Genomic DNA, 126272 nt, shown 5'->3' with positions numbered 1-126272 from the left:
ATGTTATACAATAAAAGTATAGTGAAATTGATTGGGACATGAAAAATTAAAGCACTGCAGATGGTCTTCCCCAGGGTGGTAGCATATGGGGAAGATATCTTGTCATAGAGTAGGCGTCCATAAGAACCTGAAGGGTATTAATACCATAAAGAGAGAGTGGGATTCTCAAGTATTGTTCAAAGGGATGTAGCTAGGAGTAATAGGGTGAAATAAAGAGGAAGTGACTCACCTTGCGCAGTAGCAGAGGTTCTTCGAGATGTATCCCCCTGTGGGTGCTCCACTTTAGGTGTCATTGTGCCCCTGCGCTCATAGCCGGAGATTTATGGTAGCAGTTCCCTAGTTGGGCAGCATATGCACAGTTCCCGTCTCACGCCGCTTCAGGCGGTTAACTGGGGCTATGCGACCAACTCTCTGCCCCACCCCCCATTCCTTCTCTACAGAGTCTGTATTTGATAGAACTCAGAAGCACAGGGGAGGAGGGAGGGTAGTGGAGCACCCACAGGGGGACACATCTTGAAGAACTTCTGTTACTGGGCTTCGGAGTTGAAGTTGTAGCAGATAAAAGCACCGTGTGACCAAACAGGGCATCAGAAGATGTGTGTTGTTGCAACACATTGTGTTGTGTAAAAGTGTGCGGTGAGGTCCAGGTTGCAGTCCTACAGATTTCCTCAATAGGGATGTTGTTGAGAAACGCTATGGAAGTTGAGAGACTCCTAGTAGAATGCGTACGGATCCCTGTAGGGGGTTGTCATTCATGCTGGAGATAACAGAGTTTGATACAGTCTGATATCCATTTGGATAGGTGCTGTTTGGAAATGGCATGCCCTTTAGATTGTTCGGTGATGGAAACAAATAATCTTGGAGACTTGCGGAAAGATTTTGTTCTATCAATATAAAAAGCGAGAGCCCTGCGGATGTCCAAGGAGTGTCATCTGGATTGTCTACTGTCTCTATGTGGTTCTGGAAAAAATGTAGGTAAGTATATAGGTTGGTTGAGGTGGAACGATGAAGCCACCTTAGGCAAAAACTTAGGATGGGGTCCGTGAGATACTTTATCTTTAAAAAAGATTGTATAGGGTGGGTCTGTCATGAGAGCAGCTAGTTCTCCCACCCACCTGGTAGCTGTAAAGGCCACTAGAAATGCAACCTTCACAGAGAGGTGTAGTAACGAGCTTGTAGCTATGGGCTTGAAAGGGGGCCTGGTGAGGGCATGGAGGACTAGGTTGAGGTCCCATGGTGGGGCGGGTTTTCTCACTTCTGGATAGGAGTTGGAAAGACACTTTAGGAAGTGTTTAGTGATGGGATGTGTGAAAACAGAGAATCTGTCAACTTTATGATGAAATGTTGTGATGGCCAACCGGTGTAAGCGGATGGAACTCATGGAAAGTCCCATTTGTTTAGGTTCCAGTAGATAGTCTACAATGAGAGGTAAGGAGGCTGACACAGGTGCAGTCTGTTTGCGTTGGCACCATGATTCAAATAGTTTCCATTTATGTCCGTATGTGTGTCAGGTAGTTGCCCTATGACTGTTTAATAATATGTTCTGAACTTCTGTGGAACATGTCATTTCAGATCGCGAGAGCCATGTCATAACCAGCCTTTGAGATGAAGTTTTTGGGGATCTGAATGGAGGATTTGACCTGCATCCTGTGATAGAAGCCAAGGCAGAAGCAGGAGCATGTGTGGGGGACAGACCGATGTATGGAGAAGGTAAGGGTACCATGTTTATCATGTCCATTTGGGGGCTATGAGGATCACTCTGGATCCATCTTGCTTTATCTTGTGGAGTACGTGGGCTAGGAGGGGGGTGGCAGGAAAGCGTACAGGAGGAGGGCATTCCAACTTGATGAGGAAGGTGTCGCCCAAAGAGTGTCGACTGAGTCCTGCTCTGGAGCAGAACTGGGAGCATTTGGAGTTTTGTGTGGTTGCCAAGAAACCTATTGTTGGGAACCCCCACATCTGGAAAATATCTTGGATGACGCAAGTGTTCATCTCCCATTCGTGGTCTTGATAAAACTTCCTGCTCGGACAGTGGAGTAGCACTGTATATCGATGATGAGATAGAATGTAAAGAAATAAGAAGCGATGAACCAACTAGTATTGTTGTTAACCCTCGTCGATAACCAATGAATTCAGCATTGATGTGAGAAAAGGAATTTAGTGCCCTTGGCTGGCACGTAATACTTCTTATCAGACCTTTTACATGTGGGTGAAATCATTGCTGGGGTTTGCCAAAGCAACTCACAGGATCCAGAATCGCATCATTCATGGGAAGGGAAATTTTGGATGAAGTGGACGTCTGTAGTATGTCCACTAGCTTGTGGCGAGATTCCTGGACCTCTTCCAGAGAGATGTTGAAGGAAGCAGCCACTCTCTTGTAGAGATCCTGAAACTGCTTGAAATCGTCCACTGTGGTGGGAGGTGGAGGCATTATTGTATCATCCAGTGAGGAAGATGAAAATTGAATGTCAGCTGGTTCGTTTGGGTCCGAGAATTGCTCCTGTTCTTCTGCCCCTTGTTCGGAGACGGCAGAAGGTGCCTTTGATGACAATATGGGTGGTTGAGGTGGCCCAGCTGTGGGCAGAGTGGTCGGTAATCCCTTTTATTGCTGTTGTTGGTATGGAGCCCATGGCTGCCAGAATGGCCATTGCGGTTGGAAGGGCATGGTGGGCATCCAGGATTGGCCGTACCAGGGTTGGTTTGTAAAGTTTACAGGGAAGTCCATGCTTGGCGGGGGCTGTGTGGCAGGTGTAGCCACAGGAAGAGGAAAGCTGTGGGGAGTGTCCTATATTCTCCTCTCCATCGTCCTCCCCACTACAGAATTTTGTTGAAAGCTGTGGAGAGCTGGATTGGCTAAGTTCCACATGTATTGCGGTACCATTGGTTGCCTAGGAGAGGAAACTCTGGTACCGATGAGACAGATAAGTCTGTGTGACACAGGAACGGCTATGATGTGCCCGGTCTTGGTACAGGTGGGATGGTGGAGCTCAGTACTGTGTGCTGAAGTGAGCTTGTCGGCACAGGTGCATGGCTGGTGTGCATAGTACCAGCAGTAGGTGGTAGCATTAGCGTTGGGATGCTCGGTACCAATGGCTGGCTTGCTGTTGTTGGTGCCACGGCATGGGGTTTCACTTTCCCCTTAATGCCTGTGGCAGAGCTCGACTGCTTAGGAGCTCTGGATTTCTTAGTCCTGTCGGTACCAGAGGGACCTGGTCTGTCGGCCGTTGATATGGTCGGTGCGGTCGGTACCGGGAGCATTTGGCCACTATCAGAGTGCCTTTTCTTGGCCAACTCTGGAATCGGGGATGTGGTGCCCCGTTTCTTTGTTGCCTTCTTGGCAAGTTGTTCAGGATCTTTTCCCCTGAAACAGGGGCTTTTGTCCGAGGCGGCAGTCGGGGATTTCTGGCTAGGAGGGGTTCATACCTCAGGCTCAGACGCCAGGTGAAGTGATTTCTCCATGAAAAGCTTTAGCTGTAAATCTCTTGCCTTTCTCATGTGGGCTTTCAAGTTGTGACAGTTCGAGCACTTATATGTCCCTCACTGAGACAGCGGACGCACTGAGAGTGTCCGTCTGAGAGGGGTATTGAAAGCCGGCAGATAGTGCAGCTTTGGAAGCCTGGGGAGCTAGGCATGCCCCTGAGGGAGCGTATTCGCTCAGTGATGTGGAGAGACATAAAACTATAGTGCCACTGCGATCAGGGAGCCTAGAAACGTATGGTCCTATGAGGAAATTTTTTTTTAAAGGATGGGGATAAGGTAGGAAGGGAAATAATCTATTGTATTCTAAGAACTACAAACTACTGCTACAGGGACATGAAAAAGGATTATTTTTAGCTGCGAGGTGCTGCTGAGTGCTCCGACTCGAGCCAGTGGCAGTAGAGAAGGAACTGGCAGGGGAGAGGTTGGTCTCACAGCTCCAGTTAACCGCCTGAAGAGGCGCAAGAGGGGACTGCACATGTGCGGGGCACTGCTACCATAAATCTCCGGCTACAAGTGCAGGCGCACAACAACACTTAAAGTGGAGCACCCACAGGGACGCCACTCGAAGAAGAAGTAAAGAATAATTGAATATGAATATCTGGGGATAATTTCTTAACAATGAGATGTATGGAAGATATACCAGTTGAGACAGTTAAAACTAGACTGGACAAAATATATACAGAGAGGCGGGTAGGATGATTTGGACAAATCCTTTCCACCTCAAGCTTTTATGATCTAAGTTCTAATTATTAATAGACCTATTTCTGCTTCCACTGATATAGTTGTAAGACACCTTTCTTAATTTCAGAAATGCTTTCTCATAGCCAACAACAGCTTTATTTGGGCTGGTTTATCATCATAAACAGTTCCAAAATGCATCCTCAAAGTCCAAGTATTTCAAGGTCTATATAGTCATACTTCCCCACTCTTCGTCAAGCCATTCCCAAGCCTTCCTACCTGGTATTCCCTGCCTTGACAGGTCACTTTTCACCCAACCTAGCTAGCATCTTTTCTCCCCTAGTGTTTCAGGCTCTTCTACCCCGCTGCCTTCTAATTCTCTACAGCCCTCTCATCCCTACTTCTAAGCCTTCCTACCTTGAATCTTTCCACAGGCCTCTTCCTTATCTACCTGCCAAGTATCACAGGTCCCAAACCTAGGCCTGTAGGGTTGCTAAGCAACAGCCTTACCTGCTGCACCGCAACACTGCAAGGGCATGGGAGGGAACTGCAGCTAACACCCTACCACCAGAGGCTACACCTACTGACTCAGCTGGGTCCGGTGGCTAGCAGCAGACTACTGACCAGGCATAAAGCTTCCTAATCCTCTTTACGTGGTTTCTTCTCATTGCTCCTGTTACTTGCTTCCTTGCCCTAATTCCAGTAACTGATTCCGGCTTGACTTCTAACTCTGATTTTGGCTTAACCATAGGTGTGGCTACTGACTCCAACTCTGGTACTGACCCTTGGTGTGTCTCCTGATTCTGGATTGACCATTGAACTTTGACTTTGATCTTCGGTGTGACTTCTGACTGTGACCATGACATTGCCCCCTGGCTCTGACCACTAGGTCAGACTACCCTGTTACAAGCCCAGGCACTACCCCAGAGGCCAAATTGGGTCCTAAGACCCACTGGTCAAAGGACCTTCATTTTCCCCTGTCCTCTACAGAGGAGAATTTGCTGTGTCACAGATGGGTCTGAGATCTCCCTCTCTTTAAAGGGACAGTCACCCTAGCATTGCATCATTCTGCTTTTTATTTTTCTGCTTATCTTTTTCTGTTAATTCCTGCTTGATTTCCTCTTCTTGAATTCCACTATGTGTTATCACTGTATCTGTCTTCCTTTTTACCTAGTGTTCATCACCACTTCATCTGAATGCCTCTCACTGGTGCTATCTGGTCATTCAGGCTTAGCGAAGCTTCAAAAAGGACCCTGAGGCTTTGCACCACTTGGACAAATGGGAGCTGGGTACAGCTTCTTGGACAGTATCTTGGTCAATACTTTCTTCCTTCCAACATCATTTCCATTTTGCTTGGGTTCAGAATAAGCCAGCTGCTGTTCATTCAAGAGCTGATTTCTTGTATGTATTCTGACATCTTAGCAGTGCCGGTGATTGTATCATCTGTGAATGATATACATTCATAAACCAGTCAGAGAACACTTCAATCTCTCTGGTCACGCGATTACAGACATGAAAGTTGTGATATTACAACAGAAAAACTTCAAAACCAGACTCCAGCGAGAGAGAGCTATTACCAACGGGAGAGTGGGTTTGTTGGGGAGGGTGGGGAGAAAGCCTGGATTTGTGCTGGAAATGGCCCACCTTGATTATCATACACATTGTAAGGAGAGTGATCACTTTAGATAAGCTATTACCAGCAGGAGAGTGGGGTGGGGGGAGAGAAAACCTTTTGTAGTGATAAACACCCATTTTTTCATGGTTTGTGTGTATAACAACATCTTCTGTATTTTTCACAGTATGCATCCGATGAAGTGAGCTGTAGCTCATGAAAGCTTATGCTCAAATAAATTGGTTAGTCTCTAAGGTGCCACAAGTACTCCTTTTCTTTTTGCGAATACAGACTAACACGGCTGTTACTTTGAAACCATACAATTGAGTGTTATCTTCATACTGGTGTCTCACTTTCCATCACAGTTGTCTCCTGTGGATATGGAAGAGGAAGAATAGTATGGATTCCTGTGGAAACTCACAGGTCTTTGGAGAGGAGGAGCAGTTATCCATCACTACTCTCTGAGTTTTGCTGGAGAGGAATGAATAGGGCCATTGTGTGCTGTGCTATCTATTCCTGCTATGTCATTTAGGTGGATTATTAGTACCTGGAAGTCTACTGTGCCAGAAAGAGATTCACCAGTATAAGCATGGAGATCTTCTCTGTGTTCATGGTTATAAGGAAGCTGTCTTTCAGTGCCACTAGGGTTTGTGCTGTGCATCTCAACCCTAATTGTGCTGACTCCAAGATGATGGGTGATGAGGCATGCTGTTGGAGCTTGGTGGCTGCTGTTTTCTCAATTATTTTGCCTAGGAATGGGAAGCTGGAGATAGGATGGTATTTAGAGAGGGCATCAGGCTTGAGTGATGGCTCCTTGAGGATAGGATGGACTATTACATTTTTCAAGTTTGGCAGTTGGGCTTCTCTAAAGCAGGCATTGACTATTTCCATTAGTGGTGGGTATGGCTGTTCTTCAGTGACTCTTATCAGCCAGGAGGAGCACTGATCCATTTCACAGGTTGTGGCTCTAATATACTGCAGGGCTTCTTGCGCTTCACCATGTGTGATGGGGCCAAAATCAATCATGGGTGGCATGATGGATAGTAGTACAGTCTGGCCAAGAATCAAGTTTTATTTCCAAGTTAGTTCCATATGTATTTGGTTGATCTTATTAACAAAGTACGCTGACGACCTTTAGCAATGGTCAATGCTTACGTCCAACATCTGGGTTATGCAGCCTTGGTTGATTAGCCAGTTTACTAAGTGGAATAGCTCTGCCAGTTGTGTTTCTGCTGTCTTGACTGTAGAGGAGTAGTAGGATTGTTAACCTTCTTTTACTGCAGTGGTATAGTCTTGTAAGAATTGTTTCTACTGTTGTCTAAACCTGATGGGGCACATCTAGGGGCAAGACTGGGGTGGATACAGATGGCCTGGTTTGGGGGATCAGATTTCAGGGGCAAGAGAGAGTGGGGGCAGGTTTGGAGGGGCAGAGGGGCAGGATTGGAAGTAGATTTGGGGGAAGAGGGATTAACTGGGGGGAGGGTCAGGATTGGGGGAGTCATTTGCACCCACAATTATTTGCATCAGCTAACTTATGCCCACAGTTGATTGAGAGTGCAAAACTGAAGGTTGGGTTAAGTCCCTTTTAAAAAGTCAGATAGATATGTAGCTAAATGAAATTCTTATTTACTGGATATGAGACAAGGATTAGTAAATTAAATGTGTTGTATTCTTTCTAATTACATCATGCCAAACACCTCAGCTTCTGTTCACTGGAAAGGACAATCTATTAGCCTTTAGGTTCTAGTCAATATGGACCATAATAAACATCCCAACTTAATACTGAAAATGTAGCAGCTTTAAAATAGTTAATTACTATGTTAAATTATGTGTGGCATCCTATTAATTTTTTGAAATCACACTAATCATCTAGATTTGCTTCCTTTGTGTTTGCATTTGGAACCCACATTTTGTTTATTTCATATATTGTTTTGTGTATTCTGCTTATTGATTTTGCATGTTATAAAATATGATCATTAGACTCCAACTCTCAGAAGAGTTTGACAAACTAAACAAAAGTTAAGATTGCAAAATGCAAACTCAGCAATATAGCAGTAATCCTCTAGACACCCTGTAGCATGGCATAAGGCAAGTAGAATCAAATCCAGTGTCTGTAAGCACAGTCTCTGGAGATAAAAGCATAACTAAAATTACTGCATGGTTATACACCTAACACAACAGAACAGAAATGAAAAACAGTTTCCTAGATTCAAGGGAACTCAGACATACATTTAGTAAACAGTAGTGTTAATCCCATACAGTTGAAACAGAAAACATGGACAAAGCTGCCAAGAACTTTTTTAAAAATGTCAATACACTAAAGAATCCAATAAATGCCTTCTAAAAAGAGCCACTGAAAAGGAAATACTTCAAAGCACTAGTTAAGTAATCCATTTAGAGTCCCATACCTCTCTCCTAAACCCTACTCTTTGAGCCGTTTCTGAGGTGAGGCAGAGTCCTAGAAAATATCCTTGTGTTTATGGATAGGCTGTATTTTAAGTGTGATCCAAGCAGTATTGGTGTAGCAATTTCACTTCTTTAGGAAACACCGTTCATGCCAACAAAACCGTCTCTCTTTGTATAGTTAATTTCAGTGCAAGAAAATAAAACTTTGCTACTTTCCAACATAGACTACCTTTCTGGGATATTCTTAAAATCCATTTGCAGTCATCTTGATTGGACAAAGTAGTTATAAGAATACATCTATTACCTTAGCCACATCTAGGTTCCTGGTAAGCACTTTGAACTATATTTCCATATAAGTGGGCTCTACTTCTAGGATCAAGTAGTTCAGCAATAAATTTTTCAATGAAAGCAATGTTCTCAGAAGCTTCTTTTCCCCTGGGTATCCTAAGTGCACAGGTATTCCTGTTCTCGAGATGATTCTCAAATAGCAGATCATTATCTAGGGGTTGTTTCAGTGAAAATGCTTGTCTAAGTTTTATAACAAGTATATGGTATAACCATGCTTTATCACACTTACTATTGTGTTTAGTCCTCATTTTAGTTCCTTTCATCTGCCAATAAAGGGGACTTAGATGTTTTTGCTAAGGATTTACATTTATCTTCCAGCATTGAGAGATGTTATTGGAATATGCCTGGTTTTGAGTGTAGTGCTTCTGTAAATTCATACTGTTTATCATATCTGGAAAGATAGTGATAGCAACTGGTGTTAAGCTTAAATTTTAACTCCCCTTTTAGCTCCATGCTTCACAACTTTCTCAAATGCTTTTTGGGCTCAAATTCCATGACTCATCTCAGACAAGAAGCTGGCAAATTATTTGGGGAATGTATAAGCAAAACTTTTGCAGCTGTGTTTGAGTTCCACATGTGTGAAAAAATAAATGTACACCCTTTTACATTGGTACCAATGCACAAACTTTCCCCTTCCTTGACTGTTTTGAAGCATCAGACTCACAGTCTAGCAGCTTTCCTTCACTCCCCAGTCTACTGTAAAGCTTTAGAATGAAAGATGCTATATAGTTTTAAAATCTTACTATAGTAGGTGCTACTTAAATGGGATATGCTAAATTGGGACAGTCACTTTACTGGGCTGCTTCCCAGGAAACTGATTTTCAGCTAAATAATAGTGAATGACAATGACTGCTACTTAATTGGGACAATGTTAGCAAAAAATTTGTTGTGATAGGGTCAGTTTTAATTAATGCCAAGTAGTTAATACTGACCCTTTCAAAAGTGTCTACCAATCCTGGATGCCTCAAATTTTGTACATACCACTAGAAAAACTTAGGTGTCTCAAACTGACCTGCCAAATTTAGGAATTTTGACCAAAGTGGTGTTCAACCAGTTGTTAAACTGGAGTGAAATTCTAAACTCTGGTTTTAGTGTTTGAACTATAGAAGTGACAAATAAAGGTTAAGGGTTACATTTTCCTGCTTCCCCAGGAGGCCTCAATTAAAGGAGGCTGAGTTCTGTTAGCCTTGGTAAAGGGTAGTTGGGTTCAGGACTTATTGAGTCAAAAAATCCTAAATCATGTAATTCACAGGGTCTAGTGGCAATTTTTATTCATTAAAAAACTAGCACTAATGCAAACATCCAGTTGAGGAATCCAAGACTCAAAAGTCAAGTAATGCAGAATTAATGTTGAAAGCCCAGCCCTAGTATAGCCTCCCTTAATATGATTGTCATTTATTTTTGTAGTGCCAGCAGTGTGCTAGATGCTTTACAAACAAGAAAGAAAATTAGATGTTTGCCTCTAGAAGCCGAAAATCTCATTATATCTTATAAACAGGACTTCTGTTTTTCAAGGTTTATTAATTTAATTTTTATGGGTCTATTTTTAGCAAATTTCTATTTTTATGTAGATATCCAAAAATTGGAGGTGTGGGGGAGGGGGAATTTCTCTTTGTATATACTGTAACGAGTAATCTCTTCATAATGTTGTCTGGTGTGTATTAACATACCATTGTTTCAAACAGTACTATGTGAAAGTACACTAAGGAAGCTTTAGTGCAAACCAGCAGGGTCTCTGTGGACCAATTAATGCCCAACACATTAGTGAAATTTAGAAATCAAACCCCCATAGTTCGCATAACTGCTCCATGTAGACAGAGCTTTAGATTGCAAGTAACCATTTCCAGGGTTTATTGGATAAACATTGATTTATTTCTTTCCTTTTGTATCAGGGGTATTTTATCAGTTAAAACTTAAAATCAAAAGCCCTACTTATTAATTATCAGTTAGCTGACAATTCATAAAGGTATTCTGGAATTTCTTAAAATCTTACTACAGTAAGTTACCATAATGTACAGAGTCTTCAGACTTGTGTTGATCTTTAAATCTCCAGAAGACTAAAAAAACAAGCCAAGTTTGAAGAAAATTATTCAGTAATATTAATGTTATGGACATCTAAATTTGAATGCCCCAGAGTTTGAGACACTACTAATTCTGAGGTGGTTTCAGACTACCTTCCATCTGGGATAGCACAGAGATTGACGAGACTCTGAATTTTATGATTTGTGAGTAGGGTGATCACCTTTGTTCGATGGAAAAAAGGGACAATCAACTGAAAAATAAGGGACAGCGATTTATTTTAAGGGACATTTTAGGGAAACACCATGTTTCTTAGCATATCATAGATTTTTCTCAGGTGTACATTCTACTGCCCTAAAGTATACAATGAGTTATAAGCTTCAATTTATTGTTCAAACAGTACTTAATATCAGTTTTAATACATTTTAATGCATCTCAAATTAAGGGACATGTGGGCACTCTATTTGTGAGTAATGCCATCAACCTAATTTTATGTCAATAAACTATTTATACTCGGGCTGTCAAGCAATTAAAAAAATTAATCACGATTAATTGTGCAATGAATCACACTGTTAAACAATAATAGAATACCATTTATTTAAATATTTTGGATGTTTTCCACATTTTCAAATATACTGATTTCAAGTATAACACAGAATACAAAGTGTATAGTGCTTACTTTATATTTATTTTTTATTACAAATATTTGCACTGTACAAAACAATTCACCTAATACAAGTACTGTAATGCAATCTCATTTTCATGAAAGTTGAACTCACAAATGTAGAATTATGTACAAAAAACCCCCTGCATTCAAAAATAAAACAGTGTAAAACTTTAGAGCCTACAAATCCACACAGTCCTATTTCTTGTTCAGCCAATCGCTCAGACAAACAAGTTTATTTACATTTGCAGGAGATAACGCTGCCCACTTCTTGTTCACAGTGTCACTGGAAAGTAAGAACAGGTGTTTGCATGGCACTGTTGTAGACGGCATTGCAAGATATTTACACGCCAGATGCGCTAAAGATTCATATGTCCCTTCATGCTTCAACCACCATTTCAGAGGACGTGCTGCTGTTGATGGGTTCCGCTCAATAACAATACAAAGCAGAGCAGACCAACACATGTTCATTTTCATCATCGAAGTCAAATGCCACCAGCAGAAGGTTGATTTTCTTTTTTGTTGGTTAAGGCTCTGTAGTTTCCGCATTGGAGTGTTGCTCTTTTAAGACTTCTGAAAGCATGCTCCACACCTCATCCCTCCCAGATTTTGGAAGGCATGTCAGAGTCTTAAACTTTGGGTGGAGTGCTGTAGCTATCTTTAGAAATCTCACGTTGGTACCCTCTTTGCATTTTGTCAAATCTGCAGCGAAAGTGTTCCTAAAATGAACATGTGCTGAGTCATCATCTGAGACTACTATAACATGAAATATATGGCAGAATATGGCTAAAATAAAGCCGGAGACATATAGTTCTCCCCCAAGGAGTTCAGTCACAAATTTAATTAACACATTATTTTTTTAATGAGTGTCATCAGCATGGAAGCATGTCTTCTGGAATAGTGGCCGAAGCATGAAGGAGCATACAAATGTTTAGCATATCTGGCATGTAGACACCTTGCAATGCTGGCTACAAAAGTCCCATGTGAATGACTGTTCTCACTTTCTGGTGACATTGTAAATAAGAAGTGGGCAGCATTATCTCCTGTAAATGTAAACAAACTTGTTTGTTTTAGCGATTGGCTGAACGAGAAGTAGGACTGAGTGGATTTATAGGGTCTAAAGTTTTACATTGTTTTGTTTTGAATCTACATTTGTAAGTTGCACTTCCATGATAAAGAGATTACACTACAGTACTTGTATGAGGTGAATTGAAAAATAGTTTATTTTGTTTATCATTTTTACAGTGCAAATATTTGTAATAAAAAATAATAATATAAAGTAAGCATTGTACATTTTGTATTCTGTGTTGCAGCTGAAATCAATATATTTGAAAATGTAGAAAAACAGCCAAAATATTTAATAAATTTCAATTGGTATTCTATTGTTTAACAGTGCAATTAAAACTGCGATTAATCGTGATTCATTTTTTAAATCATGATCAATTTTTTTTAGTTAATCACGTGAGTTGACTGCGATTAATTGACAGCCCTAATTTATACCAAAGCAGTGTTTGTACCTATAAGTATGTTTATCACATAATGCCATCAAGTATTTTGTGTCTACTATGTACTTTAAAAAAAAGCTATTTTGCAAATATTATAATGTTTTCTAAAAATTTCACTGACACTCACTTTTATTTTGCTTAGAGGCAGGAAACATGGAACTAGAACAGAATCTACATCTCTCCCTGATTGCTTTGAGAAGAAAAAGTAAAAGGTGAGTTACTGTGAGACCTCCAGCTTGAAGTGAAAAATCTGTTTGCTAAAAATAATAGACAAATCTGGTTAGTTAATTCTATTTACCAACTGCAATACAGAGAGAGGCTTTAATGCAGCTAGGAAAGTGCTGATAAAATGGTGTTTTTTTTTAAAATAGGATTGTCCTTTTTGTGAGAAAGATAAACACTCTTTGTTATACATTATTTACTACTTTGGCTATATCTCATAATATTAAGTACTATTAATAACTACATATTTTAAGTGCTTATCTCAGTAATATCTGGGCATTCTACAGAAACTTTTCATGAATAAGGAATGCCCCCAATAGGAATATAGCTCTCCAATCTTTTCTCCTCCTTACTTCAAGTGGAGGTAGAGCAACTCCACCTAGCCTTTAATTCAGTTTCTCTCCAAGTTCCAGACACTGAGTTTATCTCAGATGGAAGCTATTTGAATAATTTTGTATTTATTGGTAGTTCTGTTGGTGCAAGCATGAATTTACTATTGCTGTTACACAATAAAATAGAATTTGGTTTGATCCAATGCATTTTGTACTCTAGAAATTGTGATGCAGTGCTTGTGTCAGCAAATGCAGCAGCTATCTCCAAAAGGCCTGGTAATATATCCATTTGCAGTTTCTATGCTCAGTCTGCACAGAGATGACATATTAAGGATAAAATTACTTTCTGACTTTAATACTTTTACTAAAAATAAACCTGAACATCCCTCTAAGAAAATTCAGATTTATGCAGATGAGTGCATTGCTTCTCTTCCTTTCTCTCTCATAGGATTAAACGATAAACATGAATATAGCTTCTAGAGTAATGTATCTGCTTACTCTATTATGCTGTTACTTTTAAAAATTGCACCGGATACATATGAACTAATGAATTCTGAATTTCATTTTCCCCACTCTTTTAAAATCCTTTTTTAGAGAGTTTTTATTACTCATGCAAGGTGCTAGACTGCTAGCCCTGTAATCTGAAACCCTCAATTTATTCATAGTGTCAACAGAGTCCCATATATTCTAATATTCCATAGCTATGGAGTTTGTCATTGAATTCATCCCTTCCTGAAGAGCTATGCTCAAGATTCTCAGCTTTCATTTAAAAAAAAAAAACATTTCTAGCCCTCATCATCATAGGGTCACCTTCAGAACATGAACTGAGTGTAAACCAATGCAGTGATGTCTTTCTGAATCTGCAGACAGTCTGAAACAGTATATCAGAGGGGTATGACCATTCATCTCAAAAGGTTGACAAGTCTGGAACCTAAAGATAAGTTTAAATGTCAATATTAGTGACTAGTCCTTGCTTACAGACAGCCCCCCAACCTGAAGCAAATACTCACCAGCAACCACACACCACACAACAGAACCACTAACCCAGGAAACTATCATTGCAACAAAGCCTGTTGCCAACTGTGTCCACATATCTATTCAGGGGACACCATCATAGGGCCTAATTACGTCAGCCACACTATCAGAGGCTCGTTCACCTGCACATCTACCAATGTACATCTACCCCCCCGCTCCCTCCCTCCCCCCCCCCCCCCCCCCCCGGCTCTCCTGCTGGTATTAGCTCATCTTAAGTGATCACTCTCCTTACGCAACGGCTGGAGCCCCGGGCCCTTTAAATCACCGCCCGGGAAGCCAGTCCAGTCCTGTACACCATACCGGACCGGACCGGCTTACTTTCACCTCTGACTAGAATGCAATCACCAGGTTATTTTATAAGTTTTCTCCATATGGGAACTGCATTGTTGCAATCTGCGCTAGTGTAGTTGAACTGGTGGATTTTGCAATGTCCACAACACAAGCAATCCTGTTTCAGATTCACACAGTGCAATCTGCACAAATACCATAGCAATTAATTCTGGATACCTAACCCACAGTTTCCAGCACAATTCCCCATCCAAATCTCTGTCCTGTTTTCTAGTAATGAAATGTAAATTATTATATTTTATATCTATAATTTTCATATGTATATTCTGCACACTTATAAAAGTTAAACAGATTATACTTGTAACATTTAAGAGGTTATAATTTACAGGTGAAACATATCTGGTTGGAGGTGCAAAGCCTTAACCAAAGCAGTCAGAAGAGGCAGCTCAGGGTAATTGTGGAACTGTGTTAGGAGGTCTGTTGCACTGATGCAGCTGAAATGCTAATGTTTTCTGACCACATTGGTATGGCAAGGGTGCAAAGAGATCCAATACAGGATGAAATTATATATGTATACTTTTACAAATAAAGTATGCATTGTATGTGCTTGATAATATTTATGTAAATAGCAATTCATATTATGAGATACCTAGTCTTATGTATGAAAAATATTCTTCCCTAACTTTTGTTAATTTCATGTAGTACATTATTTTTATATTTAATTTTAATACCACACTGTGATGTATCAAAGCATTTTACCTAGATAATGAAGACATGGTCCATACTCCAAGGAGTTTAGAGTCTAATAGAGTCTATGTAACATGACACACACAGAGCTCAAATAACGCAAAGAGGAGGACATTTTTGCAAATTAGGTTTTTCATATGTACTGTGTTTGCTTTTAGACAGTACATATGTCCATGGGAGTGTCAGTCATTGTTGGAGATATTGTAGAAAGAAGTGAGATATAAGGAGGGATGTGAAGAAGATGGTGTCGTGTGCGAGATCACGGACAAATGTTCAATGTAGAAAACCTATAAGTTCTCATCAAATAAACAACAAAGAGCTGACTTCCGAATGGCATCCCTGGAAACAAACCCTACATTTCAAGCACCTAAATTGTTTTGAATACATCTGAGGGAAATTATTAATGGGAGATATTAAAGTACATTCCATATAAAAAGTCTGCAAAGTTAATCACTCAAAAGGCAACAAATGCCAAAGGTAAGATTTCTTATACAACCTCAACTCTGTCATACTGTGTGCTGCCAGAGACTGTCATAATTATCCATTGATATAATAGTCTGGCCTTTGCCCAAGAAACTTTTTCTTGAGCCAGTGGCCCTCACAAACTGCCACTGGTATCCAACGCTCATCTTTGAAATAGGTAATCAAGAAAGCAGTTAAAAGTAATTCTTGAAGGCATCTATCCACTGTCAATAGACCCCCTCACAGTTAGGTTTCAGATCTGATCCTGGAACAGAGACTGTGCTGGTGGCACTGACAGATGACTTCCTATTGACAATAGAAGCAAGAGGATGTTAATATCATTCACTTGGATCTGTTTACAGCATTTGATATTGTTGACCATGCTGTACTACTTTCTTTCTTCAGACACTAGTGTGGGTCAATGGGAAAATGCTGAAACAGTTACAATTCAGAACATGAAAGAAAATGATGATGAGTTCTTTCACCCCTAGGACATTCAACTGTAATGTTCTGCAAGACTCAGTTCTCCCCCACCCTTTTTAACAATGACATGCTGTTAGAATAGTATGAAGAGGGAGACACTCTTAAGAACTCACTAGCATCACATCACCCTCTACTGAGGATGTCTGCTCACCCCACATCTTCAAATTAGTCTGCAACCTTTGGATTTTTCCCTATTCCTTGTTACAGCTGGAGTCTAACATAGCTAGAACTGTGAAAAATGACTCCTAACTAAGCTCAGGTAGAAGACCATCCCTTCTAGTGGAATGATAATTTGACCAGAGTGATCCATGCCTTTGTGACCTTTCTGTAACTTGTTCTACCTAGGCATAATCAAAATAGACCTTTTAAAAACATTTTGATTAGTTCAGAAAGCAGCAGCCTGTCTTCTCAACACCAAGAGCACATCACTGTAGTGCTCTGTATAGTACACTGGCTAACAGTATAATAGTGAGTCATTTCAGAATCTCAGTTCTAATTTTCAAGGCCCTCCATGGAATTGTTTCAGTGTAGCTAAAAGAGACCCTCTCTGTCTGAGATGACAATCTCCCTTGGCAGCTATGTTCCTCAGGAATGACGAAGCTGTCAGTCCCCAGAATGAAGCTCATGCAAGCAGGAGATATTAAGGTCAAGGCTTTGGAACTCACCCAGCCCAAGCCAGGAAAGCTAATGATCCAACCAGCAGACCAAATTCAGTGATGAATCTTGGTCACATGCCACCTGAGGCATATTGCACATACGCTAAGAAGACCAGAGGAGATTAGAATGACCACAAGTTTCACTGCCTTCAACATAGGTGTAACAATATTTTTTTTAACTGAACTTTTTCACAGCGACACGAATAACAGGAAAGAAGGAAGAGAGAAGGAGGAAGAGGAAAATGAAAGGTAAGTCAATAATGAAGAGAAAAAAAGTAGTATGAGTGGTGAGAAGAGAGAGAAGAAGGAAATACTCAACATACAAAAAACCCACATATACACTCATATAGCCCTGACAGCCTTGGTGGAAGTAGGGATGAAACCAGATCATTGGGCTTTTGTGGTTTGTGTTTTATAATTCTCTGTGATATATTGAAACACTGTGATAATGGGCATGACTATAAAACCTGGGTGGGTTGGCAGGTCGTATATAGACAGACAGAATATAGGCTTTCATTATGGGCCTAGTCCAACTCCCATTAAAGTCACGGGAGAGACTTCCATTTACTTCAGTGGAAGGTGGATCATGCCCTGTGTGATCACAAAATACCATTTCTGTTGTACCTCTACCTCATGTACTCAATGAACGAGGCAGGGGCCATAAGGATCTCTGACATGTTCTTGTACATTCTCTGTTCTCATTTACAACAGTGTAAAATCAGAGTATCTCTAGTGACGTCAGAAGGGTCACTCTGAATTTACATTGGTACAATTTGGAGCAAAATGTATCCCTCAGTTCATGGGTTGGTGGTGCACAGCAAATGAGGTAGAGTTTGCTGCCAGTCACTAGTTACCATGCAGTTTGCAGATTAAACAACTTGCAGTGAATAAATCAGAAGTACATTAATTGAACAAAGATTATAACAATAAATTATTAAAATACATAATTTAATTTCCAAAAAGTAAGTATTTTAAAATTTGATAAACCCACAGAAATTGTATTGTGAGAAGCCTTCTTCTTCACTTCTGTTTTAATATTGGGATTCAATGGAAATAATTATATGTGATCATGTAATTAAAGACTGTATAGTAATACAAAAGGACAAAGAGAGAGATTTATGGCTGTGTGTGTAATCTTAACTTTGGCATTTCCTGACTTTTGGGTGGTTAACTTGCACCCTTAATGTTCTCTTTACAGAGGTCCCAACCCTTCAAACACTTATGTACATGTTTAATTATATTTCCTTGAGTAGTCTCACAGCCTTTGTTCCTGATTTTTTTAAAAAGTCTCTCTCTCACTATGATTGTTCTCAAGTTTTAATTTGTATACATATAACTAATTACCAAACATTAGCTGTCACTTTGTTGAAAATCCAAACAATTAAGACCTTAAAGACTTCTCTCAGTTGCAGAGGTGGCCTCACTGGTTTGTTATCAAAGCTTGCATAATTAAGTAGAAAGAAAAGGAGTACTTGTGGCACCTTAGAGACTAACCAATTTATTTGAGCATAAGCTTTCGTGAGCTACAGCTTATGCTCAAATAAATTGGTTAGTCTCTAAGGTGCCACAAGTACTCCCTTCCTTTTTGCGAATACAGACTAACACGGCTGTTACTCTGAAACCTATAATTAAGTAGATGACACAGCCATTAACTTGCCTATGGGGCTGTATATGTCAAAGCAGACCAGCTTAATCTAAAGGTGAATTCAATAATGTTATGCTGAATTGCAGTCTATAAAGCCTATGAATAAGGGTCAGCACATCTGGCTCCTGATTTGATCTTAGCAGCTGACCTTTCTTTGACCTTCTCCCCCACAGACTTTCTAACTGAGTAGAGCTAAGGATATTGTACAATGTCATTTGCTGACTTTTACGATGTGGTGACAAATTTAATATAGCGTCACCTTTTGCTAACACAAATTCAGGACCTGTAATTGTGCCTGGAGACTTAACATTTTATTTGAATATTCTGAGTTAGGAGTCTCATCTCATTCAGTTAAGAACATATGCAAAGAGGAGGAAAGTATGGCCGTTTTTTTCCCCCTTTTCAAAATAATCGAACTGCCCACTCTATAAGCCGACCTGATCTACCTATGGAATTGATTTTCATAACAGAATTGGTTACTAAAATTCATTAGCCCTCAGTGTAGCAATGTGAAACTGAAGCAGCAGAACATTTTGCTTATATTGTATAGGAAATCATTTCCTCATTGCTTGAAGTTTCCTACTTCAGTGACTTTTACTGTCCCTCAGTTTATTAATTTCCTTACATTTGGCAGGTCATTGTCCTATTTTTATTGTTGATAGGTTGAGAGGGTTCTTTCTGCCCTTGAGTAGGGCAGTCCAAATCTGCCAAAAAAAATTAGGACAAAGTCTGAGATGCTGTATCCTTCTTTGTGGGGTAAAAAGGGAAAAAAAATCTGCCAAGCTGGCTTTCCATTTGCATCAGAAAAAAGCACATCCCTTCACTAGAAACAGTTACTGATCTTAAGCAGTCTAAACTTCACACCAACCTGAAATTATATAGACACAAGCCAGATTTTTTTGTACAACAGTGTACGCTAAAAACAAAAAGCTTAATTAAAAAAAAAACAGTTTAGGTTGATAATTATACCAATGCACCAACGTATATCATTTACAAGCACTTGAAAGGAAAGAAGGAAATAGATCAAACCACAATGAAGAATATCTATTTAATGCTTTTATTCAGTAGATCTCATAGTGCTTTACAAAGGAGGTCAGTATCATTATCCCCATTTTACAGACGGGGAAGAGAAAATAAAGGCACAGAGAAATAAAGCTACTTGCCAGCAGGCCCAGAGTAGAGATAGAACTAGAATCCATATCTCTTGAGCTTTAGTCCAGTGCTCTAGCCACTAGGCAAAATTCATTGTTCTTTACCCAACTAAATAAATGCATATTATATCACAACAAGCAATCTTGGCTCACTGATTTTTTTTAAAAGATACATTTATTATTTACAATTTGGTATCTAAACAACAGTGGGATTTTTTGTCAAAACACTCAGTTGTTGTTTCTTGAGGATAATGTATTACAAATAGTTTTACAGGAGAAATGCACAATATTGACAACTGGTAAAGTTATTTATGTATGCGGTTTGCATTTTAAGCTTATCAATATTTATCTAAATTTATGTAAACCTCAATAGGCAACTATCCTGTGCTTGGGATACCCATTAGATACATGAAAATATGCAATACAATAGAAAATGACGACTCATTTCATTTTGGAAACTAAATATCCATCAGCAAATATAATTATAATAATAAAACCAAAAGTCTTCCTACCTTCATCCCATCAACTTCCAAAAGTCTGGGGAAAATAGGGCTCATTAATGGAAGCTGGTTGCTGTTGCTTCTCCATAATTCACACACAAGTAACAACACAGAGACTGTGGAACCCATTTTAGATGCTAGGCTATATATAATGAATCCCATGTGTCGTAAAGTAGTATAAAGGTTGGGGGTTTTTTCAGTGCTTTGCAAAATACATATTGTAATACTGTTGTAGTAAACCTCTACGTATAAACTAGAGGGTTGCACACTTTGTTGCTTCAGTAGGCCAAGCTCATCGCCCACACCAGTGGCTCTTTGCATTTATCCATTCCATCCACTCTAATCAATGATTCCCCCCATGCTCTCCCTCGTGCCAGAGGCTCGGTGTGACCTCCATCCTCAGGCCTCCATTTTTTCTCCATGCCAGGGTATCCATTCTCCTACCCATGCAAGGGGCTTTGTGTGACTCCTCATTATCTCCTTGCCCACCCAGGTCAGGGTGGATCACTTCATGAAATGCCTTGTTTTGTTTGCTCCCACTGAAGCATCTGGGACCAGCCACTGCTGGAAGAAAAGGATATTGGTCTAGATGGACTATTGATCTGACCCAGTATGGCCATTCTTATGTTCTTAAAAATAATCCAGCTCCCCGGGTGCAGCCTATAGTTACTATCCATCTGAGGTACTTACATGTTTTTCAGTGCTGTAGAATCCAAGCGCCTTACAATCTTGACCATATTTATCCTCACAACACCATTGTGAGATAGTGAAGTGTGTTCTTATCCACATTTGTGAAACTGGAAGTCTGTGGCAGAGCAAGGAATTTTACTTACATCTCCCAACTCCTATACTAGTCCCCAAATCACTGGACCACCTTTTTTTTTTTTTTTTTTTTAATAGCTGCCTACTCCTGCCAGTAACATATTCTGCCCTGCAAACTACCAGTCCATATCTCAAAATGCCACCAATAAACGTCAAGTAAAATATATAGGAAACATACATAGAGTAATAATTTACAACCACAAGTCTAACTAAAAAACCCCTCATATTACACATTTACAGCCTAATCCTGCCAATGTTTATGTACGTATCCTTCTGCCCATGAGTAGTCCCACTGGGATTACTTATGTATGTGTGTGCTTGCTTAGAGCTTTGGGATGAAATTCACCCCTGTGCAGAGAGCCAGCCTAAAGTATTTGCACCATTTAAATTCTACTTGATCTTAATTGGGCTTAAATTAGATTTGTGGTGCATAAACCTTGTGCTGGCATTCTGCAAAAGGGTGATTTGAATCTCTATTTCATAGCTATTTCTGCTGAATCTTATGTGACTTTCCAACTACCTATCCAATTCAGCTACTTCACTTTTTAGCAACAGGTGGCTATCCCATAGCCTCAGTTGTTTACATGAAAAGTATTTTGTATATAAGATAGAGGGAGGGTAAAGATGATGGTTAAATTTGTTGTTATCACTGTGTTGCATTCAATATCCATATAATTAGTGAAAGCCTTCTATAAGCATTTGTTACAACTGGATATGCACAAAACACGTTTCACATGTTCTCTGTGTACAGCTCTGGCTGGCACATTCAGCAGTTTAATTTTGCTTATGTGAAAGTTTCATATTTTTCCCTATTATGAGTCCCCACAGTCTAAATTAATATTGGACCCAGCTGTCTCTTATGATTACATTTTAATGATTTAAGATGGTTTGTTTGCATTTTGGCTATTTGTTTAATAGTGATGACATTTAGATTGTCACAACTAGGCTTTGACGTTATCAGTTTATTTAGATGATCAGGGAACTTCACACCTTTGATGGTGCTATTGTTTGGCTGCAAACTCAAAAAGACATCAGTGCACTGATTTACATAATGAAAGTTGTCTTCATAGGGATATGTCTTTGTTAATTCAGTTGTGAATGGGATTACCTTTCAAAAATTAAATAAGCCATGTTTATTTATTGTTTATTATTTTAAATTTATTGTCATTCTAAAATGCACATGGACTTGTGCTTCTCATTTCTTGCTGTTTTCTTTCACTTGGTATGCTGATATTTTGGTTTTAGTCTCTTTTCCTCCTGCAAATGAGTCTGGAGATTGCAAAATCACTTAGGGGGCTATTTTCCATTGATACACACACTCTCAGACCTACTGATGGATGTTAAGCACACACAGCCTAACCCTTATCAAGATTTTTGTAGGCATCACAGAAAAGGAGAGTTTTGAGGAGAGATTTGAAAGTGCATAATGAGATAGCTTTGTGGATGTTTATGGAGAGCTCCTTCCAAGCATGCAGGGAATCAAGGGAGAAAGCATGAAGGCGCTTTTTTGAAAATTTAACAAGTGGCAATGAAATCTGGCACCATGGGCTGATTGGAGATGAGCATCACCCACTCAACAGTGAATGAGAGGTGACCGGTAGGGTGGGGACTGACTGTGAAGGTCCTTGAAAATGAACACAAGCAGCTTATGTTTAATGTAATAGAGAGTCAATGGAGGAACTCAAAGAGAGGGGTGACATGATCAAAGCGACTAGCCAGGAAAATGATCTCTGCAGCAGCATTCTGAATGCATATAAGTGGGGCAAGATTACATTTGTCAAGGCCAGAGAGAAGAATGTTGCAGTTATCAAGATATGAGATGACGAGAGCTTGGACAAGAGTTATAGCTGTGTGGATGGATAGGAAAGGCTGTATCTTAGAGATATTATGCAGAAAGAATCAGCAAGATTAGATACAGTCTGGATGTGAAAACCCAAAGAGAGACTGAGTCGAAGATGATGCCCAGGTTACAGCCTGAGCAACAAGCAAAATGGTGGTGTTGTCCACAGTGATTGAGAAAGGAGGTAGTGGGGAGAGCTTGGGGAGGAAGATTAGAATCTCTCTTTTAGCCATGTTTAGCTTGAGCTGAAGGCTAGATATTCACAAGGAGATGTCAAAGAGACTGGCCAAAGTTTTAGTTTGGACAGAAAGCAACATGTCTGGAGTACAGGTATATCTGTGAATCATCAACATAGAGAAGGTAGTTGAATTTGTATTTGCATACCAAGTATTTTGCTACATATTTCAGTTCTCTGTAGCCATTCAGTGTGGCATCAAAACTTGCTTTCAGTTTTCAGACAAAAATATTATGTTGATGTACCTGCCTGGTGACCAGGGTGAGTGGGGATACTTCACACTTTCAAAATGTGCAGCATTTTTTGTTGTTATTCAGTCCAGAGCACTGTGCCTCCTAACCTCTTTTGGGATGGCTGGTGTCCCAGAGGACAGTAACAGGGAGTAATCAGAAGAGCATAGAATGGGGAGATGCTCTTTGTAAACTGTCCCCCACTTGTACACCTGGGCAAGCTAGTGTCACACACTAGCCAGATCTTTGAATGTAATGGGAATTCCCACTCACGTCAGAGGAGTAGGCCCAGTGTTGAGTGTCTCACATAATGCCTAACTTGAGAAATGATCGGTTTCAATTTGTGGAAAATTTTCATGAACAGATTTCCTTTTATATTTTTGATTGGCTCTTTCCCCTTATCATTAGCATTATCTTCAAACAAGCTGTTTTTAGAGTAATTAGATCTCCAAGAAAAGTCGCTTCAAATACAGAATTGCTTCAATAAATTCCCTGGGATGCCCATGCTGTAGCCATTGGGCAACATCTAGTGTGAATTCATCTGAAGAATAGGCCAATGCTCATTAATCAAGGGAAGGCCTTGCTGAAGTCACTACAAGTTGATGAGCAGAATACTTAGGCTATGTCTACACTATGTACCTTACAGCTACACAACTGTACCGTTATATCCATGCCGCTGAAAGGTCTCCTGTGTAGCCACTCTTTGCTGGCAGGAGAGAGGTTTCCTGCCGGCAAAATAAAATTACCCCCAGCAAGCCGTGGTAGCTTGTCAATGGGAGAGTGTCTCTGGCTGACAAAGCACTGTATACACCAGTGCTTTTTGTCGATAAAACTTTTGTTGGTCAGGGTATGTTTTTTCACACCCCTCGCCGACAAAAGTTTTACCAACAAAAGTGCAGTATAGACATAGCCTGAGTCACCTTGTTGTAACCAATCTAGATATTTTGTTATGCCAAAAGCCAAAAAATTGCCACCGATCATTATCTTACAAAAGGAAAGGTGGTTATGGGAACAAGGAAAGTAATTGATTAATTAAAAATAATACATATGCATTTCCAAAGCTCACTGAACACAAATCAAAATGAACATACATTCCAAAATAAATAAATCTGAAAGTTGTAGCAAGATACTGTATACTGTTTGACACCTGAATCTGATGTCCATATATATATTTCAGACTGAAAGAGAATTATAGGCTGCATCACCGTTTCCTGTAGTAAATGGGGAGGACTTCCCTGTGGGAATCCCTTGAGGAGCTCTTCCATGATTTTTTGGGAGAGGGTCTGTTTCATTGGAAAGCATTTCAGAGTCTACTTCCATACCTGGAGTATCTCCAGAGAATTTTTCATGACAACTGTATAGAACCCTATTATGAAAAAATGGCAGTACAGGAAGTAACTAGGAAATAACTTATTCTTTTAGGCAAATGCAAAGATGAATGGCATATTTCTTCTTTTGGGGAAAATATCAGTTGGCTGGGTCTTGCAGATCCAAAAGCTGCCTTTTGCAAAGGCATCTTCTCTTTGAGTTTTAGAGAGAGAATTAAAAATTAATTATACTGCCATAAATAATTTCAGTTTTGTTCAAATAATTTCAGGGCTAAGGTTATGTTCTCTTTTATTATAACAACTTGTCTCAAAGCAGAGGTCTTCCAGGATGAGTACATCAACTCATCTAGATATTTGCCTAGTTTTACAACAGGCTACATAAAAGCATTAGCAAAGTCAGTACTAACTAAAATTTCATTCAGACAAAATGAGAAAGTAAGCAATTTTGCAGTAATAATGTGCTGTGACGCTTGTATTTTTATGTCTGATTTTGTAAGCAAGTAGTTTTTAAGTGAGGTGAAAGTTGGGGTCATGGGCACTGACTCTGTGGGTGCTCCAGGGCTCAAGCACCCACTGAAAAAAAAATAGGGGGTGCTGCGCACCCACCAGCCAGTGGTTCCAGCCCCAGGGCTGACTGCTAATCAGCTGTTCGGTGGGCCCCTGGAGTGGTCAGTGGCGGACCATGGCTGGCGAAAAGCATTCGGGGGAGGCAGACAGGAGTGAGCAGGGGGCACGAGGGAGGAGCCTTGGGGGAGGGGGTGGATGGAAAAGGCAGAGCGAGGGCAGGGCCTTGAGGCGGAGCGGGGGTGGAAAACCCACCAGGGAAAAAAAAAATGTCAGCACCCATGGTTGGGGTATGCAAGATAAATCAGACCCCTGAAAGTGGTTTGGAAAGAGAAACCACAGGTCTAGAGAGCAGTCACAGTGGACTGTTTTCCTCCCTCTTTAAATCACTGGTCTTTACCTAAAAACATTTGAATGGGGAAAAGGTAAACCATGTTTATCCTTAAATCTAAAACTAAGTATGAGGTGTACAAGCAGCACAAGAGATTATGTTTTAAACAGGGCATGGCCTATATACATACTACACATAAAAATAGTTATGTGTAGTATTTATATAATAATTATAATAATAATTATACAAAGCAAAAATACTTAAATTTATTTCCCCAAAAATATCACTAGTCCTTATCTAATCCTTAGTATCTCTATAGATCCTTTGCGGAATTTCCAGTCCCCACCCCTTTATTCTCTTAGGCAGTCTCAGGGTGGAGAGGTTTTAAGATTCCAACTTTTATTAGGCTATTCAGAATGTCCCAGTTTAACCCTACTTTTCCTTCCATCGCCCCAGTGAGACAGAGGGCGGAAGAAGCGGGGGCAAGAGGGGCCCCAGGCAGCAGAGGCAGGCTGGGCTGGGGGCTAGCCTCCCTGAGCCAGCAGTTCACCAGCCACCCATGTTAGAATAGCCTCCTTATCTTCGTATACCAGGCATCCGTCCTTCATTTCTTCAACTTAGTTTTCCCCACAATAACTCTTTTCACAGTCAGTGCACACACACAGGCACAGTGGGAAGAAGAAGGGCGGGGGGGGAGAGGGGGGCAGTCATCTCCTTTCTGTCCAGCTATTCCTGCAGGGAAAGAAGGGAAAGTTTTGTTTGTTATCTTTTTTATTAATTTGGGAGGCACTCAGCTACTAATATCACGGTAGTCATTCAAGAACCTTGATACACTCAAATTCCTCTTGAACTGACTTCTTTCTCCACCACACCAATATATAAAACAAATTTCTAGAGCATTCAGATCTGGGGTTTTGGTTCTGTCCCACTTCTAGTAAGAACTTGTTGTTCACTTCAAGGGAACTGCATATTATCCAGGCTAAACATCCTCAAGCAGAATTGGCCCGCCTCTTCAAAAGTAGACACCCGTCTGATCAATACCCCTAGCAAAGTTTTGTAATCCAAAAATTTCTACTAACTCGGCAGCAAAAATAAATTTTCTGCATCTCCCTTCCTCATGCTCTGAAGGACCAAAGCATTTCTTATCTGTGACTTCTTTTTATCTGTGTCATCTAACTGTGGTATTTTAGTCTTCTCGGCTGAAGTAATCTTGCCTTTTCAAACTTCTGCTAAATGGAAATGGCTATTTCAATTCTTTAATTATCAACTAACAATATTCATATTTTGTGAAAGTTTTTATTTTGTTAACATCCCAAAGCATGGGTAGGGAAACACTTTATCCCCAAATTTGAAGGTTAGGACCCTGGACTTTAGAATAATATATAAAACAACATGTCTCTCCGATTCACCCTGTGACAATGTTAAACAATCAGAGTAAGGGTAAGATTTTCAAAAGCATCAAAGTCTCATTTTCAAAAGTGACTTGGGCTATGTCTATACTGCAGTTAAATACCGGCAGCTGGCCTGTGTCAGCTGACTCGTGCTAATGGTGCTTGGGCTGTTCAATTTTGTGTAGATGTTTGGGCTTTGGCTGGAGCCCAAATGTCTACTCCACTGTTTTACAGCCTTGCAGCTTGAGCCCCGTAAGCCCAAGTCAGCTGACATAGGCCAGCTGCAGGTGTTGAACTGTGGTGTAGACATAATTTAGGCAAAGAATGAGTTACAGCGGGCAAGAAATGTTAGTGACAACAAGAAGGGGTTTTTCAAATATGTGAGAAAAATAGAGTGATCAGGGATCGTGTGGGTCCGCTACTCAATGGAGAAGGTGAGCTGGTAACAGAAGATGATAGGAAGGCAGAACTGTCAATGCTTACTTTGCTTCAGTCTTCTCAGAAACATGTGACTGGATGACTAGCGATGTTGCCATAGACAATAAGGGGGAAAGGATGCAGATTGGGATAAGTAAAGAACATAACAGAGACCTTCTGACCAATCTGAAGGAATTCAAATCTGCAGGGCGAACAATAGACCAGTCAGCCTGACTTCGATACCTGGGAAGCTAGTAATCTATAAAACATTCATTTTGTGAATACTTGGAAGATGAAGGGGTGATCACTAGCAGCCAGTATGAATTTACTAAGACCAAATAATGCCATGCCAGCTTGGTTTCCTTCTTTGACAGGGTAACTGGTTTGGTAGATAGGGGGAATGCAGTGGACATAATATATCTGGACTTCGGCAAGGCTTTTGACACTGTCCCACATGACATTCTGATAAGTAAGGTGGAGAAATGCAGGCTCAGCGAAATTACCATTAAGTGGATATGTAATTGGCTAAATAACTGCAAACAGAATAACTATTAATGGAATGATGTCAAATTGGAGGGAGATCTCAAATGGGGTTACACAGGGATCTGTTCTGGGCCCAGAATTGTTTAACATCTGGATATAAGAATAGAGAGTATACTGATCAAATTTGCAGATGACACAAAGCCAGGAGGTGGCCAATATTTTGGAGGATAGAACTGCAATTCAGAGAGATCTTGATAGATTGAAGACCTGGGCTATAGTCAACAAAATTAAATTCAACAAAGACAAATGTAAAGTGCTACACTAAGGAAAGAAAAAAAATGCACAAATAAGAATGGGGGATAAATGGCCTGTCATGAGCACTGCTGAGAAGGATCTGGGAGCTGCAGGGGGTGGAGCCTGCAAACAGGGCAGTGCGCAGAGCTGCCTGGCCAAGCTTCAGAGCCGAAGGGGGGACATGCTTCCGGGAGCTGCTTGCAGTAAGCACTGCCCAGAGCCTGTGCCCCTGAGCCCACCCCGCACCCCAATCCCCTGCCACAGCTCTCATCCCCCTCCTGCCCTCCAAACCCCTCAATCCCACCCCAGAGCCCGTACCCCCAGCTGGAGCCCTCACGCCCCTCCCCTGTACCCCAACCTCCTTCCCCAGCCCTGATTTCCTTCCTGTCCTCTGAACCCCTCGGTCCCAGCCTGGAGCCTGCCATACAATTTCCATACCCTGATGTGGCCCTCGGGCCAAAAAGTTTGCCCACCCCTGTGTTAGAATAATAGTAACCTAAAATTATGCTAAACTTGTGAATGAAATATTGAGTTAAATCCAGATCTAAGGTTTACATTAATATTAAAGGTTAATATGCAAGCAATTGTACCAACAGCAATTGTATGCTGTTCCATATATAGGCAAGGGAGGAGAAGCACAGAGATGTACACTAAAGCTATGTTTACACTACAGATTTTTTCATCAAAAAACTGAAAGTCAGAACAATTTTTAGCCAAAACTTTTTTCCCCCATTTTTGACTGAAAATTTTGGTTTTCTGCAATTTTTAGCATTTCAAAGATAAATCAACATTTCCACAAAAACACCATGCTGCCATTTTCTGATTAGCTCTCTCTACGTGAGCACAAAATAATCCAATCATCTTCCTCAAAAGCAAGCATGATTTGAAGAGGCAGGTTGTGTCTGAAAAGATAAGAGAATGTAAACAGAATAAAATAACACTGGTGAAGTCCATGTTAACTGCTGCATATTTTTAATTTAACTTCTCTGCATGCCAAGGAAGAACCCAATTTTCACACCTTAATAGGAAGCTTAATGTTGCATTTGGACATGGCCCTTTGTAGCCAGACAGCCAGCCCCCCTCCCCCCCCTCAGACCAGCATTGCTGGAAACGCAGGAGGAAGCCGGAACAGGGCACTTAACATATATTCCAGCACAGCCTTTGAAGCTGTGAAAGCACAGGTGTGCTGCTACAATGTGCCTCTGGGAACAGATATGACGATTAAGCTCACAGCAGGCAGAGGCCCTGTGACAGACATGGCTCTTAGCCCCTACTAAATAGCGTGATGCACACACACCAACATCCTAGGTGGGAAAATATTTACCCTGATAAAAGAAATGTCCAGTAGTCGAAACTTATTGTTTCTCTCCCTTGCAAGTGTAAACTACTCTTGCGAAAGCTGGCGTCACCCCGACAGACCAGCCTCAATTTGGCATAAGAAAGGAGAAAGAGAATAAAGGAGTACAGAGGTATAAGTAGGGGACCTACAGCACCATGATTTTTGAGTGCTTTTCACTATCTATCTGCTGGTCAGATAAGTGACAGCCTCCCAAGGCTTCTGCAGCTAAGAGGGTCCCTACGCCTTGTCCCTTATTTGTCTTTCCGCGGAATTGAGTGACCGATCCTGGCTTGGCACCGCTGGAATCGAGAGATGCAAGGAGGGTAAGAAGCACCCACACCTGATCTCCTACCTTTAGTGTACACATATTTTGAAATAGAGCTCTATACTTTGTTTTCTTTCTTTGGGATTGTGGCTTCAGTTTTGTAACTTGTTTGTGTGTGTAACATCTCTACATTTAAATAAGTAGGCACTAGCAATTTTGTAACCACATGATTAGAATCTAGCTTAATAAATTTTGGTAACCATTTGTGCATAAGCCTGACTTGTTTTCTCTGGTTTACTGTAAAGCAGCCAACACAATTAAAGAACCTCAGCCGTTTTGGCTCTAAAGCCTGGCCATTAGGTGAGAGTACTAAGAGCCTAGCGTTGAGTTGTGCCGCCTCCACGGGGCAAACTCTTGGGGCACCTGTCAGTCAATCCTGGCTGCCCGCTGCGAAGGAGCTCTGAGCTCTAGCAGTTAAAGTCACGGGTGTGGAGAGGCTCTTAGTGCTGCTATTGGGGCACCTGTCAGTCAGTATTGACTGCCCGCTGCGAAGGAGCTCTGAGCTCTAGCAGTTAAAGTCACGGGTGGTTAGGACCTTGGGGCATCCGTCAGCCTAGCCTGGGCTGCCCGCCGCGAAGGGACAGTGCGTCCTAGCGGTTAAAGTCACGGATGGTATAAACGGGCATAGCTGGCACCTCACCAAACATCCTTGGCTGTTGGCTAACACCCTTGTGCACAGGAATACCCATCTACTGTATCTAATATATGGCTCCATTACCATACTACCTCATAATCACTAATTTATCCTTCCAACATCCCTGCGAGGTAGGAAACTACTAATATTCCTACTTTACAAATAAGGAATTGAGGAACAGAGAGATTAAGTGATTTGCTCAAGATTATACAAGAAGTCTGTGGGAGAGCTAGAAACTGAACCCAGATCTCCTGGGTCTCAGTCCAAAACCTTAACCATGCTTTCTTCTTAAGTACAACTTGAATATTCAATAATGGGATCTGGAATTGGACCCTCAGTCTGCAGGAAAGCATTATATTGCTAGGAATGAGCGATTTGTGGTCCTTTCAAATGAAACTTGCTGTCAAGGTTCCTCCCCCACTCTGAACTCTAGGGTACAGATGTGGGGACCTGCATGAAAAACCTCCTAAGCTTATCTTTACCAGCTTAGGTCAAAACTTCCCCAAGGTACAAAATATTACCCCCGTTATCCTTGGAATGGCCGCTACCACCACCAAACTAATACTGGTTACTGGGGAAGAGCTGTTTGGACGCGTCCTTCCCCCCAAAATACTTCCCAAAACCTTGCACCCCACTTCCTGGACAAGGTTTGGTAAAAAGCCTCACCAATTTGCCTAGGTGACTACAGACCCAGACCCTTGGATCTTAAGAACAATGAACAATCCTCCCAACACTTGCACCCCCCCTTTCCTGGGAAATGTTGGATAAAAAGCCTCACCAATTTGCATAGGTGACCACAGACCCAAACCCTTGGATCTGAGAACAATGAAAAAGCATTCAGTGTTTTACAAGAAGACTTTTAATAAAAAATAGAAGTAAATAGAAATAAAGAAATCCCCCCTGTAAAATCAGGATGGTATATATCTTACAGGGTAATTAGATTCAAAAACATAGAGAACCCCTCTAGGCAAAACCTTAAGTTACAAAAAAGATACACAGACAGAAATAGTTATTCTATTCAGCACAATTCTTTTCTCAGCCATTTAAAGAAATCATAATCTAACACATACCTAGCTAGATTACTTACTAAAAGTTCTAAGACTCCATTCCTGTTCTGTCCCCGGCCAAGAGGACTACAGACAGACACAGACAGACCCTTTGTTTCTCTCCCTCCTCCCAGCTTTTGAAAGTATCTTGTCTCCTCATTGGTCATTTTGGTCAGGTGCCAGCGAGGTTACCTTTAGCTTCTTAACCCTTTACAGGTGAGAGGAGCTTTCCCCTGGCCAGGAGGGATTTCAAAGGGGTTTACCCTTCCCTTTATATTTATGACACTTGCATTTGATGTATGATGGCAAGAAAATAGATGATGCTATTATAGAAATCTGTATCAATTATTAAAAATCAGAAATTTTGTTAGAAATTTTCTCTCTCTCATTACTACAGTTTCTGAGAATGGATAGGATTAACATGAATTGAAGTAACAGATATAAATGTGCCAAAATTCAAGAGTTTAAGATAATGTGCTTAAATAAGGGCAGAAGCTGAAGTTGCCCTGCTCTTTTGGCATTTTTTGTTTTTGGAAGAGAAGAATATTCTAAATGTGCTTGTTTTGGCAAGTTCAACTCCTTTTACTTGATCTTTGCCCCATTTCTAGGAATTCAGCCCTTTTTGTTCCTACCAGTCTTCTGAGCCATGGGATGTTTTTGGAAGGGCAGAATACAATTTTCATATAACTTCTTTCACATACTTTTATAATTTGCCAGAATTTCCTTTGGCAGTCCAATTTAAGTGCCACATAAATTATGGCAAAATAGAGTTGTTTACATGCAATTTTGTCTGGGTTTTATGATTTATAGTCACAAATTTGAACCATCAGATTGAAGGGAATGCCAACATTTCTATGATAAACTATTATTTTAGGCATTTGCAAGTTCTCAAAAAATTGTTCTATGCTGAATAAGAACAACTAAGCTTGCAGTCCAGATATTCATATCAATTTCATTGAAATAACAGTTCATCCTTAAAGTCAGCTATTTATATTCTACATGCAATTGAAACTAATGTGTTGATCTAATTGCTTTTAGTGTTTGGAAAAAAATTAAAGCAGCTGAATTATTAAACTTAGAAAATTGGTTAGTTCTGTGCATGTGCATTAAATATTTTTCATAAGGATCCTTATTACCCCTTTTTAACATGAATAGGTACAAGGCTGATATTTTAATTCTCACTTTTGGGGTAAAAATGATGTAGGAGCCTTCCAACCAGGAAGGTGAGTACCTCCTGTCCTTTTACAATTTGTTGGCTTTGTGAAATCAAGATAAACTATAGGAAGGAAGAAAGGATCATCATGGAAAAGCAAGTCTAAAACTGAACAGAAATTTGTAATTCATTGGGCTCACAAGTTCTTTTTCCAGAAGAAAGCAGAAGTTGCGACAGAGAGATGAGCTTTCTGCTTGTTCTACTCTCATTTAGTCTCTCAAATTTGAATTAACTCATCTAGACAAAGAAAATATTCTCTTAAAAAATACAGGTTTCAGAGTAGCAGCCGTGTTAGTCTGTATTCGAAAAAAGAAAAGGAGTACTTGTGGCACCTTAGAGACTAACAAATTTATTTGAGCATAAGCTTTCGTGAGCTTCAGCTCGCTTCATGCATCCGATGAAGTGAGCTGTAGCTCACGAAAGCTTATGCTCAAATAAATTTGTTAGTCTCTAAGGTGCCACAAGTACTCCTTTTTAAAAAAAATACAGAAATTTCTACAGTCAAAAGTTGGTTTATCGTCTCAACATATCCATTTGGGTGAATCAAGTAGTATTAATATATTTAAGCAAGCATTGTGAGACTATATAAAATTTAATAATGAAAGAAGTATTAATCAGTTTTGTGCATGAGAATAGGCAGTCATTTTTTTGGTGCGGTGAGGGAATTTGTTGTTGACCATGCTTGTTTCCCCGGATTGGATTTAGCTGTTTGTAAGGTAGTATTTTCACACTCATCTTACAAAAAATGTACAGGAAAGAGATGGTAGTGCAGTCATCCTAAAATTCTAGATGTGAAGGGTTGATGACCTTGAGGGCCTTGTCAGATGCTCATCTGATGCTCCTGGAAGTTGGTTTGCAGAATCAGACCCCAAAGTTCTCACTTTCTAGAGTCCATTTTTATAGGAATTTCTTCCTATGCCAGTCTGTGGGAATTGCTTCATCATGCTGTTGCTGAATCAATCAGCAGATAGCACATTCCTGAATGCTCCATGCTGCCAGATGTTATCTTGTTCTTTGGTTCTCCCATCCTTGAGGCTGTTGGGTGGATTCCAGTCTGCCCTCCGGGGGTCCTCTGGTTATTTCCACTTGACGCCTTCTTCAGCCGATGGACACTGGATTCTTAGGCTGGCACCTCCCTGATCATTCAGTTATTATCCACACCACGCATCCATCCACATCCATCCTCTATCTCTATTTTAATCACAATTGTTAACAAAGCAAGATGAATACAACAAAAGGGCGGGGAGTCTCTGGGTGCTGTTTCTGTTGTTACAGAGTATTGCTTTGAGTCTCTCTCTGTGTGAGTAGTTGTTGTTACAAAGAATTACTTTGAGAACAGACTCTATCTTAGAATGTACTAACACAATTAGCAGCTTGCAAGATTCACACATAGAGGAAGAGAAACAGTACCAAAAACCAAGAGACCTCTTAATTAGTAATATCCTGGAATTTAAACTATGGGTAATCAAACTCATTTGTGATTTTAATACAGAACTTCTTTAATATGATCCAACAGTATGAGGTAATAGGTTTCCTGAAACGAAAACATGGAAGTTATAAAACAAGAACTTTTACATGGAGCTTGCAATGCCTGTACTCGTGTCCATACCAACAACTCTGCCAGGCATTTTGGGATGGGATCTATAACTAAGGTGACCAGATAGCAACTATGAAAAAACAGAACAGGGGGTGGGGGTAATAGGCGCCTATATAAGAAAAAGTCCCAAAAATGGGACTGTCCCTATAAAAATGGGACATCTGGTCATCCTATCTATAACTCATCTGGCTGGGCTTGTGCAACCTATATTGATTTCTTCCCAGACCATACATGAAGCCAAAAGCATTGCAGCAGCACCAGTTCAGTCAGTTTTAACTTCATCTTGCAATGCAGTGCCTCATATATGACAATTATTCAGAAGCTCCTGCTTGGAGCAAGAGCACTAGGCATCTTCAGTGGTTTCTTCTCTCAGTTAAATTGTAGACATAGTTCTAGTGACTGCCCTGAAAATCTCCTGAGTGGGAACTGAGCGGACACTGGCTACCGGAAGGCAATATCCTGAGGCTAAACTTGCCTTAACATGGTGAGCTATGTTACTGCAACTGTGAACAGAATGACTGGAGGATCTTGGTGTATACATACATCTGTGATGTGGATGAGCAGGTACGATAGAAACAAACAAACTATGAGGGAGAAATGAATGACCCAGTGAGTGGAGCCTTGTAGTTTTCAGGCCCACATCTACACTAGAGCTAAAAAGTATGTCCCTTGAACTTGTCTTCAACACAGAACTCACCCTAAAGGCATTTTTTCCTACAGTAACACGTGGTTTACTTCTGTTCTTGCTGGCCAGTAACCGGCTGGATGGGGTCTTCTGTTGACCCAGCCTATTGGCAGGTTCTGGAAACCGGCAAGGAGATGTCTCCTGGTGACTCGGTGGCAGGTTCAGCTCATCAGGTGGATATAAGGGGGTGGAAGGGAGCTCTCTGCTCACAGGGATCTGTGGCCCGAGGTTGAGCAGCACTAAGGGAGAAACCCTCACAACAGACAAGCCTGAGGAGGAGGAGCTGCCGCCCCGCAGCGCCCCTGGAGTCTCCCCGGCGCGCAGCTGGCCCCTTCCCAACGCCTCAGGGCGGAGCTGCTCCTCTTGCGATCCCTCCCGCGCTCGCACTGATCGCGCCCCCGCGTCCCGCTCCAACACCCCCTCCTCATGAGCGGTCAGACCAGCCCGGACTCCACGCGAGCAGGGGGAAAGTGGGAGCTCAGACGTCACCCATAGACGGCGCGACCCCACTGCTGCGCATGCGCGTTCGGGATTGGGAGAGTCGTAGGGAGTCCGGCTGCCTGTCGTTGAGCCGCGTCAGGGTCACGTGCTGAGTCTGGTGAGCCGGGGCCGCTGTTGCGTTGCGCTGCGCGCGGCGGTGAACGTGAGTGTGGGGAGAGGGGGCTCGGGGCTGTTCCCGGATGTGACCCTTCGCCCGTTGAGTCCCGACTCTCGCCCACTGCGCGCGGAGCCCCCCCTTCCCTTGGCCCCCTGAGAGGAGGCCTGCTGCTTCCTGGATCTCAGTAGGGCAGCCGCCTCCCCCGCGGGAACTCGGGGCCGTTGCCGGGGGACTGGCCGCCGCTTACGGCCATCTCTTGGCCCAGAATACCCCCTTCCTCAGTACCAGCCAGTACTGGCAGCAGGGCGGGTGTCTGCCCTGCTCTCCTGGCACAACCTGTGGCCGGAGGGGCTAGGCCAGGCTCCGCGCTTGGTGCTGTGGGGCGACCAAGTTCTGCTGTGACCCAGGTAATTGGGGGCTGACCGCAGCCAGCCGAGCCTGCTCCCTCTGCACTCGTGGGCCCCACCTGAAGCTTTCGGTCCCAGTTCTGCGAGCTGCCACAGGGCCTGGCACTAGCTACGCGCCTGGCACCTCCTCCCAACCCAGCATGCCAGTGCACCTTCCAGACGGAGATAACGAGCTGGCTTCCCCCGCAGTCCAGAGGAGCTCCTCGGCGTGGGGGAGGGAGACAGCTATGGGCAATCCTCATCTAAGGGGGTATTCACCCACAAAAGCTTATGCTCCAATACGTCTGTTAGTCTATAAGGTGCCACAGGACTCTTTGCCGCTCCTCCAGTTATAAGCACTTGAAAATAGGCTTCTAATAAAAGCTCTTCTGAAATCATTATCCTGCTGCAAGCCTAATTATGGCAGTGTAGCACTGATGTTTTAAGTCTATGTTGATGGCTTTGGAATTACAGGTAGTCTGGTGCCCTGGAATTATACATGTCACATCTGGTGGAAGTGTAGGCAGTCTGCATAGCAAAGATAAAACTCTTCATTTATATAGCGCTTTACTGTTTCAAACCCATTGGTGATAAGTATAAGAATGTACGAACGGTCATAATGGGTCAGACCACAGGTCCAGCTTGCCCAGTATCCTGTCTTCCGACAGTGGCCAATGCCAGGTGCCCCAGAAGGAATGAACAGAACAGGTAATCATCAAGTGATCCATTCCCTGTTGCTCAGTCCCAGCTTCTGGCAAACAGAGGCTTGGGACACCATCCCTGTTCATCCTGGCTAATAACCATTGATCGATCTATGCTCCATGAACTTACCTAGTTCTTGTTTGAACTTCTTTCCTGTTATTGTCTTGACCTTCACATCATCTAGCAAGAAGTTCCACAGGTCATGTGTTGTGTGAAAAATATTTTTTATTTGTTTTAAATCTGCTGCCTATTAATTTCATTTGGTGACCCCTAGTTCTTGTGTTATGAGGCGTAAATAACACTTTATTTACTTTCTTCACACCACTCATGGTTGTATTTTATTCCTTTTATTTATTTTATTTTATTTCTCCATTTTACTAATAGGGAAACTGAGGAAGAGAGATTGTAATTTGTACAAGACTGTTTAGCAAGTCAGTGGCGGACATGAAACAAGAAAGCAGGAGACTTTTATGTGTGGGCCTTCAAATACTAAATATTTTACCAAAATTTGGTACAGAAACTGGCCCTTGAGTTTTAGGTCCTTGTTGTGTGATGGGATTCATCAGTTTGTGTAGCTACTAAATTGTGTCCACAGTGGGTTCTACCTCAGTGAAGTACAAGAATGTTTACAAATTATTTAAACATTTTAGCTGGAAGTTTTTTTTATACTACATTTTTACATCACAAGTTATGACAGATGTTTCATTTTTAAAATGTAATTAATATTTTTAACAGGCTGTCTAATAGCATTGAAGGGGAAAAAAAAGAAACAAGAAGTAGATAAAATGCCATATAGTATTTCTTATATATATAGCCTTTTGTCTGGTGGAAAAAATTTCCCTAGAGCCTAACCCCCCCATTTACATTAATTCTTATGGGGAAATTGGATTCGCTTAACATCGTTTTGCTTAAAGTCGCATTTTTCAGGAACATAACTACAACGTTAAGCAAGGAGTTACTATAGTTGCAAAGTGGTACGATTTTTGCGTGAAGACAAGCCGTAAGAGGTCTGACCAAAACTGGATACAGCCCTAAAAGGTGGTGTCTGAGGGCTTATCAACACACAAAAGGTATACTACTGTACTATACAGTCCCCCAGTATAGATGCGGTTATATTGATATAAATGAATTTATACAGATATAGTTTATTCTGTTTTTTATATGCAAATAAGATATACTGGTATAAGCACATTTATGCTAATATAACTCTGTCCACTCTAGTGGGACGGTAGCACTCTAACTCTACCCAGCATGTTTGTAGACATGCTCCTGTCTAAACCTTTGGAAAGTGGCCATTAATCATTGTTACAGGTTTTCTCTTTCTCAGTGGACCACCTCTTGGGAAGTGGATACTGAAACTATTTATCAAACTCTGTTGCGCTACTTTGTCTTCAGAAAATTCGGGAAAACTGGACAGGGGATTAATATTCTCATCCCAGGATTAAGTTTTCTGTCTTTCTACACGTATGTAGACGTGGCATCTAACTGATTCTAAAACTTCAGGGAATGTTCAGGGCATCGATTGCCAGAACCCAGCTGATTTTAGGGGGCAGTGAGAAAACCAAAAATGAAGGAGACATAGAGCTCCTGATTAGTCACAGATTCAGGCACGTCTTCAGTTGTCTATAGATCAAACAACTGTTTGATGGACCTGATTACTGCGTCAAGCATAATAATACTCCTTCTCATCTCTACTCATTCTTCCAATAGAATGTAACATGTTATGTTATAGCTATGTAGGTAAAACTTTAAGTGTAGAACTGGTCTAAGGGTTTGTCTACACTAGAAATGATACACCGGGACAGCTGCCGTGTAGACACTACAGCAATGGAAGGGGTTCTCTCATTGTAGTAAATCCACCTCCCCAAGGATAGTAGCTAGTTGACAGAAGGATTCCATGACGTAGGTTGGCTTAACTATGTCTTTCAGAGCTGTGAATTTTTCACATGCCTGAGGGGCGTAACTGGGTTGTCCTAACGTAGACCAGCCCCATATGTGTCCGTGGAGAGCTAAAGAAAGGTTATCTAGAGAGCAAGTGATTCTGGCAGTCTGACCAAAAAGTGGTCAGAGAGGAGATATTACTTTAAAGAGATGCAAGCTATTCACTTTTCTTGTTTTTCTGTGTAGGCCCCGGTGTAGGGCTGACAGCTTGGCCTGTCAGTGTGGGGCAGCGGGGGCCTCCAGCTGTGAGCTCAATGTGGGGCTGTCAATGTAGGGCAGCGATGGGGGGGGGGGGCCCTCGAGGCAGAGCAGTCAGCGCAGGGAGGGAGGGGTTTGTGTGTGTCTAGCTGACAGCCAACAGACGATGTAAATAATGCAGTGTCTGTGCTGACACTGCATCACCCTAACTACATTGTCTGAAGAGCTATGCCTTTTGTGGAGGTGGAGTTACTAAGTCGATGTAGCGGGTGACTTAAATCGGTAGGAGCTACATTATAGTATAGATGCTTACAGAGTTAGGTCAAAGTAAGCTGCCTTACATCGACCTAACTCTGTAGTGTGGACCATGCCTACGACTGAATCATGTTGATGTAGTCTTTTGAGAAAGCTTATGTTGGCTGTGTGTATGTTGTGTACCTGTTCTGTGGATTAATGAGACATCGCTTGCTAAGGCAGGTAACTTTCATAACCACTAAATAGATTTTAAATCATTGGTCAGATATGGATGCAGTGAATTTAAGTATAGGATATCAAAGTTAAGGGATAAAAATTTGTGTTTTTAAAATTGGAGATGCTCTCCCGCTGACAGATACCGCCGCTCCTTAGGGGTGGTTTAATTATGTCAGCGGGAGAGAGCTCTCCTGCCAGCATAGAGTGGCTACAGGAGAGACTTTACAGCTGCAGCGGTGCAGCTGTGCTGTTGTAAAGTCTGCAGTGTAGACATGGCCTTATTTTTTCAAAGTGTATTCTGTTTGCTATTTTAAAATATTCTAGGACAATGAAACTGGACTTGTATGTTTCAAATACTTTGCAGAAGCAAGTTTAAAATAAACTACTGTGAAAATGTTCTAAAATATAATTACAAAATTTCCACTACATTTTATAAGATATATTATTTATCATTATTATTCAATTTTTTTAAATTAAACCTAAATTTTGGGCCAAAGCTATTAGGAAAGAGTCTTTGTTGTTTGTACCTAATTGTATTAATTTTGTGTTGGCATTCCTGCCTGTCTTGTTTCTTGTGAACAAGATAGTAGCAGCTGTATTATAAGTGTGTGTTTTTTAGAAACATATTCCTTAAATATCTTTTCATAACAAATTAAAAACTTTGTTTCTTCAGTTAACAAAGCTTCGTATTGCTTTAGAAATGAAAAATCATTAAATCCTTTAAAGAGCCATTTGATTAACCAGAAGTCACTCTGTGTAAATTAATTACAACTATAACGATGTCACAGCCTTGTCTTTTGTTATTAACCACGGAATTGACTGCCGGTTCCAGTAAGCTGTGAAACTTATAGCTAGTGGCTTGGCCTTCTGTTTACATTCAAATTAAGCATACACATTGAATATATACATGGAATTTACCCTATTTCAAATTTTTGAGCTGCTTTTCATGCTGGTTCAGTTTTCTCTACTTGCATTCTCATTTCTAATTCATTAGTGGATGATTTTCCAGGTATTGAAGGTAATGCTAAAGGAAGTGGCCTAACTTATTACTTTGGCCTCTTTACACTTAACATTTAGGTCAAGGTGTGAAAAATCCACATCCCTGACCTATGTAGCTATGCTGACCTAACCCCCAGTGTAGACACAGCTAGGTTGATGGAAGAATATTTCTGTTCACCTAGCTACTGTCATTCAGGAAGATGGTGTTCCTACTGCGACAGGAAAACCCCTTCCATTTGTGTAGGCTGCATTTGTGTTATGGGATTGTACTACCATAGCCATCGTTGTATTGTGTCGTTCCTGTAGAGTAGACATACTCTTTGAAACACATGCTTGGTTTTATACTGCAGATTTAGCATCCTAGATGATTAGATCTTCCTGATAAATCAGGATAAATCATCCAGAGTAGTATTTGCCTCATTAGACCACCAACCTTTTCTTTCATAGAATTTCTGCTTCTATTCTGCTTCATTGTTAAGGTAGATACAACTCTAATACTTTACAAAGGTTGTTTGTTCATTGATTTTATTACAAATAGTTATTTCATGTGTTCTAACTAGGAATTCTCATTACAAATCAACTTTGGCTCTAGGCTGCTCTTACTGCAGTACCCTTAGCTTTTTGAGAGAAGATTGATGACAGCTCTTCCAAGGTTCAAGTTCTCGCACCCCCATAATTACTGAAGCAGTTTCAAAGCCTCAAATATGGCTGCACTGTCTACAACACCTGGCTACAACACCTAACCTGGGGAATGGTAAGGGGAAAGGATGCTCCACCAATGTCTTATTTCTCTATTTATTTATTTATTTGTAGAATGTAGACCCAAGGCAAGAGTTGAGTTTTTGCCTCCTTAAAAATGTATTTCACTTAAGCAGAGTCCCAGTCCTTGTTGTTAGACATTTGTAGCTCAGCCCTTTCTCCAGAAACTGGGGTTTTGATGTGGTGTGTCATCTACTCTACTGCTTTAGGGAAAGTCAGTAACATAGCAGGAACAGAATTAATTCGTAGTTGTTATCTATAAAAATATTTTAAGGAATGTTACTAACAGGCAATTTAATAAGGGTAATCCGTTAATCACAGTATAATTTCCTATGGCTGCCAAACAATTTTTCTGAAGCAGAAGGGGTTCTATTCAAATTAAAAATAAATCCTTAAATGCTTTTCACTGAATTAGTGCAAAACAAACAAACAAAAACAAATTCCTGGAATGTTTAGTTCATACATTTATCTTGAGTAGGTGAAAAAAATGCAGACTCGTGGCAGCCTAGGTTAAAGACAAACATCCAGTTCAAGCCTATTCTGAAAATGTGTACATTTTGGAGGCGGTGGCATGTTTTGGAAATCATTAGAGAAAAAGAGAATAAGTCCTCCATTGTTTCAAGTCTCATTAGCTTTTTCATAAACACAGTAGAGGCTGAAGGAAGAATGTTTCAGACAGTTGAAAGCACTATGTGTTTTAAATGAATTGCATTCCAAAAAGCTCTCTAGAAACTGTTTGCTATCTTCCTTGTGTGTTTCACTTATAGGGGCCAAATATAAAGCTTCTTGGATGACATATTTTTGAGGATACATTACCATTACTATTATTTATTCACATTATAATAGCGTTCAGAGGTCCCAGTAAGATTTGGGACCTGTTGTAGTTAGGGATGTAAATATCGTTTAAAAAGTTAACTGGTTAAACAATTAAAAAGATAAAAAGGCAAAATTTCTGAATCATAGAATATCAGGGTTGGAAGGGACCTCAGGAGGTCATCTAGTCCAACCCCTGCTCAAAGCAGGACCAATCCCCAACTAAATCATCCCAGCCAGGGCTTTGTCAAGCCTGACCTTAAAAATTTCAAAGGAAGGAGATTCCACCACCTCCCTAGGTAACGCATTCCAGTGTTTCACCACCCTCCTAGTGAAAAGTTTTTCCTAATATCTAATCTAAACCTCCCTCACTGCAACTTGAGACCATTACTCCTTGTTCTGTCATCTGCTACCACTGAGAACAGTTTAGATCCATCCTCTTTGGAACCCCCTTTCAGGTAGTTGAAAGCAGCTCATTCTTCTCTTCTCTTCTCTTCTCTTCTCTTCTCTTCCCTTCCGCAGATTAAACAATCCCAATTCCCTCAGCCTCTCCTCATAAATCATGTGTTCCAGTCCCCTAATCATTTTTGTGGCCCTCCACTGGACGTTTTCCAATTTTTCCACATCCTTCTTGTAGTGCGGGGCCCAAAACTGGACACAGTACTCCAGATGAGGCCTCACCAATGTCGAATAGAGGAGAACGATCATGTCCCTCGATCTGCTGGCAATGCCCCTACTTATACATCCCAAAATGCCATTGGTCTTCTTGGCAACAATGGCACACTGTTGACTCATATCCAGCATCTCGTCCACTGTAACCCCTAGGTTCTTTTCTGCAGAACTGCTGCCTGGCCATTTGGTCCCTAGTCTGTAGTGGTGCATGGGATTCTTCCATCCTAAGTGCAGGACTCTGCACTTGTCCTTGCTGAACCTCATCAGATTTCTTTTGGCCCAATCCTCTAATTTGTCTAGGTCCCTCTGTATCCTATCCCTACCCTCCAGCGTATCTACCTCTCCTCCCAGTTTAGTGTCATCTGCAAACTTGCTGAGGGTGCAATCCACACCATGCTCCAGATCATTAATGAAGATATTGAACTAAACCGGCCCCAGGACTGACCCTTGAGGCACTCCACTTGATACCAGCTGCCAACTAGACATGGAGCCATTGATCACTACCCACTGAGCCTGACAGTCTAGCCAGCTTTCTATCCACCTTGTAGTCCATTCATCCAGCCCATACTTCTTTAACTTGCTGGCAAGAATACTGTGGGAGACCGTGTCAAAAGCTTTGCTAACATCAAGGAACAACACGTCCACCGCTTTCCCCTCATCCACAGAGCCAGTTATCTCGTCATAGAAGGCAATTAGATTAGTCAGGCATGACTTGTCCTTGGTGAATCCATGCTGACTGTTCCTGATCACTTTCCTGTCCTCTAAGTGCTTCAGAATTGATTCCTTGAGGACCTGCTCCATGATTTTTCCAGGGACTGAGGTGAGGTTGACTGGCCTGTAGTTCCCCAGATCCTCCTCCTCCCCTTTCTTAAAGATGGGCACTACATTAGCCTTTTTCCAGTTGTCCGGGACCTCCCCCTATCGCCATGAGTTTTCAAAGATAAGGGCCAATGGCCCTGCAATCACATTCGCCAACTCCTGTAGCGCTCCCGGTTGCAGCGCATCCGGACCCATGGACTTGTGCACGTCCAGCTTTTCTAAATAGTCCCAAACCACTTCTTTCTCCACAGAGGGCTGGTCACCTCCTCCCCATGCTGTGCTGCCCAGTGCAGCAGTCTGACCTTGTTCGTGAAGACAGAGGCAAAAAAAGTACTGAGTACATTAGCTTTTTCCACATCCTCTGTCACTAGGTTGCCTCCCTCATTCAGTAAGGGGCCCACGCTTTCAAGGACCTTACAGTGATTATTATAGTAAGGACCTTGGATTAATATAATTATCAGAAGTGATGAAAGCCAGAGGAACCAAGGATGAATAAAGTAGGCAAAATGGAATGCTGTGGTAAAGAGGAAAATTTATTGAGAATTCAGGTAATTTAAGCAATTGCTGTTCTGTATTTATTTCTTTGTTTTGTTATGAACAGGCAAGAATGATGAAATTGACATTAGGGATGTGAAGTCAGACGAAAGAAGTGTGTTTTGAAGGAGGAGGGGAAGGGTCTTTGACACAAAGGAAGGCACCTGTCCCAGACATAAAGGGCTGATGTATAAAAGGTATAGAATTCGAATGAGAGGAAGATTTAAAGGGAACATACCTTGAAAGGAGTAAACAGAGTGTAAGAGATGTGGCGGAAAGAGAAATAACCATTTTATTGCAATACAATGCTTCCAAGTATTGCCCCAATTAATGCAAGCCCCCTAGGCACATGCTTAAGTGCCATACTGAATAGGGATGCTTTTCCGAATTGGGGCCTAAATGAGCTGCTGTTTTGTAGGTGCTGAAATGAAGGGAATGATTATTCTGCATCCTTTTCTCTGCAATAGCTGAGAAATCTTTGTTCTCAGCCAGAGATATTGCTGTGAAAGTGAGCACTCCTGTGTCTTGTGTATTTTCAGGGGGAAGGAAAAATTCTTTGGAAACGAAGGCACTGTCACAGGGTAGCTGGTCCCTTGAGTAGACCAGGTCCAGTTCCCCTGTGTCAGAGCAGGTGAGCCCAGTTCAGCCAATTAAGGGGGTAGGACTACACCTGTGGCTATAAAGGCCTGTTGGAGGGCGGGAAGAGAAAAAGAGTGATTGGCGCAGGATATGCCTGGGGAGAGGAACTCAGAGGAGGGGAGCTAACTATAGGGGTGAGTCTCTGGAATAAGGGGCTAGGTGCTAATCGGGACAGCCCTGGGGCCGGTGTTCCAGAAAGAGAATGAGACCTGGCTGTGCCTGGGAAGCTACAAGAAGCAGGATTATCGGAGACCCCTGGGAGGGCAGGCCGTGAAATCCTAGGACAAAAGATCCGTGGAGGAACTGTTTTTGTCTGTGCTTATGTTTGGACAAATAAACCTACTTAAAGGTGTCTGGGCATGGCAATAAGTGCTTATTAATCTGTGAAGAAGTCATGCTGTGCCACATATGGTTAGGCATGGAAGAGCTTGATTTTTATTTTTTTCTAATTTTGATTATTTTTATTTTTACAGTTGTAGGAAGTTAAGGGGGATGTATGGTTAGGGCAGTGCTGTCAGCGGGGCTGCAGGGGGCTCCCTACATGTCAAAGGAGTTCAAGATCCGGGAACAAGATATAATAGGGGAGGCTGCAGTTGCCCAGCCCAGTGGAGCTGAGACCCCTGGCCATGACTGTAAGGAGGCAGACTATCACTGCAGGTGTGCTAACTGTTACCAGTTGCGGTGGGTGGGTGGTGTGTATGTGTGGGTTTTGTGTGTGTGTGTGAGTTGTATGTCAGTTGAAATGTACATTTACTGACCGTTATTAATTAAAATAGAATTCAGACAAGCCTATATATGGTGGAGAATGTGTGCACTTTGATCCGCCCTGATATAAGGGGAGAGTGAGGTGGCTCTTTGGTGTCCAGTGAAGGAGTCAGAAAAACAGAGGCAGGGTGCTGCTGCATGACCTTTGGCCATGAGGAGGCACTGAGGTGGTAACCACCATTTCACATGCACTATTAAGGTGTTTTACTTTGTCGTATACTAACCAGTGCCAAATATTTTTTGTGTTACTTACTTTTTATACTCTCTTTTTCGTAATTTAAATGTGACGCTCATGAGTGAATTTTGAACCTTAAAGTAATGCTGTTTCTTGTTGTCATATTTTGGGTTACTCTCTTAGAGTTCTATAAGGAATTTCTTAGAATTCTATACTATGCTTTTTATTTTTGACCCAGGGATTTCTTCTGTTTTTGTAAGAATTCTTATTTTAATTTTTGGGAAACCAAACATGTTAAAAAATAAACAATGTATTTCATTTAAATTGATGGGGAGAAATAGAATAGTATGTATAAAACTATCAGTCTGTTAGTCTATTTTTTTTCAATAAATTTGATAAGGGATACAATAATGTACAGGACAATTTCATACCAATACATTATTTTAAATTTGTTTTTTAAATATAAGTAGTGAAATACATTGTTTTGATAATATACACATGCTACATACATTTTAATGAAATGTAACTATACTGTATGAGAAATATATTGTAATTATAAAAGACAATTTTCTTTCTAGTTTTAGGATCTTGAGTTAAGAAGAAACAAAAACTTTTGCACTATTGCATTAACTAGAGCATTCTTACTGAAAATTCTGATGCATTTCTTTATATATTGCTATTGGGGGAGCTGGTTGCAATTGCTGTATTTAGGCTACCCCCCACTTTTCTTCATAAAGTTTTTTGTTACTGTTTTGTTGAAAAGTTCTAACACCTCTGTTATTTACAACAGGTCTTTGAAATTCAACAGGAAGACAGCCCTGTAGAGCCAGATAAGAACCGCCCCGCCCCTTGAAATTTTGTTCAGGTTTAGTTGAATTATGAACTTTTAAAAATTGCCCTTTTCCTTTCTGTTGCTTGTATTATCAACAAAATTTTGGCTGCATGCAAAAATAACTGAACATTCTAAAGAGCCGGGCCCACTCTCCCACCAGAAAATCAGCATAACCAGCACACACTGCATTGGGACTCCCTCTGTCAGCTCCACCCCCTAGACCAAGCAGATGGCCCAGTGGCTCCCTCCCCACCCTCTGGGGACACTATGTGGGGCAGGGGCTCTCCTCAAACAGCCCCCAAACCCAGCATATAGTTTCAATAGCCATTCACTCTCTGAAATAATAGCCTTCTCTTGTTGCAACCTAATTAGTTATTGGTGTAACAAAAGAAGTAGAAGTCTCTTGCTGCAGTGCTGATGCATGGTAGAGGTGGTGATTGTTACAATTACATATAATATAATTTGTTTTTCCTTTTTTTAACACCATAGCCCCTGGAAATTATCTACAACAATACTGTGTTAAAAGAATATTAAGATTGCAAATGCCAGAATTTAGGTTGACCATGCAATCTTAACTTGGCCCTCTTGTGCATATGTGTTATGGTATGTAGTAGAACCTCAGAGTTATGAACTGACCAGTCAACCGCACACCTCATTTGGACCGGAAGTACACAATCAAGCAGCAGTGACAAAATAAATAAATAAGTAAATAAAAAAGCAAATACAGTACAGTACTGTGTTAAACATAAACTACTAAAAAATAAAGGGAAAGCAGCATTTTTCTTCTGGATGGTAAAGTTTCAAAGCTGTTTTAAGTCAGTGTTCAGTTGTAAACTTTTGAAAGAACAATGATAATGTTCAGAGTTACGAACGTTTCAGAGTTACGAACAACCTCCATTCCCGAGGTGTTTGTAACTCTGAGGTTCTAATGTAGTTTTAATTACCTGATCACATCCTGTATTTTCCACATGCCCCCTATGTTCAGGGCGCAAGGTGGACGGTGTTCAGGGAATGAATTAGGGTTGAGTAGTGAATAAGGCCAAAAGTATAACTGGGTTCGAAAAAGAACTAGTTAAGTTCATGAAGGATAGGTCCATCCATGTCTGTTAGCCAAAATGATCAGGGACATAATCCTATGCTCTGGCTGTGTCTAAGTCTTTGACTGCTAGAAACTGGGACTGGATGACAGGAGATGGATCACTTGATAGTTGCCCTGTACTGTTCATTCCTTCTGAAGCATCTGTCACAGAATACAGGGCTAGATGGACTATTGGTCTGATCCAGTGTGGCCATTCGCCTGTTCATAAAATTTCTAAGCAGCAGTATTTATGCTACTATTTTCATGGGAGGTCAGGTCAGATCTTCTTTAAGACCTACTTCAGAGCTAGAAAAACTTGAAAACTTAGGCATCCTACAGGCCGTGAAGAACTCAAGGAAAAAATAACTGATGTGCTGAAGCATATGCAGATTCTGAGCTTACATGTGGGTGAAGGAGTATCACGTTGTCTCTTCTGAACATTCAGGGTGCTGCTTGCAAAATACATCTTTGTTAATTTTGGGGATTGTTTACATGGGAACATTCAGGAAAGTTAAGGTGAATCAGCCAAAGATGTGAAGTCAGTGTGCAAATATGTTAATCCCCTCCTCCTCATACTTTCGTTCAGTAATAAAGTAGGTTTAGATTGCTGTAACTAAGCATGTCTACCATAGTGTGGTGTAGACCATTGTTTCTCAACCAGCGGTTCGGGGCCCTCTGGGGGAGCTGCGAGCAGGTTTCAGGGGGTCTGCCAAGCAGGGCCAATGTTAGACTTGCTGGGGCCCAGGAAAGAAAGCTGAAGCCTCATCACATGGCGCTGAAGCCCGGGGACCCACCACCCAGGGCTAAAGCTTGAGCACTGTAGCTTCACAGTGATCCAGGTGGCATTGAGCCCCAGGCAATTGCCCTGCTTGCTACCTCCAACGCTGGCCCTGGCTTTTATATGCAGAAAATCAGTTACTGTGGCAGAGGTGTGCTTTGGAGTTTTTATAGCATGGGGGGGACCTCAGAAAGAAAAAAGTTGAGAATCCATGGTGTACATGCTTTCTACATCGACGGAAGGGGGTTTTCCATTGATGTAGGAAAGGCCTGTCCCCGAGCTGCAGTAGCTAGGTCAGTGGAAAAATTTAAATCAGGGTTTAGGTCAGCTTAACTGTATTGCTCAGGGTGTGAATTTTTCAATTTTTTATCAGATGAAAGGAAAACCAGTTCTTTTTCTCTTATTTTTCAGCTTGTTTATATTATGCATTTGGTAATACTTTGAATATAGTCAGTTTCACTGTTTTGTTGAAGTGCAAGCCCCTTTTCAGGCTCTGCAAAAGAGGGTGTTTGACAGCTTTGGTGTTGCAACTGGAAACAAAACCAAAATGGGTAGCAAGTAGGATTGTGCAAAGAGAGAAAGGGAAGGAGAAACAAGCTTGAGGATGTTCCAGTGATAAGGTTTGAGCCTGCTCAGAGCACATTCTAATCATCAACAGGGGAGCAGAAAAATACTCTGACTTTTAAAAAAGATTTTAACTATATCCAGTTGACAGTATCTCTTATGATAGATACATTACTGTAAATATACAGTTTTTATTATATTTCTACTCTTTGTTCTGAGGCTGGCTTATGACAGGGCTGAACTACTTTAGCTGAAAGATATATGGCTCTGTAGGGCATAGGTGGGTAGACGAGCCTCATTCTTATGACATTGGCAGTTGGTCTGATGCCATTTAGAACATTGTATTTCAGTTTCTTCTGAATTGCACTAGCTTAGGTAGGTTACGCTTCTCCAACTCCATTGTGGAGTTCAGCTTTGGTATGTATTATGCTTCTGTATCCTTTAACGTTCTCTTTTTCCTTTAGTTCCCTGATGTCCTGGAGTGGCTCCTTGCCAATGGTTTTCTTTATCGGTTTTAGCTGTGTCATTGAAATTGTGTTTGAGCTCACCTTCTTCAAAAGGGTGTACCAACAGGTTTTCGGTTGCCACAGTTTTTGCAGAATGAGACTCACCAAAACGAAAGACTCCACTAGTATGCTGGTTGAAAGATTGGAGCATCTTGCTAGCTCTATGTAATTCAACTCATGAATTTTGAAAACTTTCAATTAAAATTGCTACAGTTTCTGAATCCTTAGAAGGTACAGTGCCAAAAGTGAAATGCCTGCAAGCTGCATGGAAACTTTTTTTAAAGATACCATAATAGAGGCTCAACTTTAATGTATACCCCAAATTAAAAAACACAGGAAGAGAACCAAAAAAGTGCCACCATGGCTAAACAACAAAGTAAAAGAAGTACTGAGAGACAAAAAGGCATTGTTTCAAAAGTGGAAATTAAATCCTAGTGAGGAAAATAGAAAGGAGCATAAACTCTGGCAAATGAAGTGTAAAAATATAATTAGGAAGGCCAAAAAAGAATTTGAATAACATTTAGCCAAAGACTCAAAAAGTAAGAGCAAAAAATTTTTAAGTACATCAGAAGCAGGAAACCAGCTAAACAACCAGTGATGATTGAAGTGCTAAAGGAGCACTCAAGGACAATAAGGTCATTGTAGAGAAATTAAATGAATTCTTTGCATCAGTCTTCACGGCTGAGGATTTGAGAGAAATTCCCAAACCTAAGCCATTCTTTTTAGGTGACAAATCTGAGGAACTATCCCAGATTGAGGTGGTGTTAGAGGAGGTTTTGGAACAAATTGACAAGCTAACCAGTAATAAGTCACCAGGACCAGATGACATTCACTCAAGAGTTCTGAAGGAACTCAAATGTGAAAAATATCAGAACTATTAACTGTAGTTTGTATCCTATCATTTAAATCCACTTCTGTACCAAATGACTTGAGGATAGCTAATGTGACGCCAATTTTTAAAAAGGGCTCCAGAGGTGATCCCGGCAATTATAGGCTGGTAAGTCTGACTTCAGTACCAAGCAAACAGGTTGAAACTATACTAAAGAACAAAATTGTCAGACGCATAGATTAAAATAATTTTTTGGGGAAGAGTCAACATGTTTTTTGTAAAGGGAAATCATGTCTCACCAATCTACTAGAATTCTTTGAGGGGATCAACAAGCATGTGGACAAGGGGGATCCAGTGGCTATAGTGTACTCAGATATTCAGAAAGCCTTTGACAAGGTCCCTCACCAAAGGCTCTGAAGCAAAGTAAGCGGTCATGGGATAAGAGGGAAGGTCCTCTCATGAATTGGTAACTGGTTAAAAGATAGGAAACAAAGGGTAGGAACAAAAGGTCAGTTATCAGAATGGAGAGAAGTAAATAGTGGTGTCCCCATGGGTCTGTTCTGGGCCCAGTCCTATTCAACATATTCGTAAATAAACTGGAAAAAGGGGTGAGATGGCAGAATTTTCAGATGATACAAAACTACTCAAGATAGTTAAATCCCAGGTAGACTGCGAAGAGCTACAAAAGGATCTCTCAAAACTGTGTGACTTGGCAACAAAATAGCAGATCAGATTAAACGTTGATAAATGCAAAGTAATGCACGTTGGAAAACATAATCCCAACTATATGTATAAAATGATGGGATCTAAATTGGCTGTTATCGCTCAAGAAAGAGATCTTGGAGTCGTTGTGGATAGTTCTCTGAAAACATCCGTTCAATGTGCAGTGGCAGTCAAAAAAGCGAACAGAACATTTGGAATCATTAAGAAAGGGACAGATAAGAGGACAGAAAGTATCATATTGCCTCTATATAAATCTATGGTACTGTGTGCAGATGTAGCCTCCCCATTTCAAAAAAAGATGTATTGGAAAAGGTTCAGAAAAGGGCAACAAAAATTATTAGGGGTATGGAACAGCTTCCATATGAGGAGAGATTAATAAGACTGGGACTTTTCATCTTGGAAAAGAGATGACCAAGGGGGGATATGATTGAGGTCTATAAAATTAATACTGTTGTGGAGAAAGTAATAAGGAAGTGTCATTTGCTCCTTGTCATAATGCAAGAACTAGGGGTCACCAAATGAAATTAATAGGCAGCAGGTTTAAAACAAACAAAAGGAAGTATTTCTTCACACAACACACAGTCAACCTGTGGAACTCCTTGTCAGAGGATGTTGTGAAGGCCAAGACTATAACAGGATTAAAAAAAGAACTAGATAAATTCATGGGGGATAGGTCCATCAATGGTGTCCCTAACCTCTATTTGCGAGAAGCGTGGAATGGGCGACAGGAGATGGATCACTCGATGATTACCTGTTGTGTTCATTCCCTCTGGGACACCTGGCATTGGCAACTGTCGGAAGACAGGATACTGGGCTAGATAGACCTTTGGTCTTACCCAGTATGGCTGTTCTTATATTATGTTCTTGGAGAAATTACTGTAAACATCTGTGAGGGACATGCTCTGTAATAAATTATGAGTAGTATGTATTGACCTGGTAATTGAGTGTGTTAACTGTATGAATATATTGGTTTACTTTAAGGGGAACTGTAAGGAGAACAAGCAGGAAGGGAAGAAGAATGGCTCAAGATAAGCCACTTCTCAGCTAACACTTAATTACATTTAAGACACTTTGCCCAAACTATTAACTCTTAAGATTCTAAGTCCTTACTCCAGCCAATTTGCAGAACTGGTTTTGATGACCTGGACCATGGTCTGAGAACCTGAAGATCAAAAGAAATATAGTAGTTTTAAAAAGGTACTCTGTCTCAAAAGGGGTTGACTGTTCAGAGAGGAGTTCAACAGGAACTAGACTGACACACAGGCACCCCTTAGGGATGTCTGAAGAAGTCAGGGCTGCGTGGGTTACCATTGGGGATAGTAAGACTTTAGGTAAGAGTGTTTATATATTGTGGTGTTGTTTTGAAAGCCTTTTATGTCTTCTGCTTTGTGCCTACTGTTAAAGTAAACAATATTTTGGGTTTAAAAAGATTGTTTGGTCACTATATCCACCACTAGTCACAGATTCCCAAAGAGAAAAATTCCAGGTGCTGAAACCCATCAGACCTCCTGGATAAGCTCAATTGATACATAGGGTACTGCAGCCCATGGCCTAGTCTAAAAGTAGAATCGCAGAGTTCCACCTCCGGAGAGGTAAAGGTACAAGGCATAACACCTGAGGGAAGTGCACTCAGAGACACCAGAAAGGGGACAGAGGAGCAGGTGCATGTGTTACTGTGACATTATTGATCTGGGTCTTTGTGGACTTTTTGCCAGCATAAGTAAGGGTACTTCACTGTCCTGAATGACATTGTCAGGGGAATAATGCAGACACTTCAAATTTCTCATGTAGTTAACTGAAGTCTTGTTCATAGACTATATTTGAAGTAATTAGTTTGCAATTAAGTCAAATTATTGATGATTGCATCTAGTACAGGCTACAGGCAAGCTCAGGTCATATCTCAGGTAACTCTATTAAATGAGCCATTGTGATGCCTCAAGTAACTAACTAATCCCTATAATTTTTCTGCAGCTATTTTGCATGCAATGGTTCTGTTGGTTTCAGTGACTCAGTAGTAGAGGGAGATTGGGCCTGTGTCAAAAGTTCTCATTGGTTTATTGACTGTTTAAAGATTTTTTTTATATATAATTTTTTTTTCACTGCATGCTAGCTAGAGCATCAGTGCTTGAGAGACTCTCCATAGTGCTGCTACCTCAGTTCCACTGCACACTTAGGCAGCACTGCCAGGGGAACTTAAGTAGAAATACAGGGGGAGCCCGTAAAGCACATGGACATTGGGATCCAGGGACTGGGTTCTCCCTGTGTCTCTTTCATGTAATGACACTAACACAGCCATTTAATCTAAACCAATAAGTCAATTGCAAAACAAGGGCCTGGTTCACCGAATACACTTTGATTGCTTTAAGCTCCTTTTGTGATGTAAACCAAGCTTAACTGTCTGGTAGAATCTGCCTGCTGTAGTGTAAGTGAATCTGCCTGTAAAAGTTAAACTTTTTTTTTTTTATTAAGGTTCATACTACATATCTTCAGATTGTTAGAAATTAGTGAGTGGTTTCTTTCTCTTTGGGTTTCTTGTATTGTGTTCATGTATGATGTTTTAATAATTTAAAACTATTCAGTAAATCCCAGGCAAAAATATATGCAAAGGTGAGAGTATGTATTAGTAACTTACGTGTTTTAAAAAAAAAAGTAAAATTGTACTTCTCTCTAGGCCTAAGTGTTATATACCCAGGAAATTCAAAGTTGAGATTGCATTTAAGAGAAATCCAAACATATTGAGATAAGAAATGGATGGTTAAAAAACTGAAACAGCTTTAGCTCTTCCATTTAGTGATTCCATGAGGGGGAAAACGTTTAATATGTCTTGTAAAATGTCTAATCTAGAACCACAAACACTAAAATGCTTTAATGATAATACTGTGGTTATTGCGTGAGGTCACTACATCATGAATCCAAATATGTAGAGAGCAGAGAGGGAGCCATAAACTCTCAAATTACCTCAGATAACTTCTTTGAAAATAAAAATATTACATTTAAAACAGGGCTTATCTCTGGCAATTCCAAGAATATTAGCAAGTGCTGGGTCCCATTAGGAAGCTGGAATTCTTCCCCATTGCAATGGTTTATAAGGCTCGCAATTCTAATAATGCAGAGCTGTGAAATACAGACTTAAGCTAAACCAAAATAAGCCACTGCTACTTTTATATCATATATAAATATTCATTTTTTTAAAATAATGGTTTTTATCTGGAAAATGTCTTGAGTATTGTTATGTTGAGATAAGAACTTTGGAAAGCATGGAAATGATTTCATGGTGTAATTTTGAAAGATGAGGTTGACTGTGATGAATTTGATCTTTGTTCCTGGTTCTGTAGATTAATACATATACTGGGTGCAATTCTGTGCTGCATCTCTTAGAGGTGCTGTACAGAACACACACCCCAGGAGGTGGGGGAAAAGGATGACTTTAAACCATACACGTGCCCTCTTGATTCTGGGGTGCCCCCCGGTGTAATTTAGAAAGCCGTGAGGAGTTGTCAGAATTGTAACAGCCCGTCCCCACCTGCCTATAGGCAGCTCTGCTTTCCAGAGTCTCTGCAACGCTACACGTACACCAGGACTTACAACAGTCCTCAAAGGACAGCCTGTGACTGTCTTCCTCAGTTTCCCGTGCTTGAAGAATTCTCCTCCTTCTTTGCCCCCAGACACACCCAGGGCTCTTGGAGCTTTTTACGTTTCTTAAATCATTTTACTTGATGGGGAAGAGAGGGAGCAAGAATCTCTCCCATTGAGTATACTTATGTGGAATTTTTATTTCTAGTTTGTACTACTGTTCTTTTATGCTCATTTCAGGGGTGAAAGTAAGCCAGTATGGCATACCAGTAAAAAGTGGCCGCCGGTACCAGCCCATACTCAGCTGACGACATTAAAGTGCTGCTGTGGCAAAGGACCCTGCTTAAAGCGCTGCTGCAGCAGTGCTTTAACATCGTTGCCCCTTCTACCCTCCCAGGCCGCCGCCGGGGCCGGGGAGGAGCAGTTGCCCTGGGGCCGGTGTTTTAAAAGGGCCCAGGGCTGCGGCTAGAGCCCTGGGCCCTTTAAATCGCTGCTGGAGGCCCGGGTGCTGCAGGCCAGGCAGTGCAGCTGGGCAGGCTGGGGGACACTGAGCCCCACCCCTTCCGTCCAAGGCCCTGCCCCTTCCAGGGGCTGAGTTGGCCACCGTACCAGTAAGTGTTGAATGTTACTTTCACCCCGGCTCATTTCTGCTATAGCTTAAAGAAGTATGTATTTTCACCACCCTACAAGGTTTTTCCAAGAACTACATTAATAGTCTCAGTTTTTAAAGTAAGTTCTTATGTGGAACCACTTAACTATATGAGCAGATTTTTTTTTATATTGCAACCTGACATAGTCATTTAGTTTTCAGAGTAATAGCCGTGTTAGTCTGTATTCGCAAAAAGAAAAGGAGTACTTGTGGCACCTTAGCGACTAACCAATTTATTTGAGTGAGCTGTAGCTCACGAAAGCTTATGCTCAAATAAATTGGTTAGTCTCTAAGGTGCCACAAGTACTCCTTTTCTTTATAGTCATTTAGATTACCATTCTTAAAGTGTTTCTTGAATATCTGTAAAATTTAGAAAGAAAAGATAGTGAGAGGATTTCAGATAGAATGAGACTCAAGTACTGTGATTGCCTCTAGGGCCATGGAAAACTAAAAATGGAATACCAGAATGTTGAGACCATAGAGAGGAACTTTCCAACTCCTTCATGACAGTTTGGGGTCACAAGTTAGTTGTGAGTAGATCAGAGTGGAGGTGGAAACATGGCTAGCACATTCATGAACAGCATAGATCAACTACAGCCCTACATAGAGATGTGAGATGCAAAGTGTAGCTGTTCTCGCAGGTTCCTTTCTCTTTTTCATGCCTTTATGAATCTACTATGCAAAGTCCTTTAACTCAGACCTTACACAAGGATGCAGAACATCATCCTGTATTTATGGTCAACTTGTGTGCTTGAACTTCGTTAAAGTAAATTGTATTTTTGTCTTTAACTGTGCTGTATGTATCTGTTACAGTTGAGAAAATTCTGCAGAATATTCCATGTATTTTTAGAAAACGTCCAGTGAGCTTGAAAATGCCCCTTGTGTGTTTGATTAGTTATTGATAAAATAATTGTATGTCAGTTAATATAGATCTATTTTTCTTTCAGAATTTCCTAAACTTGTGTATTTCTGGATTCCAACAATAGACTGGAAATTGGAACAATCCTATAATTTCCCAGAATAAGAAGTGATTATGCAGCGAAGACAGAGAGGAGTAGATGTTGGACTAATCTTGCTACTTTCTCAAGTATTTCAATTTGGGCTTGAAAACATTCCACCTGTAACACTTGGGACCCTAGCACTGAACGTTTTTCTTTTTTTGAAGCCTCTGAAACCACTGCTGAAAGTGTGTATCAGTGTAGACCAAAGTTATTACCAGAAAGACTGGCAACGTTTGCTGCTTGCGCCAGTTCACCATGCAGATGATTGGCATTTATATTTTAACATGGTCTCCTTGCTTTGGAAGGGGATAAAGTTGGAACATAAGCTTGGAAGCATATTGTTTGGGTATATAATTGCAGTATTTTCAGTGCTGATTGGCATTGTGTACATGGTGTTGGAATTTGCACTTGCAGGACTTCTGAATGACCCTTCATACAAAATGAATTGTGCCGTAGGCTTTTCAGGTAAGGCATTCAGGAGGTACAGGTTAATTTAGTGAAGTGCACATTTATAGGTTCAGTATAGTAAAATTTTATAATATAGAAAATGGAAATATTTTTTCTGATGAACATGGATTAGAACAGGTAATATCCATCACTACTTCTTTGAGTGCTTGTTCATACATATGTATATCTTTCACTCTTGGTGCGTGTGTGCCCATGCACTTGAATTTAGATTTTCTGGGTGGAGGCTTGAGGACTCACAGAACAGAGGTCCAGCCTCAACTTACACTGCTGGCCAAAAGACTCCAAACTTGAATGCATGTAGTACATGCACACCAAGAGTGGGATATATATGGCCAACATGTTTTGTCGAATTACAGTTATTGTAAAGTGAATAGTTTTCTTTTTCTATTATATATTTAAGTTTACAGTTTCTGCACAATCAAAGTCAGCAGCAAATACTGAAAAATGTTTTTGTTACGAATACTTGTAATCTTAAGATTGCTGCTCTTGTGCTTTCAGCACAGGGCAGACAGAGAACGCCACTAGCTTTTAGATTATTAGTCCTCAAAGATACTGGCTGTGGAGGAAAAACTCCACTCTCTTTATTCAAAAAGCCAGTGTCTCATTTATCTCTAGAACTCTTCCTACTTATTTTCTAACCAAAGGTTCAATTTCTGTCCTCAGATGCTGCTCAGATTTTTCTACCAGCCCTGGTTATTTAACATTCTGCAGTATCTTTGTCTAATCAGACCCAGTCATTTATTTTGGCTTTTGACCAGTTTCATTTCTCAGCGCTGAGTATACTTGGCCCCAAGTTCAGGGATTCCTCAAAACACCCCAGATGTTATCAGCCATTTTTGTTTGTTTTGCAGTTGAGTTTTTCACATCATCTGAAGTCAACTATTTCTTTCTTGGTGTGATTTTTTTATTGTTTTTAGGAGTATTATTTGCTTTGAAAGTCCTTAACAATCATCATCACCCAGGAGGGACCAGCAACATCATGGGAATTCATGTATCCAGAAGATATGCTTGTTGGCTGGAGCTTGTGGCCATTCATTTATGTTCCCCAGGGTAAGTTAATTAAATCAGTCTCAGGTCTCACATAATTTTTTGGATCCATTTAGGTATATATACATTGTGACATATGAGCAATGACATCTGGTACCCAAAATAAATAGAGGAGTTGCAGGTAGAATCTGCATCTCTCTCTCCTCCACACCTTGTAGGTTGATCGTGCTTGTCAAAGAGGAAAAAATGGGACACCTTGCTCCTGGGGGTTACTGCGAAGTGTTTTGGTTGGGAAAAAGAAGGGACTACCCTTCCTTTTCCTACTCACTTATCCTGTTAGAATGAAAAACTGGGATATATTGCATGAAAAGGCTTGGCAGGCAAAAACAAATATTTATCCATCTGTCACTTTTTTACTGTTCATTCCTAGTGCCAGTCCCCTCTTCTCCCCCATCTATCTCTTTTTATCCCATTTTCTCCCAAACCCTACACCAATTAAACCACAACCTCACTGGCCACATGACTCTATTCTACCCTATGATCAATCCTCCCAACCCATCCTATCCCTCTTTTGGTTTAGAATCTTCCTCTTCTTCCTTTTCTACAAATTTCTAGAAAATTGGTTATATATCAACAGTGTTAGGGCATAGAATATTTTATAACTTCTTAACCATAATGGAAAATGATAAACCCACCAAATATTAATTTTTTTTACCAGTCTGTGAACACCATTTACCTGCTTCAGGGGGTGGTTAAAAAACATGAGACACACAAAAAAACACTCCCTAATCAAATGGTAGTATAGCTTAGGAAAAGTTCCCTGAGCTGGAAAGGAGGAGACGGAGAATTTAAATCTCCACTCTTAGTGATGTTTAAATTCCTGTGCAATTTACTAGCCTTACTATTGACTGCTGTCATGAACTCCAGTCTAGGAGACAGGGAAGAGCTACTGAACATTCCTACACCCACTCACCCACAATTTTTCACTAAATTGGCAGAGAGCTTGTGCAAGGTCATTGCAGGCATAGAGTCAAGCTTTCTAACATGACCAACACAAATTTTATAATTGCACTATACTACATTTCAGTGTGTCTAAACTACTGTACTATTTCTAACCACTATATTACTCACACTCCTCTACCAGAGTCTAGGATAGAATCTAGGTTCCTGATTACCAGTATTCTGCTGCTGAATAATAAAATAGTTGTGTTACCCACTCTGAATGTTTGTCAAGTCCTTCTCCAGTGGCTGATCTGGAAAGGGACTTGCAATTACTCCTGTAGCTCAAATAGTAAGGGTCTAATTTAACACTCTTGAACGTCAGGGGTTTCAAACCTTGCTGCTGATCTGTGTGGGGGAATGGTATGTTTGCATGTGATTCACACTATGAAAAGACCACTTTAAAACAGTTTTTTACTTAAAAATATGTGTAAATCATAATGTCAATCATCACAATCATGAATCATCAAACTTGTATTCTAATGCAAAACCTGAGCAGTGACTCCAGAAGTGTTAAGGCAGAATAACTTCCTGAATCCATGGTATTTGTGGAAATCATATATGCTAATTTATTGATATAATTGATATAAAAGCATATGAGATGACTGTTAAGGTTTTGCTTTAAATTGCACATTTGAAATTGGGATACGGATTGGTTTTTGGGTATCTTGGAGATTGAATTGAAAGTCTTATGGGGCACTATAATGTGTTATTTGTGGAGTATGCAATATGAAGATGGAAAAGAATGCACAGATTTTCCTCCTTAATTTCTTACTTCCATGCTTTTAAGGTGGCGGATGGATGGGATGTCTCCTGGCACAATTTTACTGTCAGTGAATGTAGTTGTGTGCTGATTAAATTGTAAAACTACTATAACTTCTTTGACATTATTGCAAAAACCTTCCTACTTCTTTCGTATGCATCTTAAGTGAATGTCTAGTTTGTTCAGCCATCTAACTGCTGCATCACTGAGGGTAGCAAGGCATTACAATTTACCCTTCTGTCTTCTAATGGTGCGCTCCTCTACCACATTTTTGACCATCTGCTTTGCTGTTTGGTAGTCACATTGTGGAGCCTGGATTAAGCCAAATTTCTGTGTTGTGGTAGCCATTCTGGCTGTTCCAGGCCACAGATTGTTAAGCCTAGTCTAGGATCTGCATCCCAGATCACAAATTGTTGTATCTAAATAAGGCCTTCTGAAATTAGTCAGCATGCCTGTCTCTCTATCCCAGAGTTGCTGCCAGTCTGTCACACAGCTGTTGGCTCTGATATACCATTGTTCAGCTGAGCTTTGGCAGCGTTAGACATGAGTGATGAACAGCTATTGCAAAAGGATGTAATGAAATCAGTCGTAATCACTGCAGGTGTAGGTGTTTTCTCCTGGAGGCAAGCAGATCTTCTTATGGAATTATGTATTGCTTATTTGCACCTATTGGAATCATTGTCAGCCTTGTGTGCAGCAGGTTGCTTTAATGTGTCATAGCCCTCCATACTGTTTTAGGGTGACGTTATCTTGTCTTCACTTTTGGGGAGCTATCTGAGTCAACAAATACAAAGTTAATGTTAATGTGTGGCTAAGGCAACCACTAATGATATGGGTGGTTGTGTTCTGCTCTGAATAAACAAGACTCACATGACTACTTCTTCCCCAAACTGCTGCAAAATATTTTGCTGGAGTGAATATCAGCACCAGGACTGAGGTTTGTAGAACATTTTGCCTCTACTTCCGAGGAGGATCCTGGATTTTGGCAGTATGGGAGGTGATCTTTTTCTTTAAGTGTCCTAGATGAGATTGGTGTGTTAGACTGTGGTCCAGATTGTTTCCTAAATAAGTGGCAACTGGCTGGAAATGGGGTGGACTGTCCTCAACACAGGCGGTCAGGAGTTGATTGGCCAGGTGATTGTTCAGATGGAAGGTTGTGGCTATCATCTTAGACTCACTTAATCTAAGATTCCACTGATAAAGGTAAACGGACAGAGAATTAATGTCCTGGGCGAGTGACCCATCTATATCCTGTAGATAATTACCAACGTCCGCAAGACATAAGTCATCTGCGTACATGTACTTATTGGCCTTAGTTGTTGGTAGGTTGTAGGTATATATGTTGAAAAGGAGACGAGCCAGAACAGATACTTTTGCGAGTCTGCTATGGAGATTCCTGAGCTGGCTGACTTTGTCTCCAGCTTGCGAGATGAAACTGCAGTTTATTTCCACGATGAACCAGACCAGAGCTAAGAGGGAATAGTCAGCAACATATCTCTCATTTGTGTCACGTAGAAGATTACAGAGAGCCTGATTTTGATGCGCATCAGCAAGGTTATTGAACCACGAGTGCCCTTTGTTCAGGCTGTGATCAGACAACCCAAGTTCAAATTATTTGCCTAACACAAGACATTGAAGATAGCTTCAAGAAGGGCAAGAAAGTTGGTGCTGTTCTGTGGATCTGTCAGCTGTATATGGTACTGTCTGGCATGTGGGGCTGATCACCAAGTTGTAGCAGACTGTAAGCCCATGGCGGAGTCTGCCTATTATCATCATGGAAATGATGATGAATCGGAGAAACTTTCCTGATTTTAATTAGAAATCATATTCAAGTTAATGAATATAAATCCATTTTTCAGTTTGTCAAAAATGTTGTGTATGTAAGTTTACATTCGTGCCCAATCCAAAGAATCTGCAAGGTTTGCATTTAATTACAAATCAATAGAACATAATGAATCCCCTTACTTATCAACAACTGTTCTCCATTTCCTCTTATAAAACATCAGTTGAAAGCCTATCCAGGCAAATAGCTCTTATGTTGTCTCCTGAAGCTTGTGCATCTTGGAATATGAAGAATTTCCAAGGGAGGCAGGTTCAAAAAATATGGACAGCTAATAACATTGCCACTGATAGTGAAAATTAAAAATCAGAACTCAGCAGCAGCTCTTGACTCCTATTGTGAGACATGGAAAATGGGGTGATCTCTCAGGTAATCATATCCTCCAAAGCCATTTAGAGATTTTACATTATAACTAACATCTCCAGTTGTATTCAAATGAACAGATAACCAGTATGGATCTCGGAGCACTGGTGGTATGGAGTCAAAATTGCCTTCCCCTCTCAAAACTTTTTGTGGTAGCTGAAGTTTGAGTCTGATTCAACAATAGTCTTTGTTGGAGTGCATTTCAGTAATCTAGTCTTGAAGCTGCAACGGTTTAGATCACTAGGGCAAGGTCCATCTCAGAAAGACATGGACTCAAATTAGGTCTGATGATGATGAAAAAGGGACCGTATGCCACAGCATCACCTGAGAATCCAGGAGTGATGGATCTAGAAATAACACTCAGATTGCAGACTATTGGGAAGGATGGACAACACACTTTGAGAGGCAGAAGAGGAGTGCAGTTTTTATCAGCATTACTTTTTCGTCTTATTCAAAGTCACACCTATCCTGCTTGCTCACCTCCACTCTTCCATTTCATTCTGTTACTCGAAAACTGCAGACACTGGGTTTGACTTTAAAAAAGGAGATGAAGGCCTTACATAAGGATCATTGGGGTGGAAGGATCCTTGAAAGATTTGCCTTTTGGAAATTTGCAGAGAGCAATAAGCACACTTACTGAAGAATTATCCTATCCTCTTCAAAAACAGTTGTGTACAGTGATATCCAAGATTATTTATCTACAAAGACACGTGAGTCCTTAACCTGATCTTATTACCAGGAGAAGATAAGAGATAATGGTACTCCTTCTGAAATAAACCCCAACTTTTGCCAGACTGGTAGAGGGAAAAAGTATGGGTTAGGGGCTGGGTGCTCTACTGAGTTTCACACTGCTTCTCAATTAAATTACAGGGGTTTGAGAAAGATGAAGGAAGGAAGATGGATGACCCCCCAAATACTTGGAGGGTGAGAAATGAGGAAGAGAGTGGGAACCTAACTTTTCAGCAGCCAGGAAGTTGTTGAGGGCAGTGTGATGGGATTCACCACTGACTCCCTGTGGCCGGGAGTGGCTGCTCCCTTCCTGCTGGGTGTCTCCTGACCAAGGCTGCTCTGCCTCTGCAGTGTCCTGCCTCTTCCTGTTACTTGGCCATTTGGCCAGGTCACTTAAATAAAGTGAGGTAATAAGAATTCCCTTTCAGGGTGCATCAGAATCTGGTCCTACTTTCCTTCAGGGAGGGGTCTTCAGGCAATGGTTGTCTGGTAAGCTCTTGCCTTCAGTCAGCGCTTTCCTCAGGAGCTGAGGGCTGAAGATCTGTTCTCTTCCCTGGTCTGCCAACAAAAGAGCTCCTCTGCTCCCCTTTTAAGTTCCTCCTCATTCCTGTGCATGCAGGTGTGGCAGGGTGGAACTGCCTGAGCCCAGAGCAGATCTTAACCCCTTGTTGTTCAGTATGGGATTTATATACCCCATCACAGCATGGGTAGACTCTTTCCATCCTCTGCCCCTTTCAGGATGGTGTAGCTGGAGAAATGCTCTCCCTTTCACTAGCTAGTTGGGAGAGAAAGACAAAGAAAGTGGAACTCTGCATCTTTTTGAGGATGGAATCTGGGGTCACATGGGCATATTGCATTTCCTTACATGCTTTGATGACTCCTAAAGGCAGCCATTACCCATATTCTGGCTGAGGTATCCATAGGAGGAAGGCTTACAGAGATCTACAGTGAAGTCTTCAGTGTATTATTTGTTGCAAAATAAGGGTATTTTATAATGGATCAATCATGTAGCTTGGTAAGACTTAATAGAATTGTAAAAAAACAAAAGACACTCAAAGAAACAAAAAAACCTTGGTGGTTTCACTTTCTTAGAGAACCATCTGAACATTTTCTTTGGTTTCATTCCATGTGGGTTCAAGCCCCCTGAGTTTCAAAGAAAGCTAAAATCTCAAAACAAACCCCAGACAGAACTTCCAATATAGTATTACTTTTTTAGTTTGGCAACACGCACAACTGAGAATTTCAATTTTTCATGTAAAACCAAAAACCATTCCAGGTTTGCTCAAAACTGGGCTTAATTTTGCAAATATTGAAGGATAATTTGTCAAATCTGATTTGAATTTTGAGTTTTTCATGAAACAAGGAGAGTTTTGTATAGTTTCAGGTATCATTGTCAACATTTTGTACAGCTGTAAGTTAAAAGATTTATGTCATGAGATTTTGATATTTTGCTATATTACTGTGTAGTCTGATTAAAAGCTTTGTATTTTTGCTCACTAGTTGAGTTTAGGGACCACACTGTTAATATCGCTTGTATTTAAATACTGCTTTATTGAGGAGAGCTGCCTTATAGCTTTGCCATGTTAATAGTGATTATAGTTATTGACTTGTGACTTAATTTGCTGATGCTAAGAAACTTTCAGTCTCCTTCAGGTTTTAGTTTATAGCTTCCTCTTTGAGAGCTGCTAAATCAATGAGACAACTTACTCTTGCATGGCAAACATTTCTGTTACTTTGAGTACACCACCTATCTCTTGCCTGCAGTACCATTAATATGTCTTCACAGTAATGTTATGCCAATGAAAGCTGTAACAGCAATATAAATCGATTCAGGAGGTACATGGATAGAGTGTGTCCTCTTCTTTTCTTGAATTGGTTGTGGGCACATTTAAAGAAGTGACCTGTTGTAAATGATCCTGCAACTGGGAATTTCAAGAGTGTGATTGAGATATGCAGGTTAACTGTGGCAGCAGTTCAAACAACACAGTTCATTGGTGAGAAGCTAATCTTTTGTCTGACTGCTCGTTGGAGTGAAAATAATTGTCTGTGCTGCTATTCACCTCACCACCTCCTCTAAAGATTATTTTAAAAAGTAGTACTTCCCCTTTTTATTGTAGTGAAATTAGTGTCACTATTCCTACATATAGTAAATCATTAGGGCCATGTAGTTTCCTATATATAGAAATTTACTGAGATAATATAATCAACACGTTGCTTGGCACTAATCTATTAAACATTTATAATATAAATATTTTCTTCCTACTTGTTCATTTTAACAATCTAAATGCTGCAGTTTATGATAGTTGGAGTTTTCTAACATTCTGCTGAAGTATTTAGTTGTTTACCATTTTACTCTGCTTCATTATTTATTTATTTATTTTATTTTATTTATTTATTAATAATAATTTATTGGTAATACAGCAGCTCTTGGTGGGGACCCCCAATCATTGCTGAAGCCTCTGTGTGCCATCACAAAACAAATAAGTAGTTGTGCAAGGTGCTATTTAAATATATATTATACACTTTGCCCTGAAGTACTTATAATCTAGTAAAACAAACCTTGTCAGTGGGGGTGGGGGAAGGGATAAAACACACATCACGTCTTTATTTATATGCATTTTATGTAGATACTTCTATCTACAACTACTACTACTACCAAATTGTGTGCTTTGTTTTCAGTATTATACCTAGCCTAACAGCTTTTTTTTTAAACAAACTGTTACCTTCCCCAACTATTGTACATATGCCTATTGATAAAATTACACAGGTCAAGATTTTCAGAACTAGCAGTTTTGTGTACCTGAATATTTGGGTGTTCAACTTGGCACCTAAAAAGGGTGTTTCAGAAGGCATATTCAGAAAATGCCTTTCTAGAAAACTGAGGCACCTGGAATCTTTAGTCAAGCTTGAAAATGATAACCAAAATTACCTTTCTGTGCCAAAACTCTTAAATAAAACCCCATCCAATATCCATAGGGTTGGCAACTTCCAGCCTCTGGTGTCACATGGGGAGGCCTTCAGGTATGTAAAGCCAGAAGTGCCTCTATTCTCATGTTGGCTCTGTGTTAGATTGGTTGTCATGAGTGAATTTCAAATGGTTTTGTGCAAATTGGTTGTCATGAAAATCTGCAGGACTAATTCAGACCTGATTCTACAAGCTGTTTTGTGGGTGGACTCCTGTGCCCATTTCTGTGTCCTGTTGACTTTGGTGGGGTTGTGCACTGACTCATTACATGGGTCCTCACTCTCAGATTTGAGCTTCCAGATTTGAGGCTTCTGGTACTTGCCTGAAATACATCAATGTTTCTTGAAAGGGTTGGTGAAATCACTGTTGAAATTGTTTCTGACTGAAACTAGGGAACAGGGAATCATTGGATTTTTTCTTAAATTTAAAAACCTACTCTTTAGAGCAGCAGTTTGCAAACATTTTGAGCCGAGCCCTGCCTTTGAGTTAAAATTTTTGGTTGTGCCACCACAACCAAGACAAAAATATAGACATGCAAAAGTATGCTTGTTAACTGTCATAATCATACAGAAAGAAAAGGAGTACTTGTAGCACCTTAGAGACTAACCAATTTATTTGAGCATAAGCTTTCGTGAGCTACAGCTCACTTCATCCATGAAGTGAGCTGTAGCTCACGAAAGCTTATGCTCAAATAAATTGGTTAGTCTCTAAGGTGCCACAAATACTCCTTTTCTTTTTGCAAATACAGACTAACACTACTGTTACTCTGAAATAACCATACAGCTAAGAGTAGCCTAGAATTCCTCCTTACCTGTAAGGGGTTAAGAAGCTCAAAAGAACTATTTGCACTAGAGCCTTAACGGGAATTTAGGGATTTTCCTGAAGAAAATTTCCAATTTCAAATTCCTTAACAAATCAGTAATTGCTAGGAAAAACCACAGGATCATAGAAATAGAGCTAGCAGGGAACTCAAGAGGCCCTTTAGACATCCCTGGCAAGTGTTTGTCCAACCTTGTCTTAAAAACCTCCAATGATGGGGATTATACAACCTCACTTGGTAACCTATTCAAATATTTAATTATCCTTATAGTTAGAAAGCTTTTCCTAATATCTAACCTAAATCACCCTTACTGCAGATTAAGCCCATTACTCTTGTCCTGCCTTGAGTGGATACTGAGAGCAATTACTATCTTCTTTATAATAGATGTTAAAATAATTGAAGACTGTTCTCTGTTCCTTACTCCTTTTCCCCTAGTCTTCTTTTCTCAAGGCTAAACTTGCCTGATTCTTTTAACCTTTCCTCATAGTTCAGGTTTTCTAAACTTTTTATCACTTTAGTTGTTCCTCTGGACTCTCTTCTGTTTTGCACATCTTTCTTAAAGTATGTTGCCCAAAACTGGACACAGTACTCCAGCTGAGGCCTCCCCAGTGCTCAATACAGTGCAACAAGGTGCTCAATACAGTGCAACAATTACCTCTTGTGAATTGCATACAATATTCCTGTTAATACACCCAGAATATTAGCCCTTTTCACAACTGCATCACATTGTTGGCTTATATGCAACTTGTGATCCACTTTAATAACCTCCTAATAATCTCCAAACGATGGGGTGCACTCCCCTGGTGGAGTGCAGAGGAATGTTCAGGGGGCACAGTGGGGCCTGAGCCAACCCCAGTTGGGGGCAGGGAGGAAGCATCGCCCAGCCCCTCTCTGCCCCAAGCTCCATTCTGGCCTCAGCCCCAGCTTGGCTCCCGGCCTCGGGCCCCAGCCTCAGCCTTGCTCCCGGCCGCAGCTTCGGCTCCTGGCCCCAATTGTGCCTCTACTCCTGGCCCCAACCGTGGCTCTGGTCCTGGGCCTGGTTCCATTCTTGGCCATGGCCCAGAGCCTGGCCGTGGCTCTGGTCCTGGCCCCAGCTCCCGACTGCAGCTCCTGGGGGTGAAGGGCATGGACAGATTCCATTACAGGTAAGTGGGGGCGTGACAGAAAAAAGTTTGGGGACCACTATCCTAGATCCTTTTCTGCCATACTACTTATTACTTAGTACTACTATATAATGAGATTTTGAGTAGGGGTCACACTGGAGGGTCTTAGAAAACTAAAGAGTAGGACCAAATTTTTCCCACATACAGTTTTAAAGACGCCTTGCACTGCTAGCCAGTTTATAGTGAGTTCATGGGAAAGAGAACTTCATTATCCACACCATCACCAAAATTAAAAATATTAATTATATAAAGCTCTTGTTTAGAAACAAAGCCAGATCTGTTTACTTACAAAAGCTATTGTTGCCGCTCATATATATTTAATATTTTAAAATGTGCAGTAGTTCTGAATTATTTTATAAACACAGTGTGGTAATTTACCTCTTACAATGACCTGATTTACCATGGCTTTACTCCAGTTTTATGCTTTTGTTGCTTTGCTGATTTCAGTAGAGTACCATTGATGTAAAACTGGAGCAGTGTAATGCTGAATCAGGAATTTCAAGAGCTGAAAGAGAACTAATTTTAGATGATGCTTTTTGTACAACAGAAACAAACTAAAGCTGAATGAAATTTATACAATTTGTTTAACTCTTCTTATTTTGTTTGAGGCGTATTGATTCTTGTAATACATCAGTCACTTTTAGCTCCTCCTTTGGTCAGAGGTGTTCCTTTAAAACATATTGTGGTTGTTACTCATTTCAGTGGTCAAAAAAGGTGGAAAATGTTGTTCTTTGAGATGTATTAAACTGCACAGAACAAAAGACATATGGAACAAAGACTGCAAACTGTGACCAATTGACATACATTGGAATAATGGGAATACAGAATATATCTAATCGTCAGCCATACAAACTCTCGCAAATGATTCTGTTCCTCCCAGGACTTCTTTTGCTGGGCACCTGGCAGGTATTCTTGTTGGATTGATGTACACACTGGGGCCTCTGAAGATGCTCATGAAAGCAACTGCAGGTATGTAGTGAACACTCTTGGCGTGACAAGAAGTTAACAGTCTAGCTTAATATTAAATTTAAGATTTGGGTTATTAGAAATACAATAAATGGAGCCAAGAACAGGATCAAATATTTTTCAAATGTTTGTACTTCCGAAGACAATAAATTATTAAAAAAAGATCGGGGTAAAGTTAAAATGCTATTTAAAAACCTTAATTTTAAATGAAATGTAGTAAACCCAGAGAACTATCATGTTGTTATATTATACTGAGTATGGTACATTTCTATCTTTTTATTACCTGTATATATTATATTGGAAGTACCCACATTTTAAAAATGAGCTTTTGGCGTTATAGACAGTTGTCTAAAGAATTTTCAATATTGTTGAATTTGGTATTGTATTACTACAGGTTTACACAAGGTGCTAGTTAAATGGGGGGGAAATGCAAATACTGCATATCTGTATATTTAGAAATACAAACCATGGGCCCAGTCCTGCAACTCCTTATGTGAGTAGTCCCACTGACTTCACTCTTTCAATGAGGTAAAAATACAAGGGCCACATTACTGAACGTTTGCAGGGCTGGGCCCAATGACAAAGTGTGTTTTTATATGTTCATTCAAAAATGTAAATAGTCAAAAGTAGTGCTTTGAATTTTCTATAGTAGCTGATGTTCTCAGCATAACAAAAGCTTTTCACAATAAATATTTGTATAAACTAAAAATATTAATAAATATGGATATGTAGCTTATTTACGTGATAAGGTTGATTAATTATTTTATTCATGATACCTTGTTAAATGTGAATATAGCTAATGTATAATGAGACTATATTATCAGTTCAGAAATCTGTGCTCTTTCTACTTTTCACCAAAGCTGTTATATTAAATGATTTGTTTTAGCTCTATTTTTAAATACTAAAATAAATCCTTAACAAATAATCCAGTAGGTCACTAGCCTGAAGATTTATCCTACTTGCTGTCAGTGCTTGAAGTGCGTGCAGGGTTTGGTGATGAAGCCTCTGTAAGTTCTAGATATATAGGACTTATAAGTGACAAAACCAAGAGAGAGAGATTTCACAACCCACTTGGTTGATATGAGACAGTTTGCACCTTTTTTACAGGTGAATCTTTCACCCATCTGTAGCAGTACTGTCTGGTGGTAGAACCAGTGTCGTACAGTGGGTGGAGCAGGATTTGAAGAGAGCTCTTTGCTGCCCGAAGGATATCACTTGGGCACTGCTGTGCAGCTGGGATTTGGGGGCAGGGCCAAGAGATTGTTTCCTGGATCCTCAAGTCTTCTCTTCCTCCTCTTATATAGCAGGGCACAGACAGAACAGGGGCTAGTCTAGCGGTAAGTTTTCTGTGGAGTGGCCTGAAACTGAACAGCTCCTTTCTCTACTCCAGAGGAGCTCCCCAGTGCACAATTTAGCTGCAAAAATTTCCCAACCATTAATTCTGCAGAATGTTTACTGGGCTGTTTGTGGGTATTTTCTTTTCTGCATGGTTCTTCCCTTTTTATTATATCAGACATCACTTTGAGACTCAGAGAAAAATATAAAGATTATAAACATTAAATACTTTGATTATTGCTGGGCAAAATTTTATAGAAAACCCGCTGTTCTAGAGCCTCATCACAAAAGACCAAGATTCTGTAGGTGGTATTACTGCAAAGTCAATTTTTAATTTTTGTAGAAGGATTATAAAACTATTTATGAATATTAAGTGTATCACATTTCTTCCTGGTAGGTGGCTTTTTCTGCTTTAATGATTCTGTAAGACAGAGAGACTACTACTCAGGTGAGCACTTTCACTCAATTGTCTAAAGACTTTGTTCACTTTTCCTTTCAACTTTGTATTTTTTTCTTTAAAATTATAAAAATAAAGATACAATTTTATGAATTGTAGAAGATTTGGTTATTTGGAAAATGAAATTTGGTTAAGTGGGGGAAAATTATGTACATAAGAAAGTATTTTGGCCTCAAAATATACAAATAAAATAACTAGGTTTTTTTTTAAATAGCAACTTTGAACATTGTTCTTATTAAATTATATGAAATTCAAAGCATTCACGGTGGAAGACTATATGTTGGTGATACTGTACCACATTTTTCCTTCCTGTTTAGGTGACTGTATAGGTAGTTCAACAGCAGTTTCTCTACAAAGAGGCTGAAAATCTCAGTGGAGGAAATTGGTTAGAGTGCAGTCTTTTGTACCATGTCGCATTATGTAAATACCGGAAGCGTGAGGTGTATGTAGACATTGGTAGATGTGTTGAGACAAGTGCTGGTGATTTCTGCTTCACATAGCCAATACCTCACAAGGTATGCATACTGTATGTAGGCATAATATTAGTCATGGTGAAAACCTACAAAGGATGACAACCCTTAGTGTAATTATCTCAGTAACTCTCCCATTTCCTGAACCAGTGAGCAAAAGAAATGATCTGTGCAACCAGAGTTAGTATACTCCACCCACTGCATTCAGATTGAGTATGAATTTCAAATTGCCATTTTTTAGTAAAAACAGTAATGGTTGTGGAATGACACTTAACACTGTCTCTATTTCTTTCTGTCATGCTATTTTCTTCACTGCTACTAGATGTTTTTCTCTTGTTACGTAGTAGTAATAGCAGCAGCAATAACAACACAGCCCTTAAATTCTCTGTTCTCCTCTCTGGGGTGGGCCCCTATTGGAAAAAGCAAAAGCAAAGTCAGATTAGCAACATTAGCAGTGGCATTAACACTTACTGCTAGTCTTGTCATGCAATCATTTTGTGATGCCAATGGACAAGGAACATTGTTTTAATGCTACTGTACAGCAGATCAGGCAACTAACTAGGGAAACAATTTTTAGCAGCTGAGATAGTTTTGAGATGTTTCTTTTCTAAAACATTTCTTCTATGCATTTATTGAAGGACCCAAAGAAAGTTTCTCAAGGGAACTGCTGGGGATGTCATTTACTATGCTACTAATATCTGGATCATCAGGAAATTTTTCATTCATGCCTTTCCTATCTTTGGACACTTAACAGCTTAATTACTACCTTCTTCCTTCCTCCTAAGGCTCTTTTAATTCTCCAGCCAATGCATGACCCAGAACCCCTACACATTATTTCTGCTTCACATGACCCTCCTCAACAAAGATCAGAGGGGTAGCCGTGTTAGTCTGGATCTGTAAAAGCGGCAGAGTCCTGTGGCACCTTATAGACTAACAGACGTATTGGAGCATAAGCTTTCGTGGGTGAATACCCACTTCGTTGGATGCATGTAGTGGAAATTTCCAGAGGCAGGTATAAATACGCAAGCAAGAATTAGGCTAGGGATAACGAGGTTAGTTCATTCAGGGAGGATGAGGCCCTCTTCTAGCCGTTGAGGTGTGAACACCAACGGAGGAGAAACTGCTTTTGTAGTTGGCGAGCCATTCAGGATTAAACAAAGACAGAATTCCATGTCCTGGATTCCATTAATATTTTTTCTGAGTATTTTCCACCTAATAAGAGCTCTGACTGGGTATTTTCCATATCAAAATATCTGTTTGTTTGGTAATCCCTGGCACTTGTGGCAATTAAAGATCCCATAAAATTTTTTTGCAAGAGTGGGTCTAGTTTCCTGTTCAAATTTTTCCTGCTGAATGGTGATGGGAGCCATTTAAAGACACATTTTTTTCTGTGCTTTCAGTTAAGAGAACACCATGAATTTAAAGACTCTTGCATATGAAATTTTTTTTTACCTATGGTTGTTTAGAAGTAACAACTAAGATTTTCTCAAAGGATCTCCACAGTGACACCTTACAAGTTAAGAACAGTTCATGGCACAAAGCCTCAAATTTATTAAATAACAAGAATATTTTAAAAAATGGAGGGATATGCAGCAAAGGGTACTATAGCCACTCAGCATGAGCCACCCCTTTTCATGATTTGGCAGATCCCAAAGTAAAAATGGCTAACCAGGTAGAGATACTCTGTCCCACACGAGTCTGGACATTTAGCTTGTACCAAGCCATGCTCCATCCCTGTAGAGAGGATTAGGGCCAACACAGGACAGACTCCAGGCAGCTTTTGCTTACGAGTATCAGTCCCACCTACATAAGAACCACAATTCTGGGGGTTACGTACATCTTCTCTTTCTTGCCGTCCTGGCTCAAAGAGCAGAACAAATGTACTTCCTGCAAAGAATACATCCACCACCAAAATTGCAACATAAAGTAGTAGAACACATGGAAACGTTAACACAATTCTGTATCAATCAATATAATAACTTACATTTGGCAAATATGTACCAATACAGTCTCCCAAGGATAGCGACCAACTGCTTTTCTTAAGCTCTGTTTCCCTCCTCCCCCAGCATATAGGTGGGTGGGAGGGCAGACCTTGCTGTAGAAGAAGGAGCACCTGAATGGTCCTTTGATTCCTCCCCCAGCTCACAACTAAGGAGGAGGGTGCAGAACATTACGCTTCTGCATCTCCCCCTTTAGGCTGAGCTGGCCAATAAGAGGGGCTCCTTATCACCAAAGGTACAATCTTTGGTGCAGCCCTACATCAAGCAGGGCTGTGATTGATTGGGAGAGGCAAGGAGCCCATGGAGAGTCTGTGTGGAGGGTGGCAGGCTGAAGAAGTATGCATTAGCTACATTTTCATGAGTGACTGCCAAGCTACTTGTAGTTGTAAACAGTATTTAATTTGTTTAGGATAAGTACTTGAATGTTGGGTTATTTAGAAATGTAGTTCATGAAAATATGAACGGTAGAATTAGAACAGTAGGAACCCCACATAACTTGGATGTTGTTTTGAGGCCCTTTCTCATTATGAAATACAATTTGAGGGCTTTTTGTGAAGGTAATGAATCAAATGCAGTACCTTGAGCATATAAGACTCTGACTATGGAACAGACGTAAAACATGACTCGTTCTTTTTTTATGGCCAGGAACATATTTACATTTTTTAGTGCCAGAATTATTTTTATAATGTTCAAATGTGCAATGTTGCAGCCTACAATTCAGTAAGCAGTTACTGAGCTAAGTTTAGATTGGATATTAGGAAAAACTTTTTCACTATGAGGCTGGTGAAACACTGGAATGCGTTACTTAGGGAGGTGGTAGAATCTCCTTCCTTAGAGGTTTTTAAGGTCAGGCTTGACAAAGCCCTGCCTGGGATGATTTAGTCAGATGGGGATGATTCTATGATAAGTGCAACATAAAATTACATCCAGAAGATAAACTTACATTTACAGGAGAGAAAATCTTCATTCAATGAACATAATGTGAATGGGGAGAAATATGTAAGGATTGCATCAAAAGTATGTACAAATCAATAGTCAGGGTCATGCAGTCGGCTTAATTGGTATGTAAAAATATGGTTTTAAATAGAACCACCATGACAAGCTTTCGCGTTACATGGCTCTTCTTGAGATCTGAGTAGCTCAAAAGCTTGTCTTTCACCAACAGAAGTTGGTCCAATGGAAGCTATTACCTCACCCACCTTGTCTCTTACCTAACATATGTCAAGAAATCCACATGGACCGCAATATGAGGGCTAACTTTTTGCTGATGTTTTAAGTTAATTAATATGACTGTTAGTTGTATTAAGTCCGAAGATAAAGAGAAATGGTATGCTCAGCTTGATTATTATACCGTCTTGTGCTGCACAGAGAACTGTACAGTGTAAGCTCATGAAATTTGCCCCCCTCCCTCAATGTAGAGATGAACATACACAGCTTTCTGCTCCAGGTTACGATTTCCACAAGCTGGTTTTGGACAAAACAAAACAAGTTTATTAACTACAAAAGATAGATTTTAAGTGATTATAAAGGATAGCAACGAGATCAAAGCAGATTAATTAGCAAATAAAACAAAACACAGTCTAAGCTTAATATACTAAAGAAATTGGACATAAGTAGCAGATTCTCACTCTAAATGTTGTTTTTAGGCAGTTTGCAGAGATTCTTGAGGTCAAGCTACATTTGCTTGTAGCTTAAAACTCTAGGTATTCCTTTCATAGGCTAAAAAACTCTCTAGCCTGGGTACAGCCCTTCTCCCCCAGTTCAGTCTTTGTTTCTAAGATGTTTACCACAGTCATCTTGGGCAGGGAGAGTAAGTGAAGAAAGAACCACAATAATGTCACTCCCCTGCCTTAAATAGCTTTAGCATAAGGCGGGAACCATTTGTCTCCCAGTTTGATTCCCATGCCCGGTTAGTGGAAAAACACTAGTGTTATGATGGAGTCCATTACCAGGTGACTTGGTCACATGCGTCTGTAGTGCCGTAGCAGCCATGAGACAGAGGCTGTTTGTAAGGGCCTCAGGAAAGATTCCCAGGAAGGCTTCCCAGTGGGAGATTATTCAAAGTCCTATTGTTTTCCTTAATGGCCCTTCCCAGCCAGCCATATAGACTGATTGCATTCTGTCTCGTGGGCATTGCCCAGGTGTAAACACACTTGTGATAGAAGCATAGATGATATTCATAACTTGAGATACAAAAATGGCACAGGCATACAAATAGAATAATCATATTTAGTAAATCATAACCTTTTCAGTGATATGTCACATGACCTATCTTGTATCAAATGTATCATAGTTATGCCATAATCATATCATGACAATATCTTTATGAAGAATATGGGAGCATAGTGTCACACTGGATTTTAATGCTTCTGAGCTAACTTGTAGTCTTTGAAATCATATATATGGTAGATTAGAATAGTCCAGAGAATGTCAACCAATACTTGGTATTTTTGAGAGGCAAGGTGGGGAAGATTTTAAGGTGTTTTTTTTTTCCCCCCTGACAGTTCACTGCTTCTTCGAGTACTTGCACATGTCCATTCAATCCTAGATGTGTGCGTGCAGGGTAGCTGGAGATTTTTCCCTCAGTGGTATCCATTGGGCCGGGTCTGATGCCTTCTGGAGTCGCAGGCATATGCGCCTGTGTAAGGGGCGCCACTGGCCTTGAACCCTCTCAGTTCCTTCTTACCGCTCGTGATGGTTGCTGGAACAATCCTTGTTGCAGCAAGGCTTCTTTCCCAGTGGTTTGGACTCTTTGTGCATGGTTTGTGTAGTTATTGTAGTTAGTGTAAATACTTCTTAGTGTTAATATGTATAGTAGTGTGAATAGTTGGTCCGCATCATCAAGGGATTCTTTGCCCGAGGGTCTGGGCATGGCCTGGTCCCAGGGCTTCAAGCCATGGGCCTCTTGCAGCAAGCCTATGCTGGTGAGTGACCTGCACTCTAGCTGTTTAAAGTGTCTGGGGGAAACTCATGTAAAATAAGTGCCAGATCGGCAGGGACTTCAGACTTCCTACTAAAAAGGACAGGGACCTTATGCTGAAGGCCATTCTCATGGAGGCTGCCCTCAGAACAGTCTTGGAGCTGAGCCCCTCTGAATCAGCACCAAGCACTTCAACATCCGTGTGGAGCACCCCTCTCGTACCGTTTATCATTTCCGGTGCAGAGGAATAAACGTAAGAAACATAAACGGTGCACCTGGAGATGATGCTCTCTGGTGCAGAACAGAGACAAGTGGGGAGAGCTTAATGTAGTGAGACCCGTGCTGGGCCACTCTTCCTCCCCCGAACCAGCGATAGTACCGTCAACTCCGCCTGTTGTTCTTTGAGACATGTTGCGTATGTCCATTCCATGACCACCCTCCTACCTCTCTGTCAGAGTTACTGGCAAGAGGAAACTGAGAGGGTGCGGGGCCTTTATAATGCACCTTTATACTGGTTTATATGTGTGCCACTCCAGAGGGCACTAGAGTCGGCTCAGCGGATACCACTGAGGGAAAACAGTGCACTCCGTGCGCACACACCAAGCATGGAATGCACGTGAGCAATACATCTTGAAGAAGAACAGTTACAGAAAGTTAAAAGAAAAGGAGGACTTGTGGCACCTTAGAGATTGTGGCACCTAACAAATTCATTTGAGCATAAGCTTTCGTGAGCTACAGCTCACTTCATCGGATGCATTCAGTGGAAAATACAGTGGGGAGATTTATATACACAGAGAACATGAAACAATGGGTGTTACCGTACACACTGTAAGGAGAGTGATCAGGTAAGGTGAGCTGATGTGAGCAGGAGAGTGGGGCGGGGGACCTTTTGTAGTGATGATCAAGGTGGGCCATTTCCAGCAGTGGACAAGAATGTCTGAGGAACAGCGGGGGGCGGGGGGGGGGGGAGAAGGGAATAAACATGGGGAAATAGTTTTACTTTGTGTAATGACCCATCCACTCCCAGTCTGTATTCAAGCCTAAGTTAATTGTATCCAGTTTGCAAATTAATTCCAATTCAGCAGTCTCTCGTTGGAGTCTGAAGTTTCTTTTTTTGTTGAATTGTCACTTTTAGGTCTGTAATCGAGTCACTGGGGAGATTGAAGTGTTCTCCGACTGGTTTTTGAATGTTATAATTCTTGACGTCTGATTTGTGTCCATTTATTCTTTTACGTAGAGACTGTCCAGTTTGGCCAATGTACATGGCAGAGGGGCATTGCTAGCACATGATGGCATCTATCACATTAGTAGATGTGCAGGTGAACGAGCCTCTGATAGTGTGGCTGATGTGATTAGGCCCTATGATGGTGTCCCCTGAATAGATATGTGGACAGAGTTGGCAATGGGCTTTGTTGCAAGGATAAGTTCCTGGGTTAGTGTTTTTGTTGTGTGGTGTGTGTGATTGCTGGTGAGTATTTGCTTCAGGTTGGGGGGCTGTCTGTAGGCAAGGACTGGCCTGTCTCCCAAGATGTGTGAGAGTGATGGGTCGTCCTTCAGGATAGGTTGTAGATCCTTGATGATGCGTTGGAGAGCTTTTAGTTGGGGGCTGAAGGTGATGGCTAGTGGCCTTCTTTTATTTTCTTTGTTGGGCCTGTCCTGTAGTAGGTAACTTCTGGGTACTCTTCTGGCTCTGTCAATCTGTTTCTTCACTTCAGCACGTGGGTATTGTAGTTGTAAGAAAAGTTAGTAACCATTTTTGTTTTGCATCTTCATACATTCATTTACTGTAACTCAAACGTTTTTCATATTGGGGAGCGTCAAGGTGAATGGCAGGCTTGTGGATTTCTGGGGTACACCAAAATTATAAATCTGTTTTGGAAGGGAGAAATACTCTCTTGCCTGTCTCCTCACCCTCTAAAATCCTTTCCTCTTTTTCTGCTTCCATACTGTCAGTTGGGCAATGAACTGTGGATCTTTATATCTTGAACTAGGTTCTAAGTACTCAAGTGAGGATTGGTGATTGATGGTAAGAACAGACCACAAGTGGTGGTTGCGATGTTAAAGAAGATCTAACAGTGAGGGGTTTCCTGGATCTGGCAGTGGGTATCGTGCTAATTTTCACTCATACTCTGTAGAAGTAGCACAATGCTATCAGGAGGCTTGTACAGGAGCAGTTAGATATTAAATTCTGGATTGTTGTGCAAATTGTAGGGTTTTCTGGCAGGAGTACCTTGAGCCAGGGATTTTTTAGGTCTCAAAGACAATTCTGAAAAGTGCTGATGGTTGCAGACAAAGTGGGTTGGGGACTGTGGAGAGAAGTGAAATGAAGTACAGGTCAAAAGATGCATGAAAGGTAACTGAAAATTCAGTTTAGTTCTCCTTTTTTAACTCTGTCACATTAATATAGTCTCCAGTTCTTGGCATTTAAATTTTAAAAGGAGCTCATCAAAACTCAGCCTTTTAATTTTAGAGTACAAGTCTTTTATTAAAATGGAGCATTTTATTACACTTATAGACCATGAAATAATTTTTAAAAAATCAAATACATTTTTCTTTAAAATATTATCAGAGGCCTTGGATGCCACCGTAGTCTATCATTTATAACATACAAAACTGGCTAATAGTTTGTTTTACTGCATATATGCTTGTAGCAGATTCTTTATTAATCACGTATTTTTCCCCTAAAACTTTTCTAATTCAAAAGGAAAACCTGCTTGAGACAATGATAGACAGTAAAATCAAATATTTTATGCAATGCCAGCATTTTATTTATTTATTTAGCTTTTTTTTTCTCTCTCATTCTATAGGGTATTCTAGACACCCAAGTTATCCATACAACATACCAGGAAACTATGACATGTACACTGGTGGGCTTACTGAAGAGGAACAGTTTGAAAGGGCATTGAGAAACAGTCTTCATGACAGAGGTAGGAATTTTATAGCTATTGTTTATCTTGACAGCAAGTGAATCATTCAGAGTTCATAATTTTCAAAGTATAGGAAGTAAACAGTCCTTCAAGCAAAACCAAGAAAAGTTGCCTGAATGAATTTTCACAATATGGAGTGTGATGCTGTACTGGATTAAGTTCCCCATTCTGTAAATATGGTTTATATTAATTATTAGTAAAAGCAACAAGGAGTCTTTGTGGCATCTTAGACGAATACATTTATTTGAGCATAAGTTTTCATGTGCTATAACCCACTTCATCAGATGCATGGAGTGGAAAATACAGTAGGCAGGTATAAATATATAGCACATGAAAAGGTGGGAGTTGCCTTACCAAGTGCGGGGGTCAGTGCTAATGAGGCCAATTCAGTCATGGTGGATATGGCCCGTTCCCATCAGCTGACAAGAAGGTGTGAGTATCAACAGAGGGAAAATTATTTTTTGTAGTGACCCATCCACTCCCAGTCTTTATTCAGGCCTAATTTGATGGTGGTCAAGTTTGCAAATTAATTTCAGTTCTGCAGTTTCTCGTTAAAGTCTGTTTTTGAAGTTTTTTTGTTGAAGAATCGCCACTTTTAAGTCTGTTATTGAGTGTCCAAGGAGATTAGTGCCAAGGAGTGTCCAAGGAGTGCTCTCCTACTGGTTTTTGAATGTTACAATTCTTGATGTCTGATTTGTGTCCATTTATTCTTTTGCATAGAGACTGTCCAGTTTGGCCAATGTACATGGCAGAGGGGCATTGCTGCCACATGGTGGCATATATCACATTGCTAGATGTGCAAGTGAACAAGCCCCTGATAGTGTGGCTGATGTGGTTAGGTCCTGTGATGGTATATCTTGAATAGATATGCAGACAGAGTTGGCAACGGGGTTTGTTACAGGGATTGGTTCCTGGGTTAGCATTTCTGTTGTGTGGTGTGTAGTTGCTGGTATATATTTGTTTCAGGTTGGGGGGCTCTCTGTAAGCAAGGAGTGGCCTGTCTCCCAAGGTCTGTGAGAGTGAGGGATCATCCTTCAGGGTAGGTTGTAGATCCTTGATGATATGCTGGAGAGGTTTTAGTTGGAAACGGTAGGTGATGGCTAGTGGCATTCCGTTACTTTCTTTGTTGGGCCTGTCCTGTATTAGGTGACTGCTGGGTACCCTTCTGGCTTTGTCAGTCAGTTTCTTCACTTCCCCAGGTGGGTAGTGTAGTTTTAAGAACTCTTGATAGAGATCTTGTAGGTGTTTGTCTCTGTCTGAGGGATTTGAGCAAATGCGGTCGTATCTTAGGGCTTGGCTATAGACAATGGATCGTGTGATGTGGTCTGGATGAAAGCTGGAGGCATGTAGGTAAGTATAGCGGTCAGTAGGTTTCCAGTATAGAGTGGTGGTGGTGGTTGTGACCATCACTTATTTGCACTGTAGTGTCTAGGAAGTGGATCCCTTTTGTGGACTGGTCCAGGCTGAGGTTGAAGGTGCGGTGGAAATTGTTGAAATCATGGTGGAATTCCTCAAGGGCCGCCTCCATAGGTCCAAATGATGAAGATGTCATCAACGTAGCGCAAGTAGAGTAGGAGCACTAGGGGATGAGAGCTGAGGAAGCGTTCTGAGTCCGCCATAAAAATGTTGGCATACTGTGGGGCCGTGCGGGTACCCATAGCAGTGCCACTGACTTGAAGGTATAAATCGTCCACAAATCTGAAATAGTTGTAGGTGAGGACAAAGTCACAATGCTCAGCCAGCAGGTTTGCCGTGACATTATTGGGGATACTGTTCTTGATGGCTTGTAGTCTATCTTTGTGTGGAATGTTCGTGTAGAGAACTTGTCATAAATATAAAGGGAAGGATAAACCCCTTTAAAATCCCTCCTGGCCAGAGGAAAACTCCTCTCACCTGTAAAGGGTTAAGAAGCTAAAGGTAACCTCGCTGGCACCTGACCAAAATGACCAATGAGGAGATAAGATACTTTCAAAAGCTGGGAGGAGGGAGAGAAACAAAGGGTCTGTGTGTCTGTCTTTATGCTGCCTTTGCCGGGGATAGACCAGGAATGGAGTCTTAGAACTTTTAGTAAGTAATCTAGCTAGGTACGGGTTAGATTATGATTTCTTTAAATGGCTGAGAAAAGAATTGTGCTGAATAGAATAACTATTCCTGTCTGTGTATCTTTTTTGTAACTTAAGTTTTTGCCTAGAGGGATTCTCTATGTTTTGAATCTAATTACCCTGTAAGGTATCTACTATCCTGATTTTACAGAGGGGATTTCTTTACTTCTATTTACTCCTATTTCTATTAAAAGTCTTCTTGTAAGAAAACTGAATGCTTTTTCATTGTTCTCAGATCCAAGGGTTTGGGTCTGTGGTCACCTATGCAAATTGGTGAGGCTTTTTATCCAACATTTCCCAGGAAAGGGGGGGGTGCAAGTGTTGGGAGGATTGTTCATTGTTCTTAAGATCCAAGGGTCTGGGTCTGTAGTCACCTAGGCAAATTGGTGAGGCTTTTTACCAAACCTTGTCCAGGAAGTGGGGTGCAAGGTTTTGGGAAGTATTTGGGGGGAAAGACGTTTCCAAACAGTTCTTCCCCAGTAACCAGTATTAGTTTGGTGGTGGTAGCAGCCAATCCAAGGACAAAGGGTGGAATATTTTGTACCTTGGGGAACTTTTTGACCTAAGCTGGTAAAGATAAGCTTAGGAGGTTTTCATGCAGGTCCCCACATCTGTACCCTAGCGTTCAGAGTAGGGGAGGAACCTTGACAGAACTTCTGCATCCATAGTGGTTAGGATGGTGTTTTCTAGAAGATGACCAATGGATTGTAGTTTCCTCGAGAAGTCAGTTGTGTCTCGAAGATAGCTGGGAGTGTAGGGCCTAAGGAAAGAGTCCACATAGCCAGACAGTCCTGCTGTCAGGGTGCCAATGCCTGAGATGATGGGGCATCCAGAATTTCCAGGTTTATGGATCTTGGGTAGCAGACAGAATACCCCTCTGGTCGGGACTTTACGGGTGTGTCTGTGTAGATTTGTTCATGTGCTTCTTCAGGGAGTTTCTTGAGCAGATGTTGCAGTTTCTTTTGATACCCCTGAGTGGGATCAGAGGGTAATGGCCTGTAGAATGTGGTGTCACAGAGTTGCCAAGTAGCCTCTCGTTCATACTCCAACCTATTCATTATGACTACAGCACCTCCTTTGTCAATGTTTTTGATTATAATGTCAGAGTTGTGGCACCTTAGAGACTAACAAATTTATTTGAGCATAAGCTTTCATGGGCTAAAACCCATTTCATCAGATGCATGCAGTGGAAAGTACAGTAGGAAGATATATATATACACAAAGAACATGAAAAAATGGGTGTTGCCATACACACTATAACGAAAGTGATCAATTAAGGTGAGTTATTATCAACAGGAGAAAAAAAACTTTTGTAGTGATAATCAAGGCCATTTCCAACAGTTGACAAGAAGGTGTGAGTAACAGTAGGGGGGGAAATAAGCATGGGGAAATAGTTTACTTTGTGTAATGACACATCCACTCCCAGTCTTTATTCAAGTCTAATTTAATGGTGTCCAGTTTGCAAATTAATTCCAATTCAGCAGTCTCTCGTTGGAGTCTGAAGTTTCTTTTTTTGTTGAATTGTCACTTTTAGGTCTCTAATTGAGTGACCAGGGAGATTGAAGTGTTCTCCGACTGGTTTTTGAATGTTATGATTCTTGACATCTGATTTGTGTCCATTTATTCTTTTACGTAGAGACTGTCCAGTTTGACCAATGTACATGGCAGAGGGGCATTGCTGGCACATGATGGCATATGTCACATTGGTAGATGTGCAGGTGAACGAGCGTCTGATAGTGTGGCTGATGTGATTAGGTCCTGTGATGGTGTCCCCTGAATAGATATGTGGACAGAGTTGGCAATGGGCTTTGTTGCAAGGATAGGTTCCTGGGTTAGTGTGTGTGTTGTGTGGTGTGTGGTTTCTGGTGAGTATTTGCTTAAGGTTGGGGGGCAGTCTGTAAGTAAGGACTGGCTGCTGCTGGAGTGGCTCATGATCTGTCCATGACTTTTATTAAAAATACCCATGATTAAATCGTAGCCTTATTCATTGTTCATAGATGTATAACCTTATACTTGGCCTATTAACAAATATGATTGGCTCATTCCCAGTTTACCATGTGATTCAGATCACTCTGAATCAGTGACCTGTCCTCTTTGGTTTACTACTCCCCCAATTTTTGTGTCACCTACAAATTTTTGTCAGTTTTCAGAGCGGTAGCCATGTTAGTCTGTATCAGGAAAAACAACGAGGAGTCCTTCTGGCACCTCAGAGACTAACAAATTTATTTGGGCATAAGTTTTTGTGGGCTAAAACCCACTTCATCAGATGCATGGAGTGGAAAATATAGTAGAGAGGTATAACTATGCAGCATATGAAAAGATGGGAGTTGCCTTACCAAGTGGGGGACAGTGCTAATGAGCCAATTCAATTAAGTTGGAAGTGGGCTATTCTCAACAGTTGACAAGAAGGGGTGGAAATCACTTTTGTAGCGCTAATGAGGCCAGTGTAATCAAGTTTCAGAGGGTAGCTGTGTTAGTCTGTATCCACAAAAACAGCAAGGAGTCCGGTGGCACCTTAAAGGCTAACAGATTTATTTGGGCATAAACTTTTGTGGGTAAAAAATCCACAATGGTTTTTTTACCCACGAAAGTTTATGCCTCAAAAAATCTGTTAGTCTTTAAGGTGCCACCGGACTCAATGTAATCGTGATGCCCATTTCAAACAGGTAACAAGAAGGTGTGAGTATCAGCAGGGGGGAATTAGTTTTTGTAGTGACCCATCCACTCCCAGTCTTTATTTAGGCCTAATTTGATGGTGTCCAGTTTGCAAATTAATTCCAGTTCTGCAGTTTCTCATTGGAGTCTGTTTTTGCAGTTTTTTTGCTGAAGAATTGTCACTTTTAAGTCTGTTATTGAGTGTCCAGGGAGATTGAAGTATTCTCCCACTTGTTTTTGAATGTTATAATTCTTGATGTCAGATTTGTGTCCTTTTATTGTTTTGCGTAGAGACTGTCCAGTTTGGCCAATATACATTGCAAAGGGGCATTGCTGGCACATGATGACATATATCACTTTTGTCAGTGGTGATTTTGTTTTCTCCTGGGTCATGGATAAAAATATTAGAAACCATAGGGCTGAGATCTGATCCTTGCAAGACCTCACAAGAAACACAGCCACTTGATGATTCCCCATTAAAATTACATTTTGAAACCTATCAGTTAGCCAACCTTTAATCTATTTTAGCATGTGCCATGCTGATTTTATATTGTTCTGGTATCTTAATCAAAATGCCATACAGTATCAACTTGAATGCCTGACAGAAATCTAAATATCAACAGTATTACCTTTATCAACTCTATTCGTAATCTTACCCCAAAAAGATATAAGATCAGTTTGACAAGATGTGTTTTTCATAAACCTATGCTGACTGGAATTAATAATATTATCCTCCTTTAATTCTTTATCAGTCAAGTCTCAGATCAGCCATTCCATTGTTTTCCTCAGAGTTCATGTCAGGCTGATAGGACCTATAATTAGCTCTGTTGTCCTTTTTACCCCTTTAAATATAGGCAGAGCACTAGCTTTCTTCCAGGCTCTGGAACTTTCCCAGTGTTCCAACACTTATTGAAAAGTTCCACAGTCTGACCTTTTTTTCTCATTTGTGGAATTATGGCATTTTGGGCATCTAGTAAAATATTTTAAAATGGTTTCCTGTTAGCATTCACTTTTTTCTGTTTTAATTCTTCTCCCAATAATTGTTTTCAGTTTTATGAAATTGGCCCTTTTAGAGCAGCTAGTGTAGTTTCCAGAGCCAGACTATTATTATAAGCACTGTATTTGAGGCAGGCTGGGAAAAATGTTTATAATCAGAACAGTTCTAGTCCAAGCAGTTTTTACATGCAGAAGATATTGAGGGCTACAAATTGTAGGTATTCTGAATGCACTTCTATGAATTTATTCTCTCTTGTCAGCAGCTTTGGGTTTGTATGCATATGCTACACAGGCCTTGAGGGAACTGAACCCAAGTGAAAGACTCGAGAAACAAAGGATTGGATAAATGTCATATCCATCTTTGAATGAATGGAGGATGCCACTTGATGATGATAGGTCAGCACCTTCCTTCTGCCTCCTAACGAATAATTAATCTTTTTGTGTTCTGGCACAATCTACAGCTAGCGTATTCATAATATTTTGCCCTTCTTATCTTTATGCCTGCAAGTTTATATTTTTACTCATGCCAGAAACATTTGACATGTGTAGCAACTTGTGATTGTGGTTTGCTTCACCTAGTATGATAGCTGAATAGTGTCGCATTTAGAATTTGTGTGACTCTTCAGTCAACTTGGTCTTTTTACAGACACCTACCTACACAACTGCTTATTTTTTTAAAGATTTTGGTGGAAATTATCAGACGGATCGATTTGTGTGGAAAAAACAACCACATCATTTGATAACTGTTTTCATTCCGTTCCACATGTGAAGACATGAACAGTTCATCTTCCAGAAACAGAATTAGAGAACCATTGTAATCTGATATCTAATTTTGGCATTCTTGATTAGCTACAGATAAAAGTAGTTACTTAATATATGTTAGAGGACAAATATTACTTTTCCCGTAAGCAATATTCCTGGGGGAATTCTGTGCCAAAAAATTAAAAATTCTGCAGAATTCATATGTCAAAATAACACAATATAATCTCACCAGTTTCAATTATTTTGGTAATTTCTTTCAAATACCTATCAACAAGTATGTCTGTAACAATACAGACATCAAAAAAGGTTCAGAAAATGTTTTTTGACAGATTCCTTACTAGGCATATTAATACAGAACTTTGAGTAATAATTCATTTAAACTACAATGTGGAAACATATTTCCTGGACCCCTCAGAAGCAATGCAAAGGCTTCGGGAATCAGAGATAATGGAGGAGCTGAGGGAGAGGGAAGTAATTGCTGGGAAGGCGCCTGGGAGTGCACTTGGAGGGTTGTTGGGTGTAGGTGGGAGAAATATGGAACAGGTGTTTTTTTGGGTTGGGGGGAAGGAACCTCCCCCATGCAGACCCTGGCTGACCCCTAGCCTCTTCCTATCAGTCAGGCACATCTGCCCCGTCCCAGTATGTCCCTGCACTCCTTCTCCCCTGTTCCCATGTGTCCCTGCACCCCCACTCAGCTACCCCTCCTCTCCCTTCCCCATGTGGTCCTGAACCCCCTCCCCCTGTCCCCATGTATCTCTGCACCTCCCTCCCACATAAAGGACCAGAGTCTGATATCCTTATATTCAGTAACATCTTACTCTTCAAGTAGTTCTGTTAAAATCAGAGGTTATTCTCAAAGTAAGGTATTATTTAATTTGAGTAAATGTGGCAGTATCTGATCATAAATCTTTAATTTAAAAAAGAGGGTCTATATGTAGGTTTGGTAGAATTTGATTTTTTTTTGCAATTTCAACAACACTGATTTTTTTAAAATAATTGATTGTAACTATTGTTACAGCAGGGGAAATTAAGCGGGGATAGGGTAAATGTTAGGATTAGGGCACAGCTGACACTTGGGGTGCAGGGAGCTCCCTGTGCGGCCAAGGGGCCCAAGACACCCATGCATAAAGCATTGGGAAAGCTATGGTCTTGGCCACGCACCATAGAAACCCCTGGCCAGGATTCTATGGAGGATGAGCCCCTGGCTGCATGGGAGGCCACTCCTCTGCCTGAGGATGGCCCCTGCACTCCTGGCTGGTGAGCGAGGGAGCAAGGCTGTGACAAAGGGCTCCCTGCAGGTGTGCGGGACTGGTGACATCGGATCAGTGCAGGTGCAAGGTGTGAGGAAGGCTGCGGTCCTGGCAGGGCAAAGCAGAGGAGGCCCACCCCACTGCTGAATGGCTTCTGCCCAGGATGGAGCTGTTCAGCAGTGGGGTGACCTCTTCCCCCATCCAGGGGCTTGTTGTCATCCTCCTTGCAGTCCTGGCCAGGGGTCTCTCCTCTGCTCATGAGGACAACTGTCTTCTCCACATCTTGTGCCTGCAGCGATCGATTGTCTCAGCAGTGCAGGGAGCCTTCTGCAACCCTGCTTGGACAGCCCTGCTCCCTCATCCCCATGGCAGCAGGGCTACGGAGGGCTCCTTGTGCTTCCTCAGGGCAGGGCACAACCGATCCATGTAGGGCAGGGGTTCTCAAACTGGGGGTCGGGATCCCTCAGAGGGTCACGAGGTTATTACATGGGGGGTCACAAGCTGTCAACCTCCACCCCAAACCCTGCTTTGCCTCCAGCATTTATAATGGTATTACATATATTAAAAAGTGTTTTTAATTTGTAAGGGGGGTTGCACTCAGAGACTTGCTATGTGAAAGGGGTCACCAGTAAAAAAGAAAGTTTGAGAGGCACTGATGTGGGTGGAAGGTGTGGAGGGAGGCTACACATGCTGACTGTTACCGATGGCTATTTTTTTTATCAGTTTCAGTGAGTCAGTTAAAAGAAAAGGAGTACTCCTGTTGACCAATATCTATAAGATTAAATGGAATCCTGCCAAGTGTGTGTGTATATATATATTGTTGTTATAGCCATGTTGGTCCCAAGATATTAAAGAGATGAGTTGGATGAGGTAATATCTTGTATTGGCTTGGTCAGGACCTAAGGAAGAACTCTGTCTAAGCTTGAAAGCTTGTGTCTCATCCACAGAAGTTGATCCAATACAACAACTCTTAAGCCTTTATATATTGTTGTAGTTTGTTTTTGCTTTGATATTTTATTACAGCACCGATATTCAACTAATCACTATAATGTTCTAATTACCAGAAAATCACAAAAGCAGCTACTGCATTCTTCTTTCTGGAGTTAAAAACAAACTAAAGAAAGCAAATACACAGCACTATATTGTAGCATTAAACATTATATGGATTTTTTGGGGTTGACAAAAGCTTTAGTGATGGGTATTTCATTGTAAACATTTTCTTCATTTTTATTATTTAATAATAATATTTATTATTTAATCTACCATTAAATTTGAAGAATTAAAGCTGTTTAAAGATCAAAACTTACAGTATTTAAAAAAGAAGTTTTCTTAAAATGTAAACATTCCTGTTACCTGCCTATGTAAGCGGAGTGATTTCCGTTCCAAAATCAGTAATATGCAGCTGCATGCTCTGTAAGTCTCCTTAGACCCTGACACAAGACACTGAGTACATTTAAAGTGATAATGAGCAATTAAGATATTTTTCTCTGTCAATTAACTTGAAGAATAATGAGCCTGAATGAGCACTGCCCTTTCAAAGGATGTACATGTCCTAAAAGCATGTAATTCTCTGCTGTTTACAATTACATGGATGGTGAAACAGCCACTTATACGAGTAAAAATTAAATCATATAATTGGAAACAGATGGATAGATATATGTAAAGACAGGTACCACTTAATCTAAATTTAGAGCTACCTTAATTTCTATATCTTTATTTTTCTCTCTCCTGCTGCAGTTGCGACACCTCAGCTTCTGCTGCTGTTATAATTGCTCTGCAGTTTGGCTGAAAGGTGGTGCTGCAGTTAATGTCCTATTAGTTGGAGAAATAAGTCTATCAGGATTTTAGGTCCAGGAATACTGAGTAAAGATCTAGAATTTTGGTCCCTTTGTATAGGCTCTGTGTTGGTATCCCACCACCCTATACATAGTATTTTCTAGGACTACAGTATTAGAAATTTCTAGAACAAAAACAAAGCATGTTTATTGCTACAAAATGAATGCTAGGTTTATTTATCTGAGATTTTAAAAGGGTATTCTATTTTTGTATATATCTGTTTTAATCTGCATTATCAAACTGACATGCAATGCTTAGGCGTATTCCGTAATAGAAACCACAGTGTAGATTGTTCATGTTACTAATTTTAGAATGGCTATAGTCTCAATAACTTAAAATGATATCCGTTGTATATTGTCCTAAAGATTGTCAGAGATTACTTTTTATGTTGTTTTTAGGTGCTTGATTCTTGCATTTTATTTCCATTTATTATCATTATTGTAACTTTATACAGTAAGTCCTCACTTAACGTTGTAGTTATGTACCTGAAAAATGTGACTTTAAGTGAAACGATGTTAAGCAAATCCAATTTTCCCATAAGAATGAATGTAAATAGTGGGGGTTAGGTACCAGGGAAATTTTTATTGCCGTACAGTACAGTACTATAGTTGGGAGGTGCTCCCGCCTTACCCCACACAGGCACAGCCCACTGGCACTGGAGACAATGAGGCAGGAAAGGAGGCTGAAGGTGCTGTAGGCTAGGAGAAGCACACTGAGCAGCAGCTTCCCCTATTCTGTAAGCACCAGGGGCGGGGGGCTCAACCCTCGGCCCGCCCACCACACTCTTTCCCCCAAACCCCTACCCTTAACCCACCTCTTCTTCCTCCCCCTCTTCCCCCTTTACTCCGCGTGCCGCGTCCTCGCTCCTCTCCCCTGCCTCCTGCCAGCGGCAATCAGCTGGCTTGCAGCGTTCAGGAGGCAGGAGGGAGATGGGAGGAGTGAGGACACTGAGTGCAGGTTCCCCCTCCCTCCCCTGCCCCCTGAACACTGTAAGCCAGCTGATTGCCGCGGGCAGGAGGCAGGGGAGGGATGGGGAAGGCGCACCGCATCCTTGTTCCTCCGCCCTCCCTCCTGCCCATGGCAATCAGCTGGCTTGCGGCATTCAGGGGGCAGGAAGGAGGGGAGAGGGAGGAGCAAGGACTCACTGCACTACCTCCCCCCTCCCTCCCGCCCACGGCAGTCAGTTGGTTTGCGGCATTCGGGAGGCAGGGGAGGGAGAGGGAGCCGGCATGCCGAGTCCTCGCTCCTCCCCCTCCCTCCTGCCCACAGCAATCAGCTGGCTTGCAGCATTTAGGAGAGAGTGGGGAGGAGCAAGGACTCGGTGCACGGTCTCCCACCTCCCTCCCACCCACAGCAGTCAGTTGGTTTGCGGCGTTCAGGAAGGAGGGGGAGCCTGCATGCCGAGTCCTCACTCCTCCCCCACTCCCTCCTGAATGCCGCAAGCCAGCTGATTGCCGCAGGTAGGAGGTGGGGGGAGAAGGGGGAAGGTGCTGATCCGCGGGATCTGCCGGCGGGCGGGCAGCTCTGGGGGCGGGAGGATGTAGGGGAGCTGATGCAGGGCTGCCTGCTGTGGACAAAGCAGGCAGCCAAATGACGTTATAGTGAAGCATTGCACAACTTTAAATGGAGCATGTTCTGTAATTGAGCAGGGACGTAAGATCGAAACAATGTTAAGCGAGAGGACGTTAAGTGGGGAGTTACTGTATTGGTCATAAACCTAAATCATAGATTTCTTCAAATACAGCATAGAAAAGGATTGGTATGTAATAAGTCCTCATAAATAGAAATCTGACTCTTATGTGACATTTTAAAATAACAATTTGTGATGACAGTAACATCCTCTATCTTTAAGTTTTATACTGTGAAAATAAAACATTCTGGCTTTTTGTTTCTGTTTTGTGCTGATTTTGTGGCCACCTCACTGTATAATTTTTCTGCAGCCACATCTCTGCAGAGCGTGTATTTGACCTGAACATCTCCATTTCTAATTTTCACAATGTTTCACTAAAAAGAAAAATTCCTTGCATTTTCAGATGTTCAAACTCCTTTATACAGCACAAATGACTGTTACTCCAGTGGTTTTCAACCTGTGGTCTGCGGACCCTGCGGTCCACAGACTACAGTAAAATCTGAGTTATGAACACCTCGGGAATGGACGTTGTAACTCTGAAATGTTTGTATCTCTGAACAAAACGTTATGGTTCTTCTTTCAAAAGTTTACAACTGAACCTTGACTTAATACAGCTTTGAAACTTTAATATGCAGAAGAAAAATGCTGCTTTCCCTTTATTTTTTTAGTCATTTATGTTTAACACAGTAGTGAACTCCTGTTTGCACTTTTTTTGCCTCAGCTTGTGCCTGATTCTGTACTTCCAGTTCCAAATGAGGTGTGTAGTGGACTGGTCAGTTCATAACTCTGGTGTTCGTAACTCTGAGGTTTTACTGTATGTCTAAGATTTCCAAAAGGGCCACACTTCCATTTGAAATTTTTTAGGGCTCCACAAATGAAAAAAGTATGAAAACCACTGTCTTACACTGACCTTGCTGTTTTTCTGACTAACAGAAGCTAGGCTTTTTAATACCTTGGTCTTCTAGTTTGGTGAATAAATATCAACCTGTTTTAATTTGTGTACAGGCATTCAGTTTCTAGTACAAGTGATTTGCGCATGCCCATTCCACTTCAGATGTGTGTTGCCCAGAGTTGGAGATTTTCCCCTTAATGCAGTACCTGTTGGGGCAATTTATACATTCTCCACTGCCTCATGTTGCTGCGTGATGGTATGATGGGTGCAGCTGCCCCAGATCTCCCTCCATTTGTTCTGACGGCCTGTGATCAGTAGTCAGAGCACATTAATTTGCTTCTGCAAGTTTCTCCCTTCACAGGCAATTTATCTTCTGTTTCTGTAAATAGTTAATTAGTAGTATTTGTTACTGTTAGATTAATATAGGATCTTTTTGTTGTATTGTGTGGGACCCTCTTATTTATGGGGTATCAACATCTGGTACCAGGGTATGAGTTGGTCTCTGAATTTTAAGCTGTGTGCTGGCTGCAAGAAATCTGTGCTGGAGCATGACCCTGCCTAAAATGCCTCACTGAGGGTGACATGCGAGACTACTGCCAGATTTGCAGGGACTTCAAACACTGGACAAAGAAGGACAGGGATACGAGACTGCACCACAGTCCCATAAAGGCTGTCCTGCATCTGCCTTCTGAACCTTCCTGCTTGGGTTGGGCACCAGGTACTTCGGCATCAGTGAGGATAATGCTTTGGATAGTGCTTCTGAACATTGGTACCAATTCTCTTCTCTGGTGCTGAGAAAGAAGCACAAAAGATAGGAGCTTTCATTGAAGGAGCTGAGACGTGGCTCTGCTAGAGAAGACAAAGGCAAAAGAAAGTATCAGATCCATCCTGGGCTAGTGAAATTTGAACAATTATATAAAGAAAATAAGGTTTCACATGTTCACTTGTGCGTCAAGGATCTGGGGGGGACTGATATGCTGTCCTCAGCTTGACAGATGCATATTTTCTTGTGGCAATCCATCAAAGCCACAAGAGATTCCTAAAATTTCCAGTCAACAACATCCATTATCAGTTTCTGGTCTTGCCCTTCGATCTGTGTGCTTCCCCTTGAGTATTCACAAAATGTATGGGAGTAGTGGCTGCATTCCTAAAGAAGATATGAGTGCACGTATTTTCTTACTTGGACAACTCGCTGGTAAAAGGTCAATCCAAGCTTTAAGTAGAACTCAGTCTACGCAGGATCTGATCCCTTTTCAGTATTCTGGGTCTTTTGATCAATGAGGAAAAGTCAGTGTTCTCTCCAGTTCAGAGAATAGAATTTATAGGGGCAATCCTGGATTCTACAGTAGCCAGGGTGTTCCTGCCTCAAGCTGGATTCCAGATGTTAAAACTCATATAGATCTCAAAAGCCATCTGCTCACAACAGTAAGAAATTGTCTAAGACTACTGAGACAACTTGGGCTCCTGTATGTATATGGTTTGGCATGCCAGACTTCATCGCAGAAAAGGTTAAAGTCAGTGTACTCTGGGGCTCGGCACCCACTGGACATACTGATTTGAGTTCCTGCAAGAATAGTAGCCTCATTGGATCCAGCCAATGTATGTATGGGAGTTCCCTTCACCCTTCCCTTACCCACATTGACTCTAATTACAGGTGCTTCCTCTCTAAATTGGGGAGATGACCTAGGAAACCTATGAACTCAAGGTCAATTGTCTCAACAGTATCTGGATCTCCACATAAACATGCAGGGAGTTGAAGGCTATTCTTCTGGCCCTTCACAGCAAAAGAAAGAGACAAGTCCTAATGGACAACAATGCTGAAATGTTCTTCATGAACAGGTAGGGAGGGGCCAGACCAGATCATCTCTGTCAAGTGGCAATACATCTTTGGCACTTTTGTATCACCAATACAATACATCTTAGTCTTCCACCTTCCTGATGTTCAGAACAGCTGCAGGGATCCATCACATAGACCTCTTTGCTACTGGTCTCAACAGAAAGTGCCAGCTCTTTTGTTGGGCATGTCACAGTCAGGTATCTCTGATGGATGCTTCCCTGCTGTTTTGGAAAGACAAACTGCTGTATGCCTACTCTCCCATTCTACTCCTTCTGTTGGTCAAGTTCCAGAAGGTTCATGCTCGCATGATCCTCATAACGCCGGCATGGTCTCACCAGCATTGGTTCTCCAGTCTGCTGCTGTTCTGAGCCATGGCTTCTTTGATGCTGTCTCCAGAGTCTGACCTGATCTCCTAGGACCACAGTTGCTTGCTACATCTCAACTTAGCTGCTCTCCATTTTATGGCCTGGATGCTCCTCGGTTAATGCCTCAAGAAGCCGTGTGTTTGGGCAATATGAAAAAAGTTCTCATGAATAGCAGAAAGGCATCTACTAGATATGCTCACCCGTTTGAAGTGGAAATGATTCTCTTTATGGTCAAAGCAGAAAGGGTGTTTTGCCAGGTCAGGTCTCTATCCAACATGTTTTGGATTACTTGTTCTACTAGAAACAAGAAGGCCTATCAATTAGTTCCATCAGTGTTCCTGAAATGGAATGGACATGTGAAATCACTCAAAGAAAAAATGGTTTCTAATCTTAACTGTTCTTCAAGATTTGTTGCACACGTCCATTGCACAACCTATCCTCCTTCCCCTCTATATCTAGGTCTGACTGGTAAGAAGGAACTGAGAGGGTTCTGAGGCAGCTTCACCCTTTTTGCCATCATGCAGCAGAACAAGGCAGCAAAGGGTGCATGCACTGTCATGAGGGGACAGTCTCTGACTTTGGTGCAGTGGATTTGCCCACACATGAAGTGGAATGTACAATTTATCAAGAAGAACAAGTTACAGAACAGCTAAATAACGTTGTTTTCATCTTCAAGTGCTGGACCCTGTGTGTATTCCACTCATGAGTACACATGTGCACCATGCGCCTGAGTTCAGAGATTTCTAGCAAGTAGTGTCCATTGGTCTATATGTGCACCGTTGTTCTCCTCGTGCTCCAGACTATGAACAGATTGATAAGACAAGTCACTTTCTGTCCACAAACCACGTCAGGGTCTGGCTTTCCCTTGTAGGCCACATAGCATCATGTTACAGCCTGTTCACCAGAATTCACCTACATTGCCTACAAGCCCCTTCCTCCCCCTGCTCCTGCTCCTCCTCCACTCGACATTTGGCTGTAGCGATCGTTCACCATTTGGTTTGTTCCTGCGCAACCGCAAAGGCTTGAAGGCCTTAAAGTCCAACATCGGAACAGACTTGATGAACCCATATAATAGGGAGTCTGCCTCTGGGCCACCTCCGCTCCTTGGTTGGTGGAATTTTATCCCAGATGTTATAAGCCACCCGGAGAACGGCATTCGCTGGAACGTCTTGTGGCATCCTTGCAACATGTCCTACAAGCCTGGCTCCAGTCCATTTACTCACCAGACAGAGACTACATAAATACCAGAGTGACAATTCCCACCAAGATCATTGCTTCTCTTCCATGGTGGACAAACCTGTAACAAATGAACAAGTTTGCTTTTTACTAAATGAACTATGTTGAAAAAAATTTGGAAAACTTTTTTCCTAACGTTCAGTAAAATACATATTCTAAAACAAAGGTCAAACAACTTTGTATACTGTGTAGAGAAAATTTGTTCTGACCATAAAAAAGTTATTCGAGGATAATCTCTGTTGGAGCTAGTCTTGATGGTGCAATCTCATTTTGGGATCCTGCTAAATTTTTTCTTGTTCTGTATAGTCAAGCTTAAGCTAATGCGGAGACAAACAATCTAGGACTCAGTTCTTAACTCAATTCAAGATTAAAAAAAATAGTTAAGATATAATCCTTTTTGGAACCAGAATAGTCATAGTTCCTGAATAACAATCTGACCAAGCAGGCATGGTGGGACTGAAAACTGCAGAGAAATCTAGAATGAAGGACAGATAATGTGTTTTACTGAGCCGATAATGAGCTGGTTTTGAAATGATTTGCACTGAGTGCAAATCTAAGGGTATGTCAACACTACGGAATAAGGTCGAATTTATAGAAGTCGGTTTTTTAGAAATCGGTTTTATATATTCGAATGTGTGTCTCCCCACAGAAAATGCTCTAAGTGCATTAACTCGGCGGAGCGCTTCCACAGTACTGAGGCTAGAGTCGACTTCCGGAGCGTTGCACTGTGGGTAGCTATCCCACAGTTCCCGCAGTCTCCGCTGCCCATTGGAATTCTGGGTTGAGATCCCAATGCCTGATGGGGCTAAAACATTGTCACGGCTGGTTCTGGGTACATATCGTCAGGCCCCCGTTCCCTCCCTCCCTCCGTGAAAGCAAGGGCAGACAATCATTTCGCGCCTTTTTTCCTGAGTTACCTGTGCAGACACCATACCACGGCAAGCATGGAGCCCGCTCAGGTAACCGTCACCCTATGTCTCCTGGGTGCTGGCAGACGCGGTACGGCATTGCTACACAGTAGCAGCAACCCCTTGCTTTGTGGTAGCAGACGGTACAGTCCGACTGGTAGCCGTCATCGTCATGTCCGAGGTGCTCCTGGCCACGTCGGCTGGGAGCGCCTGGGTAGACATGGGCGCAGGGACTAAATTTGGAGTGACTTGACCAGGTCATTCTCTTTAGTCCTGCAGTCAGTCTTATTGAACCGTCTTATGGTGAGCGGGCAGGCGATACGGACTGCTAGCAGTCGTACTGTACCATCTTCTGCCAGGCAGGCAAGAGATGAGGATTGCTAGTAGTCGTATTGTACCATCTTCTGCCAGGCAGGCAAGAGATGAGGATGGCTAGCAGTCGTACTGTACCATCTTCTGCCGAGCAGCCATGAGATGTGGATGGCATGCAGTCCTTCTGCACCGTCTGCTGCCAGCCAAAGATGTAAAAGATAGATGGAGTGGGTCAAAACAAGAAATAGACCAGATTTGTTTTGTACTCATTTGCCTCCTCTCCTGTCTAGGGGACTCATTCCTCTAGGTCACACTGCAGTCACTCACAGAGAAGGTGCAGTGAGGTAAATCTAGCCATGTATCAATCAGAGGCCAGGCTAACCTCCTTGTTCCAACAAGAACGATAACTTAGGTGCACCATTTCTTATTGGAACCCTCCGTGAAGTCCTGCCTGAAATACTCCTTGATGTACAGACACCCCCTTTGTTGATTTTAGCTCCCTGAAGCCAACCCTGTAAACCGTGTCGTCAGTCGCCCCCCCTCCGTCAGAGCAACGGCAGACAATCGTTCCGCGCCTTTTTTCTGTGTGGACGCCATACCAAGGCAAGCATGGAGGCCGCTCAGCTCACTTTGGCAATTAGGAGCACATTAAACACCACACGCATTATCCAGCAGTATATGCAGCACCAGAACCTGGCAAAGCGATACCGGGCGAGGAGGCGACGTCAGCGCGGTCACGTGAGTGATCAGGACATGGACACAGATTTCTCTGAAAGCATGGGCCCTGCCAATGCATGCATCATAGTGCTAATGGGGCAGGCTCATGCTGTGGAACGCCGATTCTGGGCTCGGGAAACAAGCACAGACTGGTGGGACCGCATAGTGTTGCAGGTCTGGGACGATTCCCAGTGTCTGCGAAACTTTCGCATGCGTAAGGGCACTTTCATGGAACTTTGTGACCTGCTTTCCCCTGCCCTGAGGCGCATGAATACCAAGATGAGAGCAGCCCTCACAGTTGAGAAGCGAGTGGCGATAGCCCTGTGGAAGCTTGCAACGCCAGACAGCTACCGGTCAGTTGGGAATCAATTTGGAGTGGGCAAATCTACTGTGGGGGCTGCTGTGATGCAAGTAGCCCACGCAATCAAAGATCTGCTGATATCAAGGGTAGTGACCCTGGGAAATGTGCAGGTCCTAGTGGATGGCTTTGCTGCAATGGGATTCCCTAACTGTGGTGGGGCTATAGACGGAACCCATATCCCTATCTTGGCACCGGAGCACCAAGCCGCGAGTACATAAACCGCAAGGGGTACTTTTCGATAGTGCTGCAAGCTCTGGTGGATCACAAGGGACGTTTCACCAACATCAACGTGGGATGGCCGGGAAAGGTGCATGATGCTCGCATCTTCAGGAACTCTGGTCTGTTTCAAAAGCTGCAGGAAGGGACTTTATTCCCAGACCAGAAAATAACTGTTGGGGATGTTGAAATGCCTATATGTATCCTTGGGGACCCAGCCTACCCCTTAATGCCATGGCTCATGAAGCCGTACACAGGCAGCCTGGACAGTAGTCAGGAGCTGTTCAACTACAGGCTGAGCAAGTGCAGAATGGTGGTAGAATGTGCATTTGGACGTTTAAAGGCGCGCTGGCGCAGTTTACTGACTCGCTTAGACCTCAGCGAAACCAATATTCCCACTGCTATTACTGCTTGCTGTGTGCTCCACAATATCTGTGAGAGTAAGGGGGAGACGTTTATGGCGGGGTGGGAGGTTGAGGCAAATCGCCTGGCTGCTGGTTACGCGCAGCCAGACACCAGGGCGGTTAGAAGAGCACAGGAGGGCGCGGTACGCATCAGAGAAGCTTTGAAAACCAGTTTCATGACTGGCCAGGCTACGGTGTGAAAGTTCTATTTGTTTCTCCTTGATGAAACCCCCGCCCCTTGGTTCACTCTACTTCCCTGTAAGCTAACCACCCGCCCCTCCTCCCTTCAATCACCGCTTGCAGAGGCAATAAAGTCATTGTTGCTTCACATTCATGCATTCTTTATTCATTCATCACACAAATAGGGGGATGACTACCAAGGTAGCCCAGGAGGGGTGGTGGAGGAGGGAAGGAAAATGCCGCACAGCACTTTAAAAGTTTACAACTTTAAAATTTATTGAATGACAGCCTTCTTTTTTTTGGGCAATCCTCTGTGGTGGAGTGGCTGGTTGGCCGGAGGCCCCCCCACCGCGTTCTTGGGCGTCTGGGTGTGGAGGCTATGGAACTTGGGAAGGAGGGCGGTTGGTTACAGAGGGGCTGCAGTGGCAGTCTGTGCTCCAGCTGCCTTTGCTGCAGCTCAACCATACACTGGAGCATACTGGTTTGGTCCTGCAGCAGCCTCAGCATTGAATCCTGCCTCCTCTCATCACGCTGCCGCCACATTTGAGCTTCAGCCCTGTCTTCAGCCCGCCACCTCTCCTCCTGGTCATTTTGTGCTTTCCTGCACTCTGACATTATTTGCCTCCACGCATTCGTCTGTGCTCTGTCAGTGTGGGAGGACAGCATGAGCTCGGAGAACATTTCATCACGAGTGCGTTTTTTTCCTTTCTAAGCTTCACTAGCCTCTGGGAAGGAGAAGATCCTGTGATCATTGAAACACATGCAGCTGGTGGAGAAAAAAAAAGGGACAGCGGTATTTAAAAAGACACATTTTATAAAACAGTGGCTACACTCTTTCAGGGTAAACCTTACTGTTAACATTACATACATAGCACATGTGCTTTCGTTACAAGGTCGCATTTTGCCTCCTCCCACTGCGTGACTACCCCCTCAACCTTCCCCCCTCCCTGTGGCTAACAGCGGGGAACATTTCTGTTTAGCCACAGGCAAACATCCCAGCAGGAATGGGCTCCTCTGAGTGTCCCCTGAAGAAAAGCACTCTATTTCAACCAGGTGACCATGAATTATATCTCACTCTCCTGAGGATAACACAGAGAGATAAAGAACGGATGTTGTTTGAATGCCAGCAAACATACACTGCAATGCTTTGTTCTACAATGATTCCCGAGTACGTGTTACTGGCCTGGAGTGGTAAAGTGTCCTACCATGAAGGACGCAATAAGGCTGCCCTCCACAGAAACCTTTTGCAAAGGCTTTAGGACTACATCTAGGAGAACCGCAAATGCCAGGGCAAAGTAATCCTTTCACATGCTTGCTTTTAAACCATGTATAGTATTTTAAAAGGTACACTCACCAGAGGTCCCTTCTCCGCCTGCTGGGTCCAGGAGGCAGCCTTGGGTGGGTTCGGGGGGTACTGGCTCCAGGTCTAGGGTGAGAAACAGTTCCTGGCTGTCGGGAAAACCAGTTTCTCCGCTTGCTTGCTGTGAGCTATCTACAACCTCCTCCTCATCATCATCTTCTTCGTCCCCAAAACCTGCTTCCGAATTGCCTCCATCTCCATTGAAGGAGTCAAACAACACGGCTGGGGTAGTGGTGGCTGAACCCCCTAAAATGGCATGCAGCTCATCATAGAAGCGGCATGTTTGGGGCTCTGACCCAGAGCGGCCGTTAGCCTCTCTGGTTTTCTGGTAGGCTTGCCTCAGCTCCTTCAGTTTCACGCGGCACTGCTTCGGGTCCCTGTTATGGCCTCTGTCCTTCATGCCCTGGGAGATTTTGACAAAGGTTTTGGCATTTCGAAAACTGGAACGGAGTTCTGATAGCACGGATTCCTCTCCCCAAACAGCGATCAGATCCCGTACCTCCCGTTCGGTCCATGCTGGAGCTCTTTTGCGATTCTGGGACTCCATCATGGTCACCTGTGCTGATGAGCTCTGCATGGTCACCTGCAGCTTGCCACGCTGGCCAAACAGGAAATGAGATTCAAAAGTTCGCGGTTCTTTTCCTGTCTACCTGGCCAGTGCATCTGAGTTGAGAGTGCTGTCCAGAGCGGTCATAATGGAGCACTCTGGGATAGCTCCCGGAGGCCAATACCATCGAATTGTGTCCACAGTACCCCAAATTCGAGCCGGCGACGTCGATTTAAGCGCTAATCCACTTGTCAGGGGTGGAGTAAGGAAATAGATTTTAAGAGCCCTTTAAGTCGAAATAAAGGGCTTCATTGTGTGGACGGGTGCAGGTTTACATCGATTTAACGCTGCTAAATTCGACCTAAAGTCCTAGTGTAGACCAGGGCCAAGAGACTGACTCTGCTGCAGGCCCTGTTTCCTGGCAGTGTCCTTCAAGATTTTAGAATTAGTAGCTCTCATCCCCTCACACTTCATTTTTATTCGTAGATTGGAAGAGAGAACATGTTTTCCTGCTTCTTCAACTCTTATTTTTTCTCTCAATTCTAATGAATGAATTATTGAACTGAACTAGATGAGTATATTGAAATGACAAGTATTCTCTGCACCTGGTTTAGCACTATTCTTCAACAAAATGTGTTTTCAGGTGTTTACCCAGTGACTTCCACCATTTCAGTGGTATGACTTTCTTTAAAACTTCAGCAAACAAATATTGTTCGAATATTCTTTTTTAAATTAATTTAAAAGATTCTAATAGATTATAGTTTAGATCTTTACATACATTTTCATAATGTTACATTTAAATAGGCTTATTTTTTCAGAATAAACCTGTATTTAATGTAAATAAAAAATCCAATTAAAAATCCGTTCTAATTTTTTTTTAAATATAATGATATTTTAAGACTTCTCCAAAATGCAGCTAACAGCAGTCAGGACTTTCAAGTTGTACTTTTGCAATTAAATCTATCTTGTTTACAAAGATTTTATTTATATGGTCAAAGCAATTTGTTAGCTGCAGATGGGAATTTAATCACTAGAGGGTTGCGTGATTTGCTTCTGTAGGCCAAGCTCATTGCATTTACCAGGTAGTCCTTGCATGCCTCCATCCTCACTTCAGCTTATGTAGACTGAAGTCTGTGTGTTGTTCAAATTTGTAAGTACAAATATCTTTTCCAGTTTTTTTTTAAAATAACAAACAGTGAGACTCTATAGATTCTATGGATAGACAGTAACATCTGGCACTTTTACAGGGTACTCATTATCTTCTGTTCATTGTTTATCCGTTTCATATTTTTTATATTTTGTATCTGTTGATAATTGAACCTAGGGTCCAACATAATTCCCCTCAAATGTTTGGATCCTTGAAAGGGTTACATATGTGTAACCAGCTGTGAGTTCATGTTGTCAGACATCAACAAATACTTTTTGATAATGTGAGACCCTCCCTCTTCCCTGTGACTTATGAATGGTCACAGCCCAAGCCCAAAGCAGAGGAAGCTGGCTTTGAGAGCAAGCTACATTTCTGGTTTTCCAGCACGAGATAATTGTGGTGTTGGTACTTCATTCTGTGTATTTATCAAATGCTACACAAACTACTGTGGGCATGTTTTCCGGTGACTTGCACCTCGGCTTATACTCTGTCTTACCCATATCATGGTCCCCCATACTCCTCCCCTATGCCAGGGCTCAACTTTTTTTCACCACCCCAAAGTGCCTTTTATCGTCCCAGATTGGAAGTGATGGACAGATGGTTGGTGTTCACTGGCTCTCTCACACACCCCATAGATCAGGCTTTGGGGAGGCAACACTCTATGAGGAAGAAATTGAAGCCTCCTTTGCTTTCTCCTCTTTCTGGATATCCCTGCTACTATTTTTTCTCTTTCTATCTTTGGAAATAATTCATTCTAGGTGTCAGCATTTTAAACTCCAGGGGGCAGAGCTGAGATAGGGGTTGTGTATTACACTGAAAGGCATTAATGGCTGCTATCAGCTGGTTCTCTGTTCTAGAGTAATTACAGAGCTAGTTACAAATGATGGGTGTGCTAAGCAGATACAGGGACTGTGTCCCACATTTTCACACTCTGGTTTTCTGATTTTCCTCAAAATAAAGAGGGTCCTTCCCATTGATTTCTAGAACGTTCCCCAAAATTTTGAAATAGGTTGGATGGTTCCAAAGCTATCGTGTTACATAAGGACACACATAGTAATGTCATCAAGTTGAATGTAGGGGCTCATTTCGCTCAGTGGAGAAGCAATAATGTGATCGTAGTTAGCATTACATTGAGACATTATGAAAGAGGAAAACATTAAAACATTTTTGACATTGAAACATCGTTTAGAATATAATTTCATGTTCTCAGATTGATGGCCTAATGGGTTATCTTCATGTTCCTTTAATGGAATCTTTAAAAAACAAGCTATTGGCTATGACATATATATCCCTGCATTCTGATTAATGTGTCTGAATCACAGATGGTAAACCTGAGTAAAAGAAGTATTCTTTCACTGCAGTAGATGTTATCATACAATGTGCTACGTTTGCTGATGGAAAAAGTGTAAATATAGTACTGACACAGGAGATGTTTATTTGAATTTGCAGACTGTATATTAAAATGTGCATTAATTACTACTTTTTCTTACTGTAATTTTAAAGTGAGAGCACATGTTTTTAAAGTGACTTGCCAGTTCAGCTTCCTTTTGGATGTTTCCCTTCTTGTGGGGAGTCTATATTCCCAAAGAAAATGGGACTGATAACAAAATCTGTTGTAAAAATATTTTAAAATGGGTTATGAATACAGCAAGAAACTTTTAAAACAACAGCATCAAAATTGCATGCTCTGATTACTGCTGCATGTTTGTGAAGTGCTACGAAGATATAAATTTCTACATAATTGCTTCTTATTTATTCATTAGGTACAGGCAACCAGGTTTTGGTTAAAATAAGGATCTCTGAATCTTCAGACCACACCTAGAATCAAACGTAATCCAGTTTTGTGTGTGTAGATTAAAAAGGTTTGATTAAGGAGGCCTTTCTCTCTCCCCCGTACCCCCAAAGGTAGGAGTTTCCAACGTGGCATTTTAACCCTCACAAATGCCTCTGCTGTCTTCTTTACAAAGAAAAAAAGATATATTCATTATCAAACAGGCTTATACAACTACAAGGATACCTGTCAGTGGATATTCTTTTTTTAGTTTTTTTAAAAGATCTTTAATAACAGTAGGTTCATGTTTCATGCATGGCAACCACTAGTAGACCCTCCAAAGAATAATTTTTACTGATGCATGGTTTGGAGCTGAAGGTAAAGTCCTAGAGTCTGATCCAGTGCCTGCTGATGTAAATTAGAATTTTTGTTCACTTCAATGTTTTTTGTTTTTTTTTAGTCAGGTCTGTAGTTTGGAAGACAGATTTTTATCTCCGTAATGGTTTTCATGATTTCTGAGGAACAAATCCTGCCCCTTCCACCATGGGCTTGACAGGGCCACTTTCCTGTCAAACATGCAATTCTGCTGAATGAGTCTGGGCATAATTAGGAGATGCTCTGTGGGAGCTGCATAAGGGTGCTCCCTCTTGTACATGGAGAAAACATGAACTGTTATAGTTGCAGAATGGCTCTACTCTGTAGTTCGACAGAACCCAGCTGAGTTTCTCAGGGTACGTCTTCACTTCCCACTGGATCGGCTGGTAGTGATTGATCTGCCGGGGAATCGATGCCTGTATTCCACCTCGGCAGGAGGAGTAAGCAGAGTCGATGGGGGAGCTGCCGCGGTTGACTCGCCGTCTTGAGGACAGCCAGGTAAATCGAACTAAGGTACTTCGACTGCAGCTGCGCATCTTAGTTCAAACCACCCCCCAGTGTAGCCCAGGCCTTAGTTTTGGCACTACGGAGAGGATTTTGTTCGAAGTTTCTTTATTGGAAAGGTGGTAAAATAAATAAAATGTTCACATTTATTAGGAATGTAAATTGCATCAACTAGAAAATAAAAACTTAGTGGTTCTTTGAGGGCTGGTCCCTATGTATATTCTCTGTGGGAGTGCATGCCCTCTATGCACCTGAGACCAGAATATTTTTCAATAGCACTGTCTGTTGAACTGCACCTGCAAACTGTGCTTGCTTGTGTTCTGAACTGAGGGCATAATGTGTGTCACAGACCAGCCACCTTTCCAGTTTCATTCTACCAATTGTGGTCTGAGACGGAACCCTTCAGTAACTGGGGGATGGTGTCCCTAGCCTCTGTTTGACAGAAACTGGGAATGAGCAACGGGGTATGGATCATTTAATCATTACCTGTTCATTCCCGCTGGGGCACCTGCCATTGGCCACTGTCAGAAGACAGGATACTGGGCTAGATGGACCTTTGGTCTGACCCAGTATGGCCGTTCTTATGTTCTTAACTGCAGTTTCTGCTAGTGTTCCCACTTGAACTTTTTTTTTTTTTTTTTTGTAAATAGTTTTTTAGATCATTGTTAGAGAGTTTTGGGGCTTAAGGGTCTCTCCCCACCCTTACTGTCTCATCTTTTGGAGAAATGAGTCTGACCAATAAGCCATTCTTTAAGCCCTGCCTGGACTGGCCCCAGGTCTTTCCAATTAGTGACCCTCACAAGAGCTCAGTCTTGGGGAATCATACATTCCCTCTAAGTGTGAAATCTACCATTCCTTTCCCCCTTGGACTAGACCATCTCGGGAGTTCCAGCTCCACAGGCACTTAATGGAGCTTTCTATGAAGCCCTGATCTGATCCTGGGCCTTCCTGCTCCCTGGCACAGTGACCAGAGCACTCTAGGTAGTGCCCCTGCAGCATCAATGCTCCGGTTCCTCAAGCTAGCCCAAGGACTTGTTTAAACAGAGGCATGTGGAGGGTACACACCTTCTTAAGGATAAATTGCCTCATAAATCCTCTAAAATGGGGACTGCTTCTTCCCCACTCCCGGTGCCAAGTAAGACTCCATGCCCAAGTGACATCTGGTATCTTTGCCCCCTGTCCCTTGCTGAATGTTCTTTCAGTTCTTCTGAGTACTGAATCTCCAGCAAGTATCATCTGTCTTCAATGGTTGGAGAACTCTTTGTGGGTAAGCTTGGTTCGTTCTTACAGGTTGGGTTGAGTTGTGATCCACACTGATGCCCTATACATCTCTCAGTTCCCTTGGATCTGCTGGATCTTACGGTATTTTCCAAAGTTTCCAAATTGACAACCTGGTATCTAGTAGCAGTGTAGAATTCCTCCTGGTCCTCTTCTCTCTGGTGACCATAGCCTGCTCATTCTTATCTGTCTCTAACCACATAAAATGCTGCCATGACCTCCTGTCTCTCATTGTTATGAACTGCCAGGCTTCCTCTCTTACTTCCTCTTTCTTCTGTGGCTTGATGTCCAACTCCATTCTTCCTTGAACCTGAGGTACTGATGTTTCCCAAACACAGCTGTCTATGTACTCAGCTTCTCAATAGCATCTCTATTTGCCGCTTCAGTCCAATAAGGTTTTTCTGCAGTACAGCCATGAACTTGCACTATGTGTTCATGAAATCCAGTCTGTCGTTAGGCAGGAAAGAGAACATGGCACATCTATTATACGTCACCACCACTGTTTCATCGCTGGCTGTCTTAATTGTCACATGATGTGCTGAGCCTGGAAAGAGAGCCTCTCATACTCCCTCCAGAACTCCCCGGTTAGCTGTCTCCGAAGCTCTTGAGTTCTCCAAGCAAGTGACTTTTTACACCAAGTCTTCCCTGCTTAGCTTAGTCCCTCACCACCAAGGAGCAATTAACCACTCAGAGACTTAAAATAGGTAGGTTGATCAAAGTGCCAAGGGCTAGACCCTTGCAGCGTTACAAAGGCACCCTGCTTACTCAGGGGACCACAGCGGTGCAGCGCATACATAGAGAATAAACAGTCAGTCAGTCAACCCACAGGTGGACCAAATGCACTACTCACCAAGTCCTCCGACCTGCGAGCACAGAGTCTGCACCTACTCCTGAAATTCCCATTAGCTGCCTCTGTTTGCCAAGGAGGTCCAGACAACAGTAGAAAATCTCCCCTTTGAGGATAACGACGTGTTCGGTAAGGAAACAGATGAGTCGTTCTACGCCCTTAAGGATTCTTGCATAGCTCTCTGTTCCTTGGGGCATATACCCCGACACGCTGGAGGAAATATTGAAAGCCGCCTCCTCCTAACCACCTCAGCCCATCTATCATCAAAGAGCCTGTGAACTCCCTATGAAGAACCAGAGGGTACAATACAGCAGGCACTATGCACCACCACCACCATCTCTTCTTTAGTCTGAGCCTCCTGCCAAGGCCTTCTGATGGAACACTCAAGAGCCATCAACCAGTCTCTGCACCACCAATAACCCACACCCCCTTTGGTGGCTGCCTGGCCTGTTTCCTTCCATTGTGGTGGCCTATCACGGTGTACAAATGGGTCCTAGACATCATCTTGACTGGCTACACAATAGAATTCCTTTTCTACTCCTCTTCCAAAATCCCTCTCCGCATCCCTCTTCAGGAACCCCTTTCATAAAGGAGGTAGAGATCAGCTAGAGAATCCCTAAATGAGCTAGGGCTAATAGAACTGGTGTCGTCTTAACACGGACAGGGGTTTTTAGTCACAATATTTCCTTGCTTCCAAAAAGAAGGGCAGTGAGGGCAGGAGGGGAGGTTGGAGACCTAACCTTGACCTCAGGTAGCTGAACATCTTCATACATCATTCAGGATGATCACCTTGGCCTTAATGATTCCCTCCCTAAACAAAGGTGACAGGCTTGTGACCTTCACTTTGAGGAATGCCTACTGTCATAGACATTCATCCAGCATGCAGGAGATTCCTGCTATTTAAGGTGGCCCAAGAGCATTTTCAATACAGAATTCTCATCTTCAGCCTCTTGATGGCACTGAGTTTTCACAAAGATGCTTTCTGTGGCAATGACATACCTGCATCACCAAGGCAACCTGGTATTTCCTTAGCTCAGTGATTGACTGCTCAGGGGACGATCGTATCAGAAAGGTTCAAATGGTGGTCATCTCCATACGTGACCTCTTTCACTCTTTTGGAATCCAGATAAATCTAGAAAAGTCTGCTTTAACCCTCCCCCATCCCCAAATTATACAATTTATCAAAGTGAATCTGAACTCAGTTTTGGCCAAAGCATGCTTACTGCTAGACAGCTTCCTCACACAGAGAGACCTCATTGCTCAATTTCACCCCAAAGGACAGTGGAGTCTGATCTGGTTCCTTTAGGCCACATAGCCACCTATCTCTATGTGACACCTTTCGTGAGGCTCCATCACCCATACCTGCAGGCACAGTTACAGATGGTCTAACCTGCAACAGACATCCTGGACAAATGAGTTTTGCTTCCTCTGAACATCTCCATGTCCCTCACCTGGTGGCAAATCAAAGAGACTGTCTAAGTAGGGGTTCCCTTCATTCACGCACCATCATAAACCCACCGCATAAAGACATTATGAATGCCTCCCTACTGGGCTCAGAAATTCACCTGAGTGACCAAATAGCGCAGGGCTCCTGGACTCTGAAGGGATCCAGACTGCACATCAACCTTCTAAAGCATCAGGCAGTGCATGAAACTTAAAGGAAGTTTCCACCCTTCATCTATTTTGCACACGTGCAAGTATGTCAGCCAACATGACTACAGTATTTTATATAAACAAGGTGGGAGCAGCAAAGTCTGCCCCACTCTACACTGATGCAATCAAGCCTTGGAATTGGTGCATCTGGCACCAGATCACCTATTCAGCAGTGCACCAGTTATAGAGACTGGGAGTGGCTGGGTCATTACACATATTGAATCTATTTCCCTAAGTTAAGTATCCTCACACCTTCTTGTCAACTGTCTAAGTGGGCCATCTTGGTTATCACTACAAAAGTTTATTTTTCTCCTGCTGATAATAGCTCATCTTAATTAATTAGCCTCTTACAGTTTGCATGGCAACTTCCACCCTTTCTGTGTGTGTGTGTGTATGTGTATATATATATATCTTCTTACTATATGTTCCATTCTATGCAGCCAATGAAATGGGCTGTAGCCCACGAAAGCTTATGCTCTAATAAATTTGTTTGACTCTAAGGTGCCACAAGCACTCCTGTTCTTTTTAAATATGTTCTTTGTTTGAGTATTTCTCACTTGCTCTCCTTATAAGAATCTAGCTGTATCTGAACTCATTACATGTTGCTTTTTCAGCCTACTTCCTTAGGCTATGATTAATTTCCTGCCAACTTCAGTTGTCAACTGTCAGCCATTCCAAAGTATGGTCCACTAGCTAGTGGGCTTTCTTTTGTCCTTTGCATCAACCTCTATTATCTTCTAATCTTTAGAGTATGTCTATAGACATTGTCATCAGGAAAAAGAATTTGTGAGCGTTTGTATGTATGTACTTTTGCCGCAGCATGACAAAGCTGTTTCACACTTCGGAATTGCGCAAGTTTCATGTAGAATGTTGGAAATGACACCGTAGATTGCTGGAAGTGATACTCTGTGAGCTAGGTAGAAGCAAAATCATATTGCCTTGCCTAGATGATGTTAAATGATAATGCCCAGATCATTTGATATGACTCAGCTGTACACAACACAGTGGTGGAGGTGGGAAGAAAAAAGATAGTTTTATGCTGCCTTTGTGACTTTCCAGTTGTTTGGTCATTTGGCTCCCAGTGCATCTTAGAGCAGCGTGGGTATTCTGCATCCCCTGGGCATTCTCCCCACACTGGAGGAATCCTCAGGTAGCAAGTTAAGCTGGCCTCATGACTTCTCTGCACTGCCTGAATGGCAGGAAGGGGCTGGAAATCTGGCCTTTAATTTGTATGCTTTTTTTTCAACTTCCCTCTTCATACTTTGTGTGCTAGAAATGGATAGATTTTCATGAAAAAAGTTATGTTTTCAGATGTTTATAATCTGAGAGAATCCCTTATGGTTATTATAATAAAACTACTTAAATATTGGCATTTTATGTTGGAAAATCAAGGCAAGCCAAGTATATGCTACAGAGACTGCTGTGGAATGCATTTCGTATAATCTGTACCATGCCCAGGAGCGATTTGTGAACTTTGAAACACATGAAATAATGCCCTGACATTACAGCATAATTAGCAGACCTAAGTATTATATGTTGCTATGGAAGAAATACAGTCTGTCATCTGAGGTAAATGAAAGCCAAGCATGAATTTAAAGTTTTGATGATAATTCATCAAATATTTCTCAAACTGATGTTGCTTAGTCAAACTGGTAAATAAAGTGAAACATGCATTTCAAGAATTTTTACAAACTCCTTGAACTTTTATAAAACCACCATAAGGAACCTTGAGCTGCTTAAGAGACGAAGTTTCACACTAGAAACCTAGGGAGGTATTTCCAAATGCATTAAAACTTCTGTTTACTTGAGTGGGAGCAAAGATAGGCTAAAACTAAGCACTTTTAAGCAAATCTCTTAATTAGTGTACAATTATTGTGTACCATTACTGTGTTTCATTCTTACTAGTTTTACAAATCGTCCCTTTATGATGACTCAGATGTTAAATTTGTTTGGATTGTAAAATATGCTTTGCTGTTTCCAGAACAAATACAAAGTTTTTTTAAAATATATTTTATACAGCATTAAAATCTGTTTGGCACTAGTGGAAAAACATTCTATTTAAGAAAGCATTCTGCTTGTAGGTCATATTCTTCAGGTTTCTTGTCTTGTTAAGGATATTTGTCTGAAAACAGGATCCTTGTCTCTTACAGGTTTGCCTGCTCCTGCTGCTTATTCCTTGCTTAAAGTCATATCATAACCCTATGTTCCTTACGTCATGCACATTCCACAGCAATGAACTGAAATGTCATAATCCTCGTTGAGATGCTACAAATGGTAGCTGGAAATAGTTGTTATGACACAAATGTTGAATTAGGACTTCAGGCAAGGAATTAACCAGCAGGAAAAGAGGAACTCTTAAGACTCAAATCTCTTCAAGCAGAACCCAAATGCCTTTTTCAGCAATATGTCAGGGCTTTCTTGGACATGCTCTTGTCTTCCTGTCACACATTGCTACACCATGTCCTCAGCTAGGACTTTCTGTAGGCTGTCCTTACTCTCCAGAATTCATGGCAAAAGTTCTTCAGCTAAGACACAGGGTGAAATCCTGACCCTATTGAAGTCAGTGTCAAAACTCTGACTTCAGTAGGGTTTGGATTTTACCCAGGCTTCTCAACAGGAAATATTCTTCTCAGGATTCTTCCGAGAATCAGCTCTTCTGTCTCCCTGTTTGGATGTTTTCCTTTCCCACCCAAATACCTTAATGAACTATAAAATTGCTGCTGTTGGCGCAGTTAATTTTTGTAGCTGCTTCTTGCCTTGCGTTCTTCTTTCCCTACTATGAGCTATATTTTTAAAACTATTTAGTTGTGCCTTTTGAGGGAGAGCAATGTAAAATACAAGTGAGTGAAAAACGACACTGGTGAAAAGTTATGAAGTGAACATAAGAAGAAGATAGACTAGGAGACAGACACTGAAGGACTTAGTTATTTTGAATCATCCATTGTGTTAAATAATGAATCCACCTCCCCCCTGCTTTCCCACAAAAATACATTAACTTTGGTGACTTAGATCCCTCTCTGGCAACTTATAGGATATCACTACTTGAACCCTATGAAAGCATTTACCAAGTACTCTGGATATAGTTTATTAAGTCCGTGTTTCTTTAGATTTTTTTCAGAGGCGTTATTTGCAGATGGTACTCTGTTACTCTGAGCCTTGTTACTATGTTCATGCTTGTAATATACAGTAGTGATGTATAGGTTTAAGATTTTTAGAAAAATGGCTCCTCATTGCCTATACCCACCTGCTATAGATGGATGTTAAGTGGCTTCCAGTTTTAATAAGTCCTTTGAAACTGATGTTCCTATAAAATCTTTGTTCCTGCACAAGAGTTCCAAGGACAGCTTTTTGTGCTCAGAATATATTTTATTAAACTGGAAAAGATGTTGGATGTTGAATATAAGGATTTAAAAATACAAAACAAAACAGGCCTCCTAAATTTAGACCAGCGTATTGGGTCTGTTAGCTCACTGCTCTACATTAGAGTTAGAATATTGGTTATGATGCTGATCTTTCCAGAACAAACATTGGGTTACAAAGTACAGGGCACAATTGAATGCAGGACTGGATTAGTACTTATATGTGTGTGTGTGTGTATCTATATGTAATGTATTCCAGTGGGCTTTAACTTTACACTGCTTCACATGAAACCTGATGTGACACAGAAACTGCTAGATGCTTGTGAATAATCCCTGGGTTTCAAACCAGCCAGACAATAAACAACTCTATAATATTCAGTGCAGCAGCTTCTGTAGAGCCCATCTGTTTCAAAATAACCCTAATTCTGCTTACTATGCGGAATGCTTTGTTGTCTAGGGTTTGTCCTAGTTTTCTTGAATGTTTTGACTATGTGACTCTGGTGCCATCTCCTGGATAAATATGAAGTATGCCATCAAATTAATATTTCAAATCAAACAGCATCAGCACTTTGTTTGATTCAGCAGTCATCCATTCAACTCTTAGAGGTGATGGAAAGATCCCAAATCTTATTGTTTTCTGGACACCCCACCTATTTGCTTATGGAACATTGCACATACAATGAAAAGTGTTCATCCCAAAATTATAATAGTCCAGATGTAGGCTGGTGTACTGGTTTGGAGACAGTGGGCCAACTGCTCCCTTATAATTCCATGCAATCCTACTGAGATCAGTGGTATTGCATGGGGTCGCAGTGATATTATCTACTACAAAGTCCAGAATGGAGCTTCATAGGTCTCCAGGAAGCCAACTTTACAGTAAAGGTAATCAGCATTTTCAAGGGCAATTCAGTGTGCTTGGAAGAAATTGTATAGTTTTCATTAGCTTTTAGGTTTTGCATTACAGCATGATTAACTGTTTTCTGATAGATCCTCCAAAATGCAGTTTTATATTGTGAACTCTTTGCAAAAGATGAGGCTAGATAGGTCAGATTGCTCTTGGCCCAATGGTAGCAGTTTTTTTGTAGTTATCACTGTGGCTAGAATTTGATGTTAATGAACACGGCATTTCTGGAGCTAGACATTGTGGTTGGATCAGTGTAACTATTGTGAGCCAGATTTCTGGTTTTAGAAGCCTACAGTAGAATCTCCTGCTAGTTGTTTTAGGTGCCTAAGGTTAGCTCCTGTGGTAGGGGCTGCCTTTAGTGTTTATACTCAGTATCTGATGAAGACAGCAGAATTTTTAATATCTTCAAACTTTATCTAGCCTTGGTGACTTTAGGTGCAATATTTTTTAACAAACTGGAAAGTTGTATATAATAATAGAATAATGAAAGTATATTTAATATATAAAATGCATAGGGCTTCTGCTGTCATATATCTTATTCCAGGTTTCTCATTTACTCATCCTTTGTTGATAAGGTAATAGTAATTTGATGGCAGATAGAAAGTAAACAATGAAGAAATATCTATTCCTTAATTGATAGTAACCGGTCTGTGTCGGAAAATGATAATGCTGAACTATGAAATCTTCACTTAACTTTAAATGATCTGTTTCAAACAGTTCAGCTTGGTTGAAGGACTTTCCATTACTGAACCCCGAGTGCTTCATAAGTGTTCGACTGTGCCTTTTGCATTAATATTGGAGATCGTTTGAGATATATATAGATAGCTAGATTTGAGATACATGTCATTCATATATAATCTATCAAATATATATGAGGGTTCATTCTGGTATCATAGACTGCTGTGATGCAGTTTTTAGCAATATCAAGTCCTACAGCTGAACAGTTTTAGAAAGTGCCAAAAATGTAAATGAGAACAGTTAACAGTGTCAGATAGAAAAGCAAAAAAACCTTTCTACATGAATTACAAAGAAGAAAACCCTGTAACTAGAAAGCAAATTTATTTTTGTGGGTGGGGAAGAAGGTAACAATTGTTAATTCTTTGCATTTGCTGATGTAGTGGAATGTCCCAAATGATATCTGTTTCTTTTTATGGCTCTAGTGTAAGATTACAGCGGGAGGCTTATTCCTTTTTTGGAAGAAAGAGGTGCTTAGAATGCTAGTGTATCTTGTGCCATGATTGTAAAGATAAAATACTCTATTATATAGTGCTTAAGAATGTCAGTTTAAGAGCCTAATCTATAGAGATGCTAAGCATGAGCAGTCACACTGAAGTCATTTGGAACTGTGGAAGCTGAGTGCCTCTGAGGATCTGGCTCGAAGGCCATTGGACCTAGTGGATTGAGTAAAAGTTTTTTTAATACATTGTTTTCAGTTGTTTTTTTTAATTATCAGGAATAACTGAGGTAATAGGAGCTGAATATAAAATAACAGCTTTTACCTTCTTAGGCATTATAGAAATAAATATTGGGCTTCACGTTTTCAGCACAGAGCGTTAACCATCACTGGTGGCTGAATACTTAATTTCTCTTGCATTCAGGCTATATATGTCTGTCTCATTGAGTTTAGGTGATCACATCATATAATGACTGTGTTTAAAATGCCTGTAACTTGCTTCCAAACTCAGAACTTGAGTGAAAAAATCTGTTTAGGTCAAATTGAATTTATTATTGTTAAAATGAAATAAGCTGATAACCTCTGTAACCTCCTGAGTTTTTGTGTTTCTATTTTTCTTGTGTTTTAACAACTTCCATTAGTACCAACAAATAATATTTCTGCATACAAATTTAGTTTTCTGCATTATAGTTTTTTCTCTGATTTAAGTAACTTTAAATAAGAGCATTATTTTTTCTTACTAATAAAAATGTCATCCAAGTTCAGCCATCAAGGTTTTTTAACATGCCTTCTTCCAAACTCCTTTTATGCTGCCATGCAAATGATTCCTTCTCTAGATGTTACCCTGGATGATAGTAATTATTTTTTATTTAGAAAATGATTTTGTAATATAAAATATCTGAAGATTGTCTTCATATATGTTAATTAACCACTTTTTGATGTCTGATATGCCAGGTAGTCATTGCATGGAGTGTACCTGCAGTATCCTCAACACATATGTTATATGATAATTTCTATGAAAAAATTGTAGATTCAGAATTATGTGCTTCATTACAGTAGCTGGACTGAAGGAGATGTAGCTAATGGTTGAAAAGCTGGTTTACTTAACATGGTGATAAAAATGCCAAAAGCTGCCACAGCTTTTATCTATACATTTTGGTTCTCATTTGTATAGGTTCCATTGAAACACTGGTAGCCCTGGTGAAATTTTTTTCTTGTAAAATTCTCTAGTTGTAGGCAGGGATTAAGTGGCTAAGGCATTTCTAAAGGTATTTAGGCATTGCTGTGCTCAGTGTTGCAATGCCTAATGGATTTAGGAGTCTAAATATCATATTTCAGAAGGGATTTAGACACGAGTCCAAATTCCATCTGAGATTTAAGCTTCTAAGTGCCCAAATCACTTTTGAAAATGAAATTTAGACTCCTAAATCAGTTAGGTGTTGCAACATTGAGCCCAGTAGTATCCAAATGCTTTCAGAAATCAGGGCCTAAGAATTTATCCCTTTAATTATTTTTACATTTTTGTGAACTATTTGGATGTTTGCAACCTGATTTCTTACCCAGAAATCCAGGCGCCCTTTTTGGCAGCAGTTTCTGAATGAACTGTCACTTTCAGCATACAGTGGTTTGCAAATAATCTTCTGCACTACTGAAAAGATTCTAGTTCATCTTTTATAGTACACGGATTAAAAGTGACTGAAGGGGTAGTTTGTTATTTTGGCAAAGAAGGCAGTTTAAACTGTCACTTTTTTCTTTAGCCTCAAGAGGAAACATCCCCCACTCAATTGCCTCTCTTTATTGCTATCTCCTAGGTTGTTGTTTTTTTTATCTTGTCCCTTCCCTGCCTTAACATTAACATTTCCTCTGTACATAAAGAATTACAGGTGTGCTTAAATGATAAACTCTTAATGGGTGCAGCTGAGCCGCTGTAGCATTTAGCGAAGACGCTACCTTCTCCTGTCAGCACAAGTACTCCACCTCTCAGAGAGGCTGGAGCTATGTTGACAGGAGAAGCCCTGCCACTGACATAGTGCTGTCTGCACTGGGGCTTAGGTCGGTATAACTCTGTCACTCAGGGGTATTGATTTTCCACACTCCTGAGCGACAGTGTTATATCGATATTCATTTGTAGTGTATACCAGGGCTGAGGAGTTGTTGCATGACTATGACCTCATCAAAAAGGCCCAACTAGCTGGTCAAAATGTGGCTTTGGGCAATCAGTATTCAGCCATATTCTAATAATGTATAAAACCCTTAATACAAGGGACATGAACAACCACCTCTCCCCAGTGTGTACAAGGGCATTTCAGCTCTCTGTCTCTTATCAGAATAAGACCAGGAGTAGTGCATTCATGTTTCCTGGAATGCATCTATGGAATTCTCTCAGTGAGGACATTTTCCTGGAGGATGTCTCTGAAGCGGTCTTCAAGGCTCACTGCAAGGCCTTTCATTTTGGGTCACTATATATATAATTGAGCAATTGTTCCTACTTTTTTCACCAGATCTTGTTTTGTTTTGTTGCTGGTGTGGGGGCTGGACTTTAAGGAGTTGTGAGTACTGTGCCCAGTTTTTGTTTAACTCTAATGTTGTTGTCTTATCTTCCAGATACTAAAACTGGACATGGGCACTCTATAAACAGGATCCTGGAAGACCCTGATTTTTAATTGACCGTTTTACTGTGATACATAAGAAGGAAAATGAAAAACTTTTTTTTTCAGAGTAGCAATAATCTAGAAAAGTATGTCATAATGTTAGTTAAAGCTGCAATACAATTTAAGTCCCAGTTGTTCAGTTGACTATGTGTCTGGACCCCTGCTCAGATGCAAAGCTTCAGTGACTTCAGTAGGTCTCTGTGTGGCCTTGTGGTGTGCCCATGAAGAGTCATTTGCAATCATGGCCTTTATTATATTGCCTCTGCATGCAGTGGTTTTAGTATTTTATTCATGCTTTGACTATTTTTGGTATATTAAATGTATTTATGCCCATCAAAACTCTGGACATCTGAACAAAATATTAATTAAAAATCCATACAAATTGTACCAGTGTGGAAAACCAAACAATTTGCTGAAAAGCCCCCACTGCTCACTCTTTCACCATACCTTCCCATCCATTCAGCCTAGAAAAATGTAAGGTACTGTATGCTCTAAAGTACCATCACATCTTCAGTTTCAAAGTCTGATAAACTTTTCCATCATGGTGGTCTTGACATCATTATTAGTGACAAAGTAATGAACTTGTAAAAAATTGTTAAAATAGCATCAAGTTTTTTTTAAAAAAATCTTTACCCTGGTCTGTCCAGCTTCTGAGACACACTCTCATTAATGAATATTGATTTAAAGCTTTAGGGATCACACCTTGGGTCTTTTCTTTCAGCTCCTTTGCACAGGCATGTTTAGGCCTTTAAGATGTATTTACAACCATCATTGAGCTTCCTTGCTCAGTACATGTATAAAGAACCAATCTGCCATTGTGCATCCACATCTGGGATAATTGTTTTCTTTCTTTTCAAATTAACCATAGCCAATTTGTATGATGCATAAACATTCTCTTAGTATGCCAGTCAGTGGCCTGTTTTCAATTCAATGATCTGTAATGCTTTTTAGCTGCCTGAAATCAAAGGTTCATGCTCACAAAATTTCTAGCCTCCTGAAGTGAATAATTATTTTTCTCTAACATCTGTACATGGCTGTTTCCACTTGTGTGTGTTCACAGGATTGCTGCAATATTACTGCACCCATGGTTTAGGGTTACTGTCCATGCACCGACACCTATTGGTCTCCTCTAATTAAGGTGGGACTTCTCTTTGGGGTCACGTGGTAGAAGGGGTTAGGCCAGATCCAGAATGGAAATGGTTTAGGTCATAACATCACAACCGCTATCAGTCTTAACTTGTCTCAACCAGTCTCATTTTGAGAGAGGGATGGGGGGAGGTACAAGTTATGAGGTATTCCATGGCCTTTGGGGAGTGGGGGTGGCTTTTTCACATTAGCAGGAAGAATACTTTGTTTCTAAAGGAAAGTATTTTAAAAGGAGATGGCAATATTTCATCACATACAGGAGCACTTAGTTAGCTCTTAATTAGAGTGGCATGTTGTTCTGAAATGGTGGGTGTGCTTATGGGTGAGGTGAAGAGTAATTGACAAGTTGCAGTGTTTGTGTTTAATGTTTCTTAAATATGACGTAGTTTTGCCTCTATCTGAAAATACTGATTACTTTTTCAGATTCAGAAACACAATGTGGTGCAAGGCCACGTTGAGGTTAAAGTGTTACAGTGCACATTATATTGATTTGCTGCATGTTAATGTGAATTAAAACGTTCTTCAGCTATTTCTGTTTTTTTGTGAATATCCCATGTTATTATAGCTAACCACTGGTGCCTGAGCAGCTAGTTAGGCTTGGCAGCATTTCCTAAGAGTTTGAGCTTTTTGCAAGGACAAAAAAAATCCTTCTGCATCTTCCAGTCTTTGCGTAGAATCGTAAACTTGTCTATTATTAAGGTCCTGTCTATACTATAAATTAGAACATAACTGAGTCAGAAGTCAATAACTAGGTCTCCTTTACTGCACTGTAGATAGGTCATCTGTGTACTATGCAAACAGGCCCCTTGTATTTAAGCTTGCTAAGCACCCCCGCATCTGAAAATGTGCTCCACTATATGTATAGTACACTACTTGTTTTTGGTTTTTCATATTCACTATTACTATTAAAACATGATCCCTTGATGAAAAGTTAATAAATACTAACATTATAAATATATATGCAGTTTGACGCAACTATTCCCTAATCTTTAGAACTAACTTTTTTATACTTAATAATGTATGTACCTAGGTTCAGAAACCAATCTCTACTTTTTTTTTTCCCAAGGACCCTTAGCATATAGGCAGTTGATGTCATACTTAGACACAGCCTTTATATCTTTTCTTGCTTTCCTTATTATGTGACTTGGAATTTGAATTCTCTGAATTCTTTAGTTGGTGGTGACGGGGGAGGTTCTTTCTGTCTTTCAACGGTGCCAGAAGAGAGAACCACCTATAGCCTGTACTATCTCTGCTCAGATTAATTTACTCACTGTGCTACGCTATAGCTGAACTGCCACGTGTAGTTTATTTCTGAATTTGCTTGTTGCCAACTAAAGATGGAGTTACATGAGCATCTGGTATGGGTCACCACATCTTGGACTGTAGTACTAGCTGAAAGTTTAAAAAGCTTGCTTTGCCAAAAGTAACTGTTGAGGACTTGTAAATAGTTTAAAAGTCTAGATGTTACTATATAAAACAAGGATGCTGAAAAATGTAAAGTCCTGGGCTTTTTAAAGAGTAATTGCTGTATTAAAAGTACACATTCTTAATGGAGGGGGAAAAAAACGAGGAGTACCTGTGGCACCTTAGAGACTAACAAATTTATTTGGGCATAAGCTTTCGTGGGCTAAAACCCACTTCATCAGATGCATGCAGTGGAAAATACAGTAGGAAGCTATATATACACAGAGAACATGAAAAAATGGGTGTTGCCATTCCAACTCTAACAAGACCAATCAATTAGGGTGGGCTATTATCTGCAGGGACCCTAATTGATTGGTCTCGTTACAGTTGGATGGCAACACCCATTTTTTCATGTTCTCTGTGTGTGTGTGTACATATATATACACACACACTTTCTACTGTATTTTCCACTGCATGCATCCGATGAGGTGGGTTTTAGCCCACGAAAGCTTATGCCCAAATAAATTTGTTAGTCTCTAAGGTGCCACAAATACTCCTCGTTGTTTTGGTTTTGTTGGGTTTTTTTGCTGATACAGGCTAACACTGCTACCACTCTGAAACATTTTTAATGAACATTTATGCAGTGGGATTGCTCTTAAACTAGCAGAAAATTTTTTTCATCTGCTTTGTCAGTGTAAATTTTGGAAGTCTACCTAGTTTCATAAAGGACCAATAATTATTTCATGTTTGTTAAAATATATTTGTACAGATGATATTAAGAAATGAAGTAATACAGAAATGCTAATACCAAGGGGACAAACTAATCTGCTAACTAAGCACTGATCTAAGAGATTCCTTACTGTTGAATCAAAAATTTCTCATGCAATTGAGCGAAAACTGTACAGAAATCCCTCAAAGATATTTCCATGGTAAACTATTCCAGGAAGATTAATAATCTTCTGTTACAATGGTAATCTGAGTATAATCATAATGGTGTTAGCACGGATAGGGTCCTATGTAACTCAGTTGAGCAGTACTGGTTCAGTCCAGTAGAGAGCAGTACTGCACACTCAGTAGTTCACTACAGTGTGGTCTCAGTAATGACAACTGCTGCTCTTGTTTAGTTATTTTGGTTCTATGTATTTTCTTTTTTTCTATGACAGTTTTTTTTTCCACTGCAGTTTATGATTCAGATTCTATCCTTTACTGGTCAATGCATTAATCAAAAGACGAGTTATGTAAAAGTATTTCTGCCGCATGATGTAAGTTATTTGATTGCCTGTATTAAAACCTCCTTGTTATATATCAAAACCAATAACATTTATTTTAAAATGGTTTTGTAATAATAGTAAACAAAAAAAAAGTATACAATGCTCACAACCTTACTACACTACACAGTTTTTTCACTGTTTAAATCATAGGATATGTATGATTCTGCACTCAGCAGAGGATAAAAATGGTTTACATTTGCTTTTCATTTTGTCTTACAGGTTTTAGTGCAGGAAGTCATAGCAATGAGAGGCGACCTTATGGGTTTTGGTTTCCATCTGAACAGCTATCAGAAGAGGAAGTGAGAAGACAAAGACTTAATAGATTTGAGAGATGGTGAAATTGCCAAGGGTCTAATGAAAATATGTAAAGTGCTCTTCAAAGTTGCCAAAATGTTTACAGATCTGTTCATTTATACAGTTTCTATTCTAGTTCAGAACTATTTACTACTGGCTACATAATTTAACAGCAAAACATGCCAAGGATTTTGCAAAATACGGCTGAAAATCTAGGCTTAAAATAAGTGGCCAAGGGTGTGGTCCAAGAGCCAGAATGTGGTCTGTGGCTGCCCTCCATTTTGCTGTACTTAAAATATGAAAGAAAACTGGTTGACTGATGATTGTAACAAGCCGCAACTCACTTCTGACATTTCTCTACAAAGGCTTTGTTAATGCCTTGGCTTTTTGTTTGTTGATGAGCTCAATCAACAATTTCTCTTCATCTATCAAGGGGAAAAAAGGGAAAATGCGGATACCATATTAGTGTGTGTCCTTGATTTTAAAACTATATAAATCATCCTTGCAAAATTCTTCTCTTTGCCTGTGGCAAATAATCTTTTTGGATTGGTGAGTAAAATGGTACTTTTAAAACATCAGTGACTGAGTATATATGTAAATTAGGTACAGCCCTATAAATCCTGACAAGTTGCTAGCACAGCCTTTAAAGTTGCAGAATTTGGTTCTTCTTGTCTCAAATCATTCCATTCTGCCTAGGATATGTATACAGTAAAACTCATTTGTAACATTTCACACTATCTTGATACTCCCGGCCTATGGCCAATATGGTCATCCTAATATTGCAGCCTTAATTCTGAAAGTTCTTCCTTTTGTGGGGTTATTGTACTTTTATGTTTATATATATATATATATTTATTTCTGGGGGAGGGGAAAAGATTGTTTAAACAAATAAAACTGAAACATTTTCAAGGCAAGAGACTAAGTTGGAATCCAAGAAGTTACTGTGTGTTGTTGACTTACCTATTTCCCTTTTAAAGAATACTTTGTAGACTATAGGAACTCCATCATGCAAATCTTTTTTCATACAACTTTAAAAATCAGACTGTTTCTCTTGATGGACTACACTGGCTTATTTGGAGCTTGGTTATAGCTCATAAGAAAGTGAGCTGTTGTAGGGAGAAGGAAGTATACTGCCTAAATATGGGTGGCTAGAGGCATTCTGCCTCCTCAGAATTGTGGAAAGCCCACTGGGCAGCAGGACTTGATGCATCTTGGAAAAGATGTAGCCAGAATTGTTCTTGAGCAGTGTGTCACGAGAGCACCATCGCCCCGCTGCCACTTTCCTGAGACCTGCAGCCTGTGGGACTACTGGAGCCTGCTAGCAGCATTAGCTGCCCCTCCTCCTCTCCAGTACAGTTAATCATATATTGGCTGTCGTACCTGGGACCCACTCGGGACAAAAGTTTCAGCGTGCTCTGTTCTTACACTAGCACACCTGTGCAGGTCATTCATAACTTGATCTTTGCTGTGTACTGTAGAGATCTGTCTTTCAGTTAAGTTTGCAAGTAGAAAAACAAAGAAAAATGTCTTTATTCACACAAAGTAGCTGATATGCTAATATTAATAAAAACAGCTTTGTTAATTTTTTGTCTATTAACATTGAGAACAATTATATTTTAAAAACAAGTTTGAGCAATGAAATGCCCAAATAGGCAAACCTCTTCTGTTTTGTTCTTTTCAGTCCGTAACAGCTGTTACCATATGAAACACAATTCATTGCCATCCTACGGTGTGGAACAACTAGCATCTCTTGAGCATTGATTTATGTTCGTGTTGGGTTGAAAAGTTCTTGTATAGAGTATTTTCAGGGACCTATCGTGATCAGTGATCTGCACTTTATGAAATCTTGAAACCTCTCCCTCTCCGTGAAGTTTTGACCTGGGTATATTATTACAGCTGTATGTATTTTAATAGCTGAAAGTTAAATTACTGGATGCACAGTAAATACATATGTATACTCTCTGGTTTTCATCAATAAAAGTCTTTTATTTGCACAGGCTGCTTCCTATCATCTTCTTTGTCTCTTTCCCTTTTTGTCCATTTCATGCCATGGAGAAGCATGAGATGGGCATGCCAAATGTTTGGCTTTTCAAGTGCAGAGCTAGAAATCTTACTTGCAGATACTGTTCAGACCCATTATTCACCGTGCTTTCTGGAGGACGCTCAATACAGGAAAAATTGTATTGTAAAGGCCCATTTTCTTGATCACCTTCAGGATTGCACAGTCGGTATAAAGACTCTTTCTTGTTAGCTAGCTGTCCTTTGTATACGTTATACATACTAGCCACAAACTAGAATGGCTGATATTCATTTATATTTAAATAGGTTGATTTTTCTAATAATTTCCTGCCTTCTTCACTGGTTGATATTTCTAATAATTTCCTGCCTTCTTCACTGAGTAAATAATATAACAAAGCAAGCAAAAGTCAACATTTGAGTATTTGTGATTGTGCATATTTTTTATCCTTCACCGGAACATTATCCCCTCCAAAACTGATCTCATTGCTGTGGTGTTCAGTTTCCAGTGTAGTTGGTCATGTTCATGAGGCTACATAATTTCAGATATTTAAAGCAGTCAGACTGATATAGGCAGAAAATATATTGTAAAAGAATGACAGTCTTGTGGCGTTTTTAGTACAATGAAAAGTATTTAAACAAAGGCAAAAAAAATCCATTTTATGGCATTTATTTACTCTTGTAATGTTGGTTTAGAAGTCTCAGCACAAAGCGACTTAGTTCTAAAGGTGTCTTGTGCTCCCTTAAAACAAAACTCCACGTGATCACAGAAATCTCATGAGCTGGGTCCTCTTATTGTCTTTCTTTTTACTATGCCTTGGTAAGCACCATTGTCATGAAATATGTATGGATAATAACCTTGTCAGCAATAACTACGGATTGTTAAATATATAGCTTTTTCACATTTTCTTACTACGAAATTGAAATAAATACTTGTTTTTATGTTTCAGCCTGTCCACTTCTTCTCCATTTTAATTGTAATACCTAATAAATGATCAGCACAGAAGATACTATATTTGTACATTCAGTCAAAGCGCATTATAAGGTAATGTGGATTAAACAAATTGCCTTCATTATGGCCTGTAGCTGCTCCTATTGAAGTCAATGGACGTTTGCCATTGAATTCAGTGGGAACCGGATCAGGTCCTTACACTGTCATAGAATCAGGTCCTTACACTCTGATACAGTTCACTGAAATGCTGTTTCTGTCATATGGTTTTACCCTGCACTTTCCCAAAATGGAAAATAAACTCTTATTTTAAAAATAAATCCATTTAGCTTGGAGAGCCCTGACTGCAGATGTGATGTCATGGATTGAATATCTAAGGCTGCCTGAATTCCTCAGTACCTATGCAGGGTAGTAAGAATTTGAAATTCAGTACTTCCTGCATAAACATGCTGTGATAAACGAGAGGAGGGATAGCTCCCTTTTGTGGACACCCAGCCAGCCAGTTAGCTATGGAATCCCTCTTGGTAGCTGTTCTCTACTTGCTTTACCTGTAAAGGGTTAAAAAGTCTAACTGCATGCATAGGAAAAGGGAAGTGAGTGGGCACCTGACAAAAAGAGCCAATGGGGAGGCTAGAACTTGTTAAACTTGGGGGGGAAAAGCTTTTCTTTGTCTGTGTAGTTCTCTGGGCAAGAAGGGAACAGGGCAGCAGTTATGCTGTGAGAAGCTGAAGGCCAGGTACAAAAATCATCAGAATCATACCTAGAATTGCTTATCTGGAACCCAGATATGTAAGTTATCAGAAAATGTGTAGGAAGACGCGATTAGGTTTATTTTGCTTATTTCATGTGACTTGAGGATTCTTCTGTGCTAACCCCAGATGCTTTTGTTGCTTGTAACCTTTAAGCTGAAGCCCCAGAAGACTATTTTGGGTGCTTAATTTTTGGAATTGCTTTTTTAAAAATTGAGCAATAGCATGAGTTTTCAGATGTATTTTTTCTTTCTTTCTTTCTTTAATAAAATCTACCTTTTTTAACAACAGGATTTGGACTTTTGTGTCTTAAGAAGTTTGTGCACATGTTTTTTTAGTTAGCTGGTGGCAACTGCTGATTTCTTTGTTTTCATTTCTCAGCTCTTCCCCAGGGGGAGAGGGGTGTGAAAGGGCTTAAGTGTACCCCACAGAAAAGAATTCTCAAGTGCACCTTCCTGGGTTCCAAAGGGTTTTGCATTTGAGTGGTGGCAGCATCTACCCATCCAAGGTCAGAGAGAAGCTGTGACCTTAGGAGTTTAATACCAGCCTGGAATGGCCGAATTAATTTTTAGAATCCTTGCGGGCCCCCACCTTCTACTCTCCAAGCGCCAGAGTGGGGAATCCGCCTTTAATCAGCCTCAGTAATTGTGTGTAAACTGAGAATTTTTTAAAAACAAGAAATGTTGCTGTATAAGACTTTGAATCTGAAGGTGAATTCATTTTTATCAGGAGCTGTGATTTCTTCGAGTGTTTGCTCATGTCGATTCCATCCTAGGTGTGCGCATGCCCACGTGTGCGGCTGTTGGAGATTTTTGCCTTAGCGATATCTGTAGGGTCGGCTGTAGCACCCTCTTGAGTGCCGCGCCCATGCGTCAGTATATTAGCTGCCACCAGCGGTAAACCCTCTCAGTTTCTTCTTACCACCCCTGGTGGTTAGTCGGAGTGTCTTTCCCTTGCCTCACAAGGGCTAGCGCAGTGGACCCCAGCGTGGTGCCCGCGGGTGCTATGGTGCCCACTAGGACATTTATGTGTGCCTACTGTCAGGGCTGGCGCCAAGGAACGAAGAGGAGAGGAGCGCATCCATTAGAGAACCTGCCACCGAAATGTCGCCGATCAGCGCTTCCAGTGGAGAAGCGGCTGCCGAAATGCTGCTGCTGGGCGCTTCCAGTGGAGAAGCGGCTGCCGAAATGCCGCTGCTGGGCGCTTCCGGCGGAGAAGCGGCTGCTGAAATGCCGCCAAAAACCATCTCTGCCCGGCACACTCTTCTGAAGGCATGAATGTGCTTTTGGCCAGAGAAAGGTTGGGGACCACTGGGCTAGCGGTTCTTCTATTTCAGTCTTCGAGCCTTAAGGCCTGGTAAATAGTTTTACAGTAGTTAGTAAGTACTTAAGTAATGTAGTTAGAGATAGAGTCCCAGTGGGAACTCTGCCTCAGTCTCTACGTTTTAAGCCCTGCTCTGACTGTAACAGGCCTATGCCTGTTAATGACCCCGATAGCAGCTGCCTCAAATGCTCGGGGGAATCACTGGTGAATGAGAAGTGTCGCATCCGTAAGAACTTTTGTCCCAGAACTCAGAAAAAACGAGACATCCGTTTGAGGGCCCTCCTCATGGAGGCTGATCTATATTTAAGCACTTCTTACTCCAGGATTGATAAATACTGGTGTCTGGCACATGAAAAAGCTGTGTCTGAACTGCCCTGAAATAAGCAGCTGGTTAACGCATACTAATTCTGGAGCTCCACATGTGCCAATGGAAATCCAGACATGCTGGATAGGATGGTTTTGTGGTGGTGTTATATGCTGCTAATTGTGTTCAGTGACTTGTTATGCACGCACAGGGTGGCATAATAGACTAGTAGTGTCCAGAACTCTTGCAGTAAGTGTCAAAACAAAATGAAGTCAATGGTCTTTGGATGAGGCCTTAAATACAGCCGGTTGAGTTTTCAGTAGGTACAATGATGGACTTTGCTGTGCTTCTGCTGCTCACAGCTCTCACGATGGTGATGCCTTCCTTTTTCATGTCATTTCAAATGTTATGTGTGGGTTAACCAGACACCTGCAGTAAAAACAAAATTCAGTTTAATCTAAAATGGGGGGAAATGATCATGATTTGACATGCACAGTTCCAAATAATGCCTCTTCTGTGTATGTACTGTCAGATGAAAAGCACGGACAAAAAACACTTAAACTCTTATTTAAAAAAAAACAAACTTTTATTTAAAAAAATTGGGGTAATTTGTGAGCATATAGAAAGGGGGATACTATTCAATTTAAGGAGAAACTAACATGTTATAAATGGAAAAAAACTTTCCCTTGGAACACCACATCATTTTCTTTGTAAAACACCATTTTCAGAGTGCAACGAAATAATGTTGTGCATTTAAGAAGGTGGATAGTATTTCAGTGACTGTCTTAAGTATCTACTGTGGAAGTAGCTATGGTAACAATTCGTTTATCATGACACTGGAGTAAATTGGCTTATAAAACCAGAACAAATTGTCAATGCATGAGTAACTGTTGCCCTACAGCTGCACTGACATATTCACCCTTGTTGATATGAACATTCCCCTTTTTGTTTTGTATAAAAACAAATATTTAATTTGTCGTTTTTCATCTGACTGCTGCTCTTCTAGAATGTTTAAATGTACAGTGACTACTTTAGCTTGAAAATAACATGCAACAATTATAAGTGTCTGTAGAAACCTTTTTGTGGGTAAATCTTGTAATAATCACTATAATTGAAACTATACTATACTCTGAAACCTATAATTGAGTTTTATATTTTGTCAGGAGCTGGGCAAATTGGAGAAAGCCTACTTGCCCCACAAGTTCACTAATTTTTTTAAGGTATGTCAGGCTCATGTGCATAGGAAAAGCCTGGAATCTATAGAAAACAAATTTAATATCTTCAAAGTCAGCATATTGTTGATTGATCATGCTGCCATCATATAAGAGCTTGATCCAAAGCCCATTGAGGTCCATGGGAGTCTTTCAATTGATTTCAATGGGCTTTTGATCAGACCACCTCAATAAGGTGCCTAAGAGTACACAATATGTTTTAATGGAACATTTGGAAGTAAAAACCAGGTCTACTAACTCTTAATTTGGTACACTAATCCCCAGACATTCCCAGATTGTAGAGCTCGAAACCTTGTCTCTTTTGCCAACAGAAGTTGGTCCAATAAAAGATGTTACCTCACCCACCTTGTCTTGGTAATATTCTGGGACCAACACAGCTACACTACTCTGATAGTATAGTATAGTACAGATGTGAGAGTTTTTCTTCAAGTAGAGTCCCTGTGGGTGTTCCACTCTAGGGGTGTGTCAAGGCTGATTCTCCACTCTGGCACTTCGAGTGCAGAGGTGGGTGCCCGCAAGATTTCTAAAAATTAATACTAGCCACTCCAGGGTTACACTCCATTTAATTAATACTAGCCACTCCACTTACAGCTTCTCTCTGACCTTGGATGGGTAGATGCTGTCACCACCCAAATGCAAAAAAACTCCTTTTGAGAACCCAGAAAGGCGCACTTGGCAATTCCTTCCTGTGGGGTACCCTCAAGCCCTTTCACACACACACCCCCGCCCCGTGGAAGAGCTGAGAAAGAAAAACAAAGGAAATTAGCTGTTGCCACCAGCTAATTAAACAACATATGCACAAACCTCTTAGGGGCACAAAAATCCAATCCTGTTCTTAAAAAAACGTAAATTTTATTGAAAACAGAAAGAAAATACAACTGGAACTCAGGCTTTTTGCTAGATAAAAAAAAATTACAAAAATTAAGCATCAAGATAGCTCTTGAGGTTCAGCTTAAAAGTTACAAGCAAAACAAAAGCACCTGGGGTTAGCATAGAGGAGTCCACAAACTAATAAGAAATAAAAGAAATAACCCTAATTGCATCTTCCTTAGATCTTCCCTGACTTACTTACATATCTGGAGTTTCAGATAAGCAATCTCTAGGTATGATCTGACGGGTTTTCATATCTGGTTTAAAGCTTCCTACATCATAGCTCAGCCAGGTTCCTCCTC

General features: G+C 41.0%; 1 protein-coding gene across 5 annotated transcripts; it reads left to right on the top strand.

Annotated features, from left to right (window-relative positions):
- Window positions 1-35336: 35336 nt before the first annotated feature.
- On the top strand, window positions 35337-120521 carry RHBDD1 (rhomboid domain containing 1). Of its 5 annotated transcripts, XM_084639787.1 has the most exons (8): window positions 35338-35605; window positions 55958-56476; window positions 57397-57529; window positions 67989-68077; window positions 69807-69857; window positions 78064-78183; window positions 115473-115550; window positions 118453-118580. In XM_084639787.1, exons 2-7 carry the CDS (start codon window positions 56044-56046, stop codon window positions 115547-115549), a joined length of 903 nt encoding a protein of 300 aa, XP_084495913.1. In that variant the 5' UTR covers window positions 35338-35605; window positions 55958-56043; the 3' UTR covers window position 115550; window positions 118453-118580. The 5 variants fall into 5 exon arrangements, with proteins under 5 accessions (XP_084495914.1, XP_084495913.1, XP_084495910.1 ...); XM_084639784.1 differs by lacking the exon at window positions 115473-115550 and having other exon boundaries at window positions 35344-35605; window positions 118453-120521; XM_084639785.1 differs by lacking the exon at window positions 115473-115550 and having other exon boundaries at window positions 35542-35650; window positions 118453-120521.
- The last annotated feature ends 5751 nt before the right edge of the window (window positions 120522-126272 follow it).

The sequence above is a fragment of the Lepidochelys olivacea genome (assembly GCF_965140295.1).
Source record: "Lepidochelys olivacea isolate rLepOli2 genome assembly, chromosome: 9".
NCBI lineage: Eukaryota > Metazoa > Chordata > Testudines > Cheloniidae > Lepidochelys > Lepidochelys olivacea.
This window is presented reverse-complemented; position numbering and strand designations above follow the sequence as displayed.

Bases quoted from the DNA above. Each gene is read 5' to 3' on its own strand.
- RHBDD1 (XM_084639784.1), top strand. From the start codon at position 56,044: ATGCAGCGAAGACAGAGAGGAGTAGATGTTGGACTAATCTTGCTACTT. The intron at 56,477-57,396 runs GTAAGGCATTCA...TATTGTTTTTAG, and splicing joins TTGTGCCGTAGGCTTTTCAG to GAGTATTATTTGCTTTGAAA. The intron at 68,078-69,806 runs GTATGTAGTGAA...TCTTCCTGGTAG, and splicing joins GCTCATGAAAGCAACTGCAG to GTGGCTTTTTCTGCTTTAAT.